Genomic DNA, 116,396 nt, shown 5'->3' on the forward strand with positions numbered 1-116,396 from the left:
AGCTTTAAATCGAGGAGCATGATCAGGTCCTTCCCGGATGCATGAATAAGACGGCAGATTAAAGCAACTTCTTTGAGCCAACTCTTGCAATTGGTTCTTATACATACCTAGACACATAAGACTTATATCTGCCAGAAGATATAACCACTGAAGACCATACTGAAATTTTCAACCCTAAAATTGAAATGAAAAATCAATGATTTAACTTCTCTTTCATCTAAAACATTTAGTAACCAAAAAACACAAAAGGAAGATAAAAAAAAAAAAAAACAAACAAACTAGTATTCTATTATCAAATCTTTACTTTTCTTCCAGGTAATGTAAGATTTCATCAAATTCTCAAGTGTCCCTCTCAAACTGTATAGAAAAAGATAAATCCAGAATTAATCAAAACAGCTAAAAAAAACCAATGGACCAAATTCCACATTTATCAATCTAACATCAAAATCCGTATAACAAGATCATAGGACTCATAAGAAACTTAAAACCTCCATTTGGCAGCTAATAAACTGTTCAAAATCTTATTATAGTTCAAATGATCAAAATTAAGAAACCTAAAACTCCATTGGGCAGCTAACAAACAGTTCAAATAAGGTGCTTTTGACTATAGTTCAAATTATCAAAACCACCGAACTTGCAAAGACCTGCATTTTCTTTCCGTTTCCTACACTTTCTAACCAACCAAACAAAACCCAAAGTTTCAATAACACCCGCCAGAATACCAAAAAAAAAAAAAAAAAGCACCTTGTTCACATGATCTAAACAACCAAATTCGTAAATAAAACAACATAACAATTCAAAGCAAAGAAAAAAACAAAATTTTAAACATAAATCAATCTGCGTATAAACCAAAATTTAAATATGAAAAAAAAAAAAAGAAAGAAAAGGGTAACTGACCTTCTGGGAATCTAAGCTTTCTCGGTATTTCTTTATTCTTGAGTACTTCAAAAAATCTCGGGAAAATGATCGGAAAAAAATCTGGGTTTTAGTGAGAAAGTAATGCTACTAGTAAAAAAAAATTGAAATTTCACTTCATTCCAAAATATAAAAGAATTTTTTTTTTCTGTTGAAATTTTGGTTTCTCCGTCTAAGGTTTTAGAGAGTGACGATGACAAAAAGATGCGAAATTTACAAACAAAAAAGCAAACTTTATGAATTTTATAGTACGTGATGTTATATATATATATATATATATATAAAATAAATTTTTCCTACTTGGAAATTGAAATTGAAATTAAAATTAAAATAGTATTTTTACTTTTAAAATACTAGCTTTTGATTTTTTTTTTTAATTTTCAATTTACATACTTTAACACTGGTAATTTTTTTATAATTTTTTCTCCGAACTTCAATTTTTTGTTATTTTTATTTCTTATTAATTATTAATTATCATATTTAAAATTATCAAATCCACGGACAAAATCACATAATGCTAATGTCTATCTTCCAATATGTACTACAATCAAACCAAAACTCCATCTTTATTCTCTGAAGTTAAGATGCATGAAAAGAAAAGGAATTACAAAAAGGATTCTTAGCTAAAGAGAAAATATCATTAGGGAAAGCTTATTGTAGTACATAACATGGGCATCCCTTAACACGACTTCATTATAATGACACCAAACAAATTATATAAAGTTGCTCAAAAGCAGGTATGAAACAGAGACACAGGTGGATTGACCACAGTTGATTGATCCCATAGGAAATACTTATATCAGTGCTTAAGCCTAGTTTAATAATAATAATAATGATAATGTTAATAATCTCCAATAGTTTCTTTTCATACTGTTGTGCCACGATATTTTCTTGCAGCCTCTCTGCTGTCAATAGTTCTGGTATAATTGTCCGTTGGACGAGATGAAAAATTGAAGTTGCCATATCTCCTTTCAGCTTCCTTGCTGTCAATGGTTTCAGGGTAGGTATTTCTCTTTGGCCTTGTTGAGGCCGTTCCTGTATACCTGGAAGGTGGAGGAGTAATACCTGAAGAAGGGTTGACAGCTTCCTTCAAGTATCCGATGGCTGTGTTGATGTCGCTTGTTGGTTCGCTGAGGTTAGCCCCTTGTCCCGCTGACCCTGCCCCATTACTTGGCTTACCCCATGCACCACCGGTGCTCATAGTTGGCTCCAGATATTTCTCTCTTTTGAAGGGATCATAATAGTTATCTCTTAGGGTATAACCACTTGGATTCTGCCCTTCCTTGCTCGACTTACTTTGATCACCAGAACCAGGCTTAGCATGATATGAAAGAGGATTAGGCCTCTGAATCGAATTTGTAAGACTTGAAGGCCCATACTGTTTATCTTCTTGAGAGCAAACATGATTGGAAGAACTATTCCACTTACCCGGATCAACATCACCAAAGTCAATCAGAACATCAACTTTCACAGGAGTGCTTTGTTTGTATCCAGGGACAAAATTAGGTACCTCAACGATCTCGGTTTTTGTAACATATACCTGCTGGGACACAAGATCCGAGGTATAGCTTGTTTTGCTCCATTCCTCTTTCCTTGGAGGTACAGTACTATTGTCGGTTACGTAGCCCCCCAAATATGTATAACCATGACCAGACATTTCCGAACTCTTAAGGTTGGAAATTTCCTTTCGTTTTTCAAACCACTCTTCGAAATTTTCCTAACTTATCAATGATGTTTGAAGCTCTCCTTATATAGAAAATTTTGTTCTTTAGCTTAAAACTGAATGACGAAAGATTCAACAACATCTTTTGTGTGGGAATTATGTTCTTTTCATTTTTTTTTTGGATAATGACTTCCATTTGCTTCCTGAAATATGCAATCCGATAACTACTCCGATAAGAAATGGTCCTTCACTCTGTAGAATATAGGGTCCAAAATTTTATGAGAATAAAAGAAAAAAGAAAGAGAGAATCACTTTAACTTGATGTGACCTCTGAAGATATAACCTCTGAAGACCATACTGAAATTTTCCACCCTAAAATTGAAATGAAAAAATCAATGATTTAAATTCCCTTTCATCTAAAACATTTAGTAACCAAAAAAAAATAGTATTCTATTATCAAATCTTCACTTTTCTTCCAGGTAATGTAAGATTTCATCAAATTCTCAAGTGTCCCTCTCAAACTGTATAGAAAAAGATAAATCCAGTATTAATCAAAACAGCTAAAAAAACCCAATGGACCAAATTCCACATTCACCAATCTAACAGCAAAATCCGTATAACAAGATCATAGGACTCATAAGAAACTTAAAACCTCCATTGGGCAGCTAACAAACTGTTCAAATTTTACTATAGCTCACATGATCAAAATTAAGAAACCTAAAACTCCATTAGGCAGCTAACAAACAGTTCAAATGAGGTGCTTTTGACTATAGTTCAAATGATCAAAACCACCAAACTTGCAAAGACCTTGCATTTTCTTTCCGTTTCCTACACTTTCTAACCAACCAAACAAAACCCAAAGTTTCAATAACACCCGCCAGAAAACCAAAAAAAAAAAAAAAAAGCACCTTGATCACATGATCTAAATAACCAAATTCGTAGATAAAACAACATAACAATTCAAAGCAAAGAAAGAATAAAATTTTAAACATAAATCGATCTGGGTATAAACCAAAATTTAAATATGAAAAAGAAAAGAAAGAAAAAGGTAACTGACCTTCTAGGAATCTAAGCTTTCTGGGTATTTCTTTATTCTTGAGTACTTCAAAAATTCTCGGGAAAATGATGGGAAAAAATCTGGGTTTTAGTAAGAAAGTAATGCTACCAGTAAAAAAAGAAAAAATTGGATTTTTCACTTACATTCCAAAACATAAAAGAAAGCTTTTTTTTTTTTCATTTTTTCTTTATGTTAAAATTTTGGTTTCTCTCTGTCTACAGTTCTAGGGAGTGAGGATGAGAAAAGATCCGAAATTAACATACAAAGAAGCAAACTTCGTTGAGTTTTATAGTACGTGATGTTATTTATTTATATATATATATATATATCGTAATACTCAACCCAAATAATAATCGGGTTAAATTAATAATAAATTCTTTCAATTTATTAAGATATTATTTAATAAAAAAAAAGATTTAAGTATTAAATGAAAGAAAATCTAACTATCGTAAAACAAAAAAGGAAATAGAGTTTTTTTTTTTCATCTTCCTTAGGGTTAGAGAATATGAAAAATTAAGTTGGAGATTCACAATCAAAGGCTATAATCAAGTTAATCTCTTAAAGGTGATTATATGCCCTCTTTTTATTTGAAAGAAATATTAAGTTGATTGCTATTATTTGGAGTTAAAATTTTGAGAAAAAAAATCAAGAAAAATCATGAAATTCTTCATTAATCTTGATGATCTATTTAGGTAAATTACTGGACTTTGTTTATTTCATGTTCTTAAGATTTATTGATGATTATTAAATGAAGTTTGAATGTTGAAAGTAAGGATTTGAGTTTTTAAAGATTGAAAAATAAATTTTATTTTTGGATGAGATATTATGATCTGTAATAATGAATTAAAATAGAATTTCGCATTAATAGATAGATTATTGCTATGATTATTATATATCATTGGAAAGTATGTTGAATCTACTTTTTAATGAAATAAGCGAAATTGAATTTGGAGTTTCTTGTGAATAATTATATAATTTTTATTAGAAGGTATGTAATCTGTTTGACAGCAGTATATGACGAGGATTTCAAAAATTGTTATAATTAATCTACAAGAAATTACGAGGTGTGCCATATATGATTCTTATCAAGTCTAATTTCTAACGCATTAAAGAGATCATAATTTCGATTTAGATATATTGAGATATGACTGTTTTAATGAAAAGAGGTCAGGCTGTCAGTATTAATTAGTTAAGTTAACCCTTGTGTAACTTAGTTGATTTTTGTATAAATGGTCTCAAAAATGGTTGATTAAATTATGATATGTTGAAATGATCTTGGATAGGCCATTAATTATTTTGGGAGAAAAACTAAATGGTGGAATCGAATGAAAGTAAGTAGAATCTCACACACTTTGCTTGTTTTCGAAACTATGTATATATGTATGTTTCTAATTGAACGAATATTTTATTTCATTATTTTCAATGTGTGAAAATAGGATAAAGCATATGATTATTTTGTGTTTCTTTATATAAACGGTGAATCATGCTTATGAATGAAATGAGAAAATAGTTTATATTTAAAAAATAATTTTATGATAGCTACGTTTTTATATCCCTGAGAAATGGGATCATCGATACTAGAACTAGTTCTACGACCCTGACTAACAGGTAATAGTAGTTAGCAAAGACATGATCATACGACCCTAGTAAACGGGTAATAGTAGTTAGCGTATACACTGGCTAATGGGTTATAATAGTTAGCAATGATTATGAGAATGAAATTGTCGATACGACCAATGTCACAGGTTATAGCAGTGACCGTAGCTAACGATAAACTATTGATAATGATGATTTTATGATTATGATTATTTGCGATGATTTTTAATGATTGATCAATGATTTGGTTTGATTATGATATTTGAATGATAGCATATTTTATAATGATTTATGAAGTGACATATTTTGACATTGATTTATGAATTTATGAAATATTTGACAAAAAAATGATCTTGAAATATTTTGATATTATGATTTGATGAATGTTTTGAATGATTTATATGATGTATAAGAAAAGATACTTGATCTAGTAAGGTGTGTGAGTCTATACTTACTAAGCTGTGGTTTGTTCATTCTCTTTTTACTTTTTCTTTATAGATGACTAAGTGATAAGTTTGGTTAGTCTTGTGTGATGCTAGAAGATGAAATAGGAAAGATTACTTAGTCGTTGAAGAATATGTTGACCAATGAAATCTTAAGAGATAGTTTTGTATTTTATATGATTTGTATTTACACATATAAAGATGTATCATCAGTTGCATTAAAGATATGAATTTTACTTAGATTGTTTTATTGAAGAATTTTAGAATGTTTAAAAACGAAGGTTTCGTATTACTTTGAGATTTTCTTCAAAGTAATATGACCGTGCTATGTCTTGATCTCGAGGTGTGATATATATAATATAATTTTTTTCTACTTGAAAATTGAAATTAAAATTAACATAGTATTTTTATTTTTTAAAATACTAACTTTTGATTTGAAAAAGAAAATCTCAATTTACCTGCTTTTAACACTTGTAATTTTTTAATAATTTTTTTTAGACTTTAATTTTTATTATTTTTATTTTATACTAATTTATTAATTATCATATTTAAAATTTCAAATTTAAATCAAGTAAAATTAATATATACCTTTCAATATGTACTACAATCAAACCAAAACCTCATCTCTGATCTCTTAAGATGCATGAAAAGAAAAGAAATTACAAGAAGTATTCATAGCTAAAAAATATCTATAAGGAAAGCTTATTGTAGTACATAACAGGGCATCCCTTGACACAACTTCATTATAATGACATCAAACAACTATATAAAATTGCTAAAAAGCAGGTATGAAACAGAGACACAGGTGGATTAACCATAGTTGATTGATCCCATAGGAAACACTTATATCAGTGCTTAAGCCTAGTTTAATAATAATAATAATCTCCAATAGTTTCTTTTCACACTCTTGTGCCAGGATACTTCCGAAAGCAGTAACTACGTTGCACCAGACAACTCTCTCTTGTGACGGGGCCACCTCCTAGGGTATAACCACCTCCACCTACTGGGGTATAACCACCTCCACCACCTCCACCTCCACCTCCTAGGGTATAAACACCCGGATTCTGCCCTTCCTTGCTCGACTTACTTTGATTACCAGATCCAGTATTAGCATGATATGAATGAGGATTAGGTGTCTGAATCGAATTTGTAGCAACCATAGGACTTGAAGGCCCATACTGTTTATCTTCTTGAAAGCGAACCTGATTGGAAGAACTATTCCACTTACCCTGATCACCATCACCATAGTCAATCAGAGCATCAACTTTTGCAGGAGTGCTTTGTTTGTATCCAGGGACAAAATTAGGTACCTCAGCGATCTCGGTTTTTGTAACATGTAATTGCTGGGTCCCAACATCCGAGGTGTAGCTTGTTTTGCTCCATTCCTCTTTTCCCGGAGGTACAGTACTATTGTCGGTTGTGTAGCCCCCCGAATATGTATAACCATGCCCAGACATTTCCGAACTCTTTAAGGTTGGAAATTTTCCCTACTTATCAATGATGTCTGAAGCTCTCCTTATATAGAAAAATTTTGTTCTCTTTAGCTTAAAACTGAATGACGAAAGATTCAACATCTTTTGTGTGGGACTCATGTTCTTTTCATTTTTTTTTTTTGGATAATGACTTCCATTTGCTGCTTGAAATATGCAATCCGATGACGATTCCGATGAGATATGGTCCTTCACTCGGTAGAATATAAGGTCCAACATTTTATGAGAATAAAAGAAAAAAGGAGAGAATCACTTTAACTTGATGTGAATGTTCAATCCTCTCTTATCAAGCAAAGAACAGTAGCATTAATCCAACAAGGATCAATCCATAAACAGAATGAACATGCCATGTTACAGTCCCACAAAATTCTTGTAAAATTTAATTGCAGGACAAGAATGTAAGAACTGTTCTTTTAATTAGGCATCACTTTTTCCAAAACCTGATTAGAATCCTTCTACAAGACTTAGAGAAAAATGTATATTTTCCAGGAAAACCACAAATCAATTACTTGAGGGACAGGTTTTGAAAAAGATTCATGGCTTTAAGATGGAGAATCTATTTATCCTCAGGTTTTCGAGTTAGAACCGTGACTAACAATTTACGAACTTTTAATTTTTATTATGGCAAATAACTTTTATGCCGATAACTTACGAAAACAAGCTGTCGTCAGATTATCATCAGTGTCCCAAAACTGGAATCAATAGCCAAGTTGGCTTTTCTTCATCCTTATCCTCCAAGAAAATCCAAAAGCATTATATTCTACTCTACTTTCATTTCCCTTCACATCTTTATGTTCTTTCTTCAATCAACCTTTAAAATGGGAATTTGAAGAAAACTTGTTTCTTTCGTAGAATAATGGCAGAAAAAGAATACAATTAATATATTATATAGAGAAAGTAGGGATTTGAAGAACAATTTATACAAAACTACCACCATAAAAAGCTAAATACAGAGTAAAAGAGGAGAAAAGAAAGTGCTGTGACTCCAAATAAACAAATAACTTAGATATATTAAATGGTTTTTTCTTTAAAGGCTAGAATACGGACAGGTGAACTTAATGAATGCCAAAGCTAAAACAGGTGCAGGGTATGGCTGCGGCTCTTGTAGATTCAAAAGAAATAAACAACAGGAAAGTAGAGACCAACCCATCTTACTACATAGCTGGGAAAAAGGATTTCAACTTTTCATTTTACAACAAAGTAAGAAATCACTTAAAAAAGCAAACTAACTCCTTAAATAAACAAAAATAGTGCATGACAAATTGTGTGTGTGTGTGTGTGTGTGTTTTTTTTTTTTAAATTTCATTACAAATAAACAAATAAAAGAATCTAGCATAAATTGTTGCAAAGAAAAATATCAGCCGCATGAAATCCTCTCCCCAGAGTGTCTGCTCAGTGATATGCATGAAATTCAATTCAAAATCTAACCGGCTATTGTAACTAACCTAGCGCAGCATTAAGATTTCATTTCCTACCTCAGAAATCTACTGAATCATACACAAGAAAGCATTGAGAGAAATGTTCTATAAATATACGACTGATTAAACACAAATTGATTGTCTTATTTCCAGGAATAAAAAATAAAGAAAAAATCAACTTCATACAACAGTTTCTTTGACTAGGTATTGTACCTCCCACAATACACATCTACAGAGCTTTCGACATCTTATTTCTAATGATTTGTCCCAAAAAGTACCACTTTTCTTTCAGCTAATTGTCCCCAGGAGTATCTAACTCTTCTGCTGCTTGCACTTCCACCCCATAGTTTTTTTTCTGATGTATGGCAAAAGCATGCACCTCTTGACTAGACAAAAGACCAAAAATTTATGACAGCACCTGGCCAACTATGAAAACATTAACCACGATCCTCTTGAAAAAAGTCTGGAGAATGTCCCCAGATCGAAAACCAATGCCTGTCCAAATATACAAGGATCCCAGATACTTCTGATCATGATAGGCAACCTCAGAAGAACAAAATAATTCCCAACACTTTACAAAAGCATGAGATTTCCATCCCAATATACTGAGACCAACCTGCAGCCCAATAGGTAAGATAGGATACAGTTAAAAGACTAATTGAGCTGATTGCTTGCTACATATATCCAATGGCCGGACATGCTCAAAGAAAAACTATTTGTTGTTTATTCACTGATCAAAATGAAGCAAACACGATTCCATGTTAAATTGACAAAATTATGGCTGAAGAACTAAATTACCAGCATGCTTCCTCTCTCAACAACTAACCACCCTCCCCCCCTCCCCCCTTTTTATTTCAAAAAACAAAAACCAAATCCAAGTGAATACAGGCTTCCTGCGTTTATCATGACAAATATTCTCCGAAGAAGTTACCATCACATGTGTTATTCTGTTAAAACTAATACAGGTAACTTAACAAACATGAATAAGTTGCCACTCACCTGCTCCCAGAAGTCACTAAAATCACCTGCCTTGGGTCACTCTATAATTTAGTACCAAGTCCTCAGGTTTCTTCCATACGTAAGCCCGCACGGTAGCTAAGCTCATGTCTGGAGATAATAACTGGAACATGTAGTAGCAATTCAAATAAGTGACCAGCATAATATGATTGAACTTGAACTAAACAAGTTGGTCTAAAATTATTTTACTATGTCGATTTCAAACACCATATAGTAAAATCTAATATTGGTGCCAGAAAATGAGGAAAAAACACAACTTTGACAAAGAGATATTAGGCTCCTAGCCAATGGCATTATAACATCCAACATGCAATTGACTTGCCTGATTATTGCATAAAATTTCAATAGAAGGCCGACGCTTTTGCCAAGGCTTCAATCCAGACCGAAAAGATCCATCTCCAACTGTTGAATGCTGCAATTGTCCTCCAAGTCCAGGAGCAAATGTCCCATCGGTATTTACACTATCAGTTGCTTTATCAAGCACCATCTTTTCTATGACATAATTAACAACCTACATAACCACAACAGAATGAATGTACATTACATTACCAGAAAACCCATTAAAAATTGATATACAAATACAATCTAGAACCAGCTGTTCTGCATTAATATCAATTTAATGTCTTGAAAAATACTACATACATCACCTTCCAGTGCACCATTTATCAGTATCTCATATCCAAAATTAGAAAACCAGAGAAGAAAAGAAAATCTAACAAACCAAAAGGCATCTCCCTCTAACATTCAAGTAACTAAGCACTCAACAAAGCTAATTCAGAAGATTATTTATCCTAATATGTTCCTATCTTGTTTTGTTTAGAAGTGAGCACTCATCAGTTTAAACCGGAAAAAAAATAAAAAAACTCAATTAAAATAAATCAACCTGAATTTTTGGTTTAGTAGGTTAATCATTTGATCTTCTGTCGGTTTACAGTGTTAAGTTATTAGACCGTAACCGGTTTAGAAAACCAAAATTAAATATTTAAATGTTTAAAATAAATAAAATATTATTAATATCTTTTTACCAGGTGAAAACCTAAGAAAATACTACTCTCATCTCATTTACCTCGCACCCTTTTTGCCTGCCGCTCCACCTATCTCCTCCTCAGTCCTCACACACTCACCAGACGCCACCAGACACCAGTTCCCTTTCACCTCTCACAGTTGACAGCCACCAGGCTACCAAGCCTCTCTCACCAGCCCACCAAGCCACCATATCACATCACACCCATTGACAGGCAGTTCTGTTTAACCTTTCCTTTTGCCCGTCTCCTTTCAAGTTTCAACCGAAACTCAGCAGCCTAGTCACAACTCACAAAAGGACTCCACCAATCAAATTCTTCCTATTACTCATATTCAGGTTTGTCACTTTCTCACACTTGAGCTTTTCCTCTTTTTAGGAGCCGTTACAGTGACTGAACATTGAAGGGTAAGAGGGTTACTATTGCTGGAACGAAGAAAGCCCCTTGTTAATGTAATTGCTTCTGTTTTCATGAAGTGATAAATTTAGGCAGTGTTGTTAAGTCCGATGCTGAAAGCTCCTTGTTTTATGATCTTTAATCATGTCATTAGGGTAAAAAAAAGCTTGCAAATCGAATAAATTTGAAGATATATAATCTTTACATAAAAAATTAGGCATTCAGAGATAAATCACAATTTAGGGAATGAAAGATAGGAGATAGTTGAAATTGCAAAACAAATGCTTGATTTTCTTTGGGGAATTTGATTGCATATATGAGATAGGGTTCACTTCTGATCCACTTTTGAGAGCAATTGCCATGTTTGTATGGGGAAATAATATTATAACAGAACATGAATTTGAACCATTTGAAACACTTATTTGCTTTCTAAAATACAAAAAACCGACAATACCCAACCAACTTAAGTCGGTTTGGTTAATTTCAGTTTTCAACCTATTGGTCGGTCGGTTCGGTTTTCGGATTTTTACAACTAAATTAACCAAACCCACAAAATGCTCTGCCTTAGTTCTGGCTACAACAAAGTTAAGGTCCTATCAATGTATACGTAACCTAAAATAACATTTTTAGTTACGTAACATTGCCCTTTTGGCTCTTATGCCATCCATGCTCCAAAATATGAAATAGATTCTAGTGTATTAACCCAGGTGATCTAAATTTGTATATTAACAACATTTGCTACTTTCTACAAACACATGCCATGCAAAGGAAATTGCCTTTTACAAGAACTAAGAAAACTAAACAGGCATACCTTATGTATTTTCAATATCCGAGGTGCACTTAACTTCGCTTGTGTGAGGATCAGAACAGCTGAACCTTCACATGGATGAAGATAGAAGCTGCACCTGAAAAAATGAAAAGAAAACTTTATCAAGAGAGACTGAGGGAAGGATGAAAGGAAACCGTACTTAACACCAGATAAGTAAAACAAATAATTATCCATGGTTCTGAACGTAGTGCAACAATGTAAAGGAAGTACATTTTTTTTTCTAAATAAAGAGAAATGCAGATATCCACGAGAAAAAAAATCAAAGAATAAGGACTAAAGGCACAACAAAACCAAAACACAGCAAACTACTGGACTTCATGACACTTCTTTAACTTCCTCCCAGTGTAGCAAGCATATTGACAAAGAGGTCAACCAATAAGCAGCTCAATGTATGCAAATTTCCTCGCAAACCTTAAGATTTAATTAAGCAAAGGAAAGTTTAATGAGGTCATAGAAGTTACTTGGTGTTCTCCCGTGGTGGGAGCCGATTATTCAATACACAATCCAAAACCCACCAAGGGAAGTCCTTCTCATCCTCAGTTCCATCCAATTCAGTAATTTTCTTTCTCCAAGGACCTCCTTGGGAACCCTCAGTGATAATTGAGGGAGGGGAAATTGTAGAAAACTCAAAAGGGGGATAGACAATGGAATCATTTTCAGCATTTCCGTCTACCTCAATTCTTGAATGACTTCTTGCAGTCACATCTTTTCCTGATAAAACATCTCCATTAACTAAAGCCTGGGAACCAAGTCTTTGCCTTCTTTTGGTCAGCCAATGAACCAACAGACCTTTGAGGGATTCACGAGCTAGATTAACCTGCCAAAGACAAGTCAACACCAGATGCAAATAACAATCACAGAGATTTTTCACAGATATCTGTCTTAAGATTGCCACAATCAATGGGAGAAAAAAGAAGATCGCCATAATCAATGGGAAAATCTAATACCTTATCATCCTCAGGCTTGCCAGTTATGCTCAGATCTGCAGAATACATCTCTACCGAAAAGCATTGGGGTGTGTCCAAATGAACAGACAAGCTTCCAAGCCGGGTATCCACAGTGAACCATGCAGGAATGCTTACCTGGAATGGTTTTAAACAAAAATCAAAAGTAAATTACATAAAAAAAGATGCATTATATTCAACTGATATAATTTCAAATAAATAGTTATCGCACCATCTCAAACAACTGCTCCTTTTTCTCGTCAAATGAAACCTGGACATTGAAGTCAAAGAAATGGATAAATGCATACAACTAAAAACACAACCGAGCATGTACAAGTATGTCTGGGTGCGCCAAACCTGTAAGTGAAAAAAAGCAAAGTGCAAGCCACTTCTACTCAAGAAAAAAGGAAAGATAGAAAGCAGGAAAAGAATCTAGTTCACCTGTCCATAGTCCTTGATCACAATAGCCCTGGTTATCTCCCATAGCTTTACTGAACCAGCAGTATCCTGTTAAAGAAGCATTAATATCATTTAAGGAAAAACAATTTCCCAAAACAAAATCTTTGGAACGAAAACCCAACAAATAGAAGTACTACCACATTTACCTTTGTCAATACATGCCTTCTGTTATTTAAAATTTCATGCTGAACTATTGCTGGAGTTCCAGGAATGGTAAAGATAGGATCTTTATAAACAGGAGCCTGTGTATAATTGACAATGTCAGCACATCAATGAATGGAAAGGGATAGAAGATAAATGTTAAAATAAATTCCACACACAGCCAAAGTTCAAAGAGATATCCACAACAAAGCATATCATGATAATAAAATGAAAATCTAATATTTGTTCTTTTTTCTCAGGGTTGGGTGAGCAAGGAACAAATAAAACAGAACCATTAATAATTCAATGAGCAGCATCAGATTTACTAAAATTCAAGTATATAGAGAAAAGAAGTGCTCCCACACTGCAGAGTATATTTCTTTAGAAATACTAGAAACAAATTAATAAAAAAGAGAAAAGAAGGATTTATGAGACAAAAATTCTCGTGATAAAAAAGGTGATGTGCTGTAAGCCAAAACACACACACACACAACATACTTACTGGGGTAGACCCTTCTAAGGAAACTCTTGCCCTTGAAAAAGACAAGTTTCCAGCCAAGAACGAACCACCTCTTTGAAAGACCTTCTGAGGATTTTTTCCTTCAGCAGGCCAACTATGAACTGAAGAATCAGTCGTTGCAACCCATATGCTATCATCATGCAATGCCAACTGCAAAATTGGGTGTTCCTTTGTGCAAAGCAAAAGACTCTCTCTTGTTGTCAAGTCTGTCAAATATAACTGATGTATGTACAAAAGTAAGCACAAGTTGAGAGTTAAAGCAAAATATTTAGAACTAACAGACAAGGATGTCAACTATTGGTTAGCTTACATACTTAGAAAATTTAAGAGTATGGCCCTTATTTGATGTCAGAATTGTTCAGAAACTTATTTAAGCTAGAATAGACATTATCAAGTCTTAACATTAAGTTTCATTGAGTTAAAGTTGCAGGGTTTTATTTCATTTTCTGTTTGCTTCATTTTAAAATTCAAACATTTCTGGTAGTTTCAAAAAATTTACAGGAAATTGAAGAATTTGGAGCTATGAATCATATTTACTTGAGTTTGTCTTATGTTATTAGGTTTTTATTCATTGTTTAGGAGTTGTAATTGTATGAAGTCAATTTTGCAAGTTTCCTATTTGGATTCCATGTCCTTGTATGAACATTATTACTAGAACTCCATAAACTGAGGATGATCTACTTCAATTACTAGACAAAAACTTTAGAAGAAATTCAGCAACTTTTTTGCCAACCCTTGCCCTAGGGAAAAGTTCAAGGAATTCTACGTGTGAAGCCTAGATCACTTATTCATCTTCCTTACTCTAATATCTGGCATAGGTTTCAATCTCAAACCAACCTTGAATCCTTGCAACAAACCCCCGCCCCATACACATAAATTCATTATTAAATTAAACATCAAATAAAGGCCATTAAAAAGTATGAAATGAACATGTACTTACAGAAAGATCTCTACCACCACTATAAACATGACTAAAGGTTGGGGCGCTCGCAAGTGCCCAAACAGAATCTGTATGCACGGCATATGAATGCACACAACGTTGCTGACCAAGGTCCCATAGCCTACAAATTAAAATTACAACCACTTAAAAAGCAAGGTCTTAGATTCCTTATGGTTTGAAAATGGCATGTGATTATACAAAAATGAAACCAATGCACAAATAATGTACCTGATCATAGAATCAGAGGACCCTGATAAACAATATCTGAAAGAATACAAAGTGTCTGTCAAACACTTCAATAATAAAATCAATACACCACGGAAAAGCATAAAATCAAATAACAGAATTCAATAGCAGTCAATCAAGGAAGAAACCATCGGACGACAGTAGACTCCCTGATATGTTCAAAGAAAAAGTATTCATCCCAATTTCACTTGAAAACAATGTTGCAGTTATAAAACAAATGTGGACATGCACTTCTACATAAAGCCATATCAAGGTTTAGTCTCAACACTTCAACCACTCCTTTTGTTCTCAAAATATTTAGCATCATAGGACCATTGGTAACATATCAAAATTCTCTTTTCTAAAATTTCCAAAATTTTCAAATCAACCAACAAGTTTATCCTACTGCTAAAGAGTTCAGCAGTTACAAGATAAAAGAATCAGATGAAAATTATGTATCTTATAGTGAATACTAAAGCTCCATAATTGTAGCGTCCAAGTAACATCAAGCTAATACTATTTTAACTTAGAACTAAGGACTACAGGGCTGGATTCATTGTAACAACCTGCCAGTAGAATCCAGAAGCAGAGCTCTAATGTTATCTGTATGCCCTCTTAACTTCATAGTCTTCGTACCAGTTCTTGGGTCCCAAACTCGCACAACCTATATGAAAGTGGCGCATGAAATTAAGATTGCTACTGAAATTGTTAAATCAAAAGACCAAAATGATACTATGTGACCAACAGAGGTAAAGATAAGACCACTCCTTGCAAGATAGCATAGGGGGAGAGAGACATGTTATTATCAGAAAACTTGAATTTAGTAAGAAGTAAAAACTACCTTCTCAGTTCCACCAGAGACAAGAAGGTTTCCACTATCACTCATTGCCAATGCATAGACTGACTCTTTATGGCCTTTGGCAGCAATGGGGACATATCCATGACACTGAGTTGTGTGTGCAGTAATGCTGTTACTCAAGTTAGTTGTTTGCAAATTTGATATTGGTAATGAATTTACAGAACCATTGATACCATTGGAACAACCATCTTCCATGACATCATTGGACTTTGAGAGAGGATTAACCGCAGCTTCAATATCCCATACGAAAACCTCCCCACCAAGACCCCCAGAGGCAACCACATTGGTCTAAAATGTACGACACTAAAAAAGAATCAGAAAGTAACTACTAATAATAAACATCCTTCCTTGAAGCACAACCTATGCACCAAAATTAAACATGAAACTTAAATAGCCATATTGCACTAACAGGAACCTTTCATCCATGCAGCTAATAAAATCCACAGAAAATTTTACATAGAAATTACATTTTTTTCAGCTGCAGCTAGACATGTAACATAGTCAGAGTGTTGACGAAGAGTCCTCGTACAAGTTCCATCAGACAAGCAATTCCATGTCTGGTAAATCCAAGGAAAGAGCATATCAATACTTAACGAAATTAGTCAAAACAAAAAAAAAAAAAGAACAGCCAAAGATTGTGCATTAGTTAACAGCAAACCTTCAATGTGGTATCTGATGAGCAGGAAACAAGTGTATTACCACCAGCAATTACAGTGTCATTTACCTGTACAACAAGGAAATTGCTTTATTCTCAATCATAACTTACACAGTTACACAGATATATCATATATATAAGATAAATGAGTTGTGTCCAAAAAAAAAAGATATATGGATGGTGAATTCCACAAACTAAAGAAAAAGAAGATAAAAGAGATCTCTCAACATTTAAATCGAATATTGATGTAATTGAAGTGCAAAGTGAAATACTTGCTCGAGATTTTCCTTTTGGTGAGATGGGTTGTTAGTAAGCAACCATCCATTCATATTTGGTAATACATCAAGATGTGACATTCTAGTGGAGCAAAAACAGAAAATAAATTAAATTATCACGCCCTCTCAACCACATTATAGCAATAAAAATTTATCAGCTAAGCATGACAGTCATGCTCATAGCCAAAAGTAAACTGTCATGGGCAAAAAAGAAGGTACCCAATCAACATGTGACTCAAATGTAGCAGAGCAAGTGGCAGCATCTTCACCCAGTGCCCATCTCTTAAGTGTGCCATCGCGGCTTCCAGTGAACAGATAGTTGCACCCATCAGAGACAGATGACTTTAGGATAGCCAAACAATTTATGCCAGAACAATGCTGCAAAACAACATACCAAAGTAGAGAAAAATCAGTGCCTAGTGCCTATACCCAAAAGAAACTGATAAAAGGGTCAAATACAATCCAAGAGTTTTTTTTTTTTTTTTTTTTTTTTGAGAATATAAAGCAAAGGATTAGCAGAATAATTCAATTTGATTGTGAACATGGTCCTAAATTAATGATGGATATGGTCAATAATATAAAGAATTTATAACTGAGAACAGAGGCCATCATTTTCATTTTAATTTAGTGTAACGAAAATCTTAAGGACAAAATGCATCCAATAATGACACTTGCACAGCATTACCTTGGAGAAGTAGGCTCACTAGTTCCAAAAATATTTGAAGTTTATCAACATCACAAATATATAATAAACATTTCTTACTCAATCTTATGGAAAGTAAATATGGCATGGTATTATAAACCTACACAAGGATACAAAAAAAGCTCTCATGCTCAAATGGTTATTCTATGGATCATTTATAAATTTGAGTGCCCCCACATAAGAATACATATAAAAACAAACACAAGCTTCAAGAATTTAAATATTAGCTACGATATGATTACATAAAAAGATAAGAAAAGGCATATAAATCTAGTGATGCAGAAACACCAATGAATGTAAAATGTGGCATTACAGTGGAAAACAAAGATAAATAAATTAGAATCCTAATGAAATCTGAATTTGCAAATTCCTTGAGATAGCCAAAAACATATCAAGGAAGACAACTTACTCGCTTCAAAGAGAAATAACAATGAGGTAAATAATGAAAGGATTAAAAAAACATAAAACCACTTCACCTTTGAATCATCAGTGTCATTCAATACATATGTCAGCCTCTTTTCTTTACGTGGGCGGTTAGAATTGGCATTGTTCCCTGCACTGCCCACTCGGTGCATTGCAGTGACCCCTACATAATCAGTCAAATGAAAATTAAAACCTTTACCACCCCTATATTTCATTCCTCACTAAATTCTTGAATATTCCAATCCAACACCATACATTAAGTTAGAATAACTTATATTCTGTAATTAAAAATCAATTTAAAAAAAAAAAAAAAAGAACAAAACAAAAGAAATGTACCAAAATAGACCAAAATTATCTACCCATAAATGATAATTAACATTTTAAAAAAAATAAAAATCATTCCACATGATTCTGCAGAAAAAGATTCAATCAATCAAAACTAAACACTCATGAAGACCAAATTTCCACTCCAAACAAAATCTACCAAATGACGTGGCATTTGAACAATTACTATAATCGCAAATATTAAAACTAACATTTGATTTCTTATTCCATTTGAATTAAACACGTATTTCCCAAAAAAAAAAATCGATGAACTCATTGAAAAATTCAAACAAAAATTGACCAAAATTATCAAACTAGACAATTAATGTTAAAAATAACCAAAGAATAAACATAGATTCAACGACTTTTCAGCAAAAATAAAATCCAACAACAAAGTCCACTAAATAAATACACAAGGAAGCAAACTATAAATTATCGGCAAGAACGCGCGAAGTCGACGATGGGAGAGAAACAGTAAGGCTTTGAACTTACCGGACGGTCGTCGAAGATGAAACCCAACGGCGACGGAAACGAATCGGTGAAGAGAGAGATGAAATTAAACCCTTGCAAATTTTGGTGTGTCTAGATTTAATTCTATTTTTTGTTTTGATTTTTTTTTCCTCCTTTGCTATTGAAAAGAGAGAAGAACGGCACAGAGAGAGATAGAGAGAGAGGGGGGGACTAGGAGGAGAAGAGGGGGTCGGTGTAGTAAAATAAAATACTAAATGAAACGGCGTCGTTCTAGAAAAACAACTGGGAAGTAGGAACGACGTCGTTCTGAAAAATCATGACTTACAGTTTAAGCCTATGAGGTTCGTTGTTGACTAAGAAAAGATGATGGACTATACTTGGAATCATTAAATCTATTAATTTATGGTTACCTCATGAATGTTTTTCTTTTATAAAACTTTTAACAGCCAAATAAGTCTATTTTTAATAATTAAGAATTATTTTTTCAACCACATATTTAAGGAATCAAATCCTTTTATGGATTTTTGTTCACATTCATAAGCGAATCTACATATTTAATATGGATACCTTAAATTTTAAAAAATAAAAAAAAAATTTTTGACACTCCCAAAATTTTTTCATAGACACTATTTTCATTAATAAAATTAATAAATTCAATGACAATTATATATATATATTAATATTCTTTTTAGAATAACATTTATATTTATATTACTATCAAGAAATATTATCATAAATGTATTAAAAAGTTATTATTATTAATTATCTAATGTAATAAGTAATAAAAGACATAGAATTAATGCAATTTACCCTTCAAAATTATAAATTTTGAATTCTTGCCTAATTTACTGTATTTATTTTTTTAAAAATATTTTCTAATTTAATTATATCATTATTATCAACTTATTAAATGGCTCATTTTTATATCTTTATTTACTTAATTAAGTTTCGTTTAATTTTCAATAAGTAATAAGAAAATATGAAAATATATTCATGCGTAATTAGTTTTTTATTTAGTTTATTTTTTTAATTGTGTTATTGACTAAATTAATTGTAATTTATACATATAAGGTAAAAATATTAGATATTTAAGATGTAATAAATGTAATTAATTTATTCTAACTAATTATAATTTAAGTAATAAAAATGTTTTAAATAAATAAAATATATTTATTAGATAATACATGGTGATTTTTAAACCCATTCATATGTAAAAAATATAAACTATCTACATTGGACTTCTTTTTGTTTATCAAATGCTTTGATTTATACATATTTATATAAGATAAAATAAGAAATATGAAAGTCAAGCTACCATTAGTGTAATTGAAAATGACAATCTGACATTGTTTCATAATTATTTAAATACTCGGTAAAATTGATTTTGATAAAATTAAAAAATACGATAAAAATAAGATTAATTATTGTAATAATAAGAATGGATATTGTATTGTTAATATTAAAATTAATGATGATAATATAAAGTTAGATGTAGACATAGTGATAATAGTGAGATAAATTTTAATAAGAAAATAAATGATAATTAAGGATATTAGGTTAAAATGTGTATTTAATAAAATTGTTTAAATGATTTAACATTTATAAAATTAATAAATTATTTAAAAAATTAAATTATTTTTATGTCAAATAATAGCTTTATTAATAAATAAAGAAATTAATAAAAATAATATTAATATATCAAATATATTTTTCTTTATTTTTATTATTTTATGCATTTTATGTATTGTTAATTATAAAATAATGCCGTAAAAGTTTTTATATACTAATAAATTTTATTTATTTATTAGTTTATTATATAATAATAAAGTTAGTTCATTTATTTATTAATTTATTATATAATAGTATTATTTATTTATTATATTAGATAATAACAATAATAATAATAAATTATTATTATTATTTCACAAATTTTAAATAAAAAATCAAAATTAAAAAAAAAAGGGGAAAACTTTCTCGACACTAAAGTAAAAAATAAGATCTTGTGAGCCAAGCTGAGGTCGCTACTTGTGCTTCCACTGGTCTAAAGGTAAAGAGAAAAAAAAAAAATCTATTAAAATAACTTATTAAAATGATGTTATTTCATATTAAATAAATATTTAATTTATTATTATTTTAAATTTAAATTTGCCATTTACACTTACTACTAATTAATTATAAATTAAATACTTAACAAAGAATTCTGAACCAATATCTCAAAAGTTGCCAAATGTGCCAAATGACACTATAAATTGCCAAATATGTATCATATAATAATTTTAGACAATTCAGCTACCTTCCAAAAGAATCATGCCTTTATTTTTTTTTCCCTTGTAAACCAATCATTTATGCAATATTTTTCTTTAAAAACTACATTGGTACAGGAAAATTTTCCAATAACTTTTCACCATCAAGACAAAAAAAGGGTTTTTAATTCAGGAAAAAAGAATGATGAAAATGTCTTTGATGAAGTTGGTTTTTAGCTCTGCATTAATGTTATTCATCATGGTTGACGCAGCAAAGTCAGATATTGTGTCCTTTGATCGTTGTACGATGAATTGTTTGAAAGCAAATTGTAACTCACCCCCCTATGAAACCCAGATACAAGTGTCTTCTCAATTGCGAACTCAATTAGATACAAATTCGACCTATCACTTTCATTAACCTCGTATATAATTAGAGTTGACATTAGATTAGATTCGGGGTGAATTTTATTTGTCTCAAATTCAACTTGATTTTATGTGTTATCAAATTCGAATTCGATATTACTCGATTTTTTTTATTTTTTTTATATCCGAATCTGACCCGAAATTAATAAAATATTTTTTTAGAATATAAAATATTATTATTTTTAAATATAAGTATTTAAAATATTATTTTTTTAATATAAATATTTAAAAATATCATTATATAAATATATTTATTTAATTAATTAATTAAAAATAATTTTTATATAATATCGGGTTGGGTCGAGTTTACCTAAAATCAAAATCCAACCTGACTTCGATTGTTTCATAATCTTATCCGATCCGATTCAAAATTCGAATTTAAAAAAAAAAAATGATTTCATTGAATCAGATCAAGTCAAAAATATGTTAAAAATGAATTAAATTACCGACTCTAAATATAATGCTGCAAATAATATATAAATAGAGTTATGTTTTACGTCATAAAAATATCGATTAAAGCTACCAATTGTATGATTTATTGGTAATATTTTGAATTTTGAATTTCAATAATCAGAATTCAATTATAACAATATGAAATCTAAAAAAAAAAAAAAAAGCAAAAATTTATGTTTTGTTTGATTTTACGTTAGATAATTTATTAATTTATATGATTTTATAAATAACTTTTTATCGATTTAAAAAATATGTGTTGATAATTGTTTGATTGTGATTGTATTACATGCGAATTAAAAATCGTGTAATTGTTCCTTACTTATATATCTTATGTTCCCATTTGTTGGATGCAACTCCACAACAAACCCATGGATGTGATCAAAAGAAAGAGTCCTATCATTCCAAATGATTTATCTTCTCCACAACAAACTCATGGATTTAATAAGATGAAAGAGTCTATAAAAAATTGATTGCAAAAGCTATAAGCTACAGTTACTCCTTCCAAAATGCATTTAGCAAAGATAAGGGATGAATTTTTGTAATATTTTATACAATAATAATTTTTATTGTTATGAATTTCTATGATATTTATAATAATAATAAAAAATGGAGTTGGCGAAATAATGTTGTATTTGTCTACCAAAAATTGATTGCAAGAGCTATAAGCCACAATTACTCATTCCAAATTACATTTAGCAAAGATGGGCAATAAAGCTGATACAAATTTGATCACATTGTTACATATTATTTTTTTTAAAGTTAAAATAGTAAAATTAATTTTTTTATTAATTTTAAAATTTATAATTTTTTGAATAATAACTTTTTCATTTCACTAATTAATAAATATTTATAATAAAATTTATTATTCTATATATATTTTTTTATAAATTTTCGTTATCTCACCTTCAAGAAATGAAATTTTGAATAGTCATATACCTTTTCTGAAAGGTATATGACTATCCGAAAATTCATTTTTAGAAAGTTATGTGGTTTTTCATAAATCAATTTTCAAAAAATCATAAAATTTATTGGAAATAAATATCCAAAAACTCGTGAGAAAAAGTAATTAAATAATTTTGTTTACAAAAAATTAAAAAAAAAATAAAGTGTGAAAAAAACGAAAATGCATTAAGCTCCTCTCTAAATTATTATTTTTAGAAACTACCCATTAATTTGGTTGATATTTTTAAGGGTAAACCTCACTTGCATGACGTGTAATTTGGATGTTTTTCACATAACGTCCCGTGTGTGTGTGTGTTTGTTTTTAAATAGCCTCCGAGATAACGCCTCTTTCGCATAAGGGTTTCATCGTTAATTTTATTTGCTAAAATATATTACTCACTTACCCTAAAGCCATGATAACTTTTTTAATAAAAAAAAATCATGATAATTTTTTAATTAAAAAACCATGGTAATTTTAAGAAGCATAGATCCCTATAAAACTATAATACTCACTTACCCTAACTCTTGTCTTTTAAAAGAGCACAAAGATTAACTCATAAAAAATAACTCTTCGCCCTTTCAAGCTAGAGGATGCTGATGATTTCCTGTGATTTGCCTTACAGTTGTGGAATGATCTCACTTTCGAACCATTTCTCAACAGCAAAATGTTAGATTTTCATTTTACAGCATCTGATATTTAGGGAGAAATGGTTTAATGCTGAATCTTGTTTGTAGGATTTTTACTAAATCTGATAATTTCAAATACGATATAATAAAACAATACAAAAACGATATGAATAGTAAATACAAAGATGACACGATTTAAAATTTTAACAAAATTTATAAATAAATTTAATAAAATAATAAAAAACGTATTTTATATTTTCATGTCGACATAAACTGTAATATGTTATTTTCATATATCACACAATACGAATATATAAATTATCAATATTTTACTGACAAAATACACAAATTGACAAGTTTAATTTTTGTAAACTTCTATTTATTTTTCTTTTGTCAAAAGCAAGTGGTCTCATTCTCATATTTAATTCAACTAAAGGATTTTTAAATTTAGGGTTTTCAACTTCCAGAATGCTGAACCAATTACTCTCAAAAGTTGCTAAATGAACCTTTTTGTTAAAATTTTCATTTAGGATCACACTAAAATTTTGATGCATATGCCCTGTAACACAAAAAATATCATTTTCCACCAGTCTACCTAAGGCAATAAAGGGGGACAATAATTTAATTATATCATAGATATTCTCATGAGCTAAATTTATAAAAAAAAAATCTGCACCCGAATAAATCTTCTGATAAATATGAACAAGATTTTTCATAATCCAAATATTGTACAAATTGACTGTCAACAAGTACTTTTGCCGATATTAAAAACTGCCAAATATGGGCACAAATTAAAATTATTTACCAAAAATAAATAAAGATTACTAAATTTAAACAAAATTTAACAGAATCATGGCCTTTTTTTCCTTTATAAACTAAATATTTGTGCAATTTTCTCTGAAAAACTTCATTGTCGTAGGAAAATTTGCCAACATCTTTTCAACATCAGGACAAAGAAAGGGGCTTTGATTAAGGAATGATATGGCAAAATTTTCTATGATGAAGTTGTTTTTGTGCTGTGCATTAATGTTTTTAAGCACAGTAGAAGTAGCAAAGTCAGATGAACATGATGTTTGTATGAATGAGTGCTTCGTAATGCATTGTCCATCGCCCCCTGGGTTTTGGTGTAATTTGACGCGTGACTTCCATTGCACACCATTATCAGGAGGAGCTGCCTCTGTCACTGACTCTGTAAAAAATAATCCTCAAGATATGCCTAACAATTTCATTTTTTTTTCTAAAGTAAAGAGAAAAAAAATATCTATGAAGCATTCGTCTCAATAACAAGACACCATGTCTAGGTTTAAGTTTCCTTCAACTTTTTATTAGATTCTTTCATCGATTTGGGTTTTTTAATTCCATAACTAATTTTTTATTGATTAATTAATAAATATATATCGAGAATTATATCAATCAGACTACGTGTAATGAGAAAAAAAATTTTCTATAAAGCATTTGTCTCAATAACAAGAAAGACATAATGTCTAGGTTTAAGTTTCATTCAATTTTTTATTAGATTCTTTCATCGATTTGGTTTTTTTAATTTCATAATTAATTTTTTATCGATTAATAAATATATATAGAGAATTGTATGATTCAAATTACGTGTGAATTAAGAATTATGCAATTTGATCATTGGTCATATCTCTTATATTCATATTAATTTGTTGGATGCAACATCAAAACACCTTCCTAATGGTGCATGATCTTCTTCAACAAACTAATGGATTTGATCAGAAGGTAGTGTCTAGCAAAAATTGATTACAAGCTATAAGGCACAGTAATTCCTTCCAAAATGTGGGCAATGGAGCTAATACAGATTTGGTCACATTGTTGTATAGGAGAGAGCAATTGAAGGGGATTTGAATGTATATTCAGGGTGAAATTCATGAAGATTAATAAAAACAGAATATTTTATTATTCTATTATTCTATTAATAAAATGATATGATGATTAAGGAATTAGATGAAAAAGTGGTTGTTTATAGAAACGAGTGGCATAAGAAAATTCATACTACAACCTAAGTTGATTCTCTTATTTTGGTTTTTCATACACTTAACCCCAAAGTATGAGATATAAGACTTGGTGTGTTGTTGTATTCTATTATTACATTAACGGAGAGTTATAATTTGTCTCCCTTTAATTTTGTCATGATTTATGGTTATTGTAATACTATAATATGAAAATATTTTATATATATGATTCTGTAAATGAGGTTTTTCAATTTTTACAAAATTAAAAAAATTGACACATATACTCCTTTATGTGTTTTATAGAGTTTTGACATATAAATTACAAAAGTTTTATTCTTTTAGGCAAAATTTAGGACATCAGACTGTAAAAAACTGCTGCTATTTCTTTCTTGTGCAGTAGGAGCAGCAACATGAATATATACTATATATATATATAACACAGACACTCATTGAAAGGAACGAAACAGAATGGTTCTCATTCACAATTGAGGAACTCAGACATTTTATTTCAGAGTGTAGAATTTACCGAAATCTCCTGTGGGAGAAGATAGCTTGATGGGTCTTGCTGCAATGGGATAACAAGCCTTTGCAAGGGCTTTAAAGCTACCGTGAGCTTTGCGAATGATGGCCGCAAACTTGGATCACTGGAAACAATGGAGTAATAAGTTCGACTGGATTTAATATTGCAAAAATGAATATATGCTTCAAGTTTTTGTTTACTTACGTCTGCCAGCATTCCCAAATTATCCTTGCAACCATAGGATCAAGTTCCTTGGGAATGTCAAGCCGACGATTCTGGAAACCAACAGCACCCACAACCTGCATTGGATTCATGCCGCTCCATGGCAGTCTCAGAGTAGCAAGCTCCCAAAGAATGACTCCAAAGCTATAAACATCGCATCTATACATCCAACAAAATATGTGAGTTAGTTTTAAGCTTGGTTATTTTACCAATTCAGCATCTTTAAAATCCATGAGTTTCTGCCAGAAAATATCAGCCACTCTTAACTCCAATCATCAATAACACTGAGTCATAGTTAGAAAACCCCAACAAACATTTCTGTACAATAGTAAAACAAGTAATTTATATATAGACGATAGAACACGACACTGACAGTTTTTCATGGTGACTTCCGAACTGCTAGAAAGACAGGTAATTTTAACATTTTCTTATCTTCACCATGCTTTCATAAACAAAACAGAACATTAAGCAACCAGAGTGAAATATTAATAGATAGAGCAATCTGCTAACCGAGGAGAAAGAACAGGATTAAATGATATTGATCAAAGAGAAATAACTCACTTCTCATTTGAAGGCTCATTGCGAAGTACTTCTGGTGCCATCCACTCAGGCTAAAACATAAAAGGCAACTCAATCAGAGACATGTAGAAAGAATATAAATATAACAGAAGCTATATATTCTATCTATATCTTCAGAATTTATAACATATTGCACAGTAGGCCAAGATACTGACTGTTCCTCCAGTTGATTTGGATGATAGAAAGGTATTATGCTTCAAGCGTGACAACCCAAAATCAGAGACCTGCATAGTTCAGTTTTGCAATCAATCAGAGTGCACTGCATGAATTTCACAGCAGTCATACTTCATCTCTTATTCTTTTCCTTAAAATGAAAATGTTTAGTTTTCAATTTCCAAGCAATTACATCACGCATAGTTACACATTTAATGCATTAATAACCTCAGCTAGCTGGGAAAACAACAAAAAGGTAGTTCCAAAGGATCCGTGCCCTTGTTCCTTTTTTAATTCTTTAAGGTTTTATTCTTGTGGAGTTTAAAGCCAGTGAAATTATTTAATTCTATATGGGATAAGATTATGAGCATAAGTGTAAGAATGTCAGATCAGATATGTCAATCAGTGTAACCATTCTCCAACAAGGTTAGACAATTCATATTAAACTATCTCACAACTTATAAGTCGCCTAAGTGATGCATAAATCAAAAAGGATATAGGCATGGACACATATGGTAGGTTGCAAACCTTTAATTCTAGAAAGTTTAGAGAAGCAGGCACAAAAAGACTACAATAATACAGACTTGTAATAACTTACCACTTACGCACCATGTATTTGATGTTTTTTATATATTAAAAACTTTCTATTAGTTTTCCATTCTGAAACTAATAATATACAAAACAGTGATTCACAAGATAGAAAAGTAAAAACAAGTGGACAATAAAAATAAGCTGCCAAAATTAAAGTTTGCAGCAATAAGAAACAAATTAACAAATCCACAAACTGAGATAACTGCTATTCATACATAGGCATTAGACTACCAGAAAGAGAGAATAGGAAGTAGTCATTATAGCTCACTAATCAAGCCACCTCCACTAGATCAGTAAGATCAAATGTCACCAGATTTTGCAATGATTACAGCAAGATTGAGAATGTTTGGGGAGTAACACTTAAAAGAGTAAAAGTAAGAAACATTTGGAAGCATAAAAAACTAAAACATAGAAACAACATTTACCTTCACAGTCCAGTTTTTATCAACTAAAAGATTAGGAGACTTCAAATCACGATGAACAATGGTAGGTGCGCTGGTGTGTAGGCAATTCATGCCCTTCGCCTGCAAAATGGAAACAGATTTGAAATTTTATGTGGTCATCACATCCCAAACAATAGAATTGCAGAAGCAATCAATTTCATACCACATCAAGAGCCATCTTAATTCTAAGCTTCTCATCAATTTGAGAATGAGGACGATGAAGAATCTTATACAAGCTTCCTCTGGAAAACCAAATAACATTTGCACAATTTAGAACATCAAATATTATCTCCATGTGTGACACATGAATACATGAATGCTGGTAGTCATAGACTGCCAACCTCATATTGCATCTGGATTACTTTGCATAAAGCTCAACTCAATAAGAAGATAAGATGACAATATGCAGGCAGAGACTATTACCTCGGAAGAAACTCGGTAATGATAGAGAGGTTAGGAGGGCGAGTCACAGCACCCATAAAAAGAACAACATTTGGATGACGCAGTGTTTGCATTATTCGCACCTTAAATTATAGAGAAAAACAAAAATCAGGAGTGATTTGGACTTATTTAACTGCCATGATCTTAGGCAAGGATGTTTGTCTGAAGTTTGTATATGGCCAGTTATAACAATAAAAGAATGAATAAACTAAAATATCTGAAAACACATTTTATTATCATTTTGATATACAAATAAAAGCTTAAAAGTTGCTTACCTCTCTTTTGAACTCAGCCAAAGCAGCACCTAAAAAATCCTGGTCTAGGAACTTCTTCACAGCAACCTCCTGTAATTCAATAACCATTACCACCCACAAAATTATAAACTGCTTATTCTTTTAATTTAGAAAACAATTCTTAATAGTTTGTGCAAAATATCATTTCAAAAAAGTACATCTATAATTCAGTTCAAAACACGGCCAATAGTCCTCACCATGATGCCTTTGCCAAATAATTATCTAGCTAGCTTGAAACCTAACTCCTTTAGTACTAAACAAAGACAGCACAGAGTGACATACAAGATAAAAACTGTGAAAACTGTAATAGACTGAAGTATAAAAAGAGTATAAACTAACCGTGCCATTCCAATCAGCATGGTAGACCTCTCCATAGGAACCTACTCACAAGAAAACAAAATTCAATAAGAATTAGAAAACTTCCAAAAAACAAGATAAAAGTTCTTGCAAAGCAAGAATCAGAATACTTTACTGCATTTAAACTCTTAAGATTTTAATGAGGAATAACAGGAGCTCTTGAATATCAACAAAGGGGGAAATTCCAAAATAACAGACACAATATACAAGTATTGCTAACTGAGTCAACATTTAGTTTATAGACAGAAAAAGACCTTAAATTAACTACAAAAATTGCCACATGTAATGAACTTCAATGAGCCATATTCATTACCTAGTCCAATTCTTTCACCAATGTCCAAGTCTTCCCAAGGAATTTCACATTCACCTACATCTACATCATCAAATAGTTGATCAACCCTGCCTGTGCCACAATCAACTGTTGAGCTAGGACTTTCTGGATCCTTTAATTTGAGCTTATTCCCCATATATCTATCATGAGCATACTTTCTACGATTGTGGAAACCAATCTCATTATCTTGCTCTTTAGCCAAATCCCCCGTGTTATTTTGTAAATCATGTCCATTCCTGAGATTTTCTTCCTTAAATTTAGTGCTTGCATCCTCATCCAGCTGTGAGCTATTGAACTGACTGGTAGTGGATGCGAAAGATGTGCTAGTACCAGACAAAGAATTCCTGATTTTATTATCTCTACTTAATATATCAAAGTCACCATGTGACTTAAAACCATGAGGATAGACCTTTTCAGGTTTGGTAGAGCTGGTGGAAGCTGATGATGACTGATTAAAATCATTAGGTTCACGATTGGTTTTTGGAAGGAGGCCCTCCATATAATTGTAATCCTTTTTCTGAGGAACCTCATTATAAGCAGGCCGATTCTTCCACATTAACGGTACCAGGGGTTGCCCCCCAACTACATTATTTCTCTGTCTCTGAAACTCATCAACTTTGGTCTCAGAAGGTTTGTTCTGCTGGGAAGTTTTGCCTGTACCTTGTATCTGGAATGGATTAATATCTGCAAAAAGATTTTTTGGGTCATCTTGACTGCTCTGACCATACGGCACTACATTGACGTTCATCCTCAGGCCATCACCAACTACATTGCCACCACGACTCCCCTTATAGGCTGAAGCCCCAATGGCAGTAGAGGGAAGATGGTCCATCTGATTAGGGGTCACTCTGTTAGATAATCCAGAAGAACCAACATAGATATAACCACTCGGACCTGATAATGAAGATGATTCTGCGCTTCCAGAACTTGACCTCCAATTGAAGGGCAGATTATTGATCACAGGATGCTGACTACTACCTTCTCCGTTAAGTGGCTTTGCTCTTGAGTAAACATCATCAGACGACTGAAGATTGCTAATTATTGGATTGTATGGCTTAAAAGTTGTATCTTTTGCGCTTAAAATGTCAGCAGGTATAAGTGTACCAGGAGCTGCCATTAAATCAACCAAAAACTCCCTGTACGTTAAAAAACACAAGATTAGACCTAAATAGATGTAAAGATTAAGTTAAGAAATAAACACAAACTATAACCTTTCATCTTCCAGCTTTATTATATTTACAGCATCATCCTCAACACCAGTGTAATGACTGCCTTTTACCAGTCTACAAGGTAACCTTATGCTATCTGACAACGCCTACATTAAGAGGACACAAAGAAAATAAATAAAAACCTTACAGATAGCCCTATTTACATTAAGAGGACACTAAAAGAACCAAGTTAAATCATCCAGTAGGATAAAATCAGAAAAAAGCTTAGAGACAAGCAATTTCTGTTTCCAGAACTTAATATTTAAATATTAGAACCTGGGGCATAGCGCATAGCCCCGTTGGTTTGCCCATCCCCTTTAGAGGGTGGTGGCAATCCTGCAGAGAAGGGCTTCTAATTCCAGCCCCTAAAAAAATTCAAAGGATTATCCCTTAAAAATTGCTCAGAAAAACAACCATTTGTCAGCAGAATAGCATATGACAGTTTTGAACTCAATTAAAAGATAGCAACTGTCTAAGTTAAAAAACTAACCTTGAAGAGTAAAGCACGATGCCGAGAGAGGCCTATATTTATGGATCCAATAGGCAACACACTTGTATGAAGAGATGTTCTGAGCTCTGTGCTTTTTTCCATCCATTTGGCCAATATTATGTTAGCATCTTTCACAGATCCACCCATATGTCCTGTTACAAGTTCGGCAAGCCTTTGAACTAAAACACTAACATTGGTAGCAGGGCAATCTAATGCAATACAGTGAGCAATTTGCAACAACTCTTCTAGGGCAGGGTCAATCGTTCGATTGACAATTACAACTTCAAAGCCAGAATTCTCAAGATTTGTTTCAAGATCAGCAAGAGATGGCATTTTTCCTTGGATTCCTGAATCTGTGGAGAGCCCATATACATCATAAAAACCATCCACCACTCTCTCCTCATAATCAAGCACATTGTATTCCTGGTGAATCAAAACAACCCAAAAAGTCAATCCAAACCAAGCAAAATCAAACACTAACCATAAAAACTCAAGCTCATTCCCTTACAGTAATACACCATGGTTCAATTTCCAGCTTTTCATTCTTCGTTAGTAAATCAAGCAAGTTCAAATTTTGATCAAAAGCAGACATGAAAATTATAAAGTATAAACTATCACAATTCTAGTAAAAAAAAAAAATTGTTCAAGCTTTTCACACTAAAATTCACCTTATATAATCCAAAATTAAATTCAAATCATAACTTGTCCTAATCAATCAATCCAAAAACCAATCACTGGCAGCAACTAAACACCCTAATTCAAGTTCACTCACTTTAATTAGATTCATCAAAATTCCAAGAAACTTTCAAAACCCAAGCAGTAGATGCTATTTGCAGCTTATCCACCACAATTTTGCAAGAAGCAAAAGTCCAAAATAATCCAATATATCATTTTTACCTCATTGAACAGTAACTTGCCCTAATCATTACAATCCAAACACTAACCAAAAAAAAGAAAAGAAAAAAACCCAAATTGATAAAAAAGAGGAGATAAAAAAGAGATAAAATAACAACAATTCATGATTAACACTCATTATTAAAGTAAAAGCAAAATAAATTCAAACTTCTCCACTAAAATTCAGTACAATAACTTGCCCTAATCAAACAGTCCAAATATTAATCACTAGAACCAACTAAAACACTCATAATTCAAGCTCACTCAATCCGATTCAATTCACCAACAGTCCAATTCAAACTACAAAAATTATAACAACCAAAACAAAAAAAAAAAAAAGAAAACACTTACCCAATACTGCCTGGCCAAAACCTCGGCTGCCACGTCACCCTTATCCCTCCCTAACCCTAAATCTTTCCGGATATGACTCCCTAAGCTCAAAAGTGTCGCCGCTTGGATCCGATCCTTCTGCGGATCCTCCGAATTAGAAGCACTGATCGCTAGGGCTAACTGTACCTGAAAGTCTTCCTCCGATAACATATAATCCGACGCTCGATTATTAGCGGCCGCTGTCGATGATGGCGTACTCAACTCCATACTCGACGATACCGGCACCGTCGTCGTGGTCACCGGTGATGATGACGTCGTGGTTGTAGAAGGACTCGGCGGAGAGTTCTCGGACATTGTGGTTTGCTGATCGGTGGCGCATGACGGCGACGTGTCGTTCGTCGATTCGTGATTGCCCCCGATGTGTAGCTTCTTAAAAATTTGCTTCATTTTTTTCCTTTTTGTTCCCATCTTGTTCGCTTTTTCTCAGTTTCCCTCGCTTTCTCGCAGTTTCTCTCACTTTCTTTTCTTTTCCTTTCTTGGTTTTCTTTTGGAAAGGTCAAGGGAAAATGTTAGAAAGGTTCAAAGTACAAGTCTTGGCGGGGAATTAATACGGCTTCAATTTGAGAAATATCCACGAAACTGCCATTCATAATCTTTACACGCGCTTTCGGTTGACGACGATGTGCATGTGAAACTGAAACAACCAATGGGAATAGGGCATGCTGGGCTGCTGACCTTAGGCTTTGCTCACGTGGAGGTTAGGGTCCACACCACTTGTGGACCGCCTAGATTTTCTAAGGCCGTGTTTGGGTCCCGCTCTCTTTTAGACAATAGCGTGCAGTTTCAAAGACCAGTTTAAGTAATACAGTAAGTTAAATCGATGGAGTCATCAATGTCCCAAATTTATACTAAATTTCACTTAATGACCTTTAAACAAATGCAGCAAACATGTAAAGACATAAATGGGGTTATGTAGGTTGAAACTAAGTTTCTAAGATTGGAATGAATAAAATCCAATCTAAAATCATATCTATTTAAACTCGAGATTTATTTCAATTAATACATATAATAATCTGTAAAAGATACATTCAGTATAAGATTCAAACCCAATCGATGACCTTTCTTTGGACCAAGAAAAATTCATATCCGAGAATAAGAAATCAGTAACTTCTTTGGATGTAACATTACAAAGAAAAACAAACAATAATAATTAGCACGTCAGAAATGTGTTGAGAAACTTATATACCACTAAGGAATGGGAAACAAGGGTAATAGAAAATACAGCCTAATTCCTTCTACCCTTGTTTCTTCTGGATGAGACTACTACCCAACCATCTTCTGCTTCGGCTGCCTGGTTTGGCTTTGGCTCATCCGTTGGCATACTGACTGGATTCAAACTTGATTGAGGGTTTGGTACATCCACCATCATGTTTGTTGCATTGTCAGCATCCATGCTTTCATCATCATCCTCATCTTCCTCAGTAAACTAGGATAAAATATCGATCAATAAGAAAAAGAAAAAATATTAACACAAAGGATACCATTTTAACCCCTAACTCTTCATCTACTACAATAACTAGGTAAGATTTAATTAGTTAGCAAGGTATCCACCATGCAAATGGAGTAACTATTTTATGAGATGTCATTCTATTGAAAACAAAGAACAGTCCAGCAGTATAAAGCCTAAACCATTCCATTTCGGATTATACAATCCATTGTAAGAAAGAAAAGCTAAGGTTTCTATTCACATCTGCAACAAGTTTAACTATTAAGGAGCACTCTGCCTTCTTTTTGTGTGTGTTAAACCATTAACGGTCAGGGACTGGCAGATGCAGAGTTGAAAGAAACCCAAAAAAATATTTTCTATGAAGTAAAATCCTAGTATAGGACAAAGCAATAAAATAACCAGAGCTCACAAATAAAATTGATAGTGAAAGATTGCGATCTCCTTACATAAAGGCTCACACGATAATTGGTATCTCACACCCTATAAGAGTTCCTACACAGCCTGAGGATTTTTTTCATATGAATAGTAAAATGTGACTTTCCTAACATGCCAACATAGCTATACTGAGCATGGAAAACAAAAATCCAAGAAAACAGGGATAAACAGAAGCAAAGTTCAACAGAGACAGTAGTATATAGTATATTATCTTCGACAAGAAACGTATTAATAGGCAAAAAGGGTTTAAACTAGAAATTACCGGTCTGACATGAGCAACTGTTGGAGGATTAGTTGTCCTCAGTTTCTCAATTGACTGATAATTACCTTCCAAACATTCTTCGTGCATAATCATTAACTTCTCTGCCACCTGTAACAAGTCGAAGAAATTAATCTCTCTCAAGAAGCAATAAACGGTATAAATTCAAACCTTTTAAAAGAATTCCAATACTAATTGCCATGTTACATGAACTCGGGATCTAGTGTTGGACAAAGGTATATGTCATGTTTTTTGGCAATTTTCTACATTAATTAAAGGCATAAGGGTTAAAAAAGCTCTCAAATAAAAATTTAATAATCAATTAAGCCCTGGATATTTTGTTGCAATCAATTAAGCCCTACACCTTCTGTTTCGAATCAATTAAACCCTTGAACATCTATTTCACCCAAATGAACCCTTATACATCTATTTTCACTCAATTAAGCCCTCGATTGGATAGAAACAATTAACCATTTTTCCTCTAACAAAGGCTCAATTGATGAAAAAAGATGTTTGACGGTCTAATTGATTGCAAAAAGAAAAATGAGGGTTTGAATGATTATTGAATTTTACTTCACAGGCTTTTTTGACCTTTTTGCCTTAATTAAAAGTGCCAAAGAAGCGTTGGACACGGTTATGTAGGGTAAATAACAATTAAAAATTGCATGATGTGTATAAAAGCAAGTACAGATAGCTATGAAAATGCCACAAAGAATGGTTCAAAATGATGTTAAACTTAATTTGAACACAAATTTGATCCTAAAATGTCAGTCCGCCTCTTCATATGTTAAAAATCCCCCTTATCGTAATTCAGCTCGTAAAATTACATGCAAAAAACATAAAAAGGAGCATTTTCATACTTTACATTGAATCAAAAATAAATAGAAATTCACAGTGAGCTAGAGTTACAACAACATGTGAAGAACAAAATTACAACGAATCAATTCGATTAAAATAATGATTAAGGCATAATTCTGATCATTTTTACGAGATTTATCACAATTAACCAGCCTAAAAAGATTGAAATGACGTTAATATCATCAATTGAAGCCAAGAACAAAATCGAAGATTGAAAATACCTCCTCAATGCTACCATCTTCAACCAATGTATTAAGACTGAGCAAACCTTCCTCTAAAATATTCTCCAAATCATCTATATAAAGCGGCTCCGCTGAAATTTAAAAGAAAAAAAACAAATTTAATTACTGAAATTGCGAAAACAGAAAAAAAAAATGACTGATTTTTAGATATAAAAAGAGGTTACCTTTGGATTCAGTGAAGAAGGAGAAGACGTCGGAGCAGAGCGTGTTGGCTTTGATGCGGGATTCACGGCCGCCCCACTGGTTTTCGACTGCGGCGGTGAGAGCCGACCATCGAGAGAGAATTAGGCCTATTCCTTCTTGGAATATGGGAGTTGATTCCGCTGTTAGTTTTTTCGCTTCCATTGATTTGTTATCTTTCTTTCTCCGTCTCCGTTTGCCTTTGTGGCTTTGTATCTCTAATCTGTCGACCTGAAAGCTAAAACCCTACGGTTTTATATGAACCAGGAAGTGTGTTTGGGTTTGAGAATAAAATGATTCGGCTCATGAATAAAGATTGAAGAAAATGGGCTAGATCGGGTTTTAAAAAAAACCAAGTTATATCGTACATTATATTAATGATTCGGGTTGAGTTAGATTTCAATTGGTCAAGCCAGCTTGCTTATATTTTTTCATATAAGATATGTAAAATATATAAATTATTATGTTATAATTTTTATTGATATATTAAATATGAATTATATTTTTTATTTGTGATAATTATATATATATATTTTTTAATTTTAAATTGTATCGTCTTTATATTTTATTATTTTTATATGTTTAAAATTTTTTAAGTATCTTTACTTTTAAAATTATGTTAATCTTTTATTTAAAAAAATTTTGATAGCAAAAAACATTTATATGGATATTTGATAAATAATTATAATACCTTCCTTCATTATCTCTCATATGAAAAAACTTACTACAAAAAACTAATAACAACTCTCATTTATTCATATTTTTCATATCTCACTCCATATTCTCTTTTTTTTTTTCTACATTTTTTTCCAATATTAAGGCATAGTCTTGCAATAAACATTGAATTTTTTTTTTAATATTTTTGTTTTCTTGTTCTTGACATGTTGCCTTATGTGAATTAAAAAATAAAATGAAAATAAATGTTGTTTTGGAAGAAGACATATATATTCCATTAGACATGTTTGGTTTACTGTAAAGAAAATTTACTAGAAAATCCTTAAACCAATTTCAGGTAGAAGGGTTTTTTCTACTTATTAAGCTCTCTTGCAGCCATGGAAGTTTGAGATTTTTGCAGTCTGATACACAAGCTAGATTGAAAAACAAATGAAGCCAGGCTTGGTTCATGGTGGAATGCAAAATACAATGATTTGCTGAGTCAGGAAAGAGCACTTTTCTGAACTCGATAGTGCATCAATCGAAGGTCATGCTTTCTGCTTCATGCCTTAAGGAGTCGAACAATGGAGAAGACAGGTAACGCTCACCGGCGCTGGGGAAAATAGCCTGCGTAAGGGGAAAAAAAGCTCAAGAATTAGGAAAATTAACAAACAGGAGATTTCAGCTGTGCGAGACTTTTTGCTTGTTCTACCAGTGATGCAAAACCAGTTAAGCAAAGCAAAAATTCAGGCTAAGGCTGGAAATGGAAAACATAAGGACATGACTTTATCCTTTTGACATAGCTCATCATTTTAAATGGTACACAATTACACCATACAAAAATGACCAAAAAAAAAAACATGAAAATGATACCATTTAAAATTTTAGTAAAAATCATATATAAATAACAAAAAAATGTGTTTAGTATTAGGTATGTTGATACGAATTGTAACAAAATAATTTTTGCGTTTGACATGAAATAGACAAACATCGATACAGAAATTGATGGATCTACCTTTTGGGGTCTCAAGTCTGAACCTAACTAGGGCCTGCCCTCTCATGCATCATGAATAAGCTATCAGGTTTTAAGTCAAGTTCTATGCTTAAGATGTGGTGAAGTCTCTCCTTAATCTCCTTAATCATGTAACCATTTTTCACCCTGCAATTCAAATACCAGAAGATTTTGCACTGATCACCCTTTTGCAGATCAATCGCAACCTTTAATTTGAATGATTGGTATAAGCCAAACTATGAAGAACTTTTCAAGTGACAATGGGATGCCAATAGGGTTCTGTATTAGCTTGTGCCAGAAACAAGTCTCTAGAAAAGCTGGATTGTTGTGAAGAACTTTTTTCTGTAATGGGAATCTCAAAGAACCTCCTTTACTTGAATGGACAGATTCAATAATCTAAGATTCAACCAACAACTAGCATAGATTTTGACAACATAAATGCGACAAGACAAATCAAGAACTGCAGAAACTGTCATTTGAGCCACCTTGTAAAATAATTTTTCAGAGTTAATCAACTTTTATCTAGAATCATTATAGGATATATCAATTTGAAGAAGGGAATGCGATTCACAACTATTAGTTTGCCGGTATTTTCTGGCCTCTTTGCCAACTTAATCGCAGCCGCTGCTGCAGCACCAGATGATATACCTACCTGTCAAGACATATATAAATTTAACTTATGTAACAACCAAAGGAAAAGAAGAAAAATACAAGTGTTGTAGAAGGTCATATCTCATGAGAATCCATTAATTGTTCTGAACATACCAGCAAACCTTCTTTCAAGGCTAGCAGTTTAGCAGTTTCAATGGCTTCTTCACCAGATACCTAAAAGGTTATCACAGAAGCATCAATAAAAGGAATAGAAAACTACCATGCATCATATTGCATAAGCCAAGGATCAGATGGTTGATACTTGCCATGGAAAATGAAAGCAAATAATGGGAGAGAATCAGTTCTTATCAGGAAAACAAATAGCATCATCAAGGATGCTATTGGGACTTACCTGAATAACTTCATCAAGGATGCCAACATCCAAAACATCAGGGATGATACCAGCACCAATTCCTTGGATCGGATGAGGGCCTCTGACATGGCAGGCAATGTCATAAAGGAAATAGTTAAGTACTGGATGTTGCTCAAATCATGAAGGTTATGAAATTGTGTTCAACAACATAATTCCATATTGGGTAGGTAAAACAAAATGTTTTACAGCTTCAAAGTTTCGAAACAACATTGAATCCAATAATATTAGAAGAATTTGACAATGTCAGTAAAAAGAAAGGAAGAATGAAGGGCGAAAAAACTTGAAACTTACCAGGTTTTCCACCATTCAGGACCGCACTTTCAACTGGTTCTATGCCATATACCTATATGTCAACACAAGAAGAAAATGCTCTCATTAACATAACAACTAGAACATTTCTGCATGACTTTCAATCCAAAACGTGGGCATCATCTCTTCTATTGAAAAAAAAAGGAGGAAACCTTGATTTCTGAGTTTTTCTCTTTGAGGAATTTGCCTGCACCTGTTAATGTACCGCCTGTTCCTATGCCTGCAACCAGCACATCAACTTCTCACCCGAGTCCTTCCATATCTCGGGACCTGTAGTTTCATAATGAATCTAAACAAAGAATTCATTGGTTAATTTTAAACATCAACTGGATTATGAAATATAGAAAAGTTAACAGTAAAGATAATACCTGTGGATTGGAAGCATTTTCAAATTGCCGAAGCATGTGACCATTAGTTGTTTTATTTAGTATCTCCTCAGCCTTGTCTAAAATTCCCTTAATGCCCTTGGCAGGGTTAGTGAGGTATACCTCAGCTCCAAAAGCTCGAAGAACAATTCTCCTCTCAAGGCTCAAAGATGCTCGCATTGTAACGATAATTTTATAACCCCTGGCTGCTCCAATGAAAGCCAATCCAATGCCAGTATTACCACTGGTAGGCTCAATGAGGACACTCTTTAGCCAATATTATTTGAATATATGCAGAACCAAAGGGAGGTTTGTTAGCTTAAATGTTCCATATTGGACCATGCATGTGGAAAGTAGTCCTCATTTAATCAAAAGACAACTGAAGCAGAAGATATTAGTTTAAGCCTCGCACGAGCAAAATAGACCTTTGTAAATTGCAACAGACCCCATTCAAGTATAGGCATATCTGATAAAGCGATCAACTTCTTTTGTGCTCAATAAAACTATATAAATTTCAGGTGTTCTTGGATCTATAATTCTTCTTAATCAGATTATCAACCAATTACTGCACATGAATTAATTTGAAAGCTACACCTAGCAAAGCACATTAAAATATGGTAATGTCCATTTTACCTTCGCTGGTGTAATCAAGCCCTTATCTTCTGCATCTTTGATCATGCTGTATGCAATCCTGCATATCCATAAAGAATGACCAAAGGTGTTAATTTGCAGGTAACACTTTCCAAGGTGCAGTGAAGAAAATACAATCAAGTGTAAATAAAGCTTATGCCTGTCTTTAACACTGGAGCAAGGTTCCATTAGCTCTAGGTTGGCAGCAATGCGAGCTACACAACCTTCCACGATATTGTTCAGATATACCATAGGTGTATTACCTATTAACTGCAGAAGCCACAAAAGAGAATCAAAGGAAATTTTGAAAAAGAAGAAGAAGAAGAAGACTAAAGGCAGTATGAAGCTTAAATCATTGAGAACAAAAATTACTTCAGTAACATCTTTCTTGATTGCACAATTCTCCTCCATGTCTTGTTCTCCAAATTCTGCAACCTGATAGAACAAGCACTGCAATCTAGCAACGGAAACAAGTGGTTGGTAATGCACAGGTGAGGATGCATGAAAATCAAAAGTGAAAACTTACTATAATCAATAATCAACTATGATGAACATAGAATCGAAATTGTGGAAAACCAAAAGTCAAAGCCTACTATATGTAGGAATAAACTGTGATGAACAGAGAAGAGAACTGAGGAAAACACAATTGATTTCAAGTACCCAGTATTTTGTTTAATAAGAATTTCAGTACCTGCTATTGGAGGAACTTAAACACCCAAGTTTCTGAAAGTTATAAAGAGCATAGAAAAGCGGAGTAAACAAGTAATAGTTATTTCCCATAAATGGAAATTGAAACAGACTAACCATTGGAAATTTTACCAAACAATAAAAAAAGGAAATAAATCATATCCAGAAATGTCAAAGAAACAAGACAAATTGAAAGTGTAAATGCATAAAAAGAAACTTACAATAGTTGGATTAGTCCTATGCTACAGATATTTCTAAGGGATGCCTTTGGGTAGTCTAACAAAAAACAAGTCAAAAATAAGAAAGATACTATTTATAAAAGTAAACACATGGTACAAAGGCAACAGAGGTTGATATTCGATAATGCAGCTGATGAGCTTTGTGTTTTATCATGTTATGTAGCCAATTGAAGGCCAATTATGCATTGGTAACTCCAAAACTGTACCAACTCTCTTCAGACTTGGCCTTGAAATAAGTAAAGAAGTCTTGTTTTTTTCTCCCACTTGCACTTCAATACAGTGAATAATCAACTTTTCATTTCAGTATTGCTTTACCAAGGCCAAAGATAAGCTTCTTACAGCAGACAGAACGCAGACTGTCTATGGATATAACTATACCCCATATAGATTTGAAACTTGTTTTTTAAATTATTTGCATTGAGATTTACAAAGACTAGCTTTCATTGAGATGGTTGAATGGAATAGCTGGATTGTTATGGACTTTCCTGTACTTGTCATCCTTATCACTTCACTTTCCTTGTTGATACTTCCTTTACGCAACAAAATCTGTTGCCCTTTTTCTAGTCAAGAGGGGTAAGCCACATGACTTCCAAATGGGGAAAATATTTTCTTTCCACTTGGTCATTTTCCGCTTGTCCCTTCAGATTTTATTGTCCAAGACGGCAAAAACAAAGAAAATGGCTGGGATGGGTGCGGTTTATTTGGTAGTTCAATAAAAGGCTTACAATTCTTGCTTCATCTCAAGTCTCAAATGGTCAAGCCCGTTTGCTTGTATTCTTTTATATCATATTTTATATGAAAGACATGTAAAATATAAAAATTATTATGTAATAATTTTTATCAACGTATTAAATATGAATTATATTTTTTAATTTTTGATAAATTTATATATTTTTTTAATTTTAAATCATATCATTTTTTATTTATATTTAAAAAAATGTTTGATAGCAAAATACATTTTCACGCATATTTGGTAAACAATTATAATACATATTCCAGTCCCCCTCCTTCATTATAAATCATATAAAAAATCTTACTACAAAAAACTTATTTATTCATATTTTTCATATCTCACTGCATATTCTCTTTTTTTTTTCCTACATTTTTGTCCAATATTAGTGCATAGACTTGTAATAAACATTGATTTTTTTTAATATTTTATTCTTTGTTCTTGGCATTTTGCTTTATGTGAATTAAAAAAGAAAATGAAATTAAATGTTGGTTTGGAAGAAGACATATATATTCTTTAAGACATGTTTGATGTACTGTAAAGAAAATTTACTAGAAAATCCTCAAACCAATTTGAGGTAGAAGGTTTTTTCTACTTATTAAGCTCTCTTACAGCCACGGAAGTTTTAAGATTTTTCAGTCTGATACATAAGCTAGAATGAAAAACAAAAGAAGCCAGGCTCAGTCCATCGTGGAATGCAAAATACAATGATTTGCTGAGTCAGGAAAGAGCACTTTACTGAGTTGGACGGTGCATCAATCAAAGGTCATGTTTTCTGCTTCATGCCTTAAGGTGTCAAACAATGGAGAAGACAGGTAACGCTCACCGGCGCTGGGGAAAATAGCCTGCGTAAGAGGAAAAAAGGCTCGAGAATTAGGAAAATTAACAAACAGGAGATTTCAGCTGTGCAAGACTTTTTACTTGTTCTACCAGTGATGCAAAACCAGTTCAGCAAAGCAAAAATTCAGGCTAAGGCCGGAAATGGAAAACATATGGACATAACCTTATCCTTTTGACATAACTCATCATTTTAAATGGTACACAATGACATGATAACAAAATGATAAAAAAAATACCAAAACGATATGATTTAAATTTTTATTAAAAATCGTATATGAAAACCAAGAAATGTGTTTAGTGTTAGGTATGTTGACATGAATTGTGACAAAACAATTTTGGTGTTTGACATGAAATAGACGAACACAGATACAGAAATTGATGGATCTAGCTTTTGGGGTCTCAAGTCTGAACCTAACTAGGGCCTGCCCTTTCATGCATCATGAATAAGCTATCAGGTTTTAAGTCAAGTTCTATGCTTAAGATGTGGTGCAGTCTCTTCATAATCTCCTTAATCATGTAACCATATTTTACCCTGCAATTCAAATACCAGAAGATTTTGCACCGGACACCCTTTTACAGATCAATTCCAACCATTAATTTGAGTGACTGGTATAAACCAAACTATGAAGAACTTTTCAAGTGACAATGGGATACCAATAGGGCTCTGCATTAGCTTGTTCCAGAAACAAGTCTTTAGAAAACCTGGATTGCTGTGAAGATTTTTTTTCTGTAATGGGAATCTCAGAGAACCTCCTTTACTTGAATGGACAGATTCAATAATCTAAGATTCAACCAACAACTAGCATATGTTTTGACAATATAAACGAGACAAGACAAATCAAGAACTGCAGAAACTGTCATTTGAACCACCTTGTAAAATAATTTTTCAGAGTTAATCAACTTTTATCCAGAATCATTATAGGATATATCAATTTGAAGAAGGGAATGCGACTCACAACTATGAGTTTGCCGGTATTTTCTGGCCTCTTTGCCAACTTAATCGCAGCCGTTGCTGCAGCACCAGAAGAAATACCTACCTGTCAAGGCATATATAAATTTAACTTATGTAATAACAAAAAGGAAAAGAAGAAAAAACAAGTGTTGTAGAAGGTCATATCTCATGAGAATCCATTAATTGTTCTGAACATACCAGCAAACCTTCTTTCAAGGCTAGCAGTTTAGCAGTTTCAATGGCTTCTTCACCAGATACCTAAAAGGTTATCGCAGAAGCATAAATAAATGGAATAAAAAATTAACATGGATGAGATGGTTGATACTTGCCATGGAAAATGAAAGTAAATAATGGGAGAGAATCAGTTCTTATTGGGAAAACAAATAGTATCATCAAGGATGCTATTGGGACTTACCTGAATAACTTCATCAAGGATGCCAACATCCAAAACATCAGGGATGATACCAGCACCAATTCCTTGGATCGGATGAGGGCCTTTGATATGGCAGGCAATGTCATAAAGGAAATAGTTAAGTACTGGATGTTGCTCAAGTCATGAAGGTTATGAAATTGTGTTCAACAACATAATTCCATATAGGGTAGGTAAAACAGAATGTTTTACAGCTTCACAGTTTCGAAACAACATTAAATCCAATAATATTAGAAGAATTTGACAATGTCAGTAAAAAAGAAAGGAAGAATGAAGGGTGAAAGAAACTTGAAACTTACCAGGTTTTCCACCATTCAGGATTGCACTTTCAGCTGGTTCTATGCCATATACCTATATGTCAACACAAGAAGAAAATGCTTTCAATAACATAACAACCAGAACATTGACTCTCTGCATGACTTTCAGTGCAAAATGTGGGCATCATCTCTTCAATTGAAAAAAAAAAAGAGGAAACCTTGATTTCTGAGTTTTTCTCTTTGAGGAATTTCCCTGCACCTGTTACAGTACCACCAGTTCCTATGCCTGCAACCAGCACATCAACTTTCTCACCCGAGTCTTTCCATATCTCCGGACCAGTGGTTTCATAATGAATCTAAACAAAGAATTCATTGGTTAATTTTAAACATCAACTGGATTATGAAATATAGAAAAGTTAACAGTAAAGATAATACCTGTGGATTGGAAGCATTTGCAATTTGCCGAAGCACGTGACCATTAGGTGTTTTATTTAGTATCTCCTCAGCCTTGTCTATAGCCCCTTTAATGCCCATGGCAGGGTTAGTGAGGTATACCTCAGCGCCAAAAGCTCGAAGAACAATTCTCCTCTCAAGGCTTACAGATGCTGGCATTGTAACGATAACTTTATAACCCCTGGCTGCTCCAATGAAAGCCAATCCAATGCCAGTATTACCACCGGTAGGCTCAATAAGGACAGTCTTTAGCCAATATTATTTGAATATATGCAGAACCAAAGGGAAATTGTTAGCTTAAATGTTTCATATTGGACCATCCATGTGGAAAGTAGTCCTCATTTAATCAAAAGATAATTGAAGTAGAAGATATTAGTTTAAGCCTCACATGAGCAAGATAGACATTTGTAAATTGCAACAGACGACATTCAATTTTAGGCATATCTGATAAACTGATCAACTCACTTTTGTAGTCAATAAAACTATATAGATTTCAGGTGTTCTTGGATCTATAACTCTTCTTAATCAGATTACCAACCCATTACTGCACATGCATTAATTTGAAAGCCACACCTAGCAAAGCATCTTCAAATATGGAAATGTCCACTATACCTTCCCCGCTGTAATCAAGCCCTTATCTTCTGCATCTTTGATCATGCTGTATGCAATCCTGTATATCAATAAAGAACGACCAAAGGTGTTAATTTGCAGGTAACACTTTCAAGGTGCAGTGAAGAAAATACAATCAAGTGTAAATAAAGCTTATGCCTGTCTTTAACACTGGAGCAAGGTTCCATTAGCTCTAGCTTGGCAGCAATGCGAGCTACACAACCGTCCACGATATTGTTCAGATATACCATAGGTGTATTACCTATTAACTGCAGAAGCCACAAAAGAGAATCAAAGGAAATTTTGAAAAAGAAGAAGAAGCAGAAGACAAAGGGCAGTGTGAAGCTTTAACGATTGAGAATAAAAATTACTTCAGTAACATCTTTCTTGATTGCACAGTTCTCCTCCATGTCTTGTTCTCCAAATTCTGCAACCTGATAGAACAAGGACTGCAATCTAGCAAAGGAACCAAGTGGTTGGTAGTGCACAGGTGAGGAGGCATGAAAATCAAAAGTGAAAACTTACTATAATCAATAATCAACTATGATGAACATAGAATCGAAATGGAGGAAAACCAAGAGTCAAAGCCTACTATATGTAGTAATAAACTATGATGAACAGAGAAAAGAACTGAGGAAAACACAATTGATTTCAAGTACCCAGTATTTTGTTTAATAAGAATTTCAGTACCTGCTATAGGAGGAACTGAAACACCCCAAGTTTCTTAAAGTTATAAAGAGCATAGTGTTGGGAAAAACAACAACCACATGCAGTAATCATACACAAAATAATAAGCTCAAATCAAGAATAAAAACATACAAATATATTTGGTTCGGTCCAACTCAAAATGACATACTCCAAACCTAATCCACTATCAAATAAATATTTACAATTGTGAGACTTTTAGAATAAAAAAAGTCTCATAAAACTCTACTTAGCTATTCGTTTAGTGTCTAACTCTCTGAGATTACCAAACTAAAACCAATATAGTGGCTATTCGTTTGGTGTCTAACTCTCTGGGATTACCAAACTAAAATCAATACAGTGATTTATTTGACATTACCTGTTCTAATCAATCGTTTGGTGTCTAAACCAATATAGTGGCTATTCGTTTGGCTATTCGTTTGGTGTCTAACTCTCTGGGATTACCAAATTAAAACTAATATAGTGATTTATTTGACATTAACTGTTCTAATCAATTCAATGAGGGAGCCCTCAAACTCCATTTGAAAATTGTCAAATAAAAAATGTTGAACCTTATCACAGGCCGTGTTGAGAACTTCATTATTGAATGAAAGGGTCGGTAAAAAGCAGAATTCAAATAAGAGACTTTATCCTTCTCCTGCTGTATTAAACTCTCGATGTGGGATACAAGATAAACTCAAACTCACTTAACTTTTTCGATGTGGGATTCTGAGATTCAAAGCAAATTCCAACAAATCCTCTCTTGACTTGAATCTTCAAACATTTCAACAGTATCTGCAAAGCTAACACGCTTACCTTTCTTCTTTTCGTTCATCACAGGCATCTCAGCAACTGAACCTCCATCATGTACAAATGATTGACTCTATTCCCTTGTAGAATCACATTACAATTCTTGTACACTTTCAATACTACCATAATATGTGTACCCCGAGAAACTAACTCACCCAAAGCAATCAAATTGTAGTGACAATTTGGTACATACCTTACATGATGAAGTGTCCTAATAACACCATTGTAAGATCTAAGGCGAACACTCCCAATGCCTTGAATCTGCACCTTTTTTTTGTTAGTAACCACAATATCCCCATACTTCTCATTCTCATCCAACTCCACAAAGTAACTTCTATCATTGCAAACATAAACTATAGCAGCTGAATCTAAAATCCAACATTTATCATTTTTCAAAGTCTGAGTCTCATTCACACAAGTTGTCAAAACAACATCATCATCATCAGACATAACAGCAGTAATATCACTCTTTTTTTCATCTGATTTTTTCTCATCATTCGCCTTTTTAAAAGCAACTATATCCCTTCTCAGCTTCGTGTACCGCACTTGAATATGTCCTTCTCACCACAATAATAACATTCTACATCACTGTAATCTCTGTCTCTTGACTTGGATCTCCATCTTGATCCATCAATCATCTTTTGAATCCTCCATCGATCAAAACCCTCTACAGCTAGTGTATTCCCCCGAGGTGATGAGCTCTCCTTTCATTTTCGCGCAACAAGTCAGTCACATCATCCAACTTCAAAGTAGACTTGCCTACCAACATAGTCTGAACTAAAGGCCTATAAGACAGGCAAAGATGACAGCAAAATTAAAGCCTTCTCTTTATCTTTTAACTCATCAACAGAAGAAATCGCTAGCAATTGAGAAACTAATCTATTAAACTCATTCAGGTGATTATGAAGACTCATACCTTCTTCCATCTTCAGAGAATACAGATCCATCTTCAAACATAATCTATTAGTCAACAACTTCGAAGCATAAATACCTTCAAACTTATCACATAAACTTTTTGGAGTACTCTCAGTTAATACACTGTACTTTACTTCTGGCACTGTACTTTACTTCTGGAGCTAACGCCAATCTAATAATACTAACAGCATTTTTCTGAATCTTATTTCAATTAGCATCAGACATTCCCTCCAGCTTACTACTCTCTAATGCTTGATCCAACCTTTGTTGCATTAATACTTTGCCATAACATAAAATTATTCTTTCCATGAATCTCAAATTTAGGCATAGGCATACCAGACATATGATCTTTTGGGCCCACGAACCTTAAATCTCGAACCTCGCTCTGATACTACTTGTTGAAAAAAACAACACCCACACGCAGCAACCACACACAAAACAACAATCTCATATCAAGAATAAAAACACACAAATATATTTGGTTCGACCCAACTAGAATAAGAACACACAAATATATTTGATTCGGCCCAACTCAAAATGGCCTACTCAAAAACCTAATCCACTATCAAATAAATCTTTACAATTGTGAGATTTTTAGAATGAGAAAAGTCTCATAACTCAAAACTTAACCCCAAACCTAATTACACCCTTTAATAACCTACTCACTTAACTATTCGTTTGATGTCTAACTCTCTGGGATTAGATAACTAAAACCAAAACATCTTATCTATAGGGTGAAACCCTTTATACTTTTACTAAACTTTCGATGTGAGATACAAGACAAACTCAAACTCATTTAACTTTGTGTGATTCTGAGATTCAAGGTAAATCCCAACACAGAACAGCGAAATAAACAAGAAATGGTTATTTTCCATATATGGAAATTGAAACAGACTAACCATTGGAAATTTTACCAAACAATAAAAAAAGGGAAATAAATCATATCAAAAAATGTCAAAGAAACAAGAAAAAATGAAACCGTAAATGCATAAAAGGAAATTTACAATAGTTGGATTAGTCTTATACTGCAGATATTTCTAAGGGATGCCTTTGGGTAGTCTAACAACAAACAAGTCAAAAATAAGAAGATAATATGTATAAAAGTAAACACATGGTTCAAAGGCAACAGATGTTGATATTCGATAATGCAGCTGATGAGCTTTGTGTTTTATTATGTTATATAGCCAATTGAAGGCAAATTATGCATTTGTAACTCCAAAACTGTACCAACTCCCTTCGAACTTAGCCTTGAAATAAGTAAAGAAGTCTTGTTTTTTTCTCCCACTTGCACTTCAATACAGTGAATGATCAACTTTTCATTTCAGTATTGCTTTAACAAGGCCAAAGATAAGCTTCTTACAGCAGACACAACGCAGAATGTCTATGGATATAACTATAACCCATATAGATTTGAAACTTGTTTTTTAAATTATTTGCATTGAGATTTACAAAGACTAGCTTTCATTGAGATGGTTGAATGGAATAGCTGGATTGTTATGGACTTTCCTGTACTTGTCATCCTTATCACTTCACTTTCCTTGTTGATACTTCCTTTACGCAACAAAATCTGTTTCCTTTTTTTCTAGTCAAGAGGGGTAAGCCACATGACTTCCGAATGTGGAAAATATTTTCTTTCCTCTTGGTCATTTTCCGCTTGTCCCTTCATTTTTTATTCTCCAATACGGCAAAAACAAAGAAAATGGCTGGGATGGGTGCGGTTTATTTGGTAGTTCAATAAAAGGCTTATGATTCTTGCTCCATCTCAAATCTTAAATGATCCGGACGTTTGTTGTATTCTCTTATATCATATTTTATACGAAAGACATGTAAAATATAAAAATTATTATGTAATAATTTTTATCAACGTATCAAATATGAATTATATTTTTTGATTTTTAATAAATTTATATATTTTTTTTAATTTTAAATCATATCATTTTTTATTTATGTTTAAAAAAATTTTTGATAGCAAAACACATTTACATGCATATTTGGTAAACAAATATACTACGCATTCCACTCCCCTTCTTCATTATAAATCATACAAAAATACTTACTACAAAAAACTAATAGCAACTCTCATTTATTCATATTTTTCATATCTCACTGCATATTCTCTTTTTTTTTTCCTACATTTTTGTCCAATATTAGTGCATAGACTTGCAATAAACATTGATTTTTTTTAATATTTTACTCTTTGTTCTTGGCATTTTGCTTTATGTGAATTAAAAAAGAAAATGAAATTAAATGTTGGTTTGAAAGAAGACATATATATTCTTTCAGACATGTTTGGTGTACTGTAAAGAAAATTTACTAGAAAATCCTCAAACCAATTTGAGGTAGAAGGTTTTTTCTACTTATTAAGCTCTCTTACAGCCACGGAAGTTTTAAGATTTTTCAGTCTGATACATAAGCTAGAATGAAAAACAAAAGAAGCCAGGCTCAGTCCATGGTGGAATGCACAATACAATGATTTGCTGAGTCAGGAAAGAGCACTTTTCTGAGCTGGACGGTGCATCAATCAAAGGTCATGTTTTCTGCTTCATGCCTTAAGGAGTCAAACAATGGAGAAGACAGGTAACGCTCACCGGCGCTGGGGAAAATAGCCTGCGTAAGAGGAAAAAAGGCTCGAGAATTAGGAAAATTAACAAACAGGAGATTTCAGCTGTGCAAGACTTTTTACTTGTTCTACCAGTGATGCAAAACCAGTTCAGCAAAGCAAAATTTCAGGCTAAGGCCGGAAATGGAAAACATATGGACATAACCTTATCCTTTTGACATCACTCATCATTTTAAATGGTACACAATGACATGATAACAAAATGATAAAAAAAATACCAAAACGATATGATTTAAAATTTTAATAAAAATCGTATATGAAAACCAAGAAATGTGTTTAGTGTTAGGTATGTTGACATGAATTGTGAAAACAATTTTGGTGTTTGACATGAAATAGTCGAACACAGATACAGAAATTGATGGATCTAGCTTTTGGGATCTCAAGTCTGAACCTAACTAGGGCCTGCCCTTTCATGCATCATGAATAAGCTATCAGGTTTTAAGTCAAGTTCTATGCTTAAGATGTGGTGCAGTCTCTTCTTAATCTCCCTAATCATGTAACCATTTTTTACCCTGCAATTCAAATACCAGAAGATTTTGCACCGGACACCCTTATACAGATCAATTCCAACCTTTAATTTGAGTGACTGGTATAAGCCAAACTATGAAGAACTTTTCAAGTGACAATGGGATACCAATAGGGCTCTGCATTAGCTTGTGCCAGAAACAAGTCTTTAGAAAACCTGGATTGTTGTGAAGATTTTTTTTCTGTAATGGGAATCTCAGAGAACCTCCTTTACTTGAATGGACAGATTCAATAATCTAAGATTCAACCAACAACTAGCATATATTTTGACAATATAAACGAGACAAGACAAATCAAGAACTGCAGAAACTGTCATTTGAGCCACCTTGTAAAATAATTTTTCAGAGTTAATCAACTTTTATCTAGAATCATTATAGGATATATCAATTTGAAGAAGGGAATGCGACTCACAACTATGAGTTTGCCGGTATTTTCTGGCCTCTTTGCCAACTTAATCGCAGCCGCCGCTGCAGCACCAGATGATATACCTACCTGTCAAGGCATATATAAATTTAACTTATGTAATAACAAAAAGGAAAAGATGAAAAAAACAAGTGTTGTAGAAGGTCATATCTCATGAGAATCCATTAATTGTTCTGAACATACCAGCAAACCTTCTTTCAAGGCTAGCAGTTTAGCAGTTTCAATGGCTTCTTCACCAGATACCTAAAAGGTTATCGCAGAAGCATAAATAAATGGAATAAAAAATTAACATGGATGAGATGGTTGATACTTGCCATGGAAAATGAAAGTAAATAATGGGAGAGAATCAGTTCTTATTGGGAAAACAAATAGTATCATCAAGGATGCTATTGGGACTTACCTGAATAACTTCATCAAGGATGCCAACATCCAAAACATCAGGGATGATACCAGCACCAATTCCTTGGATCGGATGAGGGCCTTTGATATGCCAGGCAATGTCATAAAGGAAATAGTTAAGTACTGGATATTACTCAAGTCATGAAGGTTATGAAATTGTGTTCAACAACATAATTCCATATAGGGTAGGTAAAACAGAATGTTTTACAGCTTCACAGTTTCGAAACAACATTAAATCCAATAATATTAGAAGAATTTGACAATATCAGTAAAAAAGAAAGGAAGAATGAAGGGTGAAAGAAACTTGAAACTTACCAGGTTTTCCACCATTCAGGATTGCACTTTCAGCTGGTTCTATGCCATATACCTATATGTCAACACAAGAAGAAAATGCTCTCAATAACATAACAACCAGAACATTGACTCTCTGCATGACTTTCAGTGCAAAATGTGGGCATCATCTCTTCCATTGAAAAAAAAAAAAGAAGAGGAAACCTTGATTTCTGAGTTTTTCTCTTTGAGGAATTTCCCTGCACCTGTTACAGTACCACCAGTTCCTATGCCTGCAACCAGCACATCAACTTTCTCACCCGAGTCTTTCCATATCTCCGGACCAGTGGTTTCATAATGAATCTAAACAAAGAATTCATTGGTTCATTTTAAACATGAACTGGGATTATGAAATATAGAAAAGTTAACAGTAAAGATAATACCTGTGGATTGGAAGCATTTGCAAATTGCCGAAGCATGTGACCATTAGGTGTTTTATTTAGTACCTCCTCAGCCTTGTCTATAACCCCTTTAATGCCCATGGCAGGGTTAGTGAGGTATACCTCAGCGCCAAAAGCTCGAAGAACAATTCTCCTCTCAAGGCTTACAGAAGCTGGCATTGTAACGATAACTTTATAACCCCTGGCTGCTCCAATGAAAGCCAATCCAATGCCAGTATTACCACTGGTAGGCTCAATGAGGACAGTCTTTAGCCAATATTGTTTGAATATATGCAGAACCAAAGGGAAATTGTTAGCTTAAACGTTCCATATTGGACCATCCGTGTGGAAAGTAGTCCTTATTTAATCAGAAGATAACTGAAGCAGAAGATATTAGTTTAAGCCTCACACGAGCAAGATAGACATTTGTAAATTGCAACAGACGACATTCAATTTTAGGCATATCTGATAAACTGATCAACTCACTTTTGTAGTCAATAAAACTATATAAATTTCAGGTGTTCTTGGATCTATAACTCTTCTTAATCAGATTATCAACCCATTACTGCACATGCATTAATTTGAAAGCTACACCTAGCAAAGCATCTTCAAATATGGAAATGTCCACTATACCTTCCCCGCTGTAATCAAGCCCTTATCTTCTGCATCTTTGATCATGCTGTATGCAATCCTGTATATCAATAAAGAACGACCAAAGGTGTTAATTTGCAGGTAACACTTTCAAGGTGCAGTGAAGAAAATACAATCAAGTGTAAATAAAGCTTATGCCTGTCTTTAACACTGGAGCAAGGTTCCATTAGCTCTAGCTTGGCAGCAATGCGAGCTACACAACCGTCCACGATATTGTTCAGATATACCATAGGTGTATTACCTATTAACTGCAGAAGCCACACAAGAGAATCAAAGGAAATTTTGAAAAAGAAGAAGAAGCAGAAGACAAAGGGCAGTGTGAAGCTTTAACGATTGAGAACAAAAATTACTTCAGTAACATCTTTCTTGATTGCACAATTCTCCTCCATGTCTTGTTCTCCAAATTCTGCAACCTGATAGAAAAAGAACTGCAATCTAGCAAAGGAAACAAGTGGTTGGTAGTGCACAGGTGAGGAGGCATGAAAATCAAAAGTGAAAACTTACTATAATCAATAATCAACTATGATGAACATAGAGTCGAAATTGAGGAAAACTAAAAGTCAAAGCCTACTATAGTTAGTAATAAACTGTGATGAACAGAGAAGAGAATTAAGGAAAACACAATTGATTTCAAGTACCCAGTATTTTGTTTAAAAAGAATTTCAGTACCTGCAACTGGGGGAACTGAAACACCCAAGTTTCTGAAAGTTTATAAAGAGCATAGAACAGCGTAGTGAACAAGAAATACTTACTTTCCATATGCAAATTGAAACAGTCAAACCATTGGAAATTTTACCAAACAATAAAAAAATGAAATAAATCATATCCAAGAATGTCAAAGAAACAAGAAAAAATGAAACTGCCAACGCATAGAAAGAAAATTAAAACAGGAGGATTAGTCCTATGCTACAGATATTTCTAAGGGGTGTCTTTGGGTAGTCTAACAAAAAACAAGTAAAAAAAAAAAAGATAATATGGAAAACACATGGTAAAAAGGAAGCAGATGTTGATCGATGATGCAGCTGATGAGCTTTGTCTTTTATTATGTTATACAGCCAATTGAAGGCCAATTATCATTGGTAACCCCAAAACTGTACCCCCCTTCAGACTTAGCCTTCAAATATGTAAAGAAGTCTTGTTTTTTTCTCGCACTTACACTTAAATGCAGTGAATAATCAACTTTTCATTTCATCACTGCTTTCCGTCTTACAGCAGACAGAACGCAGTCTGTCCATGGATGGGACTATTAAGATTAGTAAGGATCGGATCAGATCAAACTTTTACTCATTTTAAATTTGATTTAATTTTTTAATTATAAATTTTAAATTTTTTTATTTAAATTTAATCTGATTTAATATTATATAAATTTGGATTTGATTTAAAATTAATATAATATTATTTTTAAATATAATTATATAAATATATAAATAAATAATTAAAAAATAATTTTTATATAATTTTAAATTGAATTTATTTAAAATTTAAATATAATTTAATTTTAATTTTTACTTTATTTTATTTTATTAGACCCAAAATTTAATTTTTTTTAAAAAAATTTTGATGATCAAGTCGAGATTTGATTGGGATGCCAACCTGATAGCTATACCCATATAGATTTGAAACTTGTTTTTTAAATTCTTTGCATTGACTAGATTTACAAAGACTAGCTTTCATTGAGATAGTTGAATGGAATAGCTGGATTGTTATGGCCTTTCCTGCACTTGTCATCCTTATCACTTCTCTTTTCTTGGTGATACAACCTTTTACACAACAAAATCTGTTTACCTTTTTACTAGTCAATAGGGTAAGCCATGTGACTGCGGAATGTGGAAAACATTTTCTTCCCTCTTGGTCATATTTTCTTGTCCAACACGGCAAAAACAAAGAAAATGGCTGCGATGGGAGCTGTTTATTTGGTAGTTCAATAAAAGGCTTATGATTCTTGCCCCATCTCAAGTCTCAATCTGAGTAATTTGGACAGTATCCTTTTCATTTTAGTTGGTTCCCACAAATATCAAACTACTGACAAACGGTTCATTGAACTATAACTTAGGCTCCTAGACTCTCCAAGAAATGGCTTACACCTTCATCAGAACAACACAGGGAAGAGTTCATTGAACTGCAGCTTTGCTGCGCAACTTCACTGGTTAATGCACAATGATGAAACTCTTAAGTAGTTCAGTAGTTCTCAGCCAAATTTCTACAATAACTAAAGAAATAAATGAAATGTTGTCCCATTAAGTTGAAGCTGAAACAGGTCCAAAAAACCCTTTTCTGGCATAACCATAACCCAAATTTCTGAAGAAATTCAACTTGTCCACACAGATAGATGATTGAAACTTTATGAATTTACATTACCAATCAATTTGGTTAGTTCACTAGGCAAGGGCCCCACTTCCCCAAGAAAGCCAACTCTTGCAGTTCACTGGTTTGAGAAGCCATATGTGCCAGTATCCCACATTAGAAAAGGAAGCAAGATGGAGGTGGAGATTGGTGCTTTAAACTGGAGAAAATGATGCAGTACAAACATACATACCTGGACGGGGTCAATGGGTGATCAAGAAGACCCATGGCCTAGGTTGATGGTCTTCATTGCACGTTGTGGGGGTGCATCAGCCTAACATCTCCCTATAGAGGAGAGTGTACGTCAAAATTTGTGGCAGTTGGGGGCTCGTGCTCGCGCGGCCCCCTTCAAAATCTATACAAATCAATACTCAAACTATGATTGGTAGGCCGTGTATGAATAAATATCGATTCATGGTTACTGCGGATTTCATTTTCAATTTTGCAATATCCACAGCTATGATTGGACGAGATTGTTGGAAATAATAGAAATAATGGTAATGGAAAACATTCTCAGAGAAATCCTTTTTCAAGCCTGCTAGATTCATTGGAAATGATGATTCAAAGAACAAAACACGGAAATCCAGTTAGCTTGGCTGCCATGGTCATTGAACAGGCTCGCTGTAAAAGCAAAAAGGGAGGATTGAAACAAAATGTGATGAACTGGATTGAAAATCTCTTCCTGGTAGCCATGGGTGCATTCATTATACAGTTGAAGATCAGGTTAAAATTTGCACTAGTGAGTTCGTGTGCACTATGTCATAGGAACAAAACCCCACTTCCATGGAGAAAGCTTATGCAAACTCATGATAACTGATTAAGCTTAATGACAATTCCAAGCATAGTGCTGCGGTTTCTCTAATCCTCTGCATCTATCAAATGCTGAATTTGTTCAACAGAATTGCATGAAAACTTATACAAATATGTTTTGTTGTATGCATGATATGGTATTTTCTTGGGAGTTTTGATATTTTCTTCATTTTGATTTTTGACTCACCAGTCACCAGGAAGTTCGAACCAAGGAGATGCTTCATGCTGAGGTGCAATCCCATATCGAAGAACTAAGAGGAACGAGCACGAGCGTGGTTTCATAAATAAGAGGCAGCTAGCGGCGGTGAAACATACTTACCTGGACGGGGTCAATGGGTGATCAATTAAACCCATGGCCTAGGTAAGCGACCTTCATTGCACTTGGGAGGGGCGCTTGCCTAAGGTCTCCCCAAGTGGGAGAGCCTACGTCATAATTTGTGGTAGTGGGGGCATGCGTTCGCGCGGCCCCTGACCTATTTCAGTTACAACGTTTGGGCCCGGGAATGCTTTTAAGGTATTTGTGCATGTCTTGGTCTGGTGGTTTTCATTGTAGGAGGAGTTAGTCGGGGTACAGAATTTCGAAAGAAAGACGATGCCTCCAGTCAACAAGCTGATTGGTTAGGAGCTGATGCTTGAAAATTTAGTTCTCAATCATGCAATCATCAATCCGACCTGTTTGCAAAGAGAGTTTTCAATGGAAAACATCAAAGTCAACAAAGCTGATTGGTTAGGGGCTCATGCTTGAAAATTGAGTTCACAATGATGCAATCAACAATCCGAGCTGTTTTCAAAGAGAGTTTTCAATGGAAAACATCAAATTTTATTTTTAATCTCACAACATTGTTTTTATAGAACTACAGTGTTGATGACTGTTTTTGTTCAACCTCACAGCAAAGCAAAAAAGCTTCAAATACCATCTCCAAACAACATTTCCTCTTAATCCATTTATAGACTAGATTGACTACAGCAAAGCCGACTTATTTCTAAGGTCTTTTGAGAACCCAAGGAGGAAACAAAACCATTCATTGGAAAGATCAACATGCTGCTTGATAAGTAACTTCTCTTCTCCATATTTCAAACTGATAATCATGACATTTTGACACTAGGATTCGGTTCATTTCAAGGCTCAAAACCCATAGTCTCCGCCTCCCGTTTCACAGACTCAAACAGCACGGATGAGAGATAACGCTCACCAAAGCTAGGGAAGACCACCTGTTTAGGTTCAAAATTAAAATGATTTTGATATAACCTATAATTCATGTATATGCCAGTACTGTAAAGTCAGAGTAATAGACAGAAATGTAAAAATAGCCTGTTTCGATAATGGTATTTATCTTTGGCAGTATTGCATCATTGGCATGTTTAGACAGGATGATGTTGGATTGACTTCTAAAATAAAATAATAAAACTTACAACAATGAGTTTCCCAGCATTTTCGGGCCTCTTGGCTATCTTAATTGCAGCAGCAGCAGCAGCACCGGATGATATACCTACCTGTAATACATGTTCCAAACAATTAAAGGAAATTGCAGAAGGAATCCACAAACAGAAACCTGAGTGTAGTTGAATTCAGTTTACCGGTGAACAAGTGCAAACAAGGCTATGGATTCCCTTATCAAATTATGTCACTTAAAGTGAAGAAACTTACCAACAATCCTTCTTTCAGAGCAAGTTGCTTTGCTGTTTCAATAGCTTCTTCACTGGATATCTGCAATCATACAGGTAACTGGTAATGAATTATGGCATAGGAAAAATGCAAGTTCTTTACATGTCCACAGAAATTAGCATTTACATCCCACATTGAGTGAAATATAATCTGAATAAATAAATACAACGGAGACTTACTTGGACAACTTCATCGAGTAAATTGACATCTAAAACACCAGGGATGAAGCCAGCACCAATTCCTTGGATCTTATGTGGACCTTGAACGTTAAAAATGCAAGCAGTTCATCAATAGATAAAAAATTCTTACAAAATCTTAAGTTAGCATGAGGAACAAAAGAAAACAACTTTCGGTTAATAATTGCAAACATATATAAAATCTTACAACAAGACTGACCAAAGACAATGCTAGTATCCTGGTTATTAGGGACAAAAGTAGAAGAGCAAATTTTCAAATTTGATCTCAATCAAATATTATAATTGGAAATGGAAAAAAATAAGTTTAAAGCTAAATACTTGAAGTCTTGAACCAAGAAACTTCAAGAACTGAGTAGGCTTAAATATTACAAAAGAAAAAACCCTCAACTAAAATTAAAAAATCAACCAAGCCCCTATCCTATTAAAATAGGGAAACCAATAATCAAGTTCTCATGATCATTTTCGAGATACAAAGCATAGTTCCTATCTACTCAGCTAGCGGTTATAGATTGTAGAAAACAACAAAAGTACAGAAAATAGAATATGCAATATGAAGAACAATGTGAAAAGAAAACATTGTAAACATTACAACTTACCAGGTTTCCCTCCAGAAAGCACTGCACTTTCAACTGGTTCCACACCAATGATCTGAACAGAAAAAGGCAAGGGGCAATATAAGCAACACTAAAGCACAATCGTTGACAAACACAATTTAGTAATTGAAGTCACAATTTATTCCATCTAATTAGGCATCGGAAAATCTAACCTTAATGTCAGGATTCTGCTCTCTGAGATACTTCCCTGCTCCTGTTACAGTACCTCCTGTCCCAATACCAGAGACCAGGATATCTACCTTCCCTCCAGTGCCTTTCCATATCTCTGGTCCAGTTGTCTCATAATGTATCTAAATCAGGAAAAAAGAATCAGATCATGACATCCTCCATCGCTCCAACCATCAAAATATGGGTAAAAAAGTTTCCAAATGATACCTTTGGGTTGGCAGGGTTTTCAAATTGCTGAAGAATATAAGAATTAGGAGTCTTTGCCAGAATTTCCTCAGCCTTCTGAACAGCCCCTTTCATGCCCCTGGCTGGATCTGTAAGAACCAGCTCAGCTCCAAAAGCTCGGAGGACCATTCTCCTTTCTAAACTCATTGAAGAAGGCATGGTAATTATGAGTTTGTAACCCTTAGCAGCTGCCATGAATGCCAATCCTATTCCAGTATTACCACTGGTTGGCTCAATAAGGACACTCTTCAGCATAAAGGAAAAATGGAATTTATGTAAAGTTAAAATTTCTCTCATTAAGTTTATCAATCAAAACTAAAGGTAATTTTGACATTAAATCAACACAATCATGATAGTAGCAGGAAGACAGCCCTACTTTTGCACATAAAAAAAGTTATGGAATTTGGATTTAGATTTTAGAAGGAACAAACAATAGAAGGCCTAAGAAATTCAACAGAGATGCTTTTCAAGTTGACAACAGTGCATAATTTCATCATATGGCACAGTGACAATAGTATAATCTACTCAAAACTTTGAAGAGTTATAAACACCGCTAATTCAACGAGGTCTATTGTCTCAACAAAGCTTGCATTCTCATTAGTGTCTTTTAACTACAAAGATCACCTTGAATAAAACAATCATTTTATTTGGATGCAACAAACTTACAAACATTTACCAGCAATAAGGCCCAACATCATGAATAACGGCATAAGCAGAATTCAATGCATAATTTTACTTGCAAAGTGACAGTAACCTAATATTAACTTGAAAATTCCATTACATGAATTTCTATGAAAGAAATATCCAAATACCAACCTCACCCGGTTTAATGAGACCCTTCTCCTCTGCATCTGCAATCATACTATATCCAATCCTGCAAACAAAGAAGTTTTTGCATCTCATCAAAGATTAAAAACTCCAGCACTACATAACTCAATGCAGCATAATAGCATTTATCATGATCAATCTTGTGTGTGATGTTTTCTGATACATCTCTGAATGGAGAGGTGGAGATAGTGTAATACCTGTCCTTGACACTGGAGCAGGGTTCCATTGCCTCCAACTTGGCAGCAATATGAGCCACGCATCCATCCACAACATTGTTCAGATATACCAGTGGTGTTTTACCAATCAACTGTTTATGTCAAACCCAACAAGATTAACAAGGTTAACAATAGTTTTCTTAAATTAAATACAAATAAATTCCTACAACTTTATTGATGAAGATGAACAACAGCTTACTTCAGTGACATCTTTGGCAATTAAACTCTTGTCCTCCATTTCTTCTCAAGTTACTGCACAAGCATTCCAGGGCTGACTTATTCAGCAAAACAAGCTAAACTAATAATAATAAAAAAAGATAAGTAATCATACTTAAAACCAAAAAAAAAAAAAAAAGAAATTTTGATCTTACACAACAATTTCAATAATTTAACAGAAATAGCAATTAGTGACACTTTAGTAATTTTACCCTTTAGCAAAAATTTTGGGATTAATATACAATTGAGGTACAGCACAGAGTCTCTCTGGAAGAGAAAATAGTTCCCAAAGTATTAGACATTAAAGGGAGCCTACAAATGATCATGAACTTGATCAATCCAAAAGCAAAACCAAATCCCCCTGAAAGTTACAGTAATCAAGAAAAAACCCATATATGAAAACATCAAAAAGAACATCAGTAACATACAAAAACCATAAATCCAACCTTAAAAACACAAACAAGAACAAGAATTTTACACATGTAAAGTCCCCAAACTCCATGCTTGCAACTTTTCCGAAGAACGGTAGTGTTTTTTTCAGCAAAATCTTTGAGTAGGAAGTAATACATCAGCTAAAAAAATAAAGACTTCAAAGACTTAACCTTTTCTACGCCGAGAAACAAGAAAGTTCCTTCGTGTTATCAATATCTCCTCTTAAGAAAATAACAATGCTGTCTTGGCCAACTAGCCGCCTATAAACAATCTGGCGTTTGGTTGCAAGGAAAAGCCAAAAGATTCAAAAGTGTTTTTATTTCTTTAGTTTTATTCATCCTTTTTGTAATTTTGGGTTTTTTTTTTTTACTTGTTAATATGGCTTTTGATTTGGTTATATGTTAATGTTAATGTCAAAAAGAACATTTCTTTGGTTTGCACAAAAGTTGTTTTTCTCTTTTATTAGTTTTTTCTTTCTTTTTTTTTTTTTAAATTTATTTTCTTATTTTACCTCCTTCTGTTTTGTTTTATAATATTATTTTATAATTAAATCATAAGAAAATTTTCTTCTGACTTCCAAAGTCTATAACATTATCATGACTTCTTAAGTTTCACTATTATAGATATAATTTTATAAAAATTTTGTAATTTAAAAATAAAAAAATTATAAATATTTTATGATTTAAATTTAGATTTATTAAATATTATCTCAAAATATTATATAAATTAATTAAGTTAAATTTTGAGTTTATTATTTTAATATTTTTATTATGACATTAATTAAGATTAAATTTTATGTTAAAAAATTAGGCTTTATACTTAAATAAATCTTTAAATTTTATTCCAAAATGTAAATTAGCTTTCAGTCTTTTATTGCATAAAATTAAGGTTATAAATTTTTATTTTACTATAATTATATTTATTAAATCTTAAATATAAATGAATAATATTCAATTGATATAATTTTAAAATAATATTTTTTTAAATATTTATTATTCAATTCATCCAAATAAATTTAAGTACATATTTATTAAATCATCTTAACTAAAAAATTATAACAAAAAATGAATATTTTATACCATTAAAAATTTAATTATAATAAAATAAAAATTCAGAATCTTAATTTTATGTAATAAAAAATCGATAGCATAATTTTATTTTTAAATAAAATTTCAAACTTTATTCGAGTAATATCCAGAAAAATTATAAGTATATATATATTATTAATATATAAAGTGGCTCTTGAGTCTTCTTCAGCTTTTTATTATTTGGGTAATTATTGTGTTTTTTTTCTTTTAGGTTTTTTTTTTTTTTTACTTTTTATTAAGAAGAAAGAAAAAATAAAAATTCAAAGACAAATAACAAAAAGTTAGAAGATGAGTCCTAATTTTTGGTATTTTCTTTTCTTTTTCAACCTTTTTATTTACTCCATATATTTATTAAAATATCAATTAAGTAGTCATAACACATTAAGAGAAAAAAAATTAAACATTTTTAATATAAAGTAATTAATTTAAATCTAAATGACATCAACTAATAACAAATTTCATGTTATGTGAAAATTTATAATTCTTGAAAAAACTTATTAACATCCATAAGAAATTGTTATTTTAATGTCTATATTTGCATAAAATTTTAACATATATTTGTTTATTTTATTAAAAAATTAATTCCACAATCCCTTTTTATTTGTTTTAATTATATATAAATATATCTATTAATCTTTCCACCATGGTTCTGTGCAAAAAGTAAGAGCACTCAAGAAGAGCACAAAAAAGAAGAACAAACTACCATATATTAATATAGCTTTTCACCCAGAAGTAAGAGCATTCCCTCCTAATCCAACCTGCTGGTTCTGTGCAAAGCCTGCAATTTCCACACTCTTACTCTCAAAGATACTCTTTGCAGCCCCACAAGTGGGGCATCTCCAGTCATCAGGCAATTTGTGAAACTGAAACCCTGGTGGTATTGGATATGGAGGATCACCCACTGCTTCATCGTACTTGAAACCACATGACCTGCACTCATATATTCCTGTGTTCAACACTGCAAACTTCTCTTCTAACCTGCGTTTGTCAAACTTTTCTTTTAATGCATCTTTAGTTTCTTGGTCTGAAGTTGGGGTGTCTTGGCTGTCTTCTTGGGAGACATCAATGGAATGGATGGTGAAATGCTGTTGCCTTTTGTGGGGTTTGACGTTTGAGTGAAGTTGTGGGGAGTTTAAGGGAGAGAAAGAGAAGAGGTTTTTGTGGTTTTGGAGATGGTGCTTGGGTTAAGTGGTGCAAAGAAAAGGTGAGCCTTGCTGTTGCAGAAGCCATTTCAATGGAGGTTTTTTTTTTTTTTTTTTGTGTACCGAGTGTCGTAGAAATGAAAGGGATCCTTCATCCATTGAAGGGCATAGTGCCCTTGTTTGAAAAGGAGCTCGGGGATAAGGTAGGTGAGTGTGTAACAGTAGATTGTAGATTCTTTGATGGGCTTTTGGTTCTGAGTTGGGTCCAGCAGCCCATTTAATTTTTCTTTTGAATTATAATCGAAACTCTCAGTCATAAAATTGATTATAGCATCACTAAATTAAGCGGTGATTGATAATTTCCCTAATATTTGATAATAAAAAATTTATTAGTTGAGCAACCAGGAATCAGTCATACGATTAACAGGGGTAAGTTACCCAACAGCCAAAACGTGATCAACATTCGACATTCAATATTCCCAGGACTCCTCGCGCATAACAACAAATTTCTGATTAGAAATTTTCAAAGGCAAGAACAAATGTTCCATTATGTCCAATGAAAATCATGTCAATACTTATCACATCTAATAATCTAAAACATGATATAATAACGTGAATACGACATGAAAAAATAATAATAATAAAACGATTTAAAATTTTAGTAACTATTATATATAAATTTAATAAAATAAAAAATATATTTTATATTATGATAAAATTTTTTATGTAAAATATGACACAAAAACATAAATTTTAATATTTTATATAATATAAATATACAAATCTTCGAATCTTACGCAACACAAATACACAAATAAAAATAACAATCCAATCCATCATTGACGGATTTCAACCCGATTTAGACATTTTAAAGTCAATTTTTTTTTAAATCGAGTTCATGTCGAGTTGGTAATAAAAAAAAAAAATTAAAATCGAGTTTTAGCCAAATTAAATCCAACCAAACCATATATATAATTATTTTTTAATTATATATTTACATTAAAAATAATATTTTATATTTAAAAAATAATTTTTTTAATTTCGAATCAAATACTAGCTTATACAATATTAGATTGAATCGAATTCGAATATAAAAATTTTTAAAAATTATCAAATCGAGTTCAGATATTATTTATATAAAATTGAATTAAATTCGAGACGAACAAAAATTCAATCCGCCCTCACCCATTGCTACCTCTGTACATGAATCACCGTGTCTATACTTTTAAGTCCAAACCAATTTTTCCCGATGACCAGTTCTTTTTCTTTAATCTTTTTCCTTTGCTTCCCTTTTGTTTTACTCTTCCAGGAGTACAATAAAAAATTTCTCCTCTTTTTCCCCTTTTCATTCTCTCAAGGTTCCATCCAATAATAAACAATCCCAAAAGAGAAAAGGGAGAAAACAGAAAAGATAATTTAACTAACCCAATGGTCTAAACCAAATGTCTTCCCTGACAATGCCATGACTACCAAGTCTACTACCAACCAGGCTACCAACAGATACTAGCATCCATCTAATGTTTAACCGGCATCGAAACGAACTAAAAACAGATGCAGCCAAATAATCAAGTTCTGCATCTTACAGCTTCAACTATCAACATTAATGATATTGAAACAGCTTCAGCTAGAAAATGAATAACTTCAACAACCATAAGTAAATTACTATAGTTGCATGTTTTACAGGAAAGAGGTTAAAGGTCCTGAATGAACAAAGTTTCCCAAGTAGACACACAGAAGGGGATTGTTAATGCAGACAACTATTTCTGAGCTGTCCCAGGACCGTTGCCTACCTATGGTCCTGAATGGTAATTTTTTAGGTATCTCTGTGTTCGGAAACCACAATCACAAATGGGAAGTTTGATCTTTGAGGCTAGCAAGCATTGCATACTTGATGCATGAAACAGCCTTTGATCTCAGCAACAAATCCAATATGAATACATTTCACAGGGGCAACATTAGTCATTTTATCAAGCCTTTAAACAAGTTTGCAAGAAATGATGCCAAGCAATCAGAAACCATTCTCATGAGAAGCAATTCATTATAGATAATTAGCTTTACTGATTCGAAGAATTCACAGGCATGAATGAAGGAAAAACACCCCAACCCTTGTTCACCCCTTCCCAGAAATTTCCACTCATCACCAACATACCACAAGTGACCTGTTAAATTGACTTTCAATTAAATTTGACAATGTAGTAAAATGGCAAACTGTTGAATCTATTTTGCAAATTCTACAATGTCGGAGCTTGCACAATTGCATTAAATTAATGATTAACATCTGTCATTTATTCTAAGCAAGTCATCCCAACCCATGTATAAAAACCATATACACATAAATGAGAATAACTAGTACAAACTATTGATTGAAAGACTGAATAATAATAGATCATTATTCCAATAACCGTTCATTTCTATCCAATAAACAAAAAAAGAAAACCCGAAAAGGAACTCAAAAACCAGTTACTCACCTACACTACAAGCTATCCATCAATAACCAAGAAATCTTTCATGGAAATAAGCACCCATATTCCATAATCAGCCTCCCATCGATCGAAGCTCCTCCAAAGCAGCCTTAATCTGATCCTGCACCAACTCCAACCTCCTAGCATAAACCTCCAACTCCATTATCTGCTGTTTCCTCCACCTCTCATCCACCAACTCCCCATTACCCCCACAAAAACCGAAATTCAAACTTCCTCCAAAACTCAAGGGCATAGCATTCATCACCAATCCACTAATCCCTCTTCCTCCTCCTCCTCCTCCCATTACACTACCTAACAACTCCTTAAACAAGGGCGTTAAACAACTCTTCACAGCCTCCTCTACCACCCCCGCCACGCTTCCTCCTCCTCCTCGTCCTCCAGCAAATCCCTCCACGTTACCATTATCATTGTTACTCCTATTATTAAAATTATTGTTAGTAACCACAAACCCATCATTTAAAACCTTTTTCACTTCCATTTTCCCTCCCTTACTTCTTGACCTTTTCTTCGAGGCTGTGGATTTTGGGGTAAAATTCTTTTTCTCTCCGCTTTCATCAATTAAATTGATGTAAGTATTATTATTATTATTATTATTGTTATCATCATCATCTAAAACATTATCTTCTACTTTGCCAACACTACTGTTCCAGATCTTTCTAGAAATTTCGAAAGTAGCATGATCGTGAGGGCTTTTGAAGGAAAAATCTTTACCTGAACTGATCTTATTCATCACGTTCCTATATTTCTTCTTCAATCTTCGAAGCTTCTCGACTAACTGATTCTTGTTGAAAACCAGCTGGAGTTTAGATTTGATTTGGTCGTAAAACAACGCCGTGTCGTAATGATGATGGTGAGAAGAAGAAGAATTTGAGTTCGTTTTCGAATTTGTGTAATCGAGAAACCCTTGGAGAAGCTCGATCTCGTCTTCATCAGTCCATAACCGTTGAAATAACCGTCGCGATTCGTCAAGTTGTTGTGGCGGAGCAGGTTTTTTCTCCGTTACGGTGGAATCAACGCGTTGGCGTTTGGAATCAGGAGGCGATTCGTCAGTTGGAACAGCAGCCACGGTCACAACAGTGGCGGAGGGGACGGCAAGTGGAACAGCGGGGATTGAGGCGGAGGATAAGGCGGGAGCAATCGGTTGAGGCAGAAAAGAGGGGGAATTAATGTCTTCTTCCTCTAATAATTCCTCGTCCTCTTCGTCGTTTAAAACGTCGTCGTTGCCATCGAGGTCGTTGTCGGAGGAAGAGGGATCCTCGTCGTCGTCCTGAGATTCCTCAAAAACGGCGTCGTACTGCTCCGAAGCCATGAGAGAGAGAGGAAAAACGAAAGAGGCTCACGAGGATTCGTTGATTAAAAAAGCGTGTTGGACTTGGTGAACGAAAGAGTGGGGAAGGGTGGTTAGTTTTGGTTAGACTTAGGCCGTGTGGGGGTGAGAGAATGAGAGAAGAAATGGAGATAACAGGTCAACGCGCACGGTAGGCGCGTGTAAGGGCAATGACTAAGGAAATCTCTTATGGGAAAATCAAATCAAATCAATTTCATTTCACTTCCATTTATGATATGATATTATATTTCTTAAATTTTCTAAAAATATAAAAGCTATATTTGGTAAAAATAAAAAATTCATGAACTCAATTGATAACATCATTTTTTTTCCAAAACTACCCGTAAAATTTAATTTTTATTTTTAATAAATAATAAAAATATCTTTAATAATTTATACACTTTTTTGTTAAATCTTACAAATCATGTAATCCTAATTTTTAAAAATTATATTATATTTCTAAAACAAATTTTTTTAAAATATAATATAATTCTTGAAAATAGATTTTTGATAATTATATTGTAATTTCAAAAACGAATTTTATGAATATCTATTTTTAACAAGTTAAAAAAAATCTTAAAAGAATCTTTAAAATTTCTCAAAAATAGATATCGATAATCCTTTTAATTTTTTGAAAATGAATATATGAGAACCTTTTAGTTTTTTGAAAATTTATCTTTTAGAAGTTTTTAAATTTTTTGAATATCTATTTTTGAAATTTTTGATTTCACTTAAATTTTATAACAAATCCTAACTTATATTCACATACTTTTCAGCTATAATTCAACCAAAATCAATGAAAAAGCAATATAAAAATCTTACTTTTAATTACCAGAAAACTAAATATATAAGTGATTTTGTGGCTAATATGATGGATTTAAGGTTTTTTTTTTTTTTTTTGATTGAAAAGTGAAGAGAGAAAGAAAAAAGGTAAGAGTACAAAATAAAAAGTAAAGAATAAAGGTGTGTTTAGTATAAATAGAAAAATGAGTTTTGAATTTGAGATATATTTAAAAATAGAATACATAGAGTAATAAATGAGACGTAAATAAAATTCTTAATAATATATTACTAGAATGGTAAATAGATCAAATTTCAATTTATACAATTCTAAATATATATAAAAGTTTTCTAACATTAATAATTTTATATTTAAATTTGAGTGATGATTAACATTATTTTAATTTTTTTGAAAAGTTATAATTATAATAAATTATTACATTTATATAATAAACTAAATAATTAATTAACAAATTAAAAATATAATTAAATAATCAAATTTATGTAACATCATCATGATATAAAATAATTTTTTTTTATATAATGAAACTTAAAGACAATATTTATGTTTAGTTTAATACAACTTGTGCAATATGCCATTTCATATGTAAAAAAAAAAAAAAAAAAGTGTTTGTCCATTGCATAGATTTTTTTTTTTTTTTAACCTAGTGGTTACTAGGAACTTTTCTCAACTATGAAATGAACTATTTATGTGTTTAATAAATCATGGTTGGAAGTTACTTACAAAAGCTTCAAATGACTTTTTCTTCACTAATTCATGTATTGTGAACACAACTTGTTATTTTTAGTATTTATTTCAAGAAAAAATATAATATTGATTAAGGATTTAATTGGTAGTGTGTTGATGATATTTTATAATTGAATTTTATTTAACAGCATGTTGATGTCATTTTATGATTAAATTTTAAAAAATTCAATTATAAAATGCAATTAGGACATGGTGAGAGTTCATCTCATTATACTTTCAAAGCTTTTTTTTTTTCATATAAATATTTTGGATAAGCTTTGCCTTATAAAAACAACTTTTTGGTCAAGCTATTTGATCATGTTGGATTTTTTATAGCATTGATGTAATTGAGTGTTAAATCCAATGAAATTTTGACCTCCATTGTCTTATCTTAGGAATAGAACTTAAAAAAAAAATTTAATGAAAAGTTATTGATATTTTATTAAAATGATATTTATAAAAAATTATAATTAAAAAATAATTTTAAAATAATATTTTAATTATCTTTTAAAAAATATATTTATAAGCATTTATTAATTTTAACCCAAAAATATCTTTAAAAAAACCCAAAACATGCGGGGGGAGAAAAAAAAGCGCAGCCTTACTTAAAAAAAAATTTGTAATTTATCCCTAATTCTTTTATTTTTATATTTATTAAATTAAAAAATATTACATATAAATTTTAAATATCAAAATCTCATACCAACGCATCTAAATATAGTTGACATGCGTAAGTTTTATTTAATCGAAAGTTTATTTGTGTTGGTTTAATTGTATTAAAAATATATATTAAAATGGTTTAAATATGTTTTTTAAGATTTTAAAAATACGTGTAAGCCTGGTTTTAATTTTGTTATTTAGATTTTTAAAAAGCAAAAAAAATGATTTTGATTTTTAATTATTTTTTCTCTAATTTTCTCGAATCCCAACAATTAATTAAAGCATAAATAATTTCATCTTTTCATAAAAAAAAAATTAATCACAAAAAAGATTATATATAAAAAATAAAAAAAAAGGAAAGCAGTGAATCTTTGACTAAATTGATAGACAAAGCAAAATTAAAATCCAGGCTGGCCGTTTCTTGTAAAAATTAAAAGAGACAACGTGACGTGGACATGAGATTGCCTAAATTCTTACGTGGCAAATCTAAATGGCTCGAAAACATCAGCCTTTTAAGGATGACGTGGCACGACCCTTCATATATCCGTAACGGACACTCTCCGATCACTGGAGGAAAAAAAAAAAGGCGCTCTTCTCTCAAATGTTTCTTCACCGCCATTAAATTTTTTATCCCCAAATCCTAATTCCTTTTAAAACCCTAATCAACATTGATCAAGATCTAAACCCTCAATCGTTTCAGGTTAATCTCTTTGATCCTCTTCAATCCCAGGTTTTACTCTGAATTTATCTTTTTAATTTTTTATCTTTTTTATGTGTTTTGGACTGATTAAATCACTTAAAACAATGTACATTTTAAATTAATTGCATTTATTATATTTGATAATAAAAAATTGATTCGATAGAGCATGTCCCTGATTTAATGTTCTAGGAAGTAATATGAAAGTGATACCTGTTTCTTGGGAGTGAAGTAAGTAGATACGTTTCATCATATCGAGTTTATATTTATAATAATTATAGAAAAAAAGGTTTTTGATATTTTGTTTGTTTTTTTGACTGATGTAACTTAAGAATTCAGGTTTGTTATGTTGATTTTTTAGTAATTATAGATAAAAAATGTTAAATGCATAAAGGAATTGATCATTGTTTTTATATTTTTTTTGTTGATGTTTTGATTTTTTTTTAATTAAAAAAGGTGGAAAAGAGAGAAAGAAAGGGAGGGAAATGGCAACTCCAATGCACCAGGGGCACCAAGGGAACCCCCACCCCAGACCCACAATCCAAATTTCCCACAAAAACCAGATTCTTTATCTGATAATTTGCAAAAGTAGAATCGCAATAAGCCATCTTCATTGCCCAATTCAGCCGCTACTCTTCCCCCATTTGTAAGATCACCACTGCGCTCCTCCATCTCAGCTCCTTCACAGCCAATTTCCAGCCCTGGTGCACCACCTCCAGGGGTGGTTCCCAGACCCAATGTGCCTCCTAACATGGGTTCGGTTATGCCCTTTGGGCCACCTGGTGGAGAGCCATTACCTTTTGGGACTAGACCACTTCCAGGTCTTTACCTTCTTCATTGGCTGGTGGTCCAGTCATCAGTCCTGGTGGTTTGAGTGCACCTGGACTGGCTGCTCCACTGAGTGCTTTTGTATCTCCTTCAAGTGTATTTGGTGGTTCGATTAGAAATGTTCCACCCGTTGGGGCGCCTCCACCAATGATGAGAACAGTTAGGTCTCCTGGTCAGGTTCCTAGCATGGGGTCTTTTCTTGGAAGTCCTCAGGTTATTCATCCACCAGGTCCTCCTATGCAATCAGTTTCGCCATTTTCAGCACCATTGGCTGCTCCTTTGGGGACACAGACATGGCTACCTGGTCAGGTATTATCATGGTTTACATCTGTAAATTGCTAATAGAACTGGAATTGTGTTCTTTCTCTTATTCATCTTTTGGCTCTGTTTGATAACATAAATGATACTACAGAAGAAGTAGGAATTTAATCTCTCTGCAATGCTGGTTGCCAAGAAGGTGTGTATCTGTGACTCTTTGTGGCTCGTTAGAAAACAGATGGAAAATATGTAAAATAGAAGTGGGAAAATCCAGGACATCTGACTTTCCATTTTTAAAACAGATGGTTAATCTTTGTAATCTTAATAGATTTTAGGTTTGTTGGTGCAATAATATAATTTAGAAAGAACAAGGATGTAGTCGCAGAATTACTCTTTAGGAGAGAATATTATGTTATGAAACTGTTTTATGGTTCATGATGAAATTAAGGAATACCCTAGGTAAATGCCAGTTAACTTGTGGAATCGTGGGTGGATATTGATATTTCCCTCCCATATTAGGGCATCCCCGAGTTAATATCTATATTTGAATTGGCAGTTACTGTTTTTGTAATTGCATGTCTGGTTATTGTGAAAGATGATGAAGTGGTATTGACATCATTTTAACATACAAATTTACCATCGTAGAACTTGACTAAAAGCCCACAAGAGGTTTGTATGTAAGGTTAGATATAGAAAATAAGCTTTTCTGAACTATTTGGTTCTTGTTATTATCTTTGAGATAGTTTTATACTTTTGACCATCAATGACTAGCAAGTGCTTTGATATTTTTTAAGCCGAGAATTTGAGGATTTGCTCTGGGAGGAGTATTTGCTGTAAATAAAAGTGACACTTCTTTCTTTGAGCAAAATCTTCTTTACATCCTTCTAATTGCTTTAGGTGGCTGCACCTACAGCAGTATCTTATGCTGTTCAACCACCTAGAATATTTGGTATGCCACCACCACAACCAAACCAATTATTACTTGCCATCACTCAACCTGGTGCTACTGTGGAAGACGCATGGAAGACTAATTCACATCAAGGTCCAAGGCCTACTCCAAGTTCCTCAACAATTCTGCATGACACTTGTCAAGGCAATCAGGCCATTCCTCCCCCGGTACTGCACTGACCTTGAACTTCCAAAAAAAGGAAGAAAAAACTGCTAAATTAAGGTTTATTATTATTATTGTTGTTGTTGTTGTTACTTCTTAGTATTATTTTTATGTTCTAGGTCTTATTAGCCTCCTCCCCTCCTTTTTTTCCTTTTCCTTTTTGTTATTTTTGTTTGTTTAAATTCAATTCTATTGATTTTGTTTCATCATGGATAATTTGTTTCCTTGAAAAGCCTGCCACTAGTGATTATATCATCACGGACACTGGAAACTGCAGTCCACGCTATATGAGATGCACAATCCATCAGGTTACAGTCAAACTTCTGATATTTTGTGTTGATAATAATTTCTTCTTTTAAGATGATTTATAAAGAATGTTTTATTTCTTGATATTTGTTACTAACTTGATCTCCTTCCTTATTTTGACAGATTCCTTGCACTGCTGACCTTTTAACAACTTGTGGCATGCAATTAGCCTTATTGGTTCAGCCTTTGGCCCTTCGTCACCCATCTGAGGAGCCCATTGCGGTATTCATTCCTTCTTCTGAAATGTTTATGTGCTATATCTGGTTTTTTGTGTAGCTCAGGTTTCTTATTCGTTCATTCCTTAGAGCATTAAAGAGAAAACAATCATTTTGATATCTCTTATGAACAGTTTCATGGAACAAATGGAGACATCAAACTGTTTAGTGCCATCCATAATTCTTTTGCCAGTGAATAGCCAGGGACAGTTGAATTAATTTAAGACTTCCCCTTCCTCATCAATTATTGGTATTTTCTTGATGCAGTGAACTTTGGTCCATGTGCATGAGTGTCCTCATTTACCTTGTTCTCTGGAAGGACTTCTTACCTTTTAGGTTCTTTGCTGTTCAACTATACTTGCATGTTGGTAGTTGGCTTCTTTCATGGGTAATGATCTCCACCTTTCTTGTTTGCCATAGAATCTTTTATCCTAAAATTCTATGTAACACTAAAATCTTGCTATTAGAACCCCTTCCGCCCAACAGGGATTGCAAATTCTTCAATCTTTTTGAAATAGCTAATCTTCTTGCAGCTAGGCAGATGATTAAATCCATGAAAGTAAAAACTATGAGGTTTGCTCTTGGGAAAGCAATCTGTCTGAGGTTTTTTATTAGGAAAGAGAGCATTCAAAATGCTTATACATTTTCTTTTATCAAAAAAGGTTCCAAAGAAACTGATTTAAGTTGTAGCAAACACTACCTTGTCTGATGCCTGAAAGAGGATGTTATTCTGCGATGTGATACACCTGTGTACCAGAATGCAAAGTTCCTGCGCACTATTCAAATCAACATAGTCTTTGTTAGAAACTTAAACAAAGAAAGAGTTTATGATTGATAATGCAAGGACAGGTTTAGATCACCTCCTACTTTTATGAGGAGAAACACCTATTAAAATTGCGTAGTTTTGGATGAATGAAACAGCTGAAAACACGCACATAGTCTTTGTTATTTAAACTTTCTTTATTCTAGGTCATGGATTTTGGAGAAAATGGTCCAAATCGATGCTGTCGCTGCAAAGGCTACATCAATCCTTTCATGAAGTTCACTGATCATCCAGGTGGTTCATTTGCAACTTTTGCGGTCAGTATTGAATGTTGCTGATTTCTTCTTCGTTGCTCAATATTTTGCAAAACAATTTTGGGACACATTGCTTTTCTGAAGTTATGCAATTTAACATATCTTTTGTTGTTTTTGGTAATGGTAGATGTCTTTTTGTTAAAAGATCTTCTTACATACTGGTATCAATAATACTCTCAAAAACCTTTATCATTATATATTAGGATTATTTTTTCCTTTTGATACATGTATGTGTGTGTGTGTGTGTGTGTGTGTCTATATATATATATATATATATATATATCTATATTGGGATTACTATGTTGATTCTGCTGTTTTATCCCTGTTGGGCTTCTTTTCAATAGTTTGAGAAATGGAACTTCACAAATTTTCTTTAACATTCCCCTATTTTAATCCAGGGTTTATGGATTACACTCCGCATGAGTATCAATGCAATCTAGGTTTAGATGGTAGGCGTAGAGATGCTGATGAGAGGCCTGAGCTATGTAGGGGAACTGTTGAATAAATGGTTAGTTAATTCATTAAACCTCTTGGCTCTACAATAACAGGACATTCATTTCCACTTTCTTTTGACAAGTTTAGTTATCGAATATGCCTGGCATCTCTGAGCTGTTAAAGTGTAGAATAATAGATCAGTTCCCTGTGGGCTTGGATATCCTTGAGACTAGCTTCATATGAGGCTTAAAATGCACAATAATCAGCATGAATTTGTCGGCTCCATGATATATCTTTTTTAGTTTGGCACTCCCTTGATTGGATCCCGGTAATAGTGTCCCTAGACCCTTAATACGCTTATATGGTTTTCAAAAGCCTTTAATTTTTACTTAAGCTTTTGATTTTGAATTTATAGCCTCTGCATGGTTGTGACACTTGCTGCTTAATCTGTGTTTATAATATCATCACTTTCTTTCTTCTCATAGTTTTCTCCTATCATTTCTCTGGGTCTTCAAGTATGTAATTCTCTGTAACATTTATCTTTATTTTCAGCTGAGAGATCCAATGCCTGCTGTGTATGTTTTCCTCATTGATGTTTCCATGAATGCAATACAGACTGGTGCAACTGCTGCAGCACGTGCTGCAATCAGTCAAGTCATTGCTCTTCTTCCAGTGAGCTTTTTAGTTTTGTTTATTTCTATGACTATTTGTTTCTGGCATCTATTTAGCATTCATAAACTCACATACTGGTCAATGGATTGTGCCTTGCAGTCTGAAAATTGTGGGATTGAATCTGTTCTGACAGACACAATGGCAGGGGAGTAATTTCTGTCAAGTTCTAGGGAAACAATGTTATGTGAGAAATTTGAACAAAATTCAGTCTCTTTTGTTTGTATCAAATAGCATTTGTGAAATTAGATATAACCTTGTCATTGCAGCTCCTGCAGTCAAAATTCATTTTCTTTTTCTAATCTCATTGATTATTTGAGGAGGAACTTGGCGAGATTGAATCACCCGTGTAAGGAACAAGATCCTGTCTTGTAATTGCAAAACTTTGAATTATTGTGTAGAGATAAAGTTCAACTTTCTTTCTCTATCCATGATCTAATAACATTTTCCCAAGTTGTATCTGTATTAAAATTTCAAATATGATAGGACATATTTAGAGTTAGTGAAAGGAGTCAATGGCAGTGACAAGCTTTATCTTGTAGGATAAGAACTGTTGGACTTGCCTTTGCAGCTCCAAATGTTGAATAAAATATCATTCATTCCGGAAGTTACCTTCTTGAATGACGAACTTTAATAACAGGAGTTATTGCCCATTATTGGAAGTTTATTTCTAACGTGTCCAGTGATGTCTTCTTTTGCTGCATCCCTGTTGCAGAATGGCAAGGGTGATTCCCCTTTTTTATATTCTCTGTCTTCTCAATCTTTTAACTAGTACACAACCATTCTAATTGTGTATAAAGATGTAGTCATGATAGGACCCTAACCTGGACAATTGATGAAGCCATTCTTTCATAATTGGATAAGTTTTCCAAGTCCACTCTCTACTAAGGAGAAGAACTTATCTTGGATGTATGTTGGACTTTTCTGCAGTTTAAACTGATACATCCATTTTGTACTTGGTAATGTTCATAAGCTAATCTAATTGTGCTCTAAATTGCAAGTGCAATATATTGTTTTTGCTTATATTTGGATTCTTCATCATCCACGACTATTGTGTTGTTAGTTATTGACTAACTATAGAACCTATCCTTGTTTATTTAGTGTGAAGGCTGGATACCAATTTTCTTGGTGTTTCTATTATTGTAGGAAGGTCCTCGGACAATGGTGGGAATTGCAACATTTGACTCAACCATCCATTTTTATAATTTGAAACGTGCACTGCAGCAGGTAACATTTAGTTGCAATAAGTTTTCCTTCTTTCAAGCAAAAATTATTGTTTTTTTCTTCCTCTTTATTAGTTTATATGGAATTGACAATTCCTTTCAATGTCTCAAAATTGTTTTCATTTTGTTTTTCTAAATTTTGAATGAGATACTTTTGCACTTTCCTCCTGAATGAAATTATAAATATGGATAAATGTATATTTAAGTATTCTAGATGAATGGTAACTTATGGAACATATAGATAGGACTATGTGACTACTGCATTTTCTTTCTGTTGTGATATGCATAATTTCAACCTGGTATAGTATGTAGCAAGATTTCTTTACCATCTTTTGATTTGGTTTCCATCCCATCAGTCGGATTGTTATACTTTGTTGCTCAGACAATGATTTTAACTACACACTCTTTTAAAAAAGTTCAGACTAATTTAACTTTCAACTTATGCTGCAGCCATTGATGCTGATAGTTCCAGATGTGCAGGATGTTTATATTCCTCTTGAAACTGATGTTGTTGTTCAGCTTTTGGAGGTTGGCTTTTCATATTTTATGTATCTGACACAGAACACACACACACTGGGGCTGTGATGCTATTTGTGGCTTTGGTGGTGCTTTTAAAGTGTGAAACAAATAATGAACTGTTTATAGGTTGATTGATTTTTCGTCTTGAGTTACTAGGAATAATGCCTTTCTGTAACATTTTACTGTTGGATATTTGGATTTAGTGCCATCAACATATAGAGCAACTGCTGGAAAGCATTCCAACTATGTTTCAGGAGAACAGAACTGCTGAATCAGCCTTTGTTGTGGCAACCAAGGTATCCCCTTTTTGACAAAGCACCTTTTTTCATCCTTGGTGAATGTTACAAGTTATAAATTTTGTATGCCACAAAATTCAAATCAATTTGATAGCGTGGTAGAAGTTCAATTTGGTTGATGAATTTTATTAATTCTTTCTCTCAAAGATACAAGTCTTTAAGCATTTCTAGAGCATCCCAAAGTTGCCAGATTTTTTTTTTCCTAAGGGGTTTTCTGCTTTTGTCTTATGATATTTTCTGCTTTTATATTATGATAAACATGGTTTTCAGCTTTTATATTATAATATTCTAATCTCTACATGCTTGATAATTTGACTTATTACACACTGTTTACCTTTGCCATTACTTTGTTTGTACAAATCAGCCAAAATTAAAAAATGCAAGTATTCTAGCTGGTTCAGTTTGTTTAAGATTAGACATTTTATACTGTTCCATTCTGATTTCAGGCTGCTTTCTTGGTAATTAAGAGTACTGGAGGGAAACTTTTGGTATTTCAATCAGGCAAGAATTTATGTTTGTCATGTTTTATAATAAGCCTATTTGAATATACATCGTAACATTTTTAAGCAGTTACTGCTTACAGTATGACAGATAAGTGTACTGAAATGGAAACATAAACTCTTTAAAGATTAACCAAGCTTCTACCACAAAATATTCTTTTCTTTAATCCTCTTTCCTTCTTCTTTGATAGGTGCTCTCTTCTCTGTCTCCTTTACAAGTTTGAAGAGGGTTGATTGGAAATGTTTTCTTTTTCTTCACTTGGTCTATTTTGGAACAAAAGTACTTTTGAATTTAAGGGTATTCAAGTGAAAATATTACTTTATCTTTGTTTTATAGATTTGTTCATCCTTTGTAATTAATATAACAGGCTCTGGATTTTATTGCCCTTCATCCTCAAAATGGATTTCTCTTTGCATAGACTATGAAATTTCTTCTTAATTTAGCTTTATTTTATTTTCAAATTTCATTTTGAAGTTTTGTACTGACTTACTTTCTTAACAATTATTGATTTGAAACTTGAAACTGCTCCTGGCTAGTTGAGTTATTGCCTGTGCATTTGACATGGTAGCTAGATACTGTTTGTTGCATCTTGCTTGGAGGGATTTCTAATTGTTGTACCATGTGCAGTCCTACCATCAGTTGGCATGATAGCACTTTCTACACAAGAAGCTGAAGGAAGAAGTAACATCTCTGCAGGAGAAAAGGTAATTATCTCATAGGTTATTTTCTTCCACAATCCATGTGCTATTTTCTTGTGTTGCATACTTGAGGATGCCATTTATAATTCTGCGAATGTTACATATGTGCATTGAAGAAGGTGGCTCCACTATTTGCTTTATCATTCTTAATTTTTCAATCCAACATCCTGCTTTAAGAACATTCAGCCATAATGGACTTACAAGGAACATTTGGAACAATTTGCACATGAAGATGAGCTATTGAGGCCTACCAGATCTTTTGTTATAGGGATGCTTCATATATGCTAAACTGAGTATTGAGATATTTTCATCTCAATCCTAATCATAGATATTGTTGAGACTTCACAGCTGCGAATCATTTTTGCTTTTCAACTGATAGCTTGAACTTCTTTGCTTCTCTGAGTGGCAAGTTTGAATAGAGCCTCGTTTTCAGTAGTTGCAATTTCCCATCAATTTGGGTTTATTACTCATAACAACTAGCAGATACATGTAATGTCTTATGTTAAAAATAAGAGAAATACAAGATAAAGGAATAATTGATTGAAAACCTAAGTGTAAATTAAAAATGTAAGATTTTATCTTCCTCTGTTTCCTTTTTGGCCTCCCTTGTAGTCCTCTCTTGGTAAATCTTAGTTACTGCAAGTGTCATTCTGACTTACTTTTCATCCCACCAAGTTTCAATTTACTTGATTCTCACTTTGTTACTTATATATCATCTGTTTTGATTTTTGAGTCCAGTGGTTTTAAATGAAGTGTTCTGCTATTTTCTGGATTTTAGGAGGCTCATAGACTACTTCAACAAGCAGACAAAACTTTAAAGACAATGGCAATTGAATTTGCTGAGTGCCAGGTGAACTTCTAAGTAATTTCTTTTCTATAGTTTCGCTATGATTCGCATATAAATAAAAAGTCCGCCTGTGTTGCTCTGGGCATATAGTTGTTGGTACAAAAAGAACTTATATGAGTGAATTTTTTGTATTTCAACCTGTTCCAGGTCTGCGTGGATGTATTTATCACTACCCAAACTTATGTAGACATTGCTTCCATCTCTGTCATCCCAGGAACTACAGGAGGGCAGGTATTGATGAATGTCTGGTACTTATATTCTGTTGTCTAATAATATGCGGCAACCTATTAGCTATTTTAAAAATGTTGGACCTCGGGAGATCTTCTGACTCTCAAATAAAACATGTGATATGCATTGGTAACATTGTAATAAAGCAAAAATCAGGACTCAGAAGAGTGATAATGAACTTTTACATTGTTTGGTTTTTCTTTAGGCCTTTTGTACATTTTCATCTATTTGTTTAGGTGATCCCTTTGCTGTTCTTTGTTATTGTTGATTATTTATTATTTCAACAAGAATGGCTGGAAAGGGGGATACCACCCACCTAAACTCCATTCTAGAATCACTACCTATTGGTGGCTTTCAATTTGGTATTCTTGCTGAAGAACATGAAAGAGTCGGTTAAAGTGCCAACACATTCTAATAGCAATATAAGACACTTCAAATTTCCCTGCCTTTGCTTATGGCCTTCCCTTTATGTTGACTTTGAGAAAGTGCTAGTGAGGCATCATGCTTCCATCTTCTTCTTTACATTGGGATCTAGTCTCCTTTTTTTGGATAAATGAAATTTTTTATTTCATCCAAAGAAGCAAGAAGAACCTGCTACATAGTGTATATAAAAGGCAGGACTTTACCATCGGCAAAAAGTAGTTATAATTAATATTTAGATGTTAAGGCCCCAGTATTCACTCAATCCCCTGTTATTTAGTCAAGCAGTAGCAGGTAGTCTTCAAACTTGAATCAGACATCATCCACAATATGCTTAAGTGCATATGCATGAGTAGCAGCTATTAGGAATCTAGTCTTCTTCATGTCTGTTGTGTATAAAAATGCCAGTCATACCAATCTATGCCTGGCATTGTGTTAATTGGTATGGTTTTCAATTCTAGCAACTTGGAATCTTGAGTGAAATTTGCTGCAACCTTCAGCAGAGGCAAGGGATTGTCGAGAACGAATATGGTTATACTTAGCTTAAGGTTGAGTAGTTAATTTCACTTTGTGCAAAATTTCTAGCCCGTGCTAGAGTGACAATTATTTTCTTATAATCCTGGGTGCATTTCTGTTGTCTCAAGCTAGCCTTTTATTAAATGTTTGTGGTTCTAAATCTAGAATTCGTATATATAGGAAGATTGAATATAATGTTCATTCAAAAATAAATTTATTTAATGAGAACAAGAAATTGATTATATTAGCTAAATCATGGTTGCAGCTGTATTCTCCATAACTTCATCAGTTCTTATTGTTTTCATTTGCTTTCCGTCTCATCTTGTTTTGGTTCAGTCTTCAGAACATCAACAGTTGTTTAATTTACCAGGGGACAAGTTGGTATCTTTATGATAGCTTTCAGATATTGCTGTTTTTCTTTTTCCTGATGAGAAACTGAGTAGAGCAGACGTCACAGACATACATGCAACGAGCTTATTTGCAAAATGAATCTCTGGCACAAAAAATTTTCCCTGCCCCCTCACTTGCTCTAATTTTCTCATTTTCCTTGCCTTTTTTTTTTCCTTCATTTTAAGGCATCTTCTAAGATTACATGTTTTCACTCTTTTTCAGGTTTATTACTATTATCCTTTCTCGTCCAGTTCTGATCCAGCAAAGCTTTACAATGATCTTAGATGGAATATTACAAGGCTCCAAGGTTTTGAAACGGTGATGCGTGTGAGATGCAGCCGGGTATCATTTTGGAAACCAAAATTTTAGTTATGACCTGTATTTATCGTCACGTGCATTGCTCATGAATACTTGTTTTAAGAGATTTATTTTTTATGTAGTAATTACATATAGAACATATAGTCTTAAATTTTACAAATAATTGAAATCAATAAAGTTCTTATTAACTGAACTTTGTCTGAGAATGTAAAGTTTGTTCCACATACAAATATATCATATTAACATAAAGTTTATTGCTTTTAATGTTAATGGAAAATGAGAAATCTGAAGATAAAATATTCAATGTAAATTCTAACTCTTTTTATTTATTAAATTCATTCAATGAAAGTCTTTCAATGGAAGTAGAATTCTAATTTATAAATTGGATAAATCTTATTAATTTATAATGAAAAATATTTAAAATGGCAATCTAAAAATATAATGAACATAGATGTTCATTTTCATCAATCAAAAGTTTTTCTATGTTTCTAATGATGCTTTATAATCAGAAGCTTGTGTATGTATTATAGATTGTAGATATAATTCTATGTTTCCAAAGAAGCTTTATGCTGGGAAGTTAATTTTGTTTTCATTTCTGTAGGGGCATGGAAGTGAATGAATACCATGGGAAATTTTGCAACCGCATTCCAACAGATGTTGAACTACCAGGGGTCTGTATACTTTTCAAATGATTTATTTGTTATCCTCCATGAGGATTGTCCTTGTTTGACTAACTGATTTACAGATTACCAGAGAGTTAACAATGACCCATTTAAGTTGTTTGCTAATAATTAGAAAGTTAATAGCAATATGCATCTGAACTGTTTTAGAGAGGTTTTTTATTTGTCCCTTTAATTTTTGGTTGGGGGGAAGGAGGGTAACATTAGGTATCTTAGAATCATTAGTGGGGTGGCTTATTTATCCCTTTAAATTTTTTTATCTTTGGTGTTTGTTCCACTTCCTGATCTATACTAGTTTATTTTTGCTATAACTAGTCCTATTTATAGTTTTATCTTTCTAACTGAGTTGGCTTTTTTTTTTTTTTAAATACTTCCTTGATTGGCACTGAGCTTCTTTGGTTGGTTTCTTGTTCTTGTCTCAACGTTTATTCTGATCCACACTCTTCTTGTTTATCATGCAGATTGAGTCTGAGAAAACTATAATGGTAACATTAAAACACAATGGTAAACTGCAGGATCGATCAGAGTGTGCTTTTCAGGTACCATCTACTTTCCTTGCTCGGTATCAATAACTTACATAATAATGTCTTCAATTTGCACCTTGTTTGTTGCTGAATGATGATTTTCTTATGCTTTAATTCAACCATTCTTTCATTATCTAGTGTGCTCCTCTTTATACCACTGTGCACGGTCAAAGAAGAATCTGGGTTTCAACTTTATCTTCACCATGCATAAGCAGCATAACTAAATTGTTCTGAGCAACTGACTTAGATACACAATTTGTATGCTATTTGAAGCAAGGTAATTACACCAACTTACATGCATTGACTTAGTGTTCAATAGTTAGTATTCAATAGTGTCTTTTTGGCCCTCCACAATAATTTTTCATTATATCTGAAGCTTTAATATGGAACTATTATGTGCTTTGAAGGAATCCGCTCCAATATGGCGTTGTTATACTTTTATTCTTCTAGGATTTGTATATTTCCAGGTATCTAATTTTAAGTTTCATCAGAAAGAAGAGTTAACTTTTTGTATTTTCTTTTCCTTTTGCTATGCCTTCAGTGGCAAACGAAATATCTTCTACTGCACTCTTGCAAGTACAGGAAAAAGTGACAAATATCTGCATCAATAATTTGCTTGCATACCATAAATTTTTCACCAAAGCAACAACATCTGGACAGGTTATTCTTCCCGAAGCACTAAAACTTTTGCCTCTTTACACCCTTGGTAAATTCCAATCTATGCATTAATTTGTTCTGATCAATACTGTTTGTTAACATTCATTGTGCCTAAGGTTAAACCTCTTTTGAGTTTTAGATTTTCTTACCCCTGCAAAATGCTTGTATGAGGGTTGTGGATTTTAGAGCTTCAAGACATGCCTTGGGCTCACAACAGTTTCGATTGGATTTACCTATTAGGCTCGGGGATTGATAATTTTTTTTTTCTTTCACTATTTTTTTTCAGCACTAATCAAAAGTACTGGATTGCACTTTGATGGAAGAATAGATGATTGGTCATTTTGGATCAGTTATGTTTCCCACATTTCTACTCATTCAGCAATTTGCCTAGTGCTCCCATGGATGATTGCTGTTCATAACCTTGATCTGGAGGTATAAACTGGTTTACCTCTCTCTCTCTCTCTCTGTCCCTCTTTGGGTGGGATGGTGGGGTTTGTATTTTAATCTTTCTTGCAAAAGTATCATTGAAATCAATTTCTAACTTTTTGCCTGTTTGCTTGATGATAGGAGGAGAATGGATCTGTTATTCCTCCAATACTTCCTCTTTCAAGTAATTATGTGAATGAGGAGGGCATTTATCTTCTTGAAAACGGTGTTGATGGCTTAATGTACATTGGGAGCTTGGTGGATTCAGATATATTGAGACAACTATTTGGCATTTCTTCAATTGACGAAACACCTACCCTGGTATTATGCTTAGTGATCTATACTATATGATGATATTATCGAGATAGAAAAAAGTTGCATTTTACTTGTTTTTAAACAAAATTAGAAAGTTCGACATAGAGTTTGAATTTTTCTCTTGTAATGTTGATAACATAAATTTTGTTAAATTTTCAAAAAGGAACTGCAATCATGCATGTGACTGCGATTATGTCTATATTTCAGGTTTATATCATTTTCAGTTACTGTATAAATTATTAGATCTAAACATGTTCAATCAGAATCTCCAACCCTTAGCTAAGGGACATAATTAGGTTTGTTATCTACCACAAAATAGGCTACTGTAGGAGACTTCTAACTATTTTAAAGACTAGCATATGACCTCTATTTGGCATCTTTATTTGGCAGAAGTGTTCATTTTATAATTTAGATGTCCAAGATGAAAATAGTGAAAAGCTATTTCCGTCTAGGTTTCACCTGATGCAGTCATTTAGAAAGAAAGAAAATATTGATGGCAAATAAAAATAGGAACTGATTTCCTAAGGAGCATAGCGAAACAATAGAACTGACCATCCAAAACCAGTCAAGCTTAATGATATAAAAATTCTTAAACTCCTTCCTTCTGAGAATTCGACATTGAAGATTAATGGTAAATGGAAATTTTAACCTATGTCACTGAGAGGTTGTTTCTAACTTAATTCCTGCACAAGATAAGTGCTGCTTAACGGATAAATAAGATGCAGTTGGTGCTAAATTTAATCCTTTAACCACTTTTTTCTCTCCTCAAAATGAAAGGTAGAAAAGAAGAAAAAGGAAAACAAATGGATGTTTCTTTTGTTGTGATTAAGAAGTTGGACCACGAATCATCATAAATGAATCTAGTTGCATTGTTCTCAATCCAGCTTCAGATAACAGCCGTAGATTATATTTTCTTGTTTACTTACCTTCTTTCCCTCACCCTCTCCTTTCAGTAAAGAAGGGACAAGATCTATGTTTATCATCTCATGTTCACTGAGACAAATCAATCAATGCACCTTGTCGTGAGAGAAGTGCTCGGATAGAAGTGCGGATCCTCTGTGTTAATGTCTTTCAACTCTTTTATTTGAGTGTTAAGATTTAAGCAAAGGCTATAGGTTTAGTATGTTTATTGGGATTGTAAAGTAAGAGGCGTTTTTCAGAAATGTATTAGAAAGATGTAATATGTAGGCACCTTTACAGTCACACAGCTTGCTCTTTGTAACTAATAATTTATTTGCACTCAGTTTGTACTGGAGCAATATGATAATCCATTATCGAAGAAGCTAAATCGTGTGGTAAATGAGATACAGCGCCAATGGTGGTCCTACCTCCGGTATGATTGAGTTGTTTTTGGTAGCTTTTCTCATCTTAGAGGGAAATAAACCATCTTTCTGATTGTAAATGAATTTACTTCAATTACTTGTTCCTATTGAGATAATCTCAGGTATACACTTTTGTAACATCTGTTTCTTGTTTTCCTTGCTTGTGCAGATGGACTTTGTGCCAAAAAGGAGACCCGTCAGGTATGTTAGTTAATGCAATCCATTAATTACAAAGGAGAAACAGAAAGTCCATTGAAATTTCTTCGTCGCATAGCTTTCTTCTCTTTTTCTAATGCTAGACCTTTCTCACATGGCATAGTTTGTGCTATCGCATGACTTCTTGTTGTAGGCATTTAATTCTATTAATGAATAATGTTACTTGGGAATCAAATGGTAACATGTTTTATTTGTTTGAATTCCTTCTTCCCAGGGATGTTGTTCATCTCATACTTGGTTGAAGACCACCCGAATCCGAAGGGTGGTCAATCTTATTCTGAGTTCTTGGCATATCTCCATAGGAATATTCAATAAAAAATGCCTTGATCATTCATTTGGGTTACAAATTCAATCAAAGGCGCAAGGCCAGGATGGAACTCAAAATGAGCAGGGAAATGTGTTACATACTGAAAGAAAGCTGAGCCCGGTTGTTTGAGGAACGACGCAGAAACTAGCGCAAAACATTAAATTTATGTTAACCTCAATTTTCTCCTTCCTAGGAAGGATAACCCGACAAGGACAAAAAGTATCAGAGCTTCTCAACTCTCATTCACCAAAAATCAAACAGAAGATGAATGAATTTTAGCATATTCGTGATTTGTTCATTTAATCAACGAATTTTGAAATGTTAATTGTACTTGCTTAATAAACAAAAATAAACAAACATCTAACACGTTCACCAACCATATTCATTTACATCTCTATCTATATTACACCCCTAACTATATTCAACATAATTTGTCTTTTTTCTTAACAGAAGCACAACCCCAAAACCACAGTTTTATAACTTCCATGGCTTTGACTTGAGATAATGTTACATGTTTATAAAATCTGAGACAAAAGAAATCCATGTCAAAGCCATTTGTTTGTTATCTTCAAAATATTTTTGAAATCCTGAACTTGTAATTAATTATAGCTTTTATTTCTCACTTGATTATTGAAATCAAACAATGCATGCTTAGAAATTAAAAGGGTAGCATTTCACATACTGCTGTCTGTTTCTGGTAATGAAATAATAAAGTGAAGAAATTAATACAAAGTGAACATTTCCTTGGTCTTCTCAAATACTTGTTCTGCAATGACAGCACCTGTACCGTCTGCTTGCTTGATCTCCAGGTGAGCCTTCTGGTAAAAGCCGGTACCTCTCAAGGCATCAGCAATGAAATCATCAAACCCAATTGCTATGGCTGCTTCAGCTTTGGCTCCATAAACCAGCCTCTGCTTACAAAAGATGAAAGACAAGTGAGAATTTTGCTGAAGAAATGTTATATCTAAAGGAACGACTAGTTTCGCTGCTAGACCTTGATTCTTGATAGATGGATGGCACCAAAGCACATCGGACAAGGCTCACAGGAAGCATATATTTCACAGTCTGAGAGCTCAATCTGATTAAGCTTCTTACATGCCTGACATAGATATCCACCCAAACCATTAGTACATGGGAAACCTGAAAGTAGGATTGATATATTTGTTCTGATCTTATGAATACTAAACATTCTGATATAGCAATGTTTAACCAACAGTATAATCATGCAAAATTATTGACTATTTCATGACTTCTAGAAATGTAGCCAACTAATAAAACAAAGCCATAGTAGTTGATACTAAACTTCAACCAAATCAGATTATGAGATTGATCTAAAAAGAACATAGCAAATAGATCACAGTAGAATCACAGGCGTATGCTGAAAATTCCCCAAAATGCTGCATATAATATCTATAGGTTCCATGTAAGTTATCACATTTTCTTACAATTAACAAACAACATTTGAGCTTTTTGTAACATTTCACGGTTTCAACAATTGGAACTCTGAGCAAACAGATAAATTGTATAAGGCAATTTTAATATTTTTTGTTTTGGCCTAACCTCTCTAATAGCAGTAACCTCTGCATGGGCAGTAGGGTCAGTGTTTCTCAAAACCATGTTGTGACAACTCACAACTACTTCATCATTGCTAACAACAACTGCACCAAATGGGCCTCCATCTTTACATTCAACCCCTTTATATGCTTCTGCAATTGCTTGTGTTAAGAATTTGTGGTCTCTATCCTGTACAACTGGTTGAACAATAAACAGAAAAGAATATTTTTTATGACCAAACATCAAGCATGATGGTTTTCCAAAATCATTGCCCTCTTAATAAAGGAAAAGAAATCTAATTCATCAAGCATATGAATCATTACTAAGTAATATCCAGGTGATGGAGAAAGGATTGTAGCTAAAAGGATTGTATGAAACAGTCAAATGCACAAGTCTACTGAAATAAATAATCACCATTTAATTATTACATGTGATAGGTAATAAATAGTTGACTGTTTCAAATAAAAAGATTACGTGACATGATTTGAATGGAAGGGACATATGCCAACATGGAGTAACTGTGTCATATAATCCTTTTTCCTAGGCGATGTATCATATCATCACTGTGATCCATAAAATGTGACACAGCCAAAAACACTATCAGATATGGAAGTAAAGTCATCTCCATTACTATACCAAAGATGTTAAAACAATATGTAAAATTCAATGAATAAAAAGAATACGCTGATACCAAATAATTTTACTGCTGGAGATCATGAACAGGCCATTTGATATTAGTTCTTAACATTAATCCCAGGAGCCAACTTCTGAAAGACAGTTGAAAAGTTGAATATTACCTTCTTGATGACCAGGAAATGCAGAAGCAACAGAAATGGTTCCATCTTTGGCTTCCAACACTATAAAAAAAAAGAAGCAAAAGGAATATTAATATTGTAACAAATCAATTAGTATCTATAACAGATACAAAATTGATGCTTGCAAACAGAAACAGCGACAAATATATCTAAAAACATATAGATAAAGCCTAAGAACTGTTAACTTTTTACGAAAGGAGGAAAAAGTCAATTCCTTTTTCAATTCCAGGCATTCCAAAATTCAATTGATCTCTCTTAATGCTAAAACTGGAAATGAAAAGCGAAGTAGGAAATTTAATTATTCCAAATTCTAGCCAAGTAACACATTTGCAAGAGAATACAGAAATCTTGATGAAAGATCCAAAACCCAACATATAAAAAACATCAAAAGCAAAAAAACAAATCTTGATGAAAGATCAAAAGACAGGATTTGAAGACATAAGGAAAAAAAAAAAACCCAGAAAGAAAAACATACCCTTTGCCTCTTCCATGAGGAAAAAAGAGAAGAAAAATGCAAATTTTGATTGAATCAAGGCAAAGGGTAGTCAACAAAATGGGAGAGGAAGAGAAGATAAAACGAAAGAGAGAGAGAGGAGTAACTTGTCCACGTAATTAAAACATGTATATACTTCTGGAGGAGAAAAAGGAAGAGAAAATAAAAACGAAAAAGAAAACCAAAGTTTTAGAAAAAGCACAGGCATGGACGAAAAAGACAAATGGGAATCTTTTTAGGCTAATTCAGTTCGAAACATGAATCACACGCAAAGAAGAAGAAAAAATAAAGCAAATATAAGCAGACCCCACAAGGAAGGGTCCGTAATGGCGTTTTAGCCTAAGGCCATGTGACCTCATTACTTTCATCGCAATATCTTTCAACTATTCTAGTCTCAATTACTATTTTTTTTTTATGAAATTTCAATTTGAATACTATTATAAAGTGGAGAATCAAAGTAAAGGTATTGGTTTGGTGGCTTTGGCTTTTTTATTTTGTCTAAAGAATTTATTTAATTTATTTTTTAGGAGAATGGTATTTTACTTTTTATCTAAAAGTACACAAACATATTGTTCGGTTCACATTTTAACGTAAAATTAAATACTTCTTTAATTTTAAATAAATTCTTTTGACTTCTTTAAAATACAGTATTTTATGAATTAATGTTATGAAATAATGGTTAAATTATAATATTTTTTTAAAAATATTTAATATGATATTTATTTTTAATTAACTTCTAATGATAACATTTAATTTAATTAAATTCGTCTAAATGTCTTATTTCCGCAGCTATTTTATGGTATTCAAGTTTGACCTCCTTGATAACAGTGAATGCGATTGATACATCAAGAAACAATGCTAATTACTTGACAGGACTCCACATCTTTATTTCTTGGCTCTACCAAGCCATCTAAGTCAGCCATATCCCATCAAATAATCCAACATAATAAAGTTGAACTCATGGTACAGAAGTGGTTCAAAAAATAAAATACAAAAGCAACATTTGAGTTTTAAAGAAAAGCCATCAAAACTCATGGGAAAATCATGGGAAATTGGAATGTATTAGTATCAAATATTTCAAAATTCTGCTTTGGAAGAATAATCAAACTCTCAAAGTATAAGACAAATCAAGATAATGATATAACTAAAGATCAGATAGCACCAAAAAAGCGGTTTCCAAAAATACATATTCAAGAACAGCTAAGAACTTGAGACTAGTAAGAAATGCTGTTGAAAAGCATTGGCTAGTATTCTACAAGCACGACCTTCACCTCTTCTTTGCTCCCTTTTAGTTCACTTCTTCTTTGATGCTTCACTGGCCTTGGTCTATTGAACAAGCAAAACAGTCGAATAATCATCCCCGTTGGTCATGAAGTGTCAAAAAAATGATAGCAGTTCATGTAAGCTCTCATAAAATATCAACTAATCTTACCTTCTTTACTCCACGGATCTTCTTAGCCCTGTTCTTCCTTTCCTTCATTTGCTTCCTTGATTTCTCTACCTTGGTATCAAGTCCATTCTGAAACAGCAACACAAATAATTAGTGTCTTGCATCATATTAGGAGTCCTTTAAAGAGACACCAATGCAAATGCAACTCATAATTAACAATAGAAAGACAAAAGAAATGCAATGGGGAACCAAAAAAAAAAAAAAAGAGAAATGCAAGAGAGTTCAGAAGGTTAACTAACAGGCCTAAAGAGTTATTAATGAAAACCTATTTCAGATATTAAACTTAAATAGGTGGAAAGTTAAGAACTCTGGGTCAATGCCTTGCATGCTATCTCAAGTTTTCTTCGTAAACAGGCAGTTGTCGAGCACAAATTACAACACAAACTCTAGTTCCAAATCCAACTTGTTACTTTTAAAGGCTACGTTGAATCCATGCTCTATAGTGTCACCAAGGAGTCGTTAAAGAAAACAGAAGAAACTGAGCAGTGCTTGAAGTATGAAAAGAGAATTCAGGAAATAAACTAAGTCGAGAAATGAACTTCCATATATTTCTAATAAATAATAGCACCACATAAAGCAAAGGCAGCTTACACTACTAACCAAGTCAAGAGAAAACGTAACAAAAAACTCACTAGGAAATTACCCTGATCAGCCTGTACTTGGGCTCGTACTTCTTCGCATTCTCAACAGAGTCATAAATCAAACCAAATCCAGTAGATTTACCACCTCCAAAATGAGTCCTGAACTTGAACACAAAGATTGAATTGGGATCCTTCACCTCATACATTCCAGAAAGCTTCTCCTTCAGCTCCGCCTAACAACAACACATCGACAAATCAAAAACCATTTCAAACACAAACAATCCAAAAACACTAGCACTTAAGATAAGACTACAATATTATTGGGAAACACTGAATACTTACCTTGGAAACATTGGGCCTCCCAGGATGTAAAACATCAATGACCTACAAAAGAACCAAGCAAATAACAAGTTTCAGCTACCAAATTAACAGTGAATTCAAACAAATATAAGCTCATATTTGATTTCTCAGTTTACCACGAAACAGAACATATTTTCCTATATTAACTGCATCATATTTCATAAGCAAAGTCCTAAATTAAAAATCTTGTTAGCAAAGTAATAAAACCCAACATTTTTGCTAGTATGTTCTAGCAAAGCCGTTCTTTAATAAGATCTAACACTGATACGAAACCCTACCCAGAAAAAGTAATAGGGAAAAAAACATAAAAGATCTAAATAAAAACCCTAAGACTAAAACCTAACATGGACCCATGTTTGGTTACCAAGAAAATGAATGGAAAATGAGTGAAAAGAAAAGGGCACTCACAAATTGTTTCCTGGAAAGAAGCCTGTTGGTCATGAACTTCCTGGTCCTAATAGTCACTGCCTTGTCCGCCATGGCTAAGCTAAAGTCGAGCAGTTAACAGTTGAAGCACCGAAGATTTCAAATCAGCAGCAGCTCAAGAAAGAGAGTAGAAGTAATGAAGAACCTTAGCATTTATAGCATTAGGGTTTCAATGCGGCTGGCTTAAAAATAATAAAATAATAAAATATTATGAATAATATTATTTTTATAATAAGTTATAATTAACTTAATAAAGAGATAATTATTAAAAATTTTTAATAAAAAGGCAACATGATTTTTTATATTTTGTTTTAATTATATTCCTTGAACAAATAAAATATATTAATAATATTTTAAATATATTTCATTCTAATAAATCAAATTTATAATAATTATTCTATTCCATTTTTTCTTTATTTATTATCATTGAATGGTTATTTTTTCTTTATTTCATTTTGATAACAAAATATATCTAATGAAATAAACATTTATATATTATATTTTAAAAAATCTTTTTACTTCTAATAATAGTCAATTTTTTTTATTTAAAATTTTTTGATATCTAATAATTATTTAAATTTTAATTAATTTATTAAATTTTATTAAAAAGATAAACTCGAGCAAACTCTCTCAAATATATTTTTTTATTTATAATATTCAAAATAAAAATTTTATTAAAAAAATTAAATTTTTAATCATTTGAATCAATAAAAGTTAACATAAACATTTAATAAATCAAATGTCCCTATGACAAGTAAAGAATAGTAATTAAGTGTTAAGGGCATATGAGGAATGAGGGAGTTATAAGGATAACGATAATAAAATAATTCATATTTATTAAATTTTGATTTAATAAAATCAATTTTTAAAAAGAATTGAGAATCTAGATTTTGATTTTTTTTTTTAAATTTGGATCGGATTAAAATTATATTTTAGATAATATCGTTTCAATTCTATTTTGGTATATATAAAAAATTATTTTTATTATTCATTTAATTTTATATTTATATATATTATATTAATAAAATTATTATTTAATATTTTATTTTTAAAATTTTAACTTAATAAAATAATTATTTATATAATAAAAATATATTTTATATTAAACAAATATTTTTTTAGATATTATTTAAATTAAAAATTTTAATTTAATTTTAAATTAAATATAAAAAATAATACTTTAATATAAAATAAAATTAAAATTTTAAGAGGTCGGATGAGAAAAACCCGTCCCAAACGTCAGATCCCCATCATCATGGAGGAGGCGGAATGGAATTGATCCAGAAGAGTGTTTCTTATTCAGACTTTTTTGCCTCAAGTTATGAATGAATCGAACAATGTTATAAAACGGGAGCGTTTTGGCCTTTTGCCGCTTGTTTTCCTCGTCTTTTTTTCGCAATGAAAATCAAGCAGGAAAATCCAATCCAACCAAAACCCTAGCTCTAAGAAAACAAAATCTCAGGAAAAATAAATAAAAAAACAATGGCTTTATGGAGGGGTCGTACAGCTTCATGGAATCTCTTCAACAGGCTTCTCCATCCACCGTCTCGCGTTCCATATCGCAGTCTGTCCTCTGGTACTTCCCTCTTTTTCCCCAATCTTTTTTTTTTTTATATATTTTTTATTGCAAAATGGCGTCTGATCTTATTTCTCGTTTGGTTTCTGAGAAATCATTTCTCTTGTAAGTTCAAAATTTGAAGCAAAATGAGATAAAAGGTACTAAAACGAATGAAAATTAGTTCTTTAATTTCTAGGGTTTAGAATGCAGAGTTTAGGGTTTATCGCGATTGTTGCATCAAGGAAGAAGAAAAAAAAAAGAAGCTTTAACATCATTTGCTTCAAAAAGAAAAGAAAAGAAATTGAATTGATCTGTTTTTGCAGTTGCGGTTGATGTTCATAATCAATCAATGATTGAGAATATGAAGAGAGATTTACTTAATCTTGACATTAATTCACAAATTGGAAGTTGTATGCCACTTGCTTCAATGCGAATCGGAACTATTATCCACAACATTGAGGTGAACCCCGGTCAAGGTGGAAAGCTAGTCCGGGCGGCTGGAACTTCAGCCAAGATCCTCAAAGAGCCGAAATCAAGATATTGTTTGATTAGGCTGCCGTCCGGTGTTGAAAAGTTGATTGATTCTCGGTGTAGGGCAACGGTTGGTACAGTGTCAAATCCTAGTCATGGAGCTAAGAAGCTTAGGAAGGCTGGACAGAGTCGATGGCTAGGAAGGAGGCCAACAGTTAGGGGAGTCGCGATGAATCCAATTGATCATCCTCATGGTGGTGGTGAGGGTCGGAGTAAAAGTAGTGGGAGTTATGGGAAGACTTCGCGAACTCCTTGGGGCAAACCTTGTAAGTGTGGGTATAAGACTGCTAAAAGCAAGCGCAGAAAGTAATGCTTGATCCATTTGGCATCTAGTTTCTTCATGCATCTTCAACACTCTAATGTTCTTTTTTTGAAGAATTTCTTTTAGTTGAAGAACTCATTGTATGGATTGAGCTGTTGACGTTATATGAAGGTGCATGTCCTTTCTTCTATAGGTTCTGGAATTGGGCTTTATGTCAAATAATTACTTTAGTTCAGCATAGCTGCTTCATTTAATCAATATATCAACTGATATTATAATGTTCATCAGAAGACTGATAATAATGTTTTTTTGCAGCTTCAATTTTGTATGCACTATCTAAATTGATTTGTTCTTCTGTTCTGCCCTGTTTTTGATTGGTTTTTTTCCTGGAAGTTATTTTAGCATGAATAAACAACATATAATGTGTTTCAGAAATCAATTCTAACCATTTAACTTCGGATTCTAAGTGAATTCTGTGTTAAAATTAAGTATTTGTTTAGATGCTTTGCTACTAATCTACTGCAAGCATTCATTAGATTGCAACTTTTTATTAGCACTTTCATCAATCAGTGACAATCTTGGTGGCCACACATAAGGAACTTGTATTGGCTAGCATACATAGATTTAAAGAATGAGTTACAAAAACTTTCCTCCATACCAGCGAGCTCGAGGAGTGAGAACGATATGGTTCTTTTTAGTTTTTACTTGTACTTTATACAGTTTCCAGTTTTTATTGTTGATTTATCTTTGATTCTCATGCAGGGAGTTGAGGAAAAACTCCTTAAAGCAGGTGTCTTGGATTTACATAAGAGTTAATAGAGAATTGTTATAGGATATAGACAAAGGATGGATTGAGCTAATCAATGTCTTATTAAAGAGTTAACATAGTAGATTCACTGAGAAGGGCTTGCAGTAGAGAAGGATGAACCATTCTCTTATTAAAAGCATTAAAACCCATTGAAGAATATGTTTCAATTTCCCAGTAACATTTAAAGACCTAGCCAACAGCAAAATTATTAGTACAAAACCAACATAATAAGAAAAAGGCTGAGACATAAACGCCACCACATCCACATCCTCCAATCACCCTTCCACATCCAGCTCATGTAGGATTGTCAAAGGAAATAGATTATAGAAATAGACGGCAGGTACAACAGCAACAATAACAGCACACCAAGTCTTATATCTTATATTTTGGGCTGGCTGTATGAAAAATCAAACAAAAAAATCAGGTTAGGTTGTAGTTTGAATGTCCTTACGTCACTCATTTCTATTAATAACCATCTTTTCATCTAATTTTTTAATCATCATATCGTTTTTTATTACTTACATTCATATATTTCATAGTCTACTTTTAAATGTTTTGATCTCTCTTAAATCTAGAGATTCAATTCTCCTAATCAGTGCATAGTTAGGTTTATGTTTCATATGTTCAAACCATTGCAAATTGCCCTCTCTCATTTTCTCTTCAATTCAAACTATCCTTAATTTTTCTTGAACCTCTTCATTTTTTATTTTGTTTCTTCTAGTCTTACTACACATTCATCTAAACATCCTCATCTCCGCTACGTTCATTTTCTTCTCATGTTGTTTCTTAACAACCAAACACTCAGTTCCATATAATAATGCAGGCCTTACAGTTGTTTTATATAACTTTGCTTTTAATTTTAAAGGCATGTGGTGATCACACAAAACATCTGATGTATTTCACCACCTCGTTCATTTTGCTTGAATCCTATGTTTGACATTTGCTTCTATTTCAGTATCACTTTGAATAATTGATCTCAAATATCAAAATTGGTTACTCTTTGGTATGCTTTCACCATCCAACTTAATCACACTAGTATCCATTTTCTTATGATTACTAAACTTACATTTTATATATTCAGTTTTAGATCTACTCAATTTAAAACCTTAATATTCTAATGTACTCTTCTATAATTTTAATTTCGTATTAAGGGTATCACAAGTTTTAGCAACTAAGACTATAGCGTAGGCAAATAACATACACGATGGTACCTTATCTTGGATACGTATAGTGAATTCATTCATAACTAATGCAAAAAGGAAAAGACTTAGTGTTGAGTCTTGATGTAATCTTGAGATAATAGGGAAGTTCTTTGTCATGTCCTCGACTGTCCTCACATTTGTTACCACTCCTTCATATATATTTTTAACTTTATTGATATATTTTAAAAGGACTCCTTTTTTCATTAAGAGTCACCAAAGCACCTCTCAAGAACTTAACGGTATGCTTTTTCCAAGTTGATAAATATCATATAGATTTTTCTTTCTCACTTGCAAACTCTCTAATAAAAGCTTCAAAAAGTGGATATCCTCTCTTGTGGAGTGTCTTAGCATAAACCAAAATTAGTTTTAAAAAATAATAGCCTTGCATCGCAACTTACATTCAATTTCTTTCTCCCAAAGTTTTATAGTGTGACTCATAAGTTTTATTTTTCTATAGTTCGAACAATCTTGTAAAAAAAAAAAAATGGTATGTATTGAGATTTAAATTTTAAATTTATTAAATATTATCTTTTAGGGAATAATTACTGAGATAATTTGAGTTCTCAACGATAAGTATATTGAAAATTAAAAAACTTGAAACTTAACTTAATTGATTCATGTAATTATTATTAACTCTTAAAAGATGACAATTAGCAATAGATCGAAAATTCAAAATTTAAAACTTATAATCTTTTTTCTTATATTTATTATAAATTTTTTAATATGATACTTAAATAAAAAAAAAATTTATTCAAGTATCTAAATCTTATATTTGTGTATTAAATTACTTCAATTTCTTACCACGATAGAATAATATTGATGTGATGTTTAAATACTAAAATTAATGATAATTATTATGTGATTTAAAATATGATTATCTCATTTCATTTTTAAAAAATAAAATAAAAATAAAAATTTTGAAAGTTCTTTTTAATTTTTAAAATAAATTTAAAATTCAAATTTTAAAACTTATAACTTCTTTTATTATATTAAGATGATGCCTTGTAAAAAAAATAACAATAAGGGAAGAATCCAACCCAGACAAAACCTAATGATAACTGGTTTGATTTGTTAGGAGAGACATTGCTTCATGTCTCTAGCTACCTCACACGTGCCACCAATAAACAAAAATAAAGAAAGTCGTAAAGAAATTTTGCAATCAAAATGCACGAATCAAGACGAGGTTCACAAAAACAAAGCCGGCCCTCGATCTGACCCTTCGCTTTGATTCCATGGCCACAACTACCTCCAGATTTCTCCTCCACTAAACCAAGAACATTCCTCAATCTCATCTCCCCATTTCCTCAAAAAATATCTTCAAACCAAAAACCCATCTCTGCCATGGCTGCAACTACCTCTTCTTTGCTCCAATCCAACCCTTTAAAGTCAAAAAAATGTTCTCCCCTTCATTTCCCTTCTCCTTGCTTATCTAACTTTAGAGGAACCTTGACCATTCAAGCCCAAGGTTATGCTAAGTTTCATGTCAAATGCTTCTTCTTCCCTCAGAAGAGGAAGCAGTTAACGAGCTCGAATTTGAATTCCAACGACTTAAGTTCGAGTTCAGATGATAAAAACCCATTTGAGATTATTGCTGAAACAATCTTAAAAGCTTTAAACGCGTTAAAAAAGCCAGCTATAGCTGTGCTTTTATTGGGTTTGTTGTTAATGTATGATCCTAATAACTCAGCATTGGCTGCATCGGGTGGGAGGATGGGAGGACGGTCTTTTTCTTCGAGTTCTTCGTCTTCGAGGAGTTATTCGGTGCCTAGGAATGAAGGGTCGAGTTTTTCTTCGTACACGGTTCCTTATTATGCGCCTACTTCATTTGGTGGTGGTGGTGGGTTTTATATGGGGCCTGCTGTTGGGGTAGGAGTTGTTGCCGGGTCAAGTTTTTCCTTGATTTTGATGGGGTTAGCTGCATTTCTTTTGGTTTCGGGGTTTCTTTCGGATAGGTCTGAGAGTAGTGTGCTTACTGCTAGTAGAAGGACTAGTGTTCTTAAGCTTCAGGTAAGTTTATGGATTTTTTTTTGTTGGTTTTTTAGTTGTTGTTTCTTTTGCTTTAAAGTAGTGAATGGCTTCTGCTAAGTGTGGTAATTAGGATGTGTGGTTTTATCTGAGTTAAAATTGTGACTGCATAGGTGATAAAGTTTTCAATTTTATGTTTGGCAATAATGAATCATTACTGTTTGTTCTGTTATTTAAAGAGAAAGGCAATATTTTGTGCATACTGATCTTGTAGTAATGATGGTGTAGCTGGTTTCTAGATTAAAAAACAACTGTGTTCTAAGAAACTGTTTCTTGTGTTTTTGTGATTGATGAATATCAGCAAGTTGACATCCAACTTCCAAAGTGAAAATGTTACTGACGAGAGATGTGGAAAATTAGGAATATCAACTGCATACATAGGATGTGAAACAAAAATGTCATAGAGGAGGCCGGAGGGTTGCTCAAATGTGAATTTATGTGGAGTCTTTAAACTCAGATAGTGCTAATATGAATTGCTTTTCTATTAAGTTTTGAGACTTAGTTTTGTAAGAATAACTTCTATGTAAAATGAGCTAGACAAGAAAGTGAGATGGACATGAAATTGTGCTGATTACCATGACTAATGGAATTTGTTAGCTATTTGTTGATTTGCAGTCTCACTGTTGTTTTTATCTTTAGGTTGGGTTGTTGGGTATGGGACGATCTCTTCAAAGGGATCTAAATCGGATCGCTGAAGTTGCTGACACTTCTACCTCTGAGGGTCTAAGCTTTGTATTGACAGGTAAAGCTTTCTAATATTGTCTACAGTTGATCCATTTGAGTTTTTTTATACAGGATTAAGTGGCAGATGTTCTGCACATTATGCAGTTTAGGAATGGCAAGATATGACAGATCAAAATGCTATTCCCTTTTCACTGTTGTATCAATCATCTTGACACTAATCTCCCAGTATTAATCCTAGTCATAAAGAAAAAGATAATAACCTAAGAGGCGATGCACAAACCTTATAGCCCTATAGCATAGTTATGCTACTTGTTGTTCTGAAATCAGCTTTAGAAAATAAGACCTGTATGATATATAATCAAATTGCTAACATACAATTATGTCTAATAAGAGGCATAGGCTTTTCCCCTTATTTAGTGATTTAGTTTGATTGAGATGCACATAGATGCCATTTGTTTCAATGCTTCCTTTTATTTTGCTGATGGTTAAATGATCTTTCTCATGCAAGAAATATAGCTGTTATCTTTCTTCTTTCAGTTTTTCTTTAGCAATACTTATTAATGTATAAGGTGGCCTGGTACTAAGTGGTGTATGTTCTGATAGTTTTCTAAAACATGTCACGTACAATGGCTGTCAGACTAATTATATGTGCTGAGGAAGTTTTACATACCTTTGTTTTTGTTTGCAGAGACAACACTAGCTTTGCTTCGCCATCCTGATTATTGCATCTCTGGTTATTCATCTGTAAGTTAGCCTTTCTTAACTGTTTTGTTTGTCTCCATCGGTGAACTAATTACTGCATGTGGCTAAGCATTTTTGTGCCTCGAGTCCTGGGGAAATGTTCAAGGACAGTCGCATGGTGGTAGATATAAAGATTCTTTGCCCATGCATATAATGCTCTCAAAAACAAAATGCGGTCACGCACTCTGGAATTTGTGTAAGTTGGCAGGTACATAGGTAGAAACACTTCAGCATGCTTCATTAATGGAACAGAAGACAGGGTGGTTCCTTTTTTTTTTGTGTGTGTGGGAATGTTTTAGCAACTCTTATTGTGGATTTAAGTTTTCAGTTTAAGGATTTTGATTCGGATAAGATTTTAGGTTTAAAAAACTTGGATGTAGATGTTCAGTACTATTTCTAATTTATAAAATTGGGAGATATCCAGGACTCTCATTCGTTGCATTCTTTCATTGGGCATATCACTTGAGGGGTCCTTTTATTGATATAATTTCCCTAAAAGTATAACCCTGTGATAATGTAGAACTTTTTCTTTGTGGTTCTAATTTATGAGCTTCAGTTAACTAGACATCATGATTATCTAATGCATGAATGTGTACCTATGATATACTCTGCAGGTGGATGTGAAACGGAGCATAGACGATGGGGAGAAATGCTTTAATCAACTCTCTATTGAAGAACGGGGTAAATTTGATGAAGAGACTCTTGTGAATGTGAACAATATTAAAAGGCAAAGTACAACTAGTCAGAAAGCTAGTGGATTTAGCAATGAGTACATAGTGGTAAGACTTCATTCCTTAACCTACAGCTACTGCAAATGTATTAGGTTGAATGCATTAAAGAGATTATTCTGGACAATATTGTGCACTATGTATATCATCATCCACTCAATGAATTGTATCATGTAAGCATTAGAGGAATCCGTAGACTATGTTTTGTCCGCAAGGAAGGATAGAGAGATATTGCCTCTATAGGAATAGTAATAAACTAGCATTGCAATTGATGTTTGGCCAAAAAAAAAGGCGTTGCAATTGATGTAGTTATGGCATAAGATTCTTCAGCATTCAATTAGTTAACCCTTGTACTATGATGTTGAATTTTCATTTGTCTACATTATGAACCTGTTATTCAAGATACATACACTATGAATGTATAAAATTATGATAGAGTTGCCCATTTTAGGTTTCAGATGGAATAAAGACTGTGATTCAAGTTAATGGTTTCCATAATTCTTTCTTTAATTTTATATCCAATTTCTGAAATTTCAGATAACAATTTTGGTGGCTGCTAAAGGAGTGCATAAATTGCCCCCTATCAATGGAAGTGGAGACTTAAAGGAGGCCTTGCAAAAGCTTGCCTCCATCTCGACAAGCAAAATATTGGTAAGAATTTGCTTATCCCTCAATTATGACTCGTCAAGATTGCTCATTGCTGATATCTCTTTGACTGTCATTCAGGCGGTTGAGGTCTTGTGGACACCTCAGAATGAAAATGACACTCTATCAGAGCGGGAACTACTTGAAGACTACCCGCTTTTGAGGCCTCTATAAAATTTTATAACTAGATACCCTGTATCTTCTCATGAGAGGTATTAATTCGAACTGCTTCTTAGAGCCTTGGGTTCATTTGTATATAATAAATTTAAATTGGTATACAGAGGTTCTGGTTGTCTAAAGATTGATGTGGTCTAGTGAACTGGATTTGTAAACATATAAAGAGAGAGGGTATATTTTTGCTTGAAAGCATTAGTATTTTTTTTCCTTTTTCTCTCTCTGGTCCAACTCCAAGACTATGACCATTACCAATAATCTTTCATCTCAGAGCTCTACTTTTACCTTTTGTTTACCCTTTAGGCAATATAACAGTCCTATCACTTGTGTCGCACATTCTGCCTTTGATTACTTTGTTTTTCATAAAGGCCCGTATTATTTCCTAGAAGTTGGATATCTATCATTTTCAATTGGTTTAGTGATTTTAAAAGATGGTTATGAAATGATCACAACCTCTGTTTTATTCAATCTAGATGCACAGAGCATTTCAGGACTTTGAACTACTCTTAAGTCTATCTAGTGCCTAGTTAAGGATTGAGGCACCAGATATTTCAGATTCTTGTGAAAAAGGGAGCTTTACCTTTTACTAATGGTGGGGTTAGGTGGTTATGTTTTGGTTGTGAATGAAAGTGACTAGAAGTTGATTCAACTTTAAAAGTATTGTCATTATCTCTAGTAATCCACTTATTCCTAATATTCACCACTGCCTGAGATGATACAACTTTATCATGATAAGGTCAAGTGCATTAGTAATATTTGTTTTCTCCTGTATCTTGGGGTGGAAAGTGGTTAGAATTATAGAAGTTTCTTCTCCTTTTTCCTTTTTCCTGTTTACTTTTTATCTTGGTTTTTTTTTTCTTTACTATTGGACAATTCCTTGGGTTTCTTTTTATTTATTTTTAACAAAGAAGGGGTTGTTGGTGTTCGAATTTGAAAGCTAGTTTTATTGGATATTATCTTTTAAGGATGGTTACACGAATCAATTGAGCTAAACTTTGGATTCAATTTCTTAGGTTTCTGTTTCAATGTAAGGGTAGCATACTTAATTAACACACTCTGTTAAGCTTTGGTTTAGGCAAGTTGTTCTAGTGCTGCAAAACTTAGCTTATTCATCGGTGGTAGACTCCATCATGGGTTTTTCACGTTTTGTTGCTCTGGTCTTCGGTCATCCTGATTATAACTGTTTCAGTTGCCACCTTTGAACCCTACCATTAGTGATAAACATTTGAAAGGATGAAGCAATCATTGTTTGTATTACTTGTCATTGACCAGGATATATAACAATCTTTTCTAGCCATGATTGGTTTGTTTGTAGAAGATAAAGACCTTTGTGGAGCTTGATCTCTAGTCAAATACTGCACGATAAGAGTTTGCCTTCTACGATTCCAGGCTTCATGATTCACGCTTGAACGAGACTGTCACTTTTATGAATGAAATATTTCCAAAAGCTTTTGAATTTGAAAATTAAAAAAAAAAAATAATTATTAAAATTTAAAATTTAAATCTGTTGAGTGTTATGTTTTAAAAATAATTATATAAACCGGCGGGAATCATTTTTTTTTTCTTTTTTAATCAAAAAGTGGGTCGTAATATGTGAAATAAGCAGAGCGCAAACAAAGGAGGATTGATTTTAATTTAACCCACTGAGATGTGCTTTGCGTGATAAGTCAATGGTGCATGCTTCATTGAAGCATGCGTCGTTTTTTTTTTTTTTTTTTTTTTTTTTTTGAAGTAGTTTAAAATTACCTTTTGAATTTAATTAAAAAAAAAAAAAAAAACCCTTTTTCAAGCCCTAAAAGGATTCCACTACTATTTCAAAGTTAGGTAAAAAGCAAAGTTTGCGTGATTGTCATGATCATATTATTAATGTAGGAAAGCTAAAGCTTAAAACTAAAAAGTTTCTCATTTCTCAATCATATTATTACGTTTTTAAAATAAAAAAGTTGGTAAATTTTTTTACCCAAGAGGGTTGATCTCCCCTTTGGCTCTGTAATTGTTAAAATAAAAAATATAAGTATCTTTTTAGGAATTAAAAAAAAATCAAATTACACAGATATGAAACTAATTAATTTTACATGATTTTATAATTTTATTTATGATTAATATTTTAATAAATTGAATATTAAATTCCATAAAACACTCATATGTAAAGTTTTAAATCAATAAGATATTTTTTTTCGTATGGAACAAGAGTTTTTTTATATATATTTAACGATTAAATTTTGTTGTATAAAATATAATTAAATCTTTAATTAATTTAAAGTTTGACATGTATAATTTATATGAATAAAGTATTATATATAATGATTAAATTAAATAAATATAAATCATATAAAAATTATAAAAAATATAATTTGACCAAAGCAAATGAAATTTTCATTACTCAAAGCAGTTAGCTGTACTTTAATTTGTACAATTTGTAAGGGAAGATTGATAAATTGTGGATTTATTATCCGAAAAGATAGCATCAAATCAAAGCCAGCTTAAATGAGGCCAGTTTTGTGGACCAGACTCCTTTCATTGGATCATCTTGGTCATTGTGGGCAACCGCCAAGATTGTGAAGAGATTAGCATGAATGATCTAGCCTTGTGGGTCCATGAAATTTACTTCCATTTTTGAAACCCCCTCTATAATTCACACTGTGGGACCTTTTTGCATCATAGGTTAAAGCTCTTGGAAAATCTCTCATTGGCCAGCTGCCTTTTCATTTTCCTTTTCCTTTTTGTGGGACATGATTGAGCTGGCCAGCTAGAACTGGCATTGCCCCATGGTTCATCCACTCAATTCTCACAGGCATTGCCAATGTGCTTTGGTAAATTCCAAAATGGTTTATTTTTATAGAATCTGAAATCATCTCTCGTTTGATTCATTCAGTCATTTTTAAGAAATTTGTGAAAAAATAACTTATATTTATCATCTTTGTTTAAAATCTTGTACATGCCAATGGTGATGATGGTTGGATAAACGATGATTATGAATATCTTTTTCAAAGTCACTCTTTTACTAAGTTCTAAAATAGGATAAGGAAAGGGGTGGCTCATACTGAAGGTGAAAGAGACATTGCTTAACCAAAAAAGGGTGGATTTCATATTGTACAGCCTCTATAAGTGTACAGAATGCTCAAAAGAAACTCTTGAGGAGTGTCCATGTTTTCCTTTCTTGGAGATTCCATCACCTCAAAACACCGGGCCGAATCGGGGCAGCTCTTCTTGCTGTAGTCATGGAAATCTGAGCTAACATGCCTGTCATGGGCAGAAGGTTTAAGTTCATAGCCAAGGTCTCTTGGTAATGTGCTAGAAGTTAGTAAAAATGAAAACTCATCACTTCTTTTCTTGTTTTTGTTACTGAAATCTGAAGAGTCTGATACAGGTCCTGATTGTTGATCTCTAAGTTCTCTGGCACTATGCCTTGAGCCATCTCAGTTCCTGTTGGACTTCATTCTCGTAATTGTCTGAGAGATCACAATATAATGAATGAACTGAGGAGAAAGAACGAGAACGTGTCAAACACTGGATTGGATTTCTTGCACTAGATGCAATTTTATTTTCTGTTCTCACTTCTTTCTCATCCTTTTCCGAGAAGGATTGATCTGGTTTTTCATACTCTTCATCTGAATGGCTCTGTTTAGAGCCCACTGGACTAAGTTCGCGGCTGCCATGCTGATCCCATATCTCCTGGTAATGCAAATTGTTGGATTGGCTTGATTCATTTGGTGCACCATCTGTCACACAATGCTCAGATTCCTCAACCTGAAAAGTAATCTCTTCAAACCGGCCATGCATTGAAGCACATCCATTTCTACAACACTGAAGAAGTTGCAAGTCTTCGACACCTCCATTATGTGTCCAAAAATCCAAGAGGGAACCAGTAGATGTACGGTTGGAAGCACAATTGTGACAAAAGTTTTGATTCGCAAAGCGGGGTGTTTCCTCAATTCCTGGCCCTGGCCTCCATTCCGGCACTAAGGAAGCAATTTCCCCATCAATCATATCTGCTATTTTAGTCACATCTTGGTCAGTGATATCCAATTCTGCAACCATTTCAGTAGCAACACTCGATGCTGTATCAGTTTCAACGTCGAATGGGAAATATATGTTTCTGATACGACCTGCAAGGTAACAGAAAGAGAGACTACTAGTCAGATTCCGACAAAGAAAAAGTGGAGAAGAAAAGATGAAATAAGTTCCTAACCTTCTTTATCTGCGATCCGGAGTCTCAAAAAGATACCACCATCATCTCTCCTCTTCCCCTTGATGCTTATGTCAAGATTTGCAGCATGTTCATCCTCCTGATGTTCAAAAAGCTCAATTCCACTAGATTCAATCTCAGCAGGATGATAACCCCAATCTTTTGGGGTCTTGTAACCATAACCATTTGAGTATCGATTACTATAAGAATTACTACTGTGATGAAGTTCGAGATACGGTTGCCTAATGAGTCCTTTCCCATATTCTAGTGGTCTCAAATCAGATTCACAATCATCAATCTGGAGAAAAGGATCATTTAACAACTCTCTTGCAGAGAGCCTCAAAGACACAGTTGCCAAGCATTTCTCAACAAATTGTCGGACTTCTGGATCATTCACTTTATACAAAGCATCTGGTTTTCTACCCTAAACGAATAAAGCATGTTAATGGAAATATGGGCATTTCAGCAGATAAAATAAAGCAAAAAAGCAAGTCAAATAAAGGAGAGGGAAAGCTCTTACGGAGACCACTTTCTTATAGATTTGAGCAGGATGAGTGCACTCACTATATGGATATTCAAAAGTAACCATTTCTAAAATGCACATTCCAAATGAATAAATGTCAACTAGTTCATTGTAGGCTTCTTCATACACCTCTGGAGCCATAAACTCTGGTGTTCCTGGAGAAAACAAAGCGCCAAAGAGAAATATGAAATCTAATCTGACTTCAATTTCATCGAAAAAGTTAACTATTTCTCAAATTAGATAGTATCATGAAAATTGGTCAGGTGAAACATACCAACACAGTGAGCAGCATGAGATTTCCGGAGGATTGCAGCGAGGCCGAGATCGCCAATTTTCACTTCTCCTTGGTTTCCATTAACAAAAATGTTGTCACACTTAAGATCTCTATGAATTACTGGGGGATCATGGCTATGGAGATAGAGAAGTCCTCTCAAGATCTGCCTACACCAATGCTTCACTGCTCTGATGTTGACTCTCTTATGCTTTAGCCTATACCTATCATAGCTCAAAAATCAATGGAACCCAATGCAAAAATCAAACATCTGAACAACCCCAACTGATCAAAATTTACATCAAAACAAGATTGTAACAGTTCTCTTACTGTCTTAAAGTTCCAGAAGTGAACATTTCAGTGACAAAGTTAATGTTCCTATTCGCAGTATCAACCCAAGAAGTATAAAACTTCATAATATTCTTGTGCTTCAATGTCTTAAGGAGATGAATCTCACAGTAAAGCCTTTCAAGATCTTCAGGGCTTTGCAAAAAATCATAGAGTTTGACTTGATTCCAAGCAACTTCAATTCCTTCATACTCGTCAAATGCTCTATAACTGCTCCAATCAAATGACCCAACAACTCAGAAATCAACCATCTATATTAAGCCAAAAAACAACAAATAACTCTTGGAAAGATCCAATGGAGCTCAAATTCTGTAAAAATGTTTCCCTATTAGCATATATAACGAAGAAATATGAATTGGATATTAACATAAATGGAATATATATATATATATATATATTGGAGTTATGATTCATACACTATCTTTGAAGCTCCTTTTCCAAGGATTTCATTGTACTGCAACCGAAAAAAAAAAAGGTAAGCCCAAAGGATCAAACTTCAACCTGAAACTCAACAAAGGAGACAGAAAGAACAAAGAAGAACGAGTCTATACTCTGCCATATCTTCCAGTTGGATCAACTTCAACAAACTCAGAGCAATCTGGTTCAAGATGTAAAAGAGCATTCATCTTCCAGACAGAAAAAAAAGTTTTATATTTTGTTTGTTATCTTTTTCCTTCCTTTCTTAGGGTGAGAAAAAGATGGAGAGAGAGATGAGAAATGATCAATTCTTCACATGAAAGAAGAAGAAAGAGAGAGTTTTTGAGTTAGAAGACATGTTTCTAGGCAAAGCCAGCCACGTTTTTTGAGGGAATACATACATAAAACCACCCACCTACATGAAGGAACATGACAAATAGAAGAAGAGAGAGAAATCCTTTTAAAAATAAAAAAAAATCGACCCCACCTCAGTCTGATGCTCAAATCTGTATCATCTTCCGGTTTTTACATGTTGAAATTTGGACATTAAAAAAAAAACTAATACAAGTTCTATTGTCAAACTGTTACGATGTAACATTTCCCTGTGTCTGCAATGGACCCAAACTAAACCTCCTAACTTGTACCCAACCAACCCCTTTTTCTTTTTTCTTGATTTTTTTTCTTTACCTATTATTACCAACTATTTAATTAAAAAATAATTACCAAATTCAAAGAAAAAAAAATTCAAGCTTAACTTTTTAAACTAAGTCACTTGTTTTTGCTGTTAGACAAGATATCTAAGTGTATTAATCTAGTTATATTTAAAGAAAGCATGGATTTTATTTATTTTTAATCCGAATATAACAATAAAAGATAATGCATTTTAATATTTATTCAATAATTGATATATAATCATTCATTACAAAAATAACTTTAAAATTTTATAAATTTAAGATTTAAATTTAAATATTTTATAAGTTTTTTAACATCTCAAATTGCGACAATTTTATAAAAAAAGATCAAATCCCTTTATCAATGACTTTTTCTGTTTGTAATTTAATAAAAATCATTACCAAACAATTTGATTTTCCATTTTGTGCCAAACAATAATTCATGAGTTGTGATGTGGGAACAAATATGAGCACACAAGGTTTCTCAATTAAATTTTGTGTATGGAATTTTGGCCAAAAAAAAGAGGTGGCTTGTGAAATTTGCCATGGGCAACTTGGAGGGATAGCTTCTAATAGGTGGTGGCTTGGGCTAATTTGCCGGCTAGCCTTCAATTTAGCATTATAAATGCAATATAAACATAGAAATTGTTATAAGAACTTTTCTTTTATCCCAAGGTTTCATTCGCCAGGTTTAATTCCATCACACCGATAATTTGAATTGATTATATCATCAATTAAATTTAAATATTAAATTAAAATTTTTGATTAAAATTTTTTTAATTATAATTTATAATAATTTATATTATTATTTTTAATTTCATCAAAATTAATTTTATCGTCTATTTAAATTGAACCTTAATCAAATTTATCTCAAAATTCTGTTGGGCAATTACAATTGAAAAAAAAAAAAAAAACAAACTGCAAACTTTACATATGCAAACAAAGTATAAAACGAAAATTGTTGGGATAAGATATATGACAATTATGTCAATTTCAAGTTTATTTTTAATAATTTTAAATTTTATTAAGAGTTGGTGAAGATTAATTTACTTATAAAATAGGCAAATCATTTTTCATTTGAATGAAGTTTGTTGAATTTGAATTTGCTTGCTTTAAACTATTACAAGTTATGTCCAAATCATGTTATCATATCAGTTTTTGACTTTGCCATTCCTTCCAAACCTTGTGAAGGATGAAAAAAAAAAAAATTAACTCAAGTTAATTTCTAATTGCATAAATCATAACATAAAAATTTCACGTTTATAAGCTTTATGTTTACAAAAGAAAAAAAGCACAAAAAAGATCATAATATGAAATAAAAAGAGAGTTACGGTGTTGATATTTAAATTTTAAATTTATTAAATTTTTATTTTTAAAAATAATTATATAAATTAATTAAGTTAAATTACAGATTCAATATCTTTTTCTACTTGTTTTATGTGTAAGCTTGATTTTAAATTCTACAACTTAAAATAATAATAAAAAAAATCTTACATTGCATAAGGACTTAAAGGAGATTATCAATGACATCTAATTAAAATTAAAAGGGTATTAATTAAAAGTGGGGATTTGTTTTGGCCAATAAAATGGGTTTACTATATAATAGTTAATAATTGTATTGGTAAAATTAATTAATTAATTAATGAAAATTAATAAAGGATAAGCAAGAACAAGGACTTATCAATTATCACGCAAATAAGGTTTACTATAATTCCTAAAGAAGAACATATAAGCAAGCTTCCTCCCCAATCACAAGCAAGTGTCTCTTTTCAAAATTTCCGCTTTGAAAATGTCATTTTACTTCGTTTTCTCTTTTGACAACAAAGAAATTTAGACCTTAATGATCCCATCTAAGCTATATGTTTGGTTTTCATAACTCAATTATTATTGATTTTTTTTTTGTAAAAAAGAGGCTACGGTTTGCAAAAAAATAAATAAATAAGCGTTGAAATATAAACACTAGATTTATTAATTTTTTTTGAAAAATGGTTATATCAATTAATTAAGTTAAATTTTGAGTTTTAAGATTAAAAACTTAAAAAAAAAAAGGCTTAATTGATATTTTTGGGATATAGTAGGTTTCATTAATATATATCAATGGTAAAGGATGATATTTATATTTCTCTTATTAAAACTATATAAGATTTGAACAGAATATTTCTATAAAAATTATTCAAGTTTCTTAATATAAGCAGATCATATCTTAAAATTTTTTGCTTGATATTAATATAATTTTGATGTTGCTGTTAATCTTGTTCATCGATAATTTTGACACTTAATACAAGTTAATTGAGAAATCTTAAGAACATTTTTTGTAAAAATTTATATGATGAGAATTATGAGTATTGATAATAAAAATACACACACATATATATATAATTCTTAATTTGTAATTAAAAGCTTATTTATTGATTTATTTAGTGAAAACTTGATTTAGAAAATCTCTTAATTAGTTACAAATTTTATAATATCTTGTTCAAATATCCCTAAAGAGCCAACAAATTAATCCTAAAAAATTTAATGATTTTAAATTTTATTAAGAGTTGGTGAAGATTAATTTACTTATAAATAGGCAAATCATTTTTCATTTGAATGAAGTTTGTTGAATTTGAATTTGCTTGCTTTAAACTATTACAAGTTAAGTCCCAATCATGTTATCATATGAGTTTTTGACTTTGCCATTCCTTTCAAACCTTGTGAAAGATGAAAAAAAAAAAAAAAAAGAAGGAAGGAAAGGTTAACTCAAGCTAATTTCTAATGCATAAATCACAACTTTAAATTCTTACATTTATAAGTTTTATGTTTAAGAAAAAATAAAAAAAAAAAACCTTAATATAAAGATAGGAAAAGGGTTACGGTGTTGGAATTTGAATTTTAAATTTGTGAAATTTTTACTTTTAAAAATAATTATATAAATCAATTAAATTAAGTTTCATATTCGATATTTTTTTGTACTTGCTTCTACAACTTAAAATTAAAAAAAATAAAAAAAAAATCTTACAACTCATAAGGACTTAAGTAGATTATAAGTGACATTTAACTAAAATTAAAAGGGTATTAATTAAAAGTGGGGATTTGTTTTGGCCAATAAAATGGGTTTAATATATAATTGTTAGTAATTGTTTTGGTACAATTCATTAATTAATTATTGAAAATTAATAAAGAATAAGCCAGAGCAAGGACTCATCAGTTATCACCCAAATAAGGTTGACTATAATTCCTAAAGAAGAACATATAAGCAAGCTTTCTCCCCCATCAAAAGCATGGGTCTCTACAAATTTTCCTTACCGAAAATGTCCTTTCACTTTCTTTTCTCTTTTGACAACAAAGATATTTAGACCTTAGTGATCCCATCTAATCTATATATTAGGCTTACATAACTCAATAATTATAAGGCATTGATTAAAATTTTTTTTAAATGAAGTTACGGCCTAAAAATATAAAAAGAGTTATTGGTATCGAAACTTGAACTCTAAACCTATTAATATTTTCTCTTAGGCTTTATTTGTAATGAAAAATAAAAAATTTATTAATCATATGCTTAAAATTCGTACTCACTTTCACTTTGTAATTTAACCATTAGATTAACAAGTTTTACTTTTTTCTACCAATAAAGCCTTAAATATGGTTGTATTAACCAATTAAGATAAATTTAGAATTTTTTAATTTAATGCTTAATTGATATTTTTGGGATATAATGTGTTTCATTAATATATATGAATTGTCAATTTAAACAAACAATTTGGACTTGGATGATATTCATATTTCTCTTATTAAAATTATATAAGATTTGAATAGAATATTTTTAGGAAAAATGATTCAAGTTTGTTAATAAAATTATATCATGTCTTAAAATTTATTTACTTGATATTAACATCATTCGCCGTCGATGTTAATGTTATTAATCGGTAATTTTAACACTTAATATAAGTTAATTGAGAAAGCTTAAGAACATTTATGTAAAATTTTGTATGACAAGACTTATCAATGTCGATAATGAAAACAGTCACACATACACGTGTATATATATATATATATATAGTTCTTAATTAGTAATTAAAAAACTTATTTATTGATGTGTTTAGTGAAAACTTGATTTAGAAAATGTTTTAATTAGGTACAAATTTTATAATATCTAGTTCAAATGTCCCTAAAGAGCCAACAAATTAAACCCAAAAAAATTAGCTAACCAAGTGTCAGTTTGGGTGTTAGGGCACAATCTCATGACAATGGAAATCTCAATTTCTCATGCAAATCCATGCACAAGACTCTGCCACTGGCCATGCTGAAAAATGTCCGGTCTAATTCATTGCCTAAAACATTTCTTAGACAGCTTTGGTGAAAGGGCTTGTTTGGCAGGGTAACCCTTAAATCAACTTAGGGCAACTCTTTTAAAAATTGGAATCTTGATAGTGATGTACAATCAGCCAAACAACCCATAGATTAATGTTTCTCTTTTTTGCTTGGTTCCATGATTTTTTTTCCCCAAAAGTTTATGTGGGTGCCCTTTGATTTCATTTGATCTCCTTTAGATACCTAGTTAGATTTTTTTGTTCAATTGATTAATTTTTTAATTTTTTTAAAAAACAATTATCACATTCACTAACAAGAAAATTTTTAAAGTTCACTGTAAAATTTAGCATAATGACATATATCTCATAGGATATAACAAAAAAAAAAAAAAAGAAAAAAATACATGACAGACTCTTAATCATGTTTGTAGAATTAATAAAAAAAAAAAATCCATTATCCATGTATAAAAAACATTTTTTTTATATTGAATATGAATACGTATTTGATTCTTCTAGAAAGGTTAGTAGTTGCTTTTATGAAAAGTTAAACATTTTTTTTTATTGTGATAAGCATGACATTAACATTTATCAATTCTATATATCTTAATGCGCCTTAATATTTCCACTCACTTCTTTTACATGCAAGATTAGTTTATAACCAAGTAAAAGAAATCATGGCTAAAAATGTAATATATGTAAGTTATATTGTGAGAAATTGCTTCTTAATTAGGTTTTTCTTCTCGTATTTTGGTTTCAATTTAGGATTTTTCAATTTTATTAATTACTTGAACTAAACCCTAAATTATTCCAATCCGATTTTTTAAAAAATCATATACACACCTTTTTTATTGAATTAAATATTCAATTAAATTTTTAAAAATAAAGTTGAACAAATATTATTGGGGTTAATTATTAAAAATTACATAAAATAGAAATGCTCATAAATTAAAACGAATCAAGCTCAATCAATGTCCAATCCAAGATTTTGGATCCAAAAGATTTAAAGTTTTCGAACATATATAGTAAAGTATTACAAAAACAAAATATCAATAGTTTAATATTTTAAATATATTTTTTAATTAAAACTAAATAAAAAATATTTTATATTTATAATTAAAAATTTCAAATCAAATCGAATCAAGGTCAAATTCGAATATCTCTGTTTAAAGCATATGATCGGTCATGGATAAGTCTCCATAAGGATTAAGACTTAGTATAATACAAACAAATATATTAGTTTGCTTAATTGTAGGGAACATATGAGTAGTAAAGCAGGCTAATTGTCAACAAATCCTTTGATTAAGAGAGTTAGGGTTGGAGGGGATAAAATGAACGTCTACTTCAAAGGATATCAAACGATAAAGTTGGGCAACTTTGTTTGCCATTGTTTAATCCGAACCCAAAGCTTCAAGCACGTGCATCCATTATCTTAATCTAATTATTTTATTTCTTATTTTAAAATATAAATTATTCTAAATCACTAGTATGATTATCACATGTTTTTTTGTTCTTTCAGTTAGTTTATCCATTTGATTTATTTTATTTTACTGTTTTAATGTCATATTTGATGTATAAGATTATTAATATGATAAGATGATAATCATTCTATATCATATTTTATTTGTATATAAAGAAAGAGATAGAGATTGTAAAAAGAATTAATATCTTCTAAACATAGGATTCTTGAGTGGAAATAATTATTTTTAATTTATGAGATTAAATTTATATGTTTAATTATACTCTTAAAAATTACATTAATAATTCAAATCATATAAACATTTAAGATATGACTAATTAATTAATCATATTTTAATTGTGTTATTGTGTCAATACGTATAAACGACATATTTATAACACATATATAATCATGTTTTAGTATTTTTTATTATATTATCACTTTGATTTAATGTTGAATTATTGAATAGATATTTTAGTGTTAATTGTGTTTAATCATGTTAATAATGTATAATCATATTAATTATGTTGTGTCATGTCAGGTCGTGTTACTCATTCCTAAAACAGATTAAAATATATTAATTGTGTTATGTTACGTGTAACATGTATAATAAATATATAATATTTTTGTTTTGATTATTTATATCATTTAAGTATTTATATTGTAATCGTATTAAAACGAAATATGACACGATAACACTAATTATCAAATCTAATTTTTTTTCCCAAAAGTTTACGTAAGTGCCTTCTAATTTCATTTGATCTCCTTTAGATCTTTCCAATGACACCATGGATGCTTTATGTCAATTAGATGCATTATAAATTTATTCCATGAAATCCTCGTACGATCTTATCCAAAATATTTTTTTATAAGAGAGATCCGTCTAAAGGGGCCAAGAAAAGGGATATTTGCAAATAGATCCTTGATTTTGTGGGAATTAAATTTTTTTAAAACGATGATAAGTCATTTGAAATAAACCCTTTTATTTTTTTATAGTATGGTTTGATTTATGACAACTTTTTCTTGTGTTATAATCATAAAGTTTTACAATAACCATGATGGAAAGCTACCAAAATTAATTATTTGTTAATTAATTCAAAATTCATAGTTTGACTACTTGGCTTTTGATTCCGTGTATTGCCGTACCAAATTGGTCAAAAATATACAAAAGCATCCTTCCAAAGTCGAAGCCAAAGGCAAACAAGCACTTAGGATACTCCCAATCTCATATAATTGCTCACTTTTTTTTTTTTGTTATTTTCTTTCTTTCAAGGAAAGGGAATTCCCATTTTTTTTGTGTTTAAGCATTAGGTTTCAATTTAGGATTTCTCAATTTTATTAATTACTTGAATTAAATTCTAAATTGTTCGAATCTGATTTTTAAAAAATTATATACATACTTTTATTAGTGAATTAAATATTCAATTAAATTTAAAAAATATAATTAACCAAATATTATTGATCAGGTTAATTGTTAAAAATTCCATGAAAATAGAAATGTTCATGGATTAAAATGAATCATACTCAATCAACTTTTTAAAGATCTTGTTCAATGTTTGATCTAATATATCCAATCCAAAAGATTTAAAATTTTTTAAAATATATTAAAATATTAAAAATAAAATATCAATAATTTAATATTATATTTATATTTAAAATTTTTAAATTAAATCGAATCAAGTTCAAACTCAAATATCTCTATCCAAAACATATGATCAATCGTGAAAAAATCTTTAATAGGGATTAAGACATTGTCTAATACAAACAAATATATTAGTTTGCTTAATTGTGGGGAACATAAGAGCAATAAACCAAGATAATTGTCAACAAATCCTTTGATTAGGAGAGTCAGGGGGTGGAGAGGATAAAATGGCCGTCTACTTCAAAGGATACCAACCGTTAAAGTAGGAGAACTTTGTTTGCCATTGTTTAATCCGAAACCAAAGCTTCAAACACGTGCATCCATTATCTTTATCTAATTATTTTATTTCTTATTTTAAAATATAAATTATTCTAAATCACTAATCTGATTGTAACGTTTTTGTTTTGCTCTTTCGATTAGTTTATAATTTATTTTATTTTGCTGTCTTAAAAGTATATTGTTGCAGGAATGTGATAATCTTTTTTAGTTAATTTTTTTTTTACAAAAAAATAATATTTGAATATCATTGTATTTTTTAAAGATTTTGTGAGTTGTTGTAACATAAAAAAAATTGTATGTTAATATGCACAAATTTATAAGTTACTGAACATTAAGGGTTCTTCGTGTTTTTTTTTATATGATTATAATTACTAGAATTTGAGTTTTAAATAAATTTTTTAAATATTTTTTTAATAAATTATGCGATTATAAATAAAAAAATATTTAAAATAAATTAATTTCCATCCTTACAATTATGACATATCGATTCTAGAAGGCAGGAAAGAGGTGTGAATGAGTTGAATATCTACCAGTACAAATTGAATAACGCGTAATGCTAAAAGGATTTGACTAATATTATATTAATTTCTTCAGTCTTTTTTGCCTTTCGGCCAAGAATTTCTTCTGTCTTTAATGATTTCAAGTTTCAACTGAAAAATGATTAAACATTAGGGTTTTATTGAAATGGATGGTGAAATTAATTTTAATAAAATTAAAAAAAATTATAATAATAAAATTATCTATTATAATAATAAAATAAAAATTAATGATAAATTATATCATTAAAACGAAAGAATAATGCGTTTGAAGTGAAAAAGGAGGAGCAAATCTCACCTCACTTACTGTTTGATGAGATTCAAATAGAGCTTAAATTTCTCTATCAGCCTTAAATTCCAGATTTATAATATAAAGTTTTGCAAATAAAAATTTTGAAGTTTTGCTTATAGATGGTTGCTAAATCATTTTTATATATTAAAAAAATGAAAAAAAAAATTAAAAAAGTGAATGCCTTAAACATTTATTAAAAAAATTAAAATAACTTATCAAAAAAGACTAGTCAGCTTTCATTAAATTCATAATGCAAACTTATACAAGTAAAAAATCTCATTGGTGATTGCATTAGACCATTTAAATTATATTTATATTTGACTATAATTAAATTATGTCTGTCCAAGTCATATGGTCAATTAAAATATAGATTAATATATTTTACAAGCTAAATTGATTATTTAAAAATATTTTTATGCTTCAAAATGCATGAATCACTCCCACCGAGGGCTAACATTGATGGGAATTGGCAATTTTATTTTATTTGTAGAGTTGACACAAAGATATTGACTTGGTCAAGTACCAAAGACCAGTATTTGGGCATGAGAGATTGATGTCATATATCACATTCCGAACTAAAAAGAAATTGAAATATTTATGGGTTGGATTAGATTGAATAAAGTTTAGATAAAATAATATTTGATATTAATAATTTATATTTGTTCAAGTTCGATGTGATTTAAAAATGCAAACCTTAAAATTTTTTTAAATCAAACTCAAATTAAAAAAAAAAATTTAAATCATCCATTAAATTTAATTTTTATAATAAAAAATTATAAAATCTATTTTTTAAAAATAAAATATATAAATAAAAAATCATATATATACACTTATATAATTATTATATTTTAATTATATATTTTATTCAAAGTGGTTTGAGTCAAAAAAAAAAAAATTTTAACAAAATTTGACTCAAAATTTAAATGACTTTAAAAATTATATCCAAATCCATTAATAGACTTTAATTTGTTGTATTAATTTCCTTAAAACTTAAGTGAACCTTTGAATTTGGACGGATAATTGAATAAGTCTAGGAAAAAACCTTTATTAAAGCCCAATCATCCATTGGAAAATTCAAATTTAGTGAGCAAAACCAATTACATCAACTAAAGTAAAAAACAAAATAAAAGAGATATTATTTATTAATAACTTTTTTTTTATTTATAAACAAGATGAGTGTAGCTGTTCTTGATAGCAAAGCAGTAACTGGATTTATTGAAGCAAAGGAAGCATTAGAAAATTGTGTTGAAGAATGCTTCAAAATTCTTGATTCTAATGGAAATGGAGGAATTTCTAGCAATGAGCTTCAAGAAGGCTTAGGTGGGATTTTCACCATGGAAGACATTAATCAATTTTATAATACAATTTTTGAGAGGTTTGATGAGAATATGGCAATGAGAAGGTTGAGTTAGAATAAGTTTAAAAAAAATTTAAATCTTAAAATTTAAATTTCGAATCTTAAAAACACGATAATTTATGGGTTTGCAAAAAAAAAAAGAAAAGAAATAGCTCTATTGCTTTAAATTAGAGGGAAAAAATCTATAGGTAAATTCATCATTCATGGAAATGATGTTTGAATAAATGATGTCTCTTAAAGCAGTGAAAGAAACATAAATTGTATCTTTTGCAATTGCTTGATTGAGCACTATTACATTATAGGATAATCAGTAAAATTTAATTCCAAAACTACTGCATAATAGGATAGAAATCCATTTTCACCTGTAAATATAAACAATAACTAACTTTGCTTCGTTTGTAAGTTAAAACATGTCCGAATGATCACAGTTGCCATTTT

The 116,396-nt window shown here is 32.2% G+C and overlaps 14 protein-coding genes, 1 long non-coding RNA gene, 2 other non-coding genes and 3 pseudogenes across 36 annotated transcripts in view; 6 read left to right on the forward strand and 14 right to left on the reverse strand.

Moving 5' to 3' along the window:
• LOC111294100 (uncharacterized) overlaps positions 1–1,154 on the reverse strand; it is a 4,107-nt gene extending 2,953 nt beyond the window's left edge. Inside the window, exons 1-3 of one of the 2 annotated variants that reach the window (XM_022887275.2) lie at positions 898–1,154; positions 305–357; positions 1–174 (exon numbers count right to left, since the gene is read on the reverse strand). The exon at positions 1–174 is cut by the window's left edge and continues 141 nt beyond it. In XM_022887275.2, coding sequence (XP_022743010.2) covers positions 1–117 — 117 coding nt within the window. In that variant the 5' untranslated portion in view covers positions 118–174; positions 305–357; positions 898–1,154. The remainder of the gene's footprint in view (positions 175–304; positions 358–897) is intronic. The other variant, XM_022887274.2, reaches the window with a different exon arrangement.
• Positions 1,155–1,422: 268 nt separating this feature from the next.
• LOC111294277 (uncharacterized) lies at positions 1,423–3,864 on the reverse strand. Of its 2 annotated transcripts, none has more exons than XM_022887536.2 (2): positions 3,636–3,864; positions 1,423–2,830 (listed from the first exon to the last, which is right to left on the reverse strand). In XM_022887536.2, exon 2 carries the CDS (start codon positions 2,570–2,572, stop codon positions 1,781–1,783), a length of 792 nt encoding a protein of 263 aa, XP_022743271.1. In that variant the 5' UTR covers positions 2,573–2,830; positions 3,636–3,864; the 3' UTR covers positions 1,423–1,780. The 2 variants fall into 2 exon arrangements, with proteins under 2 accessions (XP_022743271.1, XP_089599207.1); XM_089743081.1 differs by having other exon boundaries at positions 1,423–2,950.
• Positions 3,865–8,673: 4,809 nt separating this feature from the next.
• Positions 8,674–18,997, reverse strand: LOC111293683 (uncharacterized). Of its 3 annotated transcripts, XM_089743084.1 has the most exons (20): positions 18,807–18,997; positions 18,044–18,153; positions 17,084–17,242; positions 16,862–16,946; positions 16,593–16,658; positions 16,402–16,491; positions 15,917–16,222; positions 15,642–15,739; positions 15,079–15,114; positions 14,851–14,971; positions 13,893–14,129; positions 13,396–13,491; positions 13,232–13,297; positions 13,023–13,061; positions 12,794–12,928; positions 12,308–12,663; positions 11,829–11,922; positions 9,922–10,110; positions 9,582–9,702; positions 8,674–9,198 (listed from the first exon to the last, which is right to left on the reverse strand). In XM_089743084.1, exons 3-19 carry the CDS (start codon positions 17,191–17,193, stop codon positions 9,604–9,606), a joined length of 2,223 nt encoding a protein of 740 aa, XP_089599210.1. In that variant the 5' UTR covers positions 17,194–17,242; positions 18,044–18,153; positions 18,807–18,997; the 3' UTR covers positions 8,674–9,198; positions 9,582–9,603. The 3 variants fall into 3 exon arrangements, with proteins under 3 accessions (XP_089599210.1, XP_022742282.2, XP_022742285.2); XM_022886547.2 differs by lacking the exon at positions 16,862–16,946; XM_022886550.2 differs by lacking the exons at positions 15,917–16,222; positions 16,862–16,946.
• Positions 18,998–24,144: 5,147 nt separating this feature from the next.
• Positions 24,145–32,856, reverse strand: LOC111295465 (serine/threonine-protein kinase EDR1-like). Of its 4 annotated transcripts, XM_089743083.1 has the most exons (15): positions 32,320–32,856; positions 31,075–31,497; positions 30,588–30,691; positions 30,271–30,512; positions 29,359–30,060; positions 29,028–29,068; positions 28,671–28,739; positions 28,378–28,478; positions 28,118–28,196; positions 27,937–28,035; positions 26,923–26,991; positions 26,750–26,799; positions 26,171–26,347; positions 25,973–26,090; positions 24,145–24,662 (listed from the first exon to the last, which is right to left on the reverse strand). In XM_089743083.1, exons 1-15 carry the CDS (start codon positions 32,764–32,766, stop codon positions 24,654–24,656), a joined length of 2,730 nt encoding a protein of 909 aa, XP_089599209.1. In that variant the 5' UTR covers positions 32,767–32,856; the 3' UTR covers positions 24,145–24,653. The 4 variants fall into 4 exon arrangements, 3 of the variants coding, with proteins under 3 accessions (XP_089599209.1, XP_022744697.2, XP_089599208.1); XM_022888962.2 differs by having other exon boundaries at positions 29,359–30,512; XM_089743082.1 differs by lacking the exons at positions 24,145–24,662; positions 25,973–26,090 and having other exon boundaries at positions 26,167–26,347; positions 29,359–30,512.
• Positions 32,857–33,305: 449 nt separating this feature from the next.
• On the reverse strand, positions 33,306–36,049 carry LOC111295466 (uncharacterized). The gene is made up of 4 exons (XM_022888963.2): positions 35,764–36,049; positions 35,579–35,670; positions 34,503–34,610; positions 33,306–33,784 (listed from the first exon to the last, which is right to left on the reverse strand). The coding sequence occupies exons 1-4, from the start codon at positions 35,942–35,944 to the stop codon at positions 33,584–33,586; spliced, it is 582 nt and encodes a 193-aa protein (XP_022744698.2). The 5' UTR covers positions 35,945–36,049; the 3' UTR covers positions 33,306–33,583.
• A 712-nt stretch (positions 36,050–36,761) lies between these two features.
• Positions 36,762–40,680, reverse strand: LOC111293709 (bifunctional L-3-cyanoalanine synthase/cysteine synthase D1-like; annotated as a pseudogene). The gene is made up of 11 exons (XR_016327330.1): positions 40,465–40,680; positions 40,146–40,230; positions 39,934–40,043; positions 39,777–39,834; positions 39,147–39,410; positions 38,931–39,067; positions 38,761–38,812; positions 38,449–38,528; positions 38,211–38,270; positions 38,017–38,097; positions 36,762–37,060 (listed from the first exon to the last, which is right to left on the reverse strand). The product of XR_016327330.1 is annotated as a bifunctional L-3-cyanoalanine synthase/cysteine synthase D1-like (transcript).
• Positions 40,681–41,955: 1,275 nt separating this feature from the next.
• On the reverse strand, positions 41,956–45,634 carry LOC149514925 (cysteine synthase-like). The gene is made up of 10 exons (XM_089743085.1): positions 45,342–45,634; positions 45,130–45,239; positions 44,974–45,031; positions 44,344–44,607; positions 44,127–44,264; positions 43,951–44,002; positions 43,637–43,716; positions 43,420–43,479; positions 43,226–43,306; positions 41,956–42,274 (listed from the first exon to the last, which is right to left on the reverse strand). The coding sequence occupies exons 1-10, from the start codon at positions 45,378–45,380 to the stop codon at positions 42,185–42,187; spliced, it is 972 nt and encodes a 323-aa protein (XP_089599211.1). The 5' UTR covers positions 45,381–45,634; the 3' UTR covers positions 41,956–42,184.
• Positions 45,635–49,667: 4,033 nt separating this feature from the next.
• Positions 49,668–53,919, reverse strand: LOC111295318 (bifunctional L-3-cyanoalanine synthase/cysteine synthase D1-like). Of its 4 annotated transcripts, none has more exons than XM_089743086.1 (11): positions 53,864–53,919; positions 53,058–53,142; positions 52,846–52,955; positions 52,690–52,747; positions 52,060–52,323; positions 51,842–51,979; positions 51,662–51,713; positions 51,348–51,427; positions 51,131–51,190; positions 50,936–51,016; positions 49,668–49,986 (listed from the first exon to the last, which is right to left on the reverse strand). In XM_089743086.1, exons 2-11 carry the CDS (start codon positions 53,094–53,096, stop codon positions 49,897–49,899), a joined length of 972 nt encoding a protein of 323 aa, XP_089599212.1. In that variant the 5' UTR covers positions 53,097–53,142; positions 53,864–53,919; the 3' UTR covers positions 49,668–49,896. The 4 variants fall into 4 exon arrangements, with proteins under 4 accessions (XP_089599212.1, XP_022744499.2, XP_022744497.2 ...); XM_022888764.2 differs by lacking the exon at positions 53,864–53,919 and adding an exon at positions 53,377–53,639; XM_022888762.2 differs by lacking the exon at positions 53,864–53,919 and adding an exon at positions 53,346–53,639.
• A 531-nt stretch (positions 53,920–54,450) lies between these two features.
• Positions 54,451–56,336, forward strand: LOC149514926 (uncharacterized). Its single transcript, XR_016327333.1, has 2 exons — positions 54,451–55,773; positions 56,051–56,336. It is a non-coding gene; the product is annotated as an uncharacterized LOC149514926 (long non-coding RNA).
• On the forward strand, positions 55,236–55,399 carry LOC149514927 (U1 spliceosomal RNA). Its single transcript, XR_016327919.1, has one exon. It is a non-coding gene; the product is annotated as a U1 spliceosomal RNA (small nuclear RNA).
• LOC149514928 (U1 spliceosomal RNA) lies at positions 56,172–56,332 on the forward strand. The gene has a single exon (XR_016327911.1). It is a non-coding gene; the product is annotated as a U1 spliceosomal RNA (small nuclear RNA).
• A 321-nt stretch (positions 56,337–56,657) lies between the features above and the next one.
• Positions 56,658–60,831, reverse strand: LOC111295316 (cysteine synthase-like). 5 transcript variants are annotated; one of them, XM_022888760.2, is made up of 12 exons: positions 60,592–60,791; positions 60,202–60,256; positions 59,973–60,025; positions 59,756–59,865; positions 59,547–59,604; positions 58,713–58,976; positions 58,490–58,627; positions 58,320–58,371; positions 57,706–57,785; positions 57,509–57,568; positions 57,274–57,354; positions 56,658–57,072 (listed from the first exon to the last, which is right to left on the reverse strand). In XM_022888760.2, the coding sequence occupies exons 3-12, from the start codon at positions 60,009–60,011 to the stop codon at positions 56,980–56,982; spliced, it is 975 nt and encodes a 324-aa protein (XP_022744495.2). In that variant the 5' UTR covers positions 60,012–60,025; positions 60,202–60,256; positions 60,592–60,791; the 3' UTR covers positions 56,658–56,979. The 5 variants fall into 5 exon arrangements, with proteins under 5 accessions (XP_022744495.2, XP_089599213.1, XP_089599214.1 ...); XM_089743087.1 differs by having other exon boundaries at positions 60,202–60,301; XM_089743088.1 differs by lacking the exon at positions 60,592–60,791 and adding an exon at positions 60,468–60,574 and having other exon boundaries at positions 60,202–60,350.
• Positions 60,832–64,806: 3,975 nt separating this feature from the next.
• LOC111295584 (putative transcription factor At3g04930 pseudogene) lies at positions 64,807–66,548 on the reverse strand (annotated as a pseudogene). Its single transcript, XR_016327331.1, has one exon. The product of XR_016327331.1 is annotated as a putative transcription factor At3g04930 pseudogene (transcript).
• Positions 66,549–69,831: 3,283 nt separating this feature from the next.
• Positions 69,832–84,668, forward strand: LOC111295586 (protein transport protein SEC24 C-like; annotated as a pseudogene). Its single transcript, XR_016327332.1, has 24 exons — positions 69,832–70,483; positions 71,330–71,548; positions 71,777–71,851; positions 71,973–72,071; positions 73,034–73,144; positions 73,540–73,649; positions 74,129–74,248; positions 75,392–75,472; positions 75,919–75,996; positions 76,191–76,283; positions 76,730–76,784; positions 77,412–77,488; positions 78,261–78,332; positions 78,477–78,560; positions 80,106–80,251; positions 80,803–80,872; positions 81,343–81,420; positions 81,544–81,682; positions 81,947–82,111; positions 82,349–82,494; positions 82,630–82,809; positions 84,048–84,136; positions 84,295–84,326; positions 84,556–84,668. The product of XR_016327332.1 is annotated as a protein transport protein SEC24 C-like (transcript).
• A 573-nt stretch (positions 84,669–85,241) lies between these two features.
• LOC111295585 (guanosine deaminase) lies at positions 85,242–87,771 on the reverse strand. Of its 3 annotated transcripts, none has more exons than XM_022889124.2 (5): positions 87,493–87,771; positions 87,000–87,059; positions 86,209–86,399; positions 85,643–85,747; positions 85,242–85,559 (listed from the first exon to the last, which is right to left on the reverse strand). In XM_022889124.2, exons 1-5 carry the CDS (start codon positions 87,506–87,508, stop codon positions 85,371–85,373), a joined length of 561 nt encoding a protein of 186 aa, XP_022744859.2. In that variant the 5' UTR covers positions 87,509–87,771; the 3' UTR covers positions 85,242–85,370. The 3 variants fall into 3 exon arrangements, with proteins under 3 accessions (XP_022744859.2, XP_022744860.2, XP_022744861.2); XM_022889125.2 differs by having other exon boundaries at positions 87,618–87,713; XM_022889126.2 differs by lacking the exon at positions 87,493–87,771 and adding an exon at positions 87,203–87,226.
• A 781-nt stretch (positions 87,772–88,552) lies between these two features.
• Positions 88,553–90,486, reverse strand: LOC111294029 (small ribosomal subunit protein eS24z-like). The gene is made up of 5 exons (XM_022887160.2): positions 90,310–90,486; positions 89,884–89,925; positions 89,604–89,774; positions 88,943–89,029; positions 88,553–88,836 (listed from the first exon to the last, which is right to left on the reverse strand). The coding sequence occupies exons 1-5, from the start codon at positions 90,379–90,381 to the stop codon at positions 88,804–88,806; spliced, it is 405 nt and encodes a 134-aa protein (XP_022742895.1). The 5' UTR covers positions 90,382–90,486; the 3' UTR covers positions 88,553–88,803.
• Positions 90,487–91,553: 1,067 nt separating this feature from the next.
• On the forward strand, positions 91,554–92,962 carry LOC111293729 (large ribosomal subunit protein uL2my, C-terminal part-like). The gene is made up of 2 exons (XM_022886640.2): positions 91,554–91,903; positions 92,209–92,962. Exons 1-2 carry the CDS (start codon positions 91,810–91,812, stop codon positions 92,724–92,726), a joined length of 612 nt encoding a protein of 203 aa, XP_022742375.1. The 5' UTR covers positions 91,554–91,809; the 3' UTR covers positions 92,727–92,962.
• A 1,258-nt stretch (positions 92,963–94,220) lies between these two features.
• Positions 94,221–95,980, reverse strand: LOC149514929 (uncharacterized). Its single transcript, XM_089742863.1, has 4 exons — positions 95,905–95,980; positions 94,698–94,882; positions 94,484–94,547; positions 94,221–94,336 (listed from the first exon to the last, which is right to left on the reverse strand). Exons 1-4 carry the CDS (start codon positions 95,978–95,980, stop codon positions 94,221–94,223), a joined length of 441 nt encoding a protein of 146 aa, XP_089598989.1.
• LOC111293728 (FLUCTUATING-LIGHT-ACCLIMATION protein 1, chloroplastic-like) lies at positions 95,689–99,895 on the forward strand. Its single transcript, XM_022886639.2, has 6 exons — positions 95,689–96,695; positions 97,353–97,455; positions 98,086–98,141; positions 98,753–98,917; positions 99,404–99,517; positions 99,593–99,895. The coding sequence occupies exons 1-6, from the start codon at positions 96,030–96,032 to the stop codon at positions 99,683–99,685; spliced, it is 1,197 nt and encodes a 398-aa protein (XP_022742374.1). The 5' UTR covers positions 95,689–96,029; the 3' UTR covers positions 99,686–99,895.
• A 3,063-nt stretch (positions 99,896–102,958) lies between these two features.
• LOC111294251 (putative serine/threonine-protein kinase WNK9) lies at positions 102,959–105,993 on the reverse strand. The gene is given in 8 exon segments (XM_022887497.2): positions 102,959–103,156; positions 103,158–103,794; positions 103,878–104,298; positions 104,395–104,552; positions 104,672–104,892; positions 104,999–105,226; positions 105,433–105,470; positions 105,568–105,993. Coding segments are annotated over 8 exon segments (1,830 nt in total). The 5' UTR covers positions 105,643–105,993; the 3' UTR covers positions 102,959–103,104.
• Between the last annotated feature and the right edge of the window lie 10,403 nt (positions 105,994–116,396).

Source organism: Durio zibethinus, chromosome 14 (assembly GCF_047325235.1).
Source record: "Durio zibethinus cultivar Kanyao isolate XHJ-2024 chromosome 14, ASM4732523v1, whole genome shotgun sequence".
Classification (NCBI taxonomy): domain Eukaryota; kingdom Viridiplantae; phylum Streptophyta; class Magnoliopsida; order Malvales; family Malvaceae; genus Durio; species Durio zibethinus.

What these genes read in the sequence shown, in the direction of transcription:
- LOC111294277 (XM_022887536.2), bottom strand. Translation starts at nt 2,572, where the DNA reads ATGTCTGGTCATGGTTATACATATTTGGGGGGCTACGTAACCGACAAT.
- LOC111293683 (XM_022886547.2), bottom strand. Translation starts at nt 18,142, where the DNA reads ATGCACCGAGTGGGCAGTGCAGGGAACAATGCCAATTCTAACCGCCCA. An exon ending in GAAGGCATGTATTGACAAAG is followed by an intron (nt 13,298 to 13,395) that starts GTAAATGTGGTA and finishes CTTCTTTAACAG; the next exon opens with GATACTGCTGGTTCAGTAAA. An exon ending in AAATTTTATGCAATAATCAG is followed by an intron (nt 9,703 to 9,921) that starts GCAAGTCAATTG and finishes TACATGTTCCAG; the next exon opens with TTATTATCTCCAGACATGAG.
- LOC111295465 (XM_022888962.2), bottom strand. Translation starts at nt 32,766, where the DNA reads ATGGGAACAAAAAGGAAAAAAATGAAGCAAATTTTTAAGAAGCTACAC. An exon ending in TGGTGAAAGAATTGGACTAG is followed by an intron (nt 29,069 to 29,358) that starts GTAATGAATATG and finishes TCTTGTGAGTAG; the next exon opens with GTTCCTATGGAGAGGTCTAC. An exon ending in ATGCTGATTGGAATGGCACG is followed by an intron (nt 28,740 to 29,027) that starts GTTAGTTTATAC and finishes ATTGAATTACAG; the next exon opens with GAGGTTGCTGTGAAGAAGTT.
- LOC111295466 (XM_022888963.2), bottom strand. Translation starts at nt 35,944, where the DNA reads ATGGAAGCGAAAAAACTAACAGCGGAATCAACTCCCATATTCCAAGAA. An exon ending in CTTCTTCACTGAATCCAAAG is followed by an intron (nt 35,671 to 35,763) that starts GTAACCTCTTTT and finishes TTTAAATTTCAG; the next exon opens with CGGAGCCGCTTTATATAGAT. An exon ending in CAGTTGCTCATGTCAGACCG is followed by an intron (nt 33,785 to 34,502) that starts GTAATTTCTAGT and finishes ATTTTATCCTAG; the next exon opens with TTTACTGAGGAAGATGAGGA.
- LOC149514925 (XM_089743085.1), bottom strand. Translation starts at nt 45,380, where the DNA reads ATGGAGGAGAACTGTGCAATCAAGAAAGATGTTACTGAA. An exon ending in TCAAGAAAGATGTTACTGAA is followed by an intron (nt 45,240 to 45,341) that starts GTAATTTTTATT and finishes TGGCTTCTGCAG; the next exon opens with TTAATAGGTAATACACCTAT. An exon ending in CCTGAATGGTGGAAAACCTG is followed by an intron (nt 43,717 to 43,950) that starts GTAAGTTTCAAG and finishes GCCATATCAAAG; the next exon opens with GCCCTCATCCGATCCAAGGA.
- LOC111295318 (XM_022888764.2), bottom strand. Translation starts at nt 53,531, where the DNA reads ATGATTTATTTCATTTTTTTATTGTTTGGTAAAATTTCCAATGGTTTG. An exon ending in TCCTTGATGAAGTTATTCAG is followed by an intron (nt 51,191 to 51,347) that starts GTAAGTCCCAAT and finishes ATAACCTTTTAG; the next exon opens with GTATCTGGTGAAGAAGCCAT. An exon ending in CCTTGAAAGAAGGTTTGCTG is followed by an intron (nt 51,017 to 51,130) that starts GTATGTTCAGAA and finishes ATGCCTTGACAG; the next exon opens with GTAGGTATATCATCTGGTGC.
- LOC111295316 (XM_022888753.2), bottom strand. Translation starts at nt 60,011, where the DNA reads ATGGAGGACAAGAGTTTAATTGCCAAAGATGTCACTGAA. An exon ending in TTGCCAAAGATGTCACTGAA is followed by an intron (nt 59,866 to 59,972) that starts GTAAGCTGTTGT and finishes TGACATAAACAG; the next exon opens with TTGATTGGTAAAACACCACT. An exon ending in GTCTCATTAAACCGGGTGAG is followed by an intron (nt 58,977 to 59,546) that starts GTTGGTATTTGG and finishes TTTATGCTGAAG; the next exon opens with AGTGTCCTTATTGAGCCAAC.
- LOC111295585 (XM_022889124.2), bottom strand. An exon ending in AGGTTACTGCTATTAGAGAG is followed by an intron (nt 85,748 to 86,208) that starts GTTAGGCCAAAA and finishes TATCTATGTCAG; the next exon opens with GCATGTAAGAAGCTTAATCA. An exon ending in TCCATCTATCAAGAATCAAG is followed by an intron (nt 85,560 to 85,642) that starts GTCTAGCAGCGA and finishes TTTTGTAAGCAG; the next exon opens with AGGCTGGTTTATGGAGCCAA.
- LOC111294029 (XM_022887160.2), bottom strand. Translation starts at nt 90,381, where the DNA reads ATGGCGGACAAGGCAGTGACTATTAGGACCAGGAAGTTCATGACCAAC. An exon ending in TTCTTTCCAGGAAACAATTT is followed by an intron (nt 89,926 to 90,309) that starts GTGAGTGCCCTT and finishes GTTCTTTTGTAG; the next exon opens with GTCATTGATGTTTTACATCC. An exon ending in GGAGGCCCAATGTTTCCAAG is followed by an intron (nt 89,775 to 89,883) that starts GTAAGTATTCAG and finishes TGTTGTTGTTAG; the next exon opens with GCGGAGCTGAAGGAGAAGCT.
- LOC111293729 (XM_022886640.2), top strand. Translation starts at nt 91,810, where the DNA reads ATGGCTTTATGGAGGGGTCGTACAGCTTCATGGAATCTCTTCAACAGG. An exon ending in ATATCGCAGTCTGTCCTCTG is followed by an intron (nt 91,904 to 92,208) that starts GTACTTCCCTCT and finishes CTGTTTTTGCAG; the next exon opens with TTGCGGTTGATGTTCATAAT.
- LOC149514929 (XM_089742863.1), bottom strand. Translation starts at nt 95,980, where the DNA reads ATGAGATTGAGGAATGTTCTTGGTTTAGTGGAGGAGAAATCTGGAGGT. An exon ending in CCATGGAATCAAAGCGAAGG is followed by an intron (nt 94,883 to 95,904) that starts GTCAGATCGAGG and finishes TAATGAAAAAAG; the next exon opens with GAGTCCTTTTAAAATATATC. An exon ending in TGGTGAAAGCATACCAAAGA is followed by an intron (nt 94,337 to 94,483) that starts GTAACCAATTTT and finishes TAAAATTAAAAG; the next exon opens with CAAAGTTATATAAAACAACT.
- LOC111293728 (XM_022886639.2), top strand. Translation starts at nt 96,030, where the DNA reads ATGGCTGCAACTACCTCTTCTTTGCTCCAATCCAACCCTTTAAAGTCA. An exon ending in TCTAAGCTTTGTATTGACAG is followed by an intron (nt 97,456 to 98,085) that starts GTAAAGCTTTCT and finishes TTTTGTTTGCAG; the next exon opens with AGACAACACTAGCTTTGCTT. An exon ending in TCTCGACAAGCAAAATATTG is followed by an intron (nt 99,518 to 99,592) that starts GTAAGAATTTGC and finishes ACTGTCATTCAG; the next exon opens with GCGGTTGAGGTCTTGTGGAC.